Raw genomic sequence first — 144,179 nt, forward strand, 5'->3', positions numbered from 1 at the left:
TTGACTTTCAACTTTACAGTGAGGCCAAATCTTTTCCTATCCTCAGGTCAATTTTATAATGAAGAACTGGTGAATGTAATAGGTTGTGTATCATTTACCACAGTGGTAAATGAAGTCATTACTTCAGTTCAAAAAGGCCCTAAGGCCATCCTATTATAAAGAGATAAATGGCACCCAGCGATATAACAGAGCTAAAAAAAGACCAGGCAACACCTTTGTTCTGTGAGATCAGAAGTGAGAAAGAAGAGACCTGGCTGAAATAAAACAACAGACACAGGAAATTTCTCATTTGTAATTTTAATCGAAGCATTGCTATTCATTTTTTTTTACTTCTTATAAGCACCAAATTTTAATATCTAAGTCAATTTTTTGGGAAAGAAACACCATCAAGAACTTCCCTCCAGAACAAAAGAATGATATTCATTCCTCCAAACAACCAAATTCAAAGTCTACCAAAACAAAAACAAAAAAAGCCCACACAGAAAAAAGTAACAAAAATCACATTCTAGGGGTTCAGTGCATTTAGCAGCCTTCGCTGTGCTGTCTAATCATCCTTCAGCTGACTTTCAAAAAAATAACACCCTAGCTCATCAAAATATACATTTTTCCATTTGCTTTTTTAAATTAAAAATAATTATTAAAAAAGAAAACTTGAAGGAATTCACAATCAATTGCCTGACGCGTTTCGATGTCATGTACAGCATGTGAAGGTCAGGAAGGCTATTTGCAGCACACATGATTCGGGGACATGGATCTTCAAGGTTTAGCTTTCTTCCAAACAGTGTAAAATACCCACCTGGACAAGGAGTCAAGGAAGAAGATCAGGTAATTCAAGGAAGAACAGACATCACTTAAAATTTGTTTGCTCGTCTATAAATTAGAAGATGGATGAAAGCTTCATGGCTTAGAGCAATTGTGGTAATGAGAATGAAGGCTCCTTAAACAAGGCCACTTTACTGCCTGGATGCCCACCACCTGTGACGAGGGGGGTGGCGGGCAAGTTGAGAAAAGGCTCAAGGGACAGAAATATTCTCAGGTAACGCTACTGTTTCCAAGGTCTCTAAGATGTTTTAGGGAATAATATAAGAAAGGGTGGGAGGGAGGTGAGAGATGTGGGGGAGGTGGGAGGGAGAGAGGGGGATGGGAGAGACAGAGGGGTGGAGGGGAGAGAAGCATGTGGGAGAAAGAAGGAAAAGAAGGTGGAAGGATGGAGGGGGAGCCAAAGTGCGAAAGCCTTTTCTCCAAATGTTACCAACTGATTACTAAAATCTCTCAGCATAGAAACACAGACCTGACTGTAAACAATGCTCCCGAGGAGAACCCTGATGAAGTGGACAGTTGGTGGGGGAGACGTGTCAAAGCTCTCCACAGGCCGTGGAAGAACGTGGACGCCCAGCCAGCACCCGGCCCTCCTCACCTCCCTTCCCGGGGGCTCTTCCGGCCAGTGTCTCTGTCAGAGCCTGCCAGGGCCCCCGGGCCTCACCTCAGGCCAGCAGCAGGCACAACGAAAACTTCTGGCACCGGGGACCACCGCGGGTAAGGAAGCTTTTGTCTGGAGGCTACAGACTGCCTATTAGAAGGGGGAAAGGCATTTTAAATTTCCCATGACAATGCTGTCATTCCAGTTCTTCTCCAGGTTTTCTTATTTCTCTGGACTAACTTTACTAAGTGGAACTAATGGACACCACCAACGTTAACTTTACAATCCCCAGTATTATTTTTAGCTTTCAATTTCTACTGCAAATCAGAATCAAGTGAAGTGTAGAAACTAATATTGAAGTAGGATAGTTTTAATATCAAAGTAGAATGCGTATCTTCAGTCTTTTTGCCTGCCTCGGCTAGTGCGGGGTTTTTGACCAGAGCTTCTAAAGCTTTGATGTGCAGTCCCCTGGCAGCTGGTTACAGACAGGTCACCAGGCCCCACCTCCAGTGTTTCCGATTGGGCAGCAGGCTGGGGTGGGGAATGAGAATTTGCATATCTAACTAGTTCCCAGGTGATGCTGCAGGTCTGGGGACCGCCTGTGAGAACCAGTGGTGCCTGATCATTAAAACTACCTGGGGAGCTGTAGCAGGCCACCGCCCAGAATCTCTGAGGGTGGGACCCAGGAATCAGTATGGTTTTTAAAGCTCCCAGGGAATTCCAATGTGCAGCCACGTTTGAATACCAGGGCCCTATATACTACAGAGCTAATTCCATTTATTATTGGGATTTTAAATGTTGAACTGACACGGGACTGACTTGGGTGTTCTGATCTGGCAACACAATGATATGGTCAAAGGATACAATTCCAGGTATGAAGGGACACAGACGATCTCCTTTGAGAATTCCACAGGACAATACAGGCGCCCGAGCTGTTCTTCATAGAGTGACAGGGCTTCCGTCAAGTTGACACAGTTCCCCTAAATCAAAGAAAGACAAGCAAACGATGGCAGTCGTGAGTCCTACTGAGCCCTTCATTCATTTGAAGGTCTCTAATAAATGAGAACAATTCTAGCTTTAGAGAGAAGTTCATCTTTGAAAACGAGATAAGGCTTCTGTACTTGCACAAATTGCATCGAATTCTATTTATAGATCCATTAGCTCATTATCCTTCTACCTCATTTACCAAGCCATTTCAGATTATTAGAGTATGAAGCAGTAGAAAGCGGTGAGACCAATTTCTCATTAGTGACAGTCATTGTATCAACACCATGCAATTAGCAAAGATTCATACACATAACCCATTCAAAATAAGTTTTCCCAGTAACAGTCACCACTGTGTTGAGAATGAAGCATCAAAAAGATAATGTTCTTGATTTCCAGAATGGTTTAATCTATGACCCTCATAAGAGTCTAAGATGTTGACACAGAACCATATTGACACCCCCTTGTTTCCCCCAAAATCTGTGATTTATTTTAAGGCATAAGAGAACAAAAGTTTATTTAGGACATTCTGCAGTTCCACTCCTTATCAAACATTTTCTCTTGACTTCATTGTTCTAATTTTTCTCCCTTTCTTGCCACCACTTTTGCAGCCTTCCCAGCACCTAGGAGTGGTCAATGAGATATAGTGGAAGTCTGCTGGAGGCTGCTGGGAAAGTTTTTGATTCTGGACAAAGAGAAACAGTGACCCGCCCCTTCAATTTATTTCCAGCCTATAAACTAGATGTGACATTTGGAGCTGTAGCAGCCACTCTAACCACGAAGAAAAAAAGGTGAAGAGAATCAGATGCTGGCCAAGACAAAGTAGAGCTGCTGAATGGATCTAGTATCTGCCTAGTTCTACAGCAGTGCTTCTTAATCTTTAATATGCACATGAATCATGAGGGATCTTGTTAAAATACAGATTTTCATTCAGTAGATCTGGGGTAGGGTTTATCATTTTAGCACAATTTTCCCCAACGGGCTTTTCACAACAGGTTTAGAAAATAAGATGGGTATTTTAATGCCACCCATTTCCTTTTAACCTCTAAAGTTCTTAACATTCGGAAGTCTACTGAATATGTGCTGATTCCATTTCTTCTTAAGAACTTCCCTGTCAATTTGCCTCAAAATAGCCAAGTACAATGTAAGATGAAAATTATTGACAAATAAAGGCATCCTGTGATGTAAGCATTCCTGAGAACGGCATTTCAAACCCAACCAGCCAGCCAGCTATGGGCAAGTGGGTAGACAGAACTATTCTGAGCTGGCCTTGGCAGTTTTAACTTAGCACATTCACTCAGCATGACGTCGTCCTTCAGGGCCAGCCTGTTGAGTAACCCATCATCTAGGGTCCTGCAGTGGGACCTGACCACAGTGCCCTTCACCAGTATATAATTTGGTTTCAACATCAAGTTCACCATGAGAGTATATCAACACCACACATGTAATTTAAGATTCACAAATAGAAAACACTGCCTGGTTGTTTTTGGAACACATCACCACTTGGGAAGCTATAGAATGAAAATGCCACCAAGGTACACAGTTCAATGGTTTTCCTTGCTATCTTAAAATTGACACCATGCTCTCTTTTTAGAGGGGATATGGGAGGACCTCCTCACAGAGAATGTGGTAAGGAAATGGGGAAGAACAAATTGAAACTTCCCTAACACTGTCAAAAAGCAGTCTAAAAAAGAAAAAAGTTAAAAAAAAAAAAAAACCTCACCACAAATAGAGACCTACCCAAAAAAAGTAAATGATCCATTTCACTTTCCTGTGTATTTAAATGGAAATATATTTTTCTTCTCTTAAGACACATGGGAGATGCAAAACAAGAATCTAATCGCAAAAAATTAAGCACCTATAAAGGATGAGAGGATGGGAATAATGGGGCAAGAGGGGGGCACTTCTAGGGGATAAATCCCAATTCAGCAGCTTTGATTCTACAAAGTTCTCCTTGTTGTATGTTAGGTGTGGGTAGGTGACACTTGTTTACTTTATAGATTTCTGTATTGTCTTTAAACTTAACGGTTAGCATGTATGATTTCAGTAATGTACAAAACAATAGGTCCAGAAGAATATATCCTTAACACCATTTTTATCAAGTACAAAAGCAAGCTAAACGAAACAATATAATGATTTAGGAAACCACACATATGTGAAACATCTATAAAGAAGAGCACAGGAATAGGAAAAAACACTAAAGAGGGATTAGTTCTAGAAGGCGGACAGAGATTAGGGAGGAATGTAGATGTGTCAAGGGTACTGTAACGTCCAGCTCTCAAGTTGGGGTGGGGGGTGAGTTAGTCTTTTGCTTGCATAATAACTTACGTGAATGTCGCATGCATATTTTTCTACATATCAAATAACCTCCAGGTTTTTTCTTATGGGGAGTGAGGGAGAGAAGGGAGGGAGGACAAGTTCCATGACCTGGCTTCTAGTCCCTTGAAATCAACGCCGCCCTGGATTCAAATTCCCCCGGCTCACCAGAGCCAGCTCAATTCCCACGCACTCCATGACACTTTCCCCAGCTCTGTGGCACGCTGATAAGGCTGTCTTCAAGCAGCCACAGTGACACTAGTGACATTACAAACTTGACAGCGATGCAAGCAATTTTAGGCAGGAATATTTAGCTTTTGTCAATCACCCAGTAACAGGCAAAACAACATCTTCAACCCATCTTGAACCTTACTCCCGTTTTAAGCCACACACTCAGGGAAGGGGGTCAGGTGTGAATCAACGGTATCTCCTGAGCACATCACGAGGCAGTTGAAAAAAATATTAGCGTGGCAACACATCAGCACATCCCGAGTCAAACCACTCTGTGCTCTTGACTCGCCTACTACTGCTTCTTCAAAGGCGTACACCCGCCTGGTCCCCTTGAATCTCACCATGTGACACACAACCACCAAATGTACGTGATCCCCCGGTATTATGACATCGCCCTGAGTTTCCAACTGTAATGAACACAAGGACAGGAAACATGTCCTAATACATCTTTTGGACAACTCTTGGAAACTAGCACAGCCCTGGGCATATAAAATGTGATTTTTGGTAAAAGTCGATTGGCACAGGCAAGTTATCAAAGCCTGGATCACGAATATTTATGAATGGGCTGTGGTAATCTGTTAAGCAAGCATTTCTATTCCTCTTTCATGCTGAGATAACACCTTCCCAAGAAAGCAGTCTATCAGGCAAATATTAACAAAAGCAAACAGTCACACTGTCTTCCTAACTCCACCTGTTGTCTGCTACAAACTGACACGTTTGCAGTGGATCCAAATTGTTGTCAGTCTCTCTTAAGATCCCAGAGCCTCACATTCTTCCCCAACTTAAGCTGCATGCGATTTCATTCTGTTTGCAGAAACAAAAAAACAACTAAATTCTATCAATATGCTCTGCTTGAAAAATATCCACTCACAAAAAAAACCAATTCACTAAATTTAGGTTGCTTTTATAAGAATAAGACAACTTTAAAGTTTGAGGTTTCATTGTAAATTTCCTATAAAGCGTGGGTCAGGAAACTTCTTCTGTAAAGGGCCAGACAGAAACTATTTTCAGCTTTGCAGATCATCACAACTACTCAACACTGCCCCTGTAGCGTGAGAGCAGCCACAGACAATACGTAACAAATGCTCAGGGCTGTGTGCCAAAAACAACCTTACAAAAACAAGCAGTAGGTGAGATTTGGCCCATAGTCTGCAGATCCTTGCTTTAAAGACTCAAGTCTAGAATGTGTTTAAAAAAAAAAAATCATTTCTAAACATCAGGACAAAAAATCCATAGACAGTTATCTGTTCTCCTCGAAACCTCCCAACACTTTCTCCAAGTGCAAGGTCTAGGATTACTCGCCGTGTATGTGGTCTTACATGCAGGGGGAAGAGAAGGATAGGCTGGAGACTAATTCAAGGTGTCTCTTCGAGTTGCCAAGTTGTTTCCAGCATTATTAGTTTCAGATCTCAAACTGGCCAGGGTCTGCTTGAAAATGCCTCCCCAGGAGAATAAAGTTAAGACCTCTCTACTAGTTATTGACATTTAAATATACTAATGCTTTAAAAAAAAAAAAAAAGGTGGGGGGGTTCCCCTGAAACGCTGAAGCATTACAGGGACCAGAGTACGATACTACCTAACTTAAGTGCTCATCTTCCTGCTTATGAAATCAAGGGATTTTTGTACCAAGTAAAGAGATTGGATCATCAATTAGCTGCTTTTGCTGTCATTTTCAGAATTTTGTTAAGAACTTTAATGGGATATATATATTTTTTATATATCAAGAAATACAAACTTCAAACTTTCTTTTTAAAATTAAGAATCCTCTAGAAAACGAGAAAAACACAATTTTCTTCCATCTGGTGGCAGAAGCTCATACTACAGCCAAAGCAGCTTATGAAATTTATGTTGAATATCTCCTCGAAGATGAGGGGAGGAAAAAAAAAAAAATCTCACAGCCTGTGTCTCCATCTGGTGGCAACAGTTCATACTACAGCCAAAGCCAAGGGTGAGAAATCAGGTATGGTAACAGGACAGCTATCCACAAACTTATTGCTTGCAAGAACACAATCCAATTATGCTGTTCCACCCTTAATAGACCTAAGTTTCAAGAATATGCATTCAAATTTCAAAACAAAATTTTTATTGAGAGTTTTGGGAAAAAACAGTTGAGTCGCTTACCTGTGTAAAATATTTCCCATCCTGCTTCAGGACTTTCATTGAGAGGTCAAGAATCAGTCTGAGAAACTCCCATGTGGAATCTGGATGTTAAAAAAAAAATTAAGTTTTATAAATGTGGGTTTGCATGCATCAGAAATATCTAAAATCAAACATCCACATTAATACTCAACAATACCAAAAAAGAAAGAAACAGCCATGAGCTTAAGACCCAATACTCGAGAGCTTATTCATGAACAATAATGTACTGTCATACACAGGGTGTGTCTTGAGCACGCGCGCGCGCGCACACACACACACACACACACACACACACGCAAGCAAGGTCAAAAGCAAATGCGCATGTACTTAGCACTGCTCTCACAATACCAGTAAAGATTCGACACAAAGGCAGTGGTTGAAATCTGAAAGACAACAGCTTTAAGTAAGGGGGAAAGCCGCAACATCCCGAGAGAGAGAGAAACTGCAAGGATCAGCAAGGGTCATCAGGTGGGGGCCCTGAGTCTGCAAACTCAGCAGGAAGACAAGATTAGAGAGAAAAACATTAACACTGAAATCCCCACTCAGCAATGACTTGGAGCGCGCAGTCTGAGAAGGGGAGTTGTCTGTGCTGTTGCTTAGAAAGGTCACCAGTTTGTCCCAGTACAGGTTAAAAATCACCATGTAAATAAATTATCAAAGGAGCTAACGTCTTGATGTGATTTTGAGTCATTCTATTTAATGTGTATTTCAAATGATTGAGTTAATTTCTATTTAGTGGCAGAACAGGATTTGACCAAAGCCAAGTCTAGCCATTTTCCCACAGAGGGCCTCCATTTAACTACCTTTCAAAAATGAAGGAACTTAACTAGACAATCTCTAAGAGCCTTTCATTCTCACAGGGTGCCAAGAAAAACATTTCCATGAACATTATCTTGGTTAAAAACAAAACAGATCTACCTTCTTCCGGAGATGTGGAGATTGGAACAGCTGTCAAATCATTAATCACATAATCAAACTCTCTCCCTTCTTTGGCGTACCTCTTCAGTACTGGAATACAGTCTTCTATTAGAACCTTCCAGAGAGAACAGGACAAGACGTGGGTGAGCCAACACATGTGGAAGTAGTTAAACACTTGTAGGGGAAGGGGAAAAATGCAAGCTGGGGCTGAAATCCACAGCACCTGCCACATGAACAAAAATGACTTCCCCCCATGCCTGTAAGAGCTAAAATTCAGCGCTTACTACAGGCTTTACATGCCTTCACATTTAAACAACTCTACAGGTACTATTATTATCCTCATTTTACAAATGGAGAAACAAACTTGAGAGGTTACATAGCATGCCCAAAGGCACTCAATAAGAAATAGAGCCAAGAAGTACACCTAGATCTATCTGAAAGCCAAGTTCATACTTTTGACTCTAATCTATACTGCCTCTCCTACTACTATCTGTATTTTCTTCTACATTTTTTCTTTTATACTAAGCACTGAATGACTTCGTTTTCTACTGATTTATGTTTGCATCTTACCTCAAACTATTAACCTATGGTTATTCAATTTTCTCTAACACTTCAAATACTGCTGGTAATGAAGCCAGATAATAAACACCAGCTCCCACAATCACAGTTATTGACGAGTGGAGTACAGCAGTTAAGAGCTGGAATTCTCACACAGATCTTTTACGGTATATAGAGGAAATAAGTTTGGGGTTTGCCTTATCTTTGAAGTACTTAAGATATACGCTGGGGACCCATCTGGCTCTAGGCAACATCCTGAACTAGACACTAGAACTAGAGTTATTCTCCTTGTCTTTTATTTTTCTAGTTACAAAATATATGCTCATGTAAAAAAAAATTCACATATAACAAGTCAGGAATCAAGTTTGCCACAATTCCCTAAGATAAACTATTCCAGATTTTTTCTTATGAATGTTCTTACACATATCTCAGAGTCACAATTTAAGAAACTGGATCTTACCGTCCTAACGTTTTACAACTTGCTACACTTAATGCATCATTCAAGTGCAACCACGCAAAGATAGAAAAGGCACTAACACCCCAGCTGCCCTCAATCTACGTTCAATCCCGTTTGATATGCTCAGAGCTTTTCCCTATGCTCATCGAGATTCTTTATAAACACTCTCTGCAAATAAACACAAATGCACATTCTCTTTTCTAAAGCCAGGATCGCACATATCAATCTGAACTTGTAAACTTTCACCTACCATCATTCCCGGTAATGATGTTTTTAAAAAATACATCATTCCACTAAAAATGTTCTACTCTTATCTTCTTCAAGCCTTAGCCTCTACAAACACAGCCATAAATAACCTTGTATAGATGCCTTTCTGTCTGTGGGCTGGACGCTCAAACATGGGGTTACCAAGACAAAAGGCACGTATATTTTAGCTTTTAGTTTTGATGGCAATTCACGTGCCAACAAGCAATGCATGAGAGGACCTGTTTCCTTGCATCATTCCCAGCACTGGATGTTGTCCCTCATCCTATTTTGTCAAGTCCCTTGCTAATGTTCTCACATGAACTTCCTGGGCCACCAACAGGGAGGGGTGAGCATCCTGTCATAAGTTCACAGGTTGACTTGCGTCTTCTGAGAAGTACTGGTGCAGATCCTTTACACCTTTTTTAGTTAATCTTTAAAATTTAAGTTGTAGGGGCTCTTTATATTACTAAAAGGATTACTTTCCTGTCATGTTTGTTAACTAGTTGGTGTTTTGTTTTTTTTTTTTTTTTTTTTGGTGAGGAAGATTAGCCCTGAGCAAATATCCATTGCCAATCCTCCTCTTTTTGCTGAGGAAGATCCGCCCTGGGCTACCATTCGTGCCCATCTTCCTCTACTTTATGTGGGACGCTGCCACAGCATGGCTTGATGAGCGGTGTGTGCGTCTGTGCCCGGGATCCGAACCTGCAAACCCCAGGCCACCGAAGCAGAGCATGCAAACCCAAGCACTATGGCACCGGGACAGGCCCTGTTACTGGTATTTTTTCAGTCTGTTTTTTGGCTTTGTTTATGGTATTATGTTCTCATTACAGTTTCTGGGTTTCTTGTCTTTCTTTAAAAGGTTTCCCAACTCCTAAGGTTGAATATTCTAAATTTTCCTAAATGTATTAGTTTTTGTATCTAGAGCTTAAGCCATCTGAAATTAATTTTTCTATGGCTTCTAGGGTTAGCTAACTTGGTTCTCACACAGATCAACAGCCCATTATGCTGGCAACACTTATCAACTAAATCTCCCTTTCCCAAGGGAAATGAAATACCCCTTGGGCCATATATTAGCTCTGTGTACGAATACACATTCACACGTCTTCACGTCTCTACGCCATTCCTCTTATTTGTCTATTCCCGTGTCAACATCATACTTCCTACTTGATGTCTGTGCTAGAGTAAACAGGAGAGAGCGCAAATCTCCCTTCACTGTGATTTAAAATTTTTTTTCTTGGCTGTTCTTAGATATTTATTGTTACAAATGAACTTCAAAATCATTTGGTCTAATTCTAAAAACCCCCTTGGGATTCTGATTGGAATTACTTATAATTAGAAAGAAGCAGACATTGTTTCGATATTTTTATCCAAGAAACTAATGGCTCTCCATGTATTCAAACTTCAGTTGCTGTCTTTCAATAAGATCTTAACATAATTCTTATCAGTCTCACAATACCATTCTTGTTAAATTTATTCCTAGGTATTTAACAATTGGTCATTATTTTGAATAGGATTTCCGGCCCACCCTGGGGCGGCGTGGGGGGGTGGGGTGTGGGCAATTTCCATTCAAACTGTTTTGCATTTAGCATAGCAAAAAAAACTTCTAGTCTGCCTTTGCATAGCAAAAAAAAATTTCTAGTCTGCCTTTATCTAATCACTTCACCAAATTCTCATATACTCAAATAGTTTTCTAGATGAGTTTCCTAGATTTTCTAAGCATCCCATCATCTGAAAATAATTTGATTCTTTCTATATTTATACTGTTATCCTACCTTACTGCATTAGCTGATGCCTCAAAAACAATGTTGAATAAAGGTAATAATAAGCATCCTCATCTTGTTCCTAGTTTTAATGGAAATCCTTTCTTTCGCCATTTAATATAACATTATCTTTAAGTTTCTGATAATTTCTATTACGTTTAGGTAGTTTCCCTTCTTTTGCAATTTTATTTTACCTGAAGAGTTTTTATTAAAAATGACTGCTCAATATTCTCAAATGCTTTGTCATCTGTTAATAATCAAATTATTTTCTTCTTTAAATTATTCATTTAATGAATTATATTGATAGATTTCTTGCGACTCATATCTTTACTTTTATGAACTCTTTTTTGGACATAATAGATAATTCTTTAAATAAACTGCTAAATTTACTACTATTTTACTCAGAAATCTTGTACATATATAAAAATCAATCTTTAGTTTTCTTTTTGTACTACCTTAATGATTTTAGTATTAACATTATTCTATCATTATAAAAAGAATGCCGAGTGCTTTGGAACATTTTCTATTTTCTAAAAAAGGTTAATGGAGTAATTATCTGTTTCTCATATGATGAAAAGTTGCAAAGCCCTATTGTTTTGTTAATGGTTGTAACATTTTAATGGCTAGGGGGCTTGCCTGCTGCTTCCCCACAGACCAGGAACCCCCACCCCTTGAGAGCTCTGGGAAAACTCTCAGCCTCATTTCTCAGAAGAATTTTCCAGGCTGCCCCTGGTGGTTGTTCTGTTCCAGAAAGAACGCAAGGGGACAAAGGATGCATTCGGGCACCCCACTTCCTCAAAAGCCGAGTCATTTCAAATTAACTACTACTTTTCCCTTCCCTAAAATGTCCGACCGTCTGTCACCATCTGCCTTTGGTGCTCTGCCTTCAGATGGACTCGCAAGTCAAGAAGTTGTTTTCCGAGGCCATTAGTCAAATCTTTCCACTTATATCTGGCCTCTAATTACAACAGTCCACAACTCCACACTAATGCGGGTTTGGGCTCCTGGTTCTGTTTATTATTTTTTTTCTCAATCCACATAAGGAAGCCATATAAGAAGCCAGGGAGACAGCAACCTGAATCACTCCTCTCAAATTACCCTATAACCTTGAATAAATGTCCTTCAAACTCTCAAAGCTTAATCTTCTTCATCCATAAAATAGAAATAATACCCACTTGGTACAGATGTGAGGATCAAACATTAAAACACCTTAGGCAGAGGGTCTGCCTAACACTGCAAACATTATCTACAAACAATGGTAACTTTCAACTCATTGTGAAACAAACTTGCCGTGCTCTGAAGAACCTAATCCGCCCCTCCCTTTTTAAACTTTCAAATAGTACAAGTGAAATGTCTTTCCTTTTTGCCCACAAAACAATCACAACTCTATTTTGATGTAGCTGTAATTCCTCTCTCAGCTTAAAAAATTAACATGCATGTACCATGAAATCAAATCTGGATGCACATACATTAGGGAAGATGGGATGGGGTAAGTAATTTACGTTACTGACAAATTAAAGCACTCATCTAAATCGTTTATAAATCTGGAGATATACATTTAAGATTCTGTTCGAATAAAATATATATTTGCTTGGTTATCTTGCTCTAACAAGTTCTGTAGGTGTGGGCACCGAACATGTGCATCCTCAAAATACAATACAAAATGTATCCTACAAACTGCCATGATTGGTCACCTTGCCAGTTGATTTAGGACAATTTAGGACAGAAACTAATTTGCTTAGCAAGAAACAATTGTTTCAAATACACACATAACTCACATAAAGAAAATGCCACCTCAAACTATGCCACTTGGGTATATTGATGATTTTGAACTGTAGGCGCTTGAAAAAACAGCAAATGCAGGGGGAGGCTTTCTCTGAACTCCCCTTTATCTGCCTAAAGACAGATCCTCCAAAAGGAACTGATAGATCCCGGCCCTGGGGGATTCAACCAGGGAAGACTGACTCTTCTCAGAGGAGAGGAGACTTGACACCACGCCCACATAAACTGTCACACCTCCTATCTGTTCTTCTAAGGGCCCATTCATCTTTCCTAAAAGTCACTCACTCTCCCCAAAGACACCTACATCCTCTTTCCCTAATAAGATGATATTTAAGCCTAAATTCTAAAGTTTCCTCTGAGTTACTCATTTTTCTCTGTATACATGAGGTATACATGTTAAAACTTGTTTTTCTCTTGTTCATCTTTTATTACAGGAGTCTCAGCCAAGAACTAGAAGATTAGAGGGAAAATTTTTCCTCCCCCACAAGATGATCTATTATACTTCAAGTTATTTTAGAAAGGCACAATTCAGATCAATAATGTATCTATCACATTATCAGTTGACTTAAAAAGGGTTATCTGGAAAACATAATTACCTGATAGCAGTCTCCTTTAAGATTGTCTAAGACGTCGCCACACGTTTTTCGCATGTATTTCTTACATCCATCAATCACCATTTGGTCAATGTTCGGAACAGGTTAAGGAGAAATTTCCCCTGGATTTGGATGTATCAAAGAATTCTGAAATAGTAATACTTTAAAGAAAAGGTTAAGACAAACATAAAAGTTTTATAACACTAATTTGGGTATCAAGTTAAAAAACGGATGAATGAGACAATGATTTCATTTTTGCACCAAGGACACTCAAAAGGAACAGAATTTTCTTTTCTTCTCATGCAGAGTCATTTCAGCAACTGCTGAGCAGTAGACACGGTACCAAAGTCACTTGCTCTTTAATTCTCAACTAGATTATCTCTGCTTCTCTGTTGGTGGCCACATAAAAAGGCTACTGGTACTAAGCGGACATATTCAAGGCACTCTTTATAACACACGTGCCTCATAACATTAACTGGAGTCTTAAGACAAAAAAGGAGGAAGAAAACAAAAGAAGTCCACTGAACTTGATTTCTTCTACAACAAAGGATATCTCTACCATAGTGACCATCTTTGGTTTCAGTTTGACTATTTCACATAATATGCCCCCATCTCCACCTCCCAGAATCAGTACATCCTTGCCAGTGTAATCTTCTTTGCCACTGCCCATGATGGCCCGGGTATACGCCAAATCACTCTCTGCCAAATCTAGGGAGGAGAAACAGATCCAAAATGGTGACTCTACCCAAACCCACACACCACCTGATTCACCACACTATTAAGTGCTAGAATCTAGCCTAAAATTCAAAACTTTTCATTTTCAATCTTTAAAAATTGTCAACAATATACAAAAGTATTTTTCTGGATTGTGGAGTTTTCATCAATCCTACCCATCTGATGCCTCATACAACATATTACATAGATTACATATATATATACATTAGTCATTGGGAAGAAAATCCAGTCTTAAGAATGTACTGATGTGCTGAATAATTGAAAACAGTTACATCTTTCCAGATGAAATAATATGACATCTGAGAGTTGCTTCAAAATATAAGAGGAAGAAAGTGGATCGGGGTTTAGGGAAAACACGACTGGCCAGGAGTCGACAATTGTTGATGCTCAATGGTGAGTATATGTGGGTTCATCATACTACTTTCTCTACTTAGGTTTGAAGTTTTCCATAACAAAAAGATTTTTTAAAAAATAAGCAATTACATTTTCTTTTGAAATACAATCCAAATATTCATCACTAAGAAAAACGAAAGTCAAGACAAAGTTTTCATGGCTCTGCTACAAAATATGAAAGCCCAGACAATCCATAAGTTAATATGACATAAATGTTCATTTCAAAAAACAGCAGTGCCAAGGACTAACTTGGACAAATCCACAATAGCGTTATTTGTCAGGAAAACACCAGAATCCCACACATTGTCACCTTGTTATGTAACTGGGGTAGGGATGGAATACTTACTAACATCCCCATTAAGGATGAGAATATTTCCAAACTGCTTCGAGTGTAGAATTTTAATGTTCTGATAAGTTGAATCTTCATCATACACCACTTCATCTATGTCGTACTCAACCAGGCGGCCATCAGCAGTGGGCCAGTATCTGTCGATGGCCCCTCCTCGAACTATGGGTGGCAATCTGCGAAAAAGGGGGAACAGGAATGAGCCTTACAAGAACATTGCTTATGGTGAGGCTGCCTTAAAAGTGGACCTGGGAGCAAGAGTGTGCAGAAGCAAGCCACAAGAATCCAGGCCGACTCCTGAATAGTACCCAAGAAATCTAAAGCTTGGCCTTTCAGGTTTAAACAAACATGGCCATCACCACATCCCAACAACTGCTGTACATACGACTTCACTTTTTTTATAAAAACCTTCCTGGCATGCTTTAAATTTTCCTAGTAAAAAGTTAAAGGAGAAAATGGCCACACATCACACTTGACCCAAAAATACTTCAGCAGGGATCTCTTAAGATGGCCTACATAACCGCATTGCCGTTACCACATTCATGCAAGTGCTCATGGATATAACACCATTGTCTAGTTCAGAATCCATATTCAAGTGTCCCCAATTGTACCAATGTCTCCTATAGCTGTTCTGCTTTTGAATGAAGGATCATACACTGTATTTTGCTGGGGGGGGGGTTTCTTTCCTTTTTTATCCTCATGTAATCTAGAATAGGTTTTTTTTCCTGGTATATTTCATGCCATTGACATCTCAGAAAAGTCCAGACCAGGTATTTTACAGAAAATCCCTCATGTGGGTTTGCCTGATTATCTCTTCATTAGAGTCAGGTTGACATATATTATACAGGCAACACATCAGGGTCATGTGATGTGTCCTTGTCCTATTATTGGTGATGCCAAGTGTGACCACTTAGTTAAAGCAGATGCCACCGGATCTCTCCATTTGCAAAGGTACTTTTTTTTTCCTTTGAAATGACTAAGCAGGCAATGGGGTGGGCCTCTGAGACTGGGTGAAGGTCCTGATCTCCCAACAAATCTTCACCAGTGGCTTTGGCATCTAGGAAGATTCTTTCCTGAACCAATTACTAGAGTGGCTGCAAACTGATGATATTCTATTCCATTCTTTTCTAAGTATTCGGTATTTTAAACAGGGTAAATGTACTAGAAACTACCAGCAGAGGACACTAAATGACAGGGAAAAACAGGCCTGGAAAAGGGGCTTGGAAAATCTAACCCGAACACAACAAAATCAGAATTCACTGCACACATAACAACTGCATGCCAGCGATGTGTTTTCAGACACATGGTGTTCAACAGCAAAACAGCTGTAGACACCTGAAATGCTGGGATACGCTACCTCTGACTCGCTCTGATGAGCTTCTTTCCCCTCCCCGCTCACCATTTCCAAGAGTACAGTCTGAACTTGTTATAAGTTAACAAGACTTGCTTTCTATGAGGAAATACTAACATCTGTAAAGAGCACTCAGATTCACAAAGCAAGTTCCCATAAACTCATTTAATCCTAACAACTCTTGATTTAATGACTGCATCTTTCAGGTCAACCAATTCAGCTGTTGGACTGTTAGGAGGACCAGAGGTTTTTCTTGTAAAATGTAGAGCCCTAATCAGGACAACCACCTGAGAAGCAAGCAAACAGGACTTGAGGGAAGCCTCTTCCACCCCTGGCTGATGGGTGGGGGGCTGGAGTGAGCCACCTGTGGCACTAGATGAAGGTGACAAATCTCAAGTCACCGACTTTCAGGGGAGGAAACCCAGCCCCTGGTTGACAGCCAGCCAGCTACAGGCAATTACTGAACTATGCACAAACCCACCGAAAATAAACAACGCCCATTCTCAATTGTGTCAATAGTGCCTTGGCTAAGGTGAAGAGCTCTCTCTTCGATTTCAACACAATGGTTTGTAAAGACTGGGCAAGACACAAGGATCTCTAACAGGATGGAGAAGCCATTACTTTGATGAAGTGCATCTTTCTGTAATGGGCTACAGGAAATACTCTGGAGCCCTACACAACTCTTGCTTCAACCTTCACTGCTAAAAATCAAAAATGGATAGTAGAGAGAAAGTCGGACAGAATGTCCTGGGCCTCAGGTACACTGTAAATTGCAAGAATTTTTTTTTGCCAACAAAACTTAACTGACGTGAGCTTGTTTTCTAGTTCCTTTTCAAAAGTAGAAAAATAAATTTTGTAATAAATCCCACGACTTCTTAGTTGAAAATTCAGATTTAACTCATCGGCCACAGTGGAGTAAGAATTTCAGATGTTACAGAGTTATTTGTTAATGACGGGACCTCTGTCAATGTCATTCCCAGATAGAAAAGTGGCACCATCCTTGTCCTTTTGAGGCCAATAACAAAGGGCCTACAACAGAAGTATCTCCAACCACTTCTCGTCCCCTCCACCTTGATTTTATGAAAAGAGTGAACAGCAAACACTGTAAAAACAGTGACAAGCAAAAACAAGGTCTGTATTTTGAACTGAAAATCTGAAGCTTAACTCCACTCTCACATAGAAAACTCCTATACCAAAACCACAAATGAATCAGACTTCCTGTGAACGCTGAAGCCCATAAATGCATTCCATCTACTTACTTACTCCTAGAAGTAACCCCAATAAAAATCACACCAATAAAAGACAGAGGCATTTTGATGTTGGCCAATTCATTACCAACGAACTTAGGACACAGTGGGAAGCTGTTCATTTCAAATGGGCGCAGATAAGGAAAACTCTACAAGCAGGAAAAGATGAAAAGTCCAGAAAGGAATGTGGGTGCAGCCCGTGTTTTTTAAGGATGAGGAAGAGCCTGAGGAGACCTCAACTAAATTTGGGTGGGGTGAACAAATCTGGGTGCTCTGACAGATTTCAACACAGTGGGCAAGTTCTGCACTGTGTCTTGTTCTTTTCACTTGCAGTTTCCTGCTTTCTCCCCTACCAGAGGTTGGACAACTTTCTAGTTACCTTACATATGCCCTAGAGCTTTCCTATGGGCTGAGCCAACTTAGCATTCTGAGCCATTAAGTATTTAAACACCCTAGTTCTTGTCAATAAGGATTCTCTTCTTCTGAAAAGTGCCATGAACTGGAGAAATCTGTATTCTGGTCGCCTCCATCAGCGATGGTATGACCTTGGTAAAGTCCCTCCATGTCTCTGCATCTATGTGTTGCCTTCATGAGCAAGAGACAGGCCTCCTACTTCTCGGGGCCTGATAAGGAGTCACCTAAGCAAGGCAAGAGCAAACTGCTGAGAATTACTTGCTGTGCATCCATGATTGATTCCCCTTCTTAATTCCCAGGACCTACCAGACTCTATCCTTCCAACAAATGTCAAAACTGTTTTAACACCTGACAGCACTGGAAAATACCTGAGACTGTCCAACAGAACTTTCTGTGGTGACAGAAATGTTCTGTATCTGCGCTGTCCAATATGGCAGTCACTAGCCATTAGCTATTGACATGAGGTTAGTGAGACTGAGGAACTATTTTTATTAACTTAATTTTAAATAGCCACTACCACTAGACAGGGAAAGCTTAATTGTCTTCATTACCATTTGAAAAGAATCTATCTGTGGCTGGCTCAAGGTGGGTGGCCTCTGAGATTCTTAGCACCTTGCAAAGTTATCTTACTTAAAACCTTTGAGGCAAATTTTCTATCACCCCATCCCTATCATAAATCTCTTAAAACTGCTTCATTCCACTCTGGAGCCCAGAACTCTGAGCAGAGACAGCAGAGACCTTTTCTCTTTACTGGACAGGGTCGGGGAGGAGTTTTTTAGCTCCCCTTTGACTGAGGCGGCAGCCCCACCAGGATCTCCACTTTATACAGTTCTAGCTCCTTGGAATCACCCCACATCTCCTTTCTGCCTTTGTTTCATTTTATCCAGATCTCTGTTTTCATACATTTGTCTTGTTTTGGTGTGAGGGGCCCACTAGCTCAGTCTACCATGTTGCCAGCAGAAGATGACTTTGATCTTTTCCACATCTTAAGCAGACATATTCAGGGACACCACCACCATTCTGATTATTTTACCAATTAACCAAATATAAAAGGACATTCAGGAGTGGACTTACCGCTTCACCCGCCCAGTACTGTCCTGAATCAATTCTTTTATTCTTTCTTCTACTTTATTCAAAAGCTACAATTAAAAGAAAAGAAATCAATAGGCTTATGGAATACGCTGATTGGAACAGCTCAACTACAGACAAGAGGTTGAGGCCGGGTTGACAGAGCTGTGCGACGCTGGCAGCTGTCGAAACACACCTGCCCTCCCCCACCCCTACAGCAGCCTCAGGCCTGGCCCAATGCCACACTCCCACGCCAGCTAGCCCTCAAGGCACTGACTGCACCTTAGTCTAAGTTACCAACAAAATAACTGGAAAGGGGAAGGCTCAAGGATAATGCAAATATAACATTCTGGTTAAAGGTTTACATTTCCTCCACCGGGAAGTAAAATCATTACTCAGTACTCAAGCAGTCAAGAGAAAGATGACAGCCAGGTTCCTCAGAACAAGTGAGTAACAACTATTTTTCTTCTAAAATCACTTATCTGGAGGGAGGAAAGTTTAAAATTAACTGGGAAGCCAGCAATTAAGTGAAAATAATTTTAACATCATTAAACTGAGCAGATTTTGTGATCCTCATATATTTGAGTAAATAAAAGTGAAAAACCGACACTGTCAACTTCTTTGCCTTGCTCATCACTGTCGTAACTCTGAAGGTCCAGCAACACCAATCCATGTGGGTAAATTCTCAAACTGGCAAAACTACAAAGGAAAGCATAATTTTAAAGTTACAAATTGTATCATGGCACTCAAAAGAAAAAAGATACCAACCCAATTAAAAAGAAAGACCACTGCCCTTTTTTCCCCTAAATTACATAACCTTTCACTTTCTTCTTGGGGACAGGGAAGCCACCAATCATTTAGGGAAGATTTAGAGAGAGTCACCGAATGCTAAGGTTTTCAAAACCACCTCTTGGGCCCAGAAAGTGATTCAGTAGCAAGTTCTATGAATCTGACTTTTGAAAAGGCTCCCCAGCAGGTGATTCAGCCAGGTTTAGTAACCACAGCCTTAAAAGGAAGGGCGGGTGCGGAAGGGCAAACTGAGTTCTCCCAATTAATCTTCAGAGTTCAAAACAGAGCCGTGTTTTTCTGACTGCAAGCAAGTGGAGATTAAACTCATTTAGTTCGGGGTTGGCAAACTCCAGCCCTACAGCCTGCAAGCCAAATCCAGCTTGCCACACATTTTGTAAAGCCTGCAGACTAAAAATGGTTTTTACATTTTTAAAAAGTTTTTTGTTTTTTAAAGGAGAACATTTACCAGACACCTTATGTGGCTCCTTACAGCAAAAGCTTTCTGACGCTTAATTTAGTGGATCTGACCAGCATTTTCTTATGAAATATGCAAGTGTATCACAAGCAATAAATTTGAAGAAACTTTTGTTTCAATTTCACGTGTATTTGTATTGTATATTTGCAGACGTGTATGTACAGGGTTATGATACAATATTACTTCTTACTGTAAGTCACAGTTAAAGAAATGTTTGAAAAATACTCAATTAGAAGATGAATTTTGTTCAGAGAATACAGGCAGTGTGCTTGGATTAAAAAAAATAAACACAACTAGTTAATTTTCACCTTCAGTCCTTAATGGCCTCAAAATCAAGTTCAGGCCCAGGACACCACAAATCGTCTACACCCGAATGAGCTGATCATCTTTCCCTCTCCTCCACCACCAGCAGCACAAAGGAGAGGGGGCTGGGGTGAAGGAAGACGCGAGAAATGCACGGTTCTAGCAGAGTTCTCCTGGCAGAGAGCACAGGAACACAGAGTGCTGGAAGGTAGGGTCAAGTACCAACCTCAAGGGATAAAGCCAGAAATAGAGAAAAACAAAAACCTGCCAGGGGAAAAAATGGAGACCCTGAAAAGGTGGATGAGGACCAAGACCCCAAAAAGCCATTAATCAGAAGCAGGGTGTGGAGCTACAGTCCTTCCCCCTGAAGGGGTAGGCCTGAGGGGATGGCAGGAGAAGTGAGGTTTCCAGACAGGCACCCTGGGGATGGGTCCCAGTGGACCAAGTGAAAGAGGAGGGAGATCAACGTGGAAAATAAGTTTTTAAACTAAGCATGTTAAGTTTTATTTTTTCTGCTTTCAGAAGCAATTTCCAAACAGCTCTTGCCACTCAAAAACTGCCGGGAAGAATTCTAAGCCCTCTGGGCGACTTCAATTGGTGTCTATGGTAGAGAACTTCAACAAGTTTGGCGGAGAGCTAGGCGGGGTCCAGGTGCAAAGGCCTTAGGAGCTGAGAGATGCAAAGCTTCACCCCGGGAGTGGAGGAGGAGTTCACCAAGATAGCAGAGTGACAAGGTCCGATTTGCTGTGGTGCCCAAAGGATGGACCGCAGCAAGGACAGCGAGAGACGGTGGTGAGGAGGTGGCAGGGAGGGTGGAGAAAAGAGGCCAGGACAGAGAGGGGCTGAATATGAGCCTGCAGGAGCTGCAGGGCTCAAGGGCAGTGGCCGACCTCTACTTCCGGGAGACTCGTCATTAACTGGGCCAGAGCTCAGAAGAGGATGGAGGGCAGAGGAGGGTTTGGGGTCATCCTTGAGGAAGAAGTAATTTTAGATATACTTGAGGTATCTGCTAAACACATATATGGAAGTTTGCTACGTGGTTAGAAATACAAATCTGGGTTTGGGGAGAGAGGGGTTAGGATGTCAGAGAGGCATCAATTACTGCCATAGGGGTGGACCAGAGACTTACATAAGAGAATAATGGAAGGGGGGTTCAAAAGTAAAAGTTTCCCTCATCTCACAGCATTGTCTTCTGGGCCTCTGTAAAAAAAATTGGGGGGTGGGGGTGTGGATATTTTTGCTTTTAACAGAAAAACAATGAAGGGGCCAGCCCCGTGGTGCAGCAGTTAAGTGGGTGCGCTCCGCTGCTGGTGGCCCGGGTTCGGATCCCAGGTGCGCACCAACGCACCGCTTGTCAGGCCATGCTGTGGCGGCGTCCCATATAAAGTGGAGGAAGATGGGCACGGATGTTAGCTCAGGGCCAGTCTTCCTCAGCAAAAAGAGGAGGACTGGCACAGATGTTAGCTCAGGGCTGATCTTCCTCACAAAAAAAAAAAGAAAGAAAGAAAAAAGAAAAACAATGGAGAGAATGTGGGATATTAATGAAGCCATGTGAAACTTTAGTTCTTTGTACCCACTGAGGGAATGGAATGAAAGCCATCAAAAATACCCAGGAGTTCACATTTTAAAATTAATAGTGCAAATTACTAAGAATCTTGAGAGCTGTGCATACTAAACCAGTCTAGCTATGATACAGACCCAGACTTAGGAAAACACAAAGAGCTCAACACACTGGTGTCTTCTGTTATCGGTCATTTCTTAATTTAGATTTCCTTTCCTTTTCTCAGAACACACTTTCATCTATATATTGATTATGTAAAGTCTAGTAGATTATAAAGTTTTAAGAAAAAAAAAAAAACTTGAACTCTTGGACCCCCTCAGCTTCCTGTCAAACTACTTATAGACTTTCCCATCCTGCATTCAACTACGGTCTGCACTAGTTATCACTTATAATAGTACTCCTCACGGTGGGGTCAGCCGAACAACAGCATCAGCATCCCCCGGGAGGTTGTTGGAAATGCCATTTGGGGCACAGCCCCAGACCTACTGCATCAGAAACTCTTGGAGTGGGCCTCAGGAATCTGTTTTAACCAACTCCAGATCATGGCCTGCCGGTTCATGCTGCTTATGCTGCCCAGGGGTCGTGTCACACAGGAGCATCACCTGGCAGGCTTTGGAGGAACACTGATGCCCAATGGCCTTGATCTCTGGAGGAGTGCCTGGGCATGGGATTTTGGGAAATTGCTCCCAGGCGATTCTACCGTGCAGCTAGGGCTGAGAAGCACTGAATTCTAGCCCCCTCCTAAAAGATGTCACAGAGGAAATAAAAACAGCTGGATACCACCCCACCACCCCACTTTGTCCCTCCCTCCCCCCATCAAGTGCTCAGATCTGAAGAGGAGCACTCAAGGCCACCTTACCTGCCGTCTTTGTTTATGTAGGTTGCTAAATAGCCATGGTCCTGCCAGGTGTGCACCGACTCCGTCATCCCCTGCTCCTGGAAGATGGACTGGAGGCCTTTTAGAACGGTCTCGCCATCAGCTGGAGAACAGAAGGAGAAGGCAGAATGGTCGGGATGAAACACATTCAGAAGGAAAGCCAGTGAGGCACGATTTGACAAGCAAACTTGATAAGAAAACCTGAACAAAGAGTTGCCAGCATCACTTATGCCCTCTGTCATGAGCTATAAACATTCTCAACCCTGCAGGGAGAGGCTGCCGATTACCAGGTAACACAACAACACAAAAGCAAACCAGAAAACAGCTGTGCCAAGGATGCAGACACTCAGCCAACTAGAGAGTAATAAAATATTCAGCCTGGGCCGGCCCCGTGGCTTAGCGGTTAAGTGCGTGCGCTCCGATGCAGGCTGCCCGGGTTCGGATCCCGGGCGCGCACAGACGCACTGCTTCTCCGGCCATGCTGAGGCCGCGTCCCACATACAGCAACTAGAAGAATGTGCAACTATGACTTACAACTATCGCTTGGGGCTTTAGGGGAAAAATAAATAAATTAAAAAAAAAATTAAAAAAAAAAAAATAAATAAAATATTCAGCCTAACCAGAAATCAAAGAAATGCAAATACAATAAATGAGATTCTACTTTAAGGTAAATAAATTAATGAGGATATACAGTACTAGAAAGGTGCTGTCCACCCACTGCTGATAGGTGGTATAAATGACTCCAAAACTTTGGGTTTTATGTTCCAGGTGTTCTACAGTAAGGATAGCTGCTTTTATAATTGGAAAAAAATAAATGTTGCTGCTCAGTAATGTATTTCTAAACGACAGAAACTGAACTACAATTCCTTATGGGACAACCTGCTAGGCATTATGACCCCCTCCTTGATCTGGAAGCCAATTTTCCCCTCTCCCACCCCATTCCCCTCCAAAGGGGAGCTCGGTGTCCCCAGGTAGAACTAAGGTCAAGATTACAGAAATTGCATCAATCTCTGCAGGTACCCTTGAAGCCAGAATCTTCAAGAACATCCAACATGATGATGCTTAGAGGAAAGGCAAAATGCAATTTATTCTTCTCTAATTCTATCTGCAAAGTAGTCACTCCCTGAGAAGGGTAAGACAAAGAATCAAGACAAGACAAAAGGAAGTACTCTGTACTGTCCACGAGCTCCCCTCAGGCTGGTGCTTTTTCCACACGAAGGAAAAAACAGCATGGGCTGCAAAGCGTCAAAACGAAGCATCCCTGTGACCCGAACCAAGGCCAAAGAGAAAACAAAGTTTCACAGCTGACCACAGTGTGGTTTCACAAGAAAATTACACTCAAATTCCTTCCATAAACTAAGGCGTGCCAAAACTTGGACTGGAAGTTCAGGATGTTTTCATTCTACACAGAGTCTATCTCCAGCGACATTTGGAAGTATGTTCCCAAGCCCTTCCAGTGCACAGCAAGAATGAAGGCCACAAACTGGGTTCAGAGGCCAAACTGCACAGCAGATGTGTTGTATTCTGGCCTGCACAGACTTTTTAAAAAATGTAAGTTAGTTGCCATTTAAAAACCAGAAGATTTCACCCACCCTCACTGTAGTAGGTGGAATGGTGGCCCCCAAAAAGATATGTCCATATCCTAACCCCCAGAACCTGGGAATGTGACCGTATTCGGAAGAAGGTTTTTGCAGATGTAATTAATTTAAGGATCTAGCGTCATCTTGGATTATCCAGGTGGGTCCTATACCCAAAGACAAGTGTACTTATAAGAGACAGAAGAGAAAACACAAGGAGAAAGAGGAGCAGGTCAGGGCCGGCCCCGTGGCGTAGCGGTTAAGAGCGCGTGCTCCACTGCTGGCGGCCCGGGTTGGGATCCCAGGCGCGCACCGACGCACCGCTTCTCCGGCCATGCTGGGGCCGCGTCCCACATGCAGCAGGCAGAAGAACGTGCAGCTATGACATACAACTATCTACTGGGGCTTTTGGGGAAAAATAAAAAAAAAAATAAAAAGGAGCAGGTGATGTGAAGACAAAGGTAGAGATTGGAGTCCTGTGGCCACAAGCCAAGAACACCTGGAGCCACCAGAAGGTGGAAGGGGCAAGCTCGGATTCTCCCTGGAGCCTTTCCAGGGAGCGTGGCCCTGCCGATACTTTGTTTTCAGACTTCTGGTCTCCAGAACTATGAGAGAGTAAGTTTCTGTCATTTTAAGCCACCCAGTTTGTAGTACTTTGTTACAGCAGCCCTAGCAGACTAATACGCCCACCAAAATTCCTATTTTCAACTTAACAAACAATAGCAAATGGAGTAGCAAAAATGGCAGTGAAGGCATAATTTTTTAATCTTCTGAATCCCCAAACACAGAGCAATTGGGATAGCACAACCAAACTCATGGACAACATTTAGAACAAAACTAGATGCGAGTGTGCCCCCAAGCCCCAAAACAAGAGTAGGTGGAGACATGCAGGCTACAGCCCAGAGACCAGCAACTGTGTGAGAGGAAGAAACAAGAAAGCAAAGGGACTTGAAATCCCCCAAAAACCCACAAGGAAGGGGTCTCTTCCTTTGAGAAGGCTGCGCCCAGCAGACCACATAAGGGAGAGCAGGGGAGTGTCGGGGTGGCTGAGCTCTACGGATAGCCAAAATGAACGGAGGCCACCTCCAGGAAAAAGCCCCACATCGGGGAGAGACTACTGGAGCAGAATCCACACCCATCAGAACACAAGTGTCCACAAGACCACCAGTGACCTCATGTCTCACTCAAGTCTCGCTCACTCCCAGTAAAACTGTGCCTTTGGGAAACTCATTTGGCAGAAAATAATCCAGCTGCCTTTGCTATTCTGAAACTGGTTTCAGGAAATTAAAAGGGGGAGGCCTGAATTATAGGCCCAGAATTGTGATAAGAGTGAATTCCGCCCCTAAGAAAATTCCGATTTCAAACTTGATAAAAAGAACTGACCTTGTTCAGTTAGTGTTTGTCAACAAAGCCTGGAGGGGTCAGGCCACCGTGGAAGGGACTGCACTGCAGGGCAGGGCGGTAAAGCCAAGTGCGCCCAGCACGCCTAAGTTCCACCAAGCGCGGCAGTCCTCGCCCTGAACAGAAAGCCACTATGTAATTATTCAATCCCGGCTTGGCTAGAACAGATGTTTTCTGTTTTGAAAGTGTATAAAACAAATCATCACTCCTGGTAAATGGCCTCAAGACTGGGTTCTGCTGGCACATTACAAAACAGAACACAAATCCCCCACAATGGTGAAGGGGACAATCCAGGCAGGGCCACCCTGCGTGTCACTGGCCAGGCTGTGCAGTGAACGAGGACCCTGGCCCCGGGGCTGAGTTGGGGCAAACTCAGTCCCTTGGGCCAGGGAAAGGGGGTGTCTTTGTCTGATACATGCAAAGCCCTTGACTGCTGGCCAGGCACAGCATGGCGACCGTCTCCTTTTTCTAACTGGCACAATTAGCAGAAAGGCACTGAGTGGGCTAATGGAGACCCTCCAGCCAGGTTTCAAACCGAAGAAAAACACATTACAAAAGAAATCCAAGTGTCACTTATTTCTATACTGTGGGCTTACCCCCTAGTTCAGTAGAAATAGGCCAGGTCTCAATGTTATTTCCGGCTGTTGCCACCGCCCAGTCCCACGGGCATTGAGTGCTGGGCTTCCTCCTGACCTGCGGGCACCCCTGTCATCCACACTGCTCCCAGCCCTGGAGGAAGACCCCACAAAGGGGAGCTGGAGCTGAAACAACTGCCCAGCACCTCTTTTCCAGACTCATGGTTTTAAAGTGAAAACTGAAAGCCAAAGACATGAACTCCACTAGGCTTAACAAGGTAGCTCCTTGGTCATCGTGATCTCGGGTACTTAATACATGTCTTGTGGGTAAATGAAAATTTGGCTAAATTAATCATCGTTATTACTATATCTTTGCAGAGTTTCTAGAACGTCTAGACCAGTGGTTTTCAATCCTAGCTGCACATTATAATCACCTGGGGAGTTTTAAAAATTCTGATGCCATATCCTAGACCAATTAAAGAAAAATCTGAACGTGAGACCCAGGCATCCGTATTTTTTAAAGCTCCCTGGGCAATTCCAATACGCAGCCACAGTTGAGAACCACTGATCTACACTATTAGATATAAAAAAGAAAAAGAAACCCCACTGTCTCCAAATTAATTACACTCAAGTTACCAAAAGGTTATAGAAAACGTTCAACAAAACAGGCCTGAAAAAAGTCCAAACCCCTTACTAACTATAGCCACAGGCAACCCATGATACGCCCCAGAAAATGCTTTGCAATTATTATCCAATTTCAACCTCAAGCCTATCTAGTTAGGAGCGTGTAACATGACCAAACAGAATGTACTTGCTTTGTCTGGGATCCTCAATTGGGGTGGACAATATGGTGTGAATGACTGCCCTGTCCCTCACAGGACTTGGGTAATCCTCGCCATACCCACTAAATGTGAGTAGCGCCCCACCTTGCAAAAAAAAAAAAAAAAGACCCCATACTCCAATTGTCCAGGGGCGGAAGGGGGACAGGGCAATACAATCCCTTGAGAAGACTAGATGCTTTTACACATGAATGAAAATGAGCCTGGGGTCAGAGCATACCCAAATTTGGGAACACAAGATAGCGCTGTCCTACAAATCAGAAAATTTGAAAGTAGACTCAAATGCTAAAAGAAATATAACCACACCACTTTCAAGTAGACATGGTAATCCCAACTAGGCTAGTAAAATGTAGTTTGGCTGGCCAGGCAAGAATGATGTGTAACTAGTTGTACCACTCAGAGCCCTCCAAAGTGCTTAGAAACACAGTGACCTGTCCCAGGGCAAAATATGTCCTTTATCCACTGGACAACTCAACGTCCCCATTTCCAGACCGCTGCCCACTTTGTGTGTGTTTATTCAACAATAACTTAAAAGAATTAACTTGGAAGTCTGGTCCAAATTAAATACGCCACTACCAAAAGAAGGGAAGGGAAAACAAAAGGGGCGGGTGATGAAGGCCCAAGTTTCATCTCCCTGTCTGCCTCATTTTCTCTCAGGGATCCATTTCTAGGCCTCTCTTGGAGAACAAACCTCATTCCTCTGACTCTGACCACCAGCTTCAGATGGCCGAATCCCAGATCTGTACATCCAGCTGGAACATGCCTCCTGCCCAACTGCTCACCACACTGTCTCAATCCCAAGTCTGAAATCACAATCAGGCTCGGACTTCCCTACTCCCTCCCATCACTGTTAATGCCCTCTGCCACTTAAGATCCCCATTACGGTCCCCCTGAAGCTTCTCCCAGAAATCCCCCACCCACAGCCTCTCTGCCCCACCCAAACTCACTGGCCCACACACCCCTCACTTAGAGACCTAATTCCTCAAACATAAAATGAGGACACTACTTTGCAGGGTTCCTGTAAGGAAGCCGGCACCAGTATACATCCCCTCTGTCCCTCGTGGTCTGGTACCGCCATTTAATCATTAACCCATAAGGTGGGCAGCCCTGCATGCGTAAATTAAGTAGATTAGCTGCACCCACCCAACATTACTAGCCCAAGAAGTCAAGGGATTCATGCTGAATAAAAACCTAAGGCATCAGGTACCCTGGTAAAAAGGCCGAAAAACATTTCAGTTATATTCCCACTTCACCTTTAAGCGGCTAAAATACTGGAACCCCCTTAACAAGGTGAATCCATTAGAGAGGTTGCCCTAAGGGAATAAGCAATTCTCACGCATCCAGAAAAGCTCTCGACTCCCTCCACTTGAGACCTTCACTTGAGCCTTTAAGTCTTTTTCAACTTCCAAAACTTCAGCTAAGAAAACTCAGTGTTGGCTTTCTTTAAGCTACAATTCCAAGTCCCTGCCCCTGCGGGCCGCCACCCCTGCTGCAGGGCCAGACTGCTCGGCCTGGGGGGCCCTGCCACAGGGAGAGCCGCATTAGGCTCCTCTGTAAAATCAGGGGGTTGGAACAGGTGATTTCCGGCCACGTTCCTTTCTGCTGGCTCACATTCAACCAGCACCTGGCTTATGAAATTAGGAGACGAGTTGCTATTCTTGTCAAGCATATCTTTAACAATGTGGGCTGGAAATTCCAAACCTCACCATCAAGCCCCCTTCCCCTATTTCTTTGCCTTCTAGGTCTCTCTCCCACGGCAGCTCAAGCTATATATACTCCAAAGGGTGGTTAATTATTCCCATCATTGCACCAGTGTCCAAGTGGTGAGGTCCAAAGCCCAGCCTCCTTCCAGCCCCCCTACTACTCCCCAGACCCTGAGATTTCCAGAGCTCAGGCCCTCGACTTGATTCTCGGCTCCCTCTGGTCAGCCTCCCCCACCCACGCTTTCTATTTACCATCCAGGTCAGAGTCCACCCCTACTCCCTCCCACCTCTTCCTTTCAGAGATCTGCACTCTTGTGGGAGGATGGCCCCAAAGCTGCTGGCAGATGTGTGTGCAGCTCCCTGCAAGGGGAAGCACAAACACGGGCACCCTTTCTCCAAAACCCAAGACTCTGATGTCAAAGAACCTCTGAGCCAGGCTTGGGTTGTACAGTTTCCCTTCACACATAAACCAGCTTCCTGGTTTTCTTGATAGACCCCAACCCTGCAAGAGGAAGAAAGGGAAACTGGACTCCAATACAGTTTGAAGTCATTCAAGTATCTACTTTAAAAATCTGCTCAGATGTCCTAATCTTGACAGTGGTGGTGGTTACACGACTGTATGCACTGGTTAAAACTCGGCACTGTACACTAAAATTTACTCTATGTATAATATATCTGCCCTGGTGGTCTACTGGTTAAGATTCGGTGCTCTCACCGCCATGGCCCAGGTTCATTTCTCGGTCAGGGAACCACACCACCCGTGTGTTGGTTGTCATACTGTGGTGGCTGCGTGTTGCTGTGATGCTGAAAGCTATGCCACCAGTATTTCCAATACCAGCAGGGTCACCCATGGTGGACAGGTTTCAGCCGAGCTTCCAGACTAAGACAGATGAGGAAGAAGGACCTGGCCACCCACTTCTGAAAATATTGTCCATGAAAACCCTGTCCATAGCTGTGGAGCATTGTATGATATAGTGCTGGAAGGTGAGAGGATGGCGCAAAGACTGGGCAGGGTTCTGCTCTGCTGGACACAGGGTCGCTAGGAGTCAGAATCAACTCGATGGCACTAACAACAACAAAAAATATGTTAAGTTAAAAACAAAATCTGGGCCGGCCCCGTGGCTTAGTGGTTAAGTGCGCGTGCTCCACTACTGGCGGCCCGGGTTCGGATCCCGGGCGCGCACCAAAGCATCACTTCTCCAGCCATGCTGAGGCCGCATCCCACATACAGCAACTGGAGGGATGTGCAACTATGACATACAACTATCTACTGGGGCTTTGGGGGGAAAAAAAAAAAGGAGGAGGATTGGCAATAGATGTTAGTTCAGAGCGGGTCTTCCTCAGCAAAAAGAGGAGGATTAGCATGGATGTTAGCTCAGGGCTGATCTCCCTCACAAAAAAAAAAAAATCTGTTCCCGAGTTACCACCACCACTGGCATAACCCCTCTGAGAATAACAAAATAGCAGAGCATTCCTCACAGGCTCCCTGCTCCCTCTCACCCAAGCCAGTTGCTCACAACTGCCTAAAAGTTCGAGAATATCTTTTCAACTCACTCTGGATATGCTGGGTGTAATCTAAAACATGCAATGCTCACAGGCAGCAAGTCCAGATTACTGAAATCAAGTGATATACAGAAAAAGTCTTAATATTTCACAATCAAAAAGAGCTTCACACTTCAATTTAAAATGTTAATTTTTTTTAATTATAACAAGAGTCTGTACATCAGGAGACTTCTCAGACATTCAGAAGCCTAATGAATTTCCAGGGATTAAAGTGAAGGTCAAGCAGGTGGTTCCTCGGCCTGTCTTACTTCGACAGCTTAGTTTTATATTCCCATGTCTAGTCCCTTTTACAAGAGCTGCAAAATAATTAACCTCATCGCACAAAACCCGTCAACAGGAATGTTCAGAGCAGCATGATTCATAATAGTCAAAAAGTGAAAACACCCCAATTGTCCATTTAGTTATAAATGGATAAGCAAAATGTGGTATATCCATACCATGGACTATTATTCAGCCATAGAAGGAGGTACTGATTCATGCCTCAATGTGGATGACCCTTGAAGACATCATGCTAAGTGCAAGATGACAGTCACAAAGGACCACATATTATATGATTCCATTTACATGAAATGGCCGGAAAAGGCAAATCGCTAGAGACAGAAAGCAAATTAGTGGGTGCCAGGGCCTGGGAGAATGGCTAAAAGGCAGAGGGTTTCTTTCCGGAGTGATAAAAATGTTCTAAAATTATGGTGACGGTCGCACCACTCTGTGAATACACTGAAAACCATTGAATTGTATACTTTAAATAGGGGAATTGTATGGCACATGAGTAATATCTCAATAAAGCTGTCCAAAAAACCCCAAACAAGCTGCACTTTTAGATTCTCAGTTACTGTGAGGTAATCAAAGGCAACAGAGAGAAAGAAGAAGTCGGTTTCTACCCTTTAATCAACTATAAGACAAGCCCTAGGCACCAGGTTAAAGAGGCTGTAAGAGGTGGTCTTCTCTACCCATCCCCACTAGTCACCACCCGTCACAAAATTCAGACCATTCACACACACACAAAAGTATCTGAATGGCTGCTGCGTGCAGGCACTGTCCCAGGCTCTGGAGACAGCTTTCCTGCCACTGAAGAGTGCCTGCAGCCAATGTCAGTGCCTTGGTACAATCATAGCAGCAATGCACAGCATTGAGACTAGAGTTATTAATACTGTATATTTGAAAGTTGCTGGGAGAGTGGATCTTAAAAGTTCTCATCGCAAGAAAAAAATTTTAACTATGTGTAGTGATGGGATGTTGACTAGACTTACTGTGGTGATCATTTTGCAATATATACATATATCGAATCATTATGTTGTACACCTGAAACTAGTATGTTATATACTACTGATACCTTAATAAAAAAATAAATCCCAGCAGTTAGGTGGGGCTGTAAAATACAGAAAGACACGATGACAGAAACAATTTGGAGGGCTTATTTTCAGAGCAGTTTCTGATACTCAGAGAGAAACCAAACCAGAAAAAATTAACTACAGAAAGAAAAAGACCCGCTGAAGTTGGATCGACGGTCATACAACACAACACAGAAATAACACCCAAGCTCTTTTCATGTAAATGCGCATTAAGGAAAACCATATGAGATTGTTTACCAGTACCAGCCACAATGACTGTTTCTTAAAAGTCACATTAAGATACACTTAGTATACTGTAAACGTGTTGCTAATTATTTCAGCCTCCAGCCTCCCCTTTCCCACTGCAGGAGAGAGCAGTTAAAGGGGCATCTCCCAGGACACGTGGGGCCAGCTCCCATCGCCCCAACACCTGCTGGAAAGGAGGCAGGAACCTCGCTCTACTTGAAAATAACACCATCTCAGGTCCTCTATGAGCCAATCTCCTTACAAAATTAAAAGGGGGCTTACCAAAAAATAACTTATGTAACACAATTGTAATCCCTCTTTAGTCTGGAACCCCAACACTAATGCAATATCGTACCCTCTTCTTTCTGGGAAGCCTGTTTCCCCCACAAGACTAGGAGAGTCTAGAAGGAGCCATAACCCACAAGCCTGGTCAGCACGGGGGGGGGGGGGGGGCACTTCCATGGAGTTGTCACGTGGCTCAAACTCGCCCATCCTCACATTCAGACTTAGCCCACATGGGAGGCTAACCAAGAGTTATAAAATAAAGCAGAGAAAGGGGCAATTAGGCAAAAGCCTGGCTTTCATTTGGGGGGAAGGTGACACTGTTAGCTTGTGGTCATGAGACGCTGAACACTGGGCCACTTGCCCTCTCCCGGAAGGAATCACTGGATGAACACAAGGCATCCTACAAGGCCAGGGGCTCAAGGAACGTGTTTTCAGAGCAGAGGAAGGAGTCCAGTCGGCCGGAGCTGTGGAAGAGGGCAAGGGAAGACCGCCAAGGCAGAGGACACAGAGATGAGGTCAGGACCACCAAGAGCCCTCTCTGGGGGCCGCGCTCAACCCAACAGAAGAGCAAGTTAAAGGGAGCGAAACCAGGCCCAGCAGCATCACGAAAAAGGACAGGCAAGGTGGCAAGTGGCGACTTGTAGTGTTTGAGGTTAGAGGACAGGAGAAGACTTAAGGCCTGGACCAGGAAAAGTGAGCAACCCTTATCTTTAGTTCAAAACTGCTGTCCACAGTCCACCGTGAAGCCTGGAAAGGGTCCCAGTCGCCGCCTGTCACCTCCCCCTCATCTCAGAGCAGCGAGATGATAACAGGTTATTGGCCCCAGGTCAGAGGGCAACAGTTCCCTTCAGCTCTGCCCAGAAAGAGAACAAGATTTCTTTCCCAAAGTAGAAACTGTGGGATTGCCACCTTCAGTATCCAGGAAGGAGGAAATCCGCTTTCCGAGCGCTTAACCAACATCACGAATATCCAGCTTTCTTCCCACTAACTTTAGGTGGGCAGAACCCCTTACAGGTCAGAGTTATCACCATTTCTGTTTCTTTTTTTTTTTTTTTTTTTAAAGATTTTATTTATTTTATTTTTTCCCCCAAAGCCCCAGTGGATAGTTGTATGTCATAGCCGCACATCCTTCTAGTTGCTGTATGTGGGACTCGGCCTCAGGATGGACGGAGAAGTGGTGCCTCGATGCGCACCCGGGATCCGAACCCGGGCCGCCAGCATCGCAGCGCGCGCACTTAACCACCAAGCCACAGGGCCGGCCCCTCACCATTTCTGTTTCTATCAAGAATTCTAGGATTTCTGGCCGAACTTCTACATTAGACTGTGAATTAACAATAAAATAGCATTTCTAGAGATAAAGCAGTTGGGACTTTGTGATGTCAAATATCACATTTATATCAGTTGTCCCTGAGGCGGCCCTGGCACCCTCCCTTCCCCTGACTTGGGCCAGGGCAGAATCAGCAAACAATCACTCAGGCCTGCCCCCTTCAGAATGGGCCTCCAAGGAGATTACTCAGCACCTAGGAGGTGCTGGAAAGGTACATGCGACTGGAGAATAGTACAGAGACCAGAAAGACGAAGGACACAAGCCAAAACTCCCCAGACACAAAGAGGGGCAAGTGCTGTGATGGATTCCAGATGAGGTAAAGGCCATGTGGGGGGCCTGGGAATCTGTACTTGTAAATTTTTCCAGATGGCTCTGAAGCAAGCCACTGGACTTAGATGATCACAAGGCAGCGGGAGGCAAACTTGTTCTGTCGAGTGCCACACAGTGAAGATTTCAGGCTTTGCAGGCCAAATCATGTCTCCGTCACAAATGTGTGTGTATATGTGTTTTACCCCCCTTTAAAAATGCAAATATCATTCTTAGCTGGAGGACTGTACAAAAAGATGCCAGAAGAACAGGATTTGGCCGAAGGGCCTTAATTTGTTCACCCTTGGGGTCTAAGGTCCTTTCTAGCTATAAATGTTTAACAGGGACACTCAGCTGTAATTCTACAACCTGAATTTCCATAAGTGATGTTCTGAGACTTTGAGACTAGGATCATCTTGGGACTATTTCCTACATTCAAGTTAGCAACTTATTAAATGGGGGGAAAAAACCCAGCTAATAACCTACATAACTAGGATCCCTGCTTTTCAAGAAATACATGGAAGTAACTAACAAGAGCAGCTAACAGAAACAACCTCACACTAGACAATGAGAATATTTAAGAGTACCAGTCCCCATTTTAAAGTCTCAAATCACTAATCTATGCTTCCACTTCAAGAAGCTAGAAAAAGAGAAACTAAACCCAAAAAGGGAATAAGGATAACAGCAGAAATCAATGAAATTAAAAACAGAAAAACTAGAGAAAAATCAATGAAGCAAGCAAAAAGCTATTTCTTTGAAAAGATCAATAAAACAAACTCTAGCAAGACTGACCAAAAAAAAGACACAGATTGCCAATATTAGGAATAAAACAAGAGAGATAATTACAGACCCCATAGACACCAAAAGGGTAACAAGGGAATCCTACAAACAACTCTACACATACATTTGACAACTTAAAAAGGAAATGAGCCAATTCCTCAAAAAACACAAACTATCACAACTCACCAATATGAAACAGATTATCTGAATAGCCCTATAAACACTAAGGAAATTGAATCCGTAACGTTAAAAACGTCAAAAAAAAAACCTTGAGGCCCAGATGGTTTCACTGGAGAATTCTACCAAACATTTAAAGAAGAATTAATACCAATTCTACATAATCACTTCCAGAAAATAGAAAAGGAGGGAATGTCTCCCAATTCATTTTATGAAACCATTATCCTAATACCAAAACCAGACAAAGACAGTCCAAAAAGAGAAACCTACAAACCAGACCAATATTCCTCATGAATAGAAACACAAAAATCCTTAATAAATCCTTAAAATCCTTAATAAATAAGAATTCAGCATTATATAAAAATAATTATATGCCATGACCAAGTGGGATTTATTCCAGGTATGCAAAGCTGGTTCAACGTTTAAAAAAAAAAAATGTGATCCACCATATTAACAGGCTAAAGAAAAATCATGATATTAATTGATACAGAAAAAGTGTTTGACAAAATCAACACCCATTCAAAATAAAAACACACAGAAAACTGGGAATGGGGAACTTCCACAACTTGATAAAGAGCATCAACAAAAAAACTACAGCTGGCATCATACTTAACGGTAAGACTAAATGCTATTAATCAAAGTGTAGCCAGCTCAGCAAGGCACAGAGAGGTCAAGAACTTGCCCAACGTCACACAGCTAATAAGTGGTAGAGCCAGGCTTTAAAGTCAAGCAGTCAGGTTCCAAAATTCAGTGCTTTTTAATCACGACATTGTGTTGCCTTCCTTAGTTATATATGCACAAGAATAAGCCATTTGTCCCATACACCAAATCATCAAGAGTGGTTATCTACTTGTGACAGGATTACGGATCTGGGTTCCCCCTTTCTTCATATTTCCCTACAACCTGCACGTAGTCTAAAAGGAGCAAATAACTTGTAGAACAAAAAATATGTAAAAAGACAAATGCATAAAGCATTACTTGACCAGCTTCTGCAGTTTAAGTAAAGCCAGATCTTTCATTCAAAGAAAAACAAACACACACAGGAACTCTGTTAACAATTGAACATTCACAAAATGCTTTTTAAAACAAGTCCTATCATATTCTTGCACCTCATACCCAAGGGAGTAAGTTGATGGTAAGCTCTTTCCTCTCTCTCCAACCTAAACAAACCCCACTTAAGAACAAACACTTGGACAGGCAGGCCCATGACCCTCTTCCTCAAAACCCCAGAACCAACTGGGCCCCCCAAATGCAGTATCATGCAGTTGAAAGATTCAGTGTTAAACCATCTATTAAACCTACACCATTACTGTTTCCCAAAGCGTGATCCACAGCACCAGTCCTGAAAAATACTCTGTAAGAAAAAGAGTCCCATAAATAAGCCCTGGGGCTGTAATGTACAACATAGTGGCTACAGTTAATAATACTGTATTACATATTTGAAAGCTGTTAAGAGAACAGATCTTAAAAGTTCTCATCACAAGAAAAAACAATTTTGTAACTATGTATAGTGACGCATGTTAACTAGCTTTATTGTGGCGATCATTTCGCAATGTATACAAATATTGAATTGTTACATTGTACACCTAAAACTAATATAATGTTATATGTCAGTTATACCTCAATAAAAAAAAAGAAAAAGGGTTCCATGTTGAACCAAGTTTGAGATACATTCTATATTCACCTCTAGGAATTCAGAATGTCAATAGCATATCACAGTTGCCTGACCACTATGATCTGCAGTCCTTTGGAAGAGACAATTTGACGTAAAATATAACCATGTCCCAGAAATTGCTGAGGATTCTCACTGAAGAAATTTGCATTCTAGGGAAAACGGAGTCATGCAACACAAACCCATGGAAGTGATATCTTAGAAATCAAAGTGTCCTTTAAAAATTCTGCTTTAATAACTTAAAGAGGTCCTTTAAATAAAGTAGAATAACCTTCAAATCACACGCCCACTCATTCTTTTCTGCCTCTTCTTTTGCCAACAGAACTTGCCTCATCTTTCACTAAGTTAAATTCACACCTCTTGATAACTGAGCATCTTTATCCACTGGCACAATTTCAAAGTTCTCAGCCCTAAGTATTGCAATTAGTGTTAAATGTTTTATGTATCATTTGACACTCTTCCAAACCTTTTATTGGACATCCCACCCAACAACGCTGTGTGTGGGATTTTGGTATCATTAGCGCCTTCATGCAGAGGGAGAAATTAAGGTGCATGTGAAACTAGACAGAGGGTTAAGTCAGCTCAGGAATCTAGAACATGCTACAGGCTCTTTCCAGCTCCTTTTGAGTTTGTGGCTTAACACATAAATGCATTTGATCACAAGTATGGCCACTAGCTCAGTGGCTCCTTCCGGAACACAGATGACAGTATCAGTTTAATGAAATCCAGGCCCACCACAACTTAGGGCCCCAGAGTTGTTTTTCCTGGGGTCTGGAAAAGTGCCTAGTTGTAAGGGTTTAAAAGAGCATTTGTGCAATGGTTTATATACTTGCTTTGCGATTCAACTGAGGAGGTTTCCCGACTTTTCAAAAGAACTGAGCCTGTAATTAAACTACCATGAAATGGTGGTTGGAGCCACAGCTCACACCAGCAGGCTTGGGTTACAACTGCAGTGAAATGGTGGATTAAAACGCCTGGAATATGCGTGACTCCAAAAGCTCAACTCAACTCAATAATTGCTTCATCGAACACATTTACAGACACCCAACTACAATCCAGTAGCTTTCTAACTAATCCTTAGCTGCCCAGGGTTAGGATAACCGTGGTGGTCTCGATTCAAATTATAAAGCCCATAATTCCAAATCTGACCCAGGTACTAAGTCTGACATCAACAGCTTTAACTTTTCAAAGCTATGAGACAACAGCACTTCAGTCTATCTCCCAAGAAGGCCTGCGAGTGCTGATTCAAATAAGGCCAATTTCATTACACAATTAAGAGGATGCAAAGCAGATTCCAAATTGATAACTCCTCCACTGCAAAACAAAACTGGCTTCCCCCCTCAAAAAACAAAAAAACACAAGACAAATTGTCTATCGGTTGGTTATTAAATTGGAAAACACTCTCCTTAAGAAACATCACATGCAAGGCTTTGAAAAAGTACCTCTCACTTGTTAGCAGGGGTGGGGATCGTTCCTAATGCCTGGATTCTGGAGTCAATTTCTTAAACAGCTGTTATCCCTTTCCAAATCATTTAAAACAAAAGAGAACTACCAAAGAGCTAGATGAGGCTTCTTGATAAAAAGCACAAACTAATCTCACCATACGCTACCTCCACAGGTTTAAAGAAATGAGTATAATGTTGGAACTACATCCTAAAAAGATTCATTCATACAATTTTTTAATGGCAAGCTCACAAAACGAATTCCCAGCAATGTGCAAGTATTCAGCCTGGAGTCAAATAGAGCTTGACCAGTGCAATTAAGAATCTCTTGCAGAGTTGGGGGAAAGGGAGTTTTAAAAAAAATTCCAACAAAGCAAAAGCGAGTGCCAAATGAAGGCGGACTCCAACAAGGGACCTCCTCCAAGCAGTCCATAAAACATTTTCAAACACAACTAAGGTATGAGAGAATACCTGTGTAAAGGACCAAAAACACCTTCCCCAAAGCTGTTCAATTCTGAGTCCAGGTGCCTCCTGGCTACTCGGAAGCATGAGGAGTATAAGACTCCAATGTGTGTTGGGGAAGGAGGGAGAACCGGGTAGAAACAGACCTTGTAAGGGCAGATAAGGAGTTTGGACTTGATCCACCGGGTAAAGAGGACCCACGGGAGGGTTTTAAAATGAGAAAAGGGACAGGGATCTGTTGAGTTCCTGATAATCGAGCCCTTCCCCAAAATGGAGACAAATAGGGAGACTGTGGCCAAGAACCACAGCCAGGAAAAAGGTGAGCAAGGAATTTGAGTGTAGCAAGTAGAATCCACCGGACTTAATGACTTGCTGATTGGCGGGTGGGGGGGTGCCCCCAAGGTTTCTGATACAAGGGTTTTTTGTTTCTAACGAAGATCCTATTATAGTGGTTCTCATACTTAATCAGCATCAGAATTACCGGGAGGAAGCTGGTTAAAAATGCAAATTCCAGAAACCCTCCCCCTCAAAGACTGTGCTTCAGTCAGTCTAGAGTGGGGCCCAAGCATGCATTTTCCCATCCCAGTCTTCAGCACCCCCAAGGCTTCATTGTTAGAGCGAGTGTGGGGATGTGTGTTGTTGTTTATCATAATGGTGGATCAAGTGTGATGAGACAAGCGATGATAATGCTGAGGGGGTAGGAGAAAAGCCTTTTCTACTCACGAACAAAACAACAAAAATCTAGATCAATCAAAACTGAATTGTTTAGGTTTTATGCTTATAGCTATTTAAAACATACAAAGACGATATGCTTCTACCAGAAAGCAGCTCAATAAATCCATGGGAGAGTGGGAGCTTGGTGGAAGAGCCAACGTTTCAGGAAATCAGGGAGGGAGGGTCTTGAAGCCACAGGCTTGGCTGGGTAGGAAGTGCCGGCCGAGCCCTTGGCTCCTAACCGACTCCACTGCAAACCTCTGAGAAAGATAAGGCCCATCCTCCCTCCCTTCATAATTGAGACTTTCAAAAAGAACCAGAGAAATTTTGCTGATGATTTGTCATCTGGATTACTGCACCGGCCTAGAACTTACAGCAGGGATTCTCTACCTCAGCACTAACGCCATTTGGGGCTGCCAGTGCCATAAGCGGCTGTCCCGTGCACTGCAGGATGTTTAGCAGTATCACTGGCCTACTAGATACTAGTAGCTCTTCCCCAGTTGCGACAACGAAAAATGTCTCCCGATATTGCCAAATGTCCCCTGGGGGTGGGGGGAGGGAGACAGGGTCGTTGAGAATCACTGCCTTAAACTAAGAGGCCTCAGAGGCTTGGCAGTTGTGAAATTAACAAAGGCCTTGGAATCAAATAGACACAGCTTTGAATCCCAGCTACGCCACTCACAACGTGAAAACCTTCAATGGGCATATTTATTCATCTTTAAAATGGGGATAACAGGACCTAGCATAGGGTTGTTGTGAGGATTACAGTAAAATCAAGCATAACACGCTCAGGGTAATGCCTAGCCCCGGAGGCAATTCATAAATATTGGCTTTTACGTTTTCAAAGAGATGTTCTGAAGAGGAACTAGGGACATTTGTTTACAGCTCTGGCCTCGAGTAGAAAGCTGCTACTCCTAAAAGAAACAACAACAGAAAGGGCAGTCCCAGTTCTCTCTCCCATTCCTAGGGGGTCTGAACCTGGCGGGGACAGGGGCATGGACTCCCAAGGGGCCAGTGTGTACAATTCAGGGGGGCTGTGAACTTGGAAAAAATATACATCCTCATTTTTGCTAACTGAAATTTAGCATTTTCTTCAGTTATGTTTGTAAAACTAGACATTATCAACTATACCTGGCCACTGTCACCAACAAAATCACAGCTTTTTCTCCTTTTTTTGGTGAGGAAGATTGGCCCTGAGCTAACATCTGTTACCAATCCTCCTCTTTTTGCTTGAGGAAGATTAGCCCTGAGCTAACATCTGTGCCAGTCTTCCTCTCTTTTGTATGTGGGTCGTCACCACAACATGGCTTAATGAGCAGTGCGTAGGTCCACGCCCGGGATCGGAACCGCAAACCCTGGGCTACCAAAGCTGAGAGGAGCACTCGAATTTAACCACTACAGCACCGGGCCGCCCCTCCGACCCTCCGACCCTCCCCACCCCCCACGACAGCTTTTTCTTATCACAGCTGAAACATCGATTTTCTTGGCTCTACTACGAAATTATGGAGGTTATTAGGCCTGCTGCTAGCTCGTGTTATTTAACGTAACTAAAGAAGCACATATTATTAGGTCACATATTTGGGGTTTATTTTGAAAATTGTATTTTAAATAATTGGGTTATTTTATGCATCTAAAACTCTGAGAAGAGCTCCATAGGCTTCCCTGATGAAGGTCAAAGCCACAAAAGAACTCCTACCCTAAACCTTTCCAGCTAAGCCCATAATTCCCAAGCAGCCTTCTGTTCTTAATTTATTAAACAAGATTTTTGTTATAAAACTAGTTTGTGAATTTGAATGCCACAAGTCACTTTGTTTCCCTACATAAACTATAAATCAGTGGTCCAAAAGACGGACATAACAGCATCAGCCAGGTTTCCCCACTCAGAGCCCATCCTCTTAATTCTAAAGGTAAATGTGAGCCTTGTTTTCCCCTGATGGACTTGAACTAGCTTTCCACCTTTACCATAACATCAATCGGGCCCATTTAACCAATCAAACATCTATGATGTACCAGAACTGTGCCCAGGATACAGACCCTGGAGGTCTGCCTTAAAAAATGCTCCCACCCCAGGGGAAGAAATGGAACATCAAAAGGAGGATTGCTAGACCTTTCCAGGGCTGACTGGCCAGCTATAGACTGTTTGCTCTAACAGGGCAGGCAGAGGTGATGCGTACCCACTCACCTCTGTATACCCAGCACGCTTGGTGCCTACCGTATACAACTAGGTACAAACCATGTGTCCTCCACCAGCCCAGAGATGCTTAAACTACACAAACATGGGAAATGCTTATTCTTGTTAGCTTCAGGCTGAGAAATCACAAAATGTTCTCTGGGCTCAAGAGTCCTCAGAGTCTAATACATCACTTACAAGGTGACCAAAGATCAATTTATTTATTTATTTATTTTTTAGCAAAAGTTAAAATTTCCTGGGTTACCTCATCAGCCAGAGCACTAAACAGGCACCACCAGACCCAACCTATAATTGCCCTTAGTGGCCCAGGGGCTGCTGGGTACTAGCTGGCTTGCACTGGTAACTAAGTTATAGGGAATCGCAACATAATAACATAACTAAGTGTTTCAAGTTTAATTCCATTAAAATCACATCATGGAACTGGAGCCTTAGGAAGGATTACTGACAAATGGGAAAAAGAACAGGAATCCAGGCTCCACAGGCATTTGACTCACCCTTGAGTCACATCCAACACTTACATGCCAAGAGTAATGCCTTTTGACTCATTATATTAAAATAATGTTTTTGGAGACCTCACAGGTGGTAGATTTCTCACCAAGTGCTCCTTACTGAAAACCAGAAGAACTGAGAAGATCCTACTCTAGCCGGATCCCCTTATTTCACCAGCGTGGATACCTCCTGACAGCCAAGATGACCCGCCTCCCCGCTAAATCAAGCGATAGGGGAGTACAATGAGGATCAGAGTTCTGTTACTCCCAAAACACTTTTGCAGGGACTCAAGATCTAACATAGATGCATACATACACATCCCCCTCCTTAACATTCTTTCTTTCTACAATGTTCTTCAACTTGCCATCAAAACTTTCTCATCTTTGAGATTAACGGGCTGGGAATTAAGAATAACCAGCTGGGAATTCTCCATCTTTACTTTCTCTTTGCACACCTCAATTATTTAAATACTACTTCCACACCTTGCCAACTCAGAACCTGCCAGTTTTTCCTGCTCCCTTCCAAACTGCATCCATGGTCCTCTCACCCTCTTTGGCCAGTGTCAGCCCAAAATGTTCAAGTTCTCTCACTTTTTCTTCATACAGTTAAGTAAAGGTTTCCCCCCACTTTTACACCAGAACACAGAAGCCCATTGTGAGGTATCATATCAACAGGTAACACCTGAATTAAGCTGTAAACTGTTTAAGGCTTCAGGCAAGGACACTCAGACTGAGGGAAGTGGCAGAACCTTCGAGCCTCATCCAGAGATTACCCTCCTTATGGCCTGGAAAACCCATGTTCCATAAGCACAGGTGAGTGTTCACAAGTGCTTATCACCAGGGACACTTCCTAGACTCACCTCTTACAGCTGGGTGACCTTGAACCACTATTTCTTCCTCAAGCCTCACCCTTCTCACCTCTGAGTAGCTAGAACCTTCACTAACCACTAAGCCCCAAAGCTGGCAGGGTAATTACTCAACAAAACCTTACGTTATCTCTCGACCCAGCAGCTGCATGCCCCAATCACCATTTTATCTCCTGATTCTCCCCAGCAGTCTCCCTTCCCTCCATCTTCACCTAACAAACGTGGGAACTAAAAAATGGTTTTCTCCAAGTCACTTCCCGACCACCCAAATACACTATCACTTAACAACCATGTAGTGTTTTACAGCAAGTCTCTTAACAGTAAAAGCCCTATGAAGTGTGCCCTGTCCTTCCCCTTTTTGACCACAGGGAAGATGAGGCTCAGAAAGGTTGAGAAATAAGGCCAAAGTTACATGCAGAGCCAATCAAGAGAGACAAATCCTCAGTCTTTATTAAATCTTGTGCCTTCGGAGGTCCTTTAATTTGGGGGAGAAAACGCAAAGCGACTACTCAGAAGTTGAAAAGAGAGACAAAGTGTGAAAGGCAATGTTTTAAACGGTAACAGAAAAGGTTGATCCATCCGATTCGAGGAAAAAATGAAAAGGCAAAATATGGATGAGACGCTCCAAGTGGGAAGTACGGGAAGCGCAGATTCAAGTCTGCAGCACTCATCGGTTTAAAACCCCCTAGAAAAAAGAGTGGCAGTCCTACCCCTTCCCCCCATGTTAGAAGCACCCCGAGAAGAGCGTGCAGAATACTCCTCCCCTTCACAATTTCTGCACACAGTTTCGACTTTCCCAGCCCTCTGTTCTGGTCGGCTCGCAGGCTTCCGAGCCTCCCCGATTCGGGGAGTCCTAGTTCCCGCGCCCAGACCTCATTCCCCCCGTAATCATCATCGTTTCCTTTCCGGTCCCCCGGCCTTTTCCGGGGATCCGTCTCCTACGCAGTCGGCCAAGAATTCTGCAACTCGGCGCAGTCCTTCCCCAGCCCAAGCTCCCAAGAGGGGAGCCCCCACCCTCGGGGGGGAATTTACCCGCCGCGAACAGGAAAAAGGTCACGCGGGCGGCGGGCGGCGCACGCCCCCCGCCCCGGCACCCCCGCCCCAAAGCGGGGCCCGCGGCCATGGGCGGCGCGAAGGGGACCCCGGCGGCGGCGGCGGCCAAGCCCGCGGGGGGCGCGGGTGGGCGGCCGGGTCGGCGCGGGCCGGGGGGCTTGGGGGAGCGCGGCCCCTCCAGGCCCCGCGCTGCGGCCGCGACGGAGCTGGGCGCGAGCTGGAGCGCGGCCTCCACCCGGCCGCCGGTGCACGCGGCGCGGCAGCCCGGGAGACGCCGGGGCCGCGCGGGCCGTCCGCATTGTTCGGCCCGCGGCGCGCGCCCCGCCCGGCCCCATCGGCCCCGGCCCGCCGGGCGGCGGGGGCGGCTGGGCAGGTGGCGGCCGCGCGCCCTCACCTTTGGCGCCGAGCTTGAAGTCGAGCGTGCTGTGCCGTGCTGCTGCCATAGTGAGGCGAGGCCCTGTGCCATGCCTGGGGGAGGCAGCCGCGGGAGACTGGGGGGCCGCACGGCGTGTCAGGCAGCGACCGGCGGGGAGTGCGCCGCGCCGGGGGGAGGCCGAGGGTATAAGGTGGGAGGGACCGCCGGCAGCGACTCGGGGCGCGGGGGCGGGGTCGGCCCGCCTCCGGGAGGGAGGAAGCGAGGACGCCCGCAGCCCCGAACCTAGAGTGCAGGGTGTGAGGCCTCGCTAGTGCAATGGTGGAAACGTGGGCGCCGAGCTCCCCGGCTTGCGTCACCAATGGCCGCGCCCCGCGCCAAGGATCGGGCGGGGGCTCCCGCCATCTGTGAGGTCACCTTAGGTTTAAACAGCGCAGCACGACTTCCGGGGGGCCTACCCCTACACTTCCCCCAGACCGTCCCCCAAGTCAAGCCCCTCTTATTTCCTGGCCAAGTCAAGAAAATAAAATGCTAGGATCCACCCTGTGGTCTAAAAGTGCTGCCGCCTTTTTCTTAACTCTTCAAATGCTACAGTTAAACCCATTAGAATTATTATTACCATTATCATTAGCGAGGGTCTGCTTTGCATTTCAGGACCGAATGGAAAGCTCTTAGGTATTCAAATTACCTACGTTTTCACGCCAGATGAGAATGGGGGAAAGCGAGTGAGAGGATAACGCTGTTAATGTTGATTTGGGAAATGACAGATTCTAGAGTTGCTCCTCCATCACTGATGCCTGTGTTCCGACAGTGAGCCTTTCCGCTGTGGGTTTATCTTTGACTTGGGGGTGTTCAACAAGATGTGGCAAAGGAGAGAACATCAGAGTCTGTGCACTAGAGCCCTCCTTTATTACACTGACAGTATCACTGTGCAAATGCCTCCATCATCCCACCAGTCTTCTCGGCCTGCGGAAGCTCCGCAGGGATTGCTGAACCGGCTGGAGAAAGGTTAGAGCAGTGAACTCATGTACCTCCGCGAAAGCGGGAAGAACCTAGACCATGAATTCCTCTCTCCTGCAGGCAGTCCCTAGTGGCGGTTTTACTGAGTCCTTCACCTTTCTACAAGAACTGGGACATGTCTTCCCAAATGTGCTTCCACTGACTATGCTGTTAAGAACTGGATCCCCTTTTTAGCACCTGCATTAGGCCACCTGTTTGTTACTCTGCGTGTTCCTTTCTTCTGTGGAGCCCAGTTCTGAATTTCGTTAGCTATTCTGCTCTCTCAGCCTTCAGTTTCTATACTTCAGCCTGCAGCTCCTGCTTTCTTCCTGGGACGTTCTCCAATTCTTGCCATTCCTCAGGAGTCAGGTCACTGGGAACGCAGTTGTCCTCCTCCGCCACGTTGCAGGGACAGTAGGGCTCCACAGGTCTCAAGTGTGACTCTCCATGCTCAGCAGCAGGGTGGGCCTCTCGGGCATGTAACCCGTGCAGTGGCACAGGGTCTCACACTGAAGGGCCCTGCACTTGGTTTAATACTGTGTTGCTGTCTCGAAATTCTTAATAATTTTTGAACAGACGGACCCATGTTTTCGTTTGGCAACGGGCCTGCAAATTACGTAGCCAGTCCTGTCCTTGTGTCCTGTAGGGCAGGTGGCCTGGAGGCAACAACCACTGCTCACCTTGGGCTCCGGCTCCTGCTTGGGCTCAGGCTTGAAACCCCATCCCCAGCGCTAGTGCCTCACCTTCCTTCTGCAAGGTGCTAAATAGACAGAGATGAAAATCCTTGAGATGCTTTGCCATTAACTAATCAGGTAGCCATAACAAAAGTGGAGTTGAACAAAAGTGCTTCATGATGTTAGTACATCGTCAGAGATGAATAGGCCTCAATGTGGAACCGACATTGTAGGGGTAATTCTAGCAATTATTGTAAGGATGTCCTTAATGCGTGTATTACCTAGCAATGACACAAGATTATTAAAGGTAGGACATGGACAGGAATCAAGGGCTATGAGTACCTATTCAGATTCTAGAACGTGTTCTCATTGCCTGGATCTTATAATGTGGGCCTCTGGCTTCAAGGCCTGTTACAGGATGAATAATCATTATGTTTGTGGGAATTGCTTGTGTTTCATTTGACCAGTGTATCCTGTGCAGCTGTTGTCACATCAGAGAATTCAGCGGTTCATCCTGCAACAAAAAGGCAGGAGAGGCGTACCCAACTACAGCCTGCATTCTGGGAACAGCCTCCTAATCAACAAAATCTTGGTGATGGTAAAAATGTGGATGTCATAGATTAATGTCCTCTGGCCTGACTGCGTCTGCTCTTGGCCAAAAGGGAGGCCTGCGACAGAGAAGCAGCTCCTGCCATCTGGAGTCCGGCTGGGCACTCTCCTGCTGAACACAGACAATTCCCCAGAACACCAACATCAGACAAGGCCACTCTGTGACGAGGATGGGACAAGACAAAGACAAGACCGTTCTGTAATCAGGTCTGAACTCAGAACACGTGAAACTTGTGCAAACCACAAACGTCACCAAACACCCCCCAGTCCTGGCTGAGATGAGTGACTGCTGCTTCTTTACCAACCACAGCCTCTGTCTAGTCTTCCCTGCTTCTCAAGGAGATTTACTGAGACACCCAATCACGGAGTTCCCCCTGCTTTCCGACAGCATGCAATCCAGAGCAACGCCCGGCTACCTTAAATGCTCCCCAAGGGGCCGGCCCCGTGGCGGAGCGGTTAAGTGCACGTGCTCCGCTGCGGGCGGCCTGGGTTCGGATCCCAGGCACACACCGACGCACCGCTTGTCAGGCCATGCTGTGGCGGCGTCCCACATAAAGTGGAGAAAGATGGGCGCAGATGGTAGCCCAGGGCCAGTCTTCCTCGGCAAAAAGAGGATTGGCATGGATGTTAGCTCAGGGCTGATCTTCCTCACAAAAAAAAAAAAAAACGCTCCCCAAGAGCCCCCTCCACAGGCCTCAGTCCTCTGTGTGGTCCTTTCTGACACTCTCTTGCTGCCACGCCCACTGTTCCCCAGGGTGTGCGTTCTCCCTCCCTACAAGGAGAAGAAACCTGCTTGTTCCACTCTAGGTGTGTTCCTGGGGGGGTGTGGCTAGAGGGCACTGACAATAGCAACAATATGATGAAGTCAAGGCTTAGAGTGAAAAACTGCTAAGTGACCCTCTTAGCAAAATGCTACTTAGTGTTACATTCTTACTCTTATCCAAAACTCCCGTTCGCATGGGCCCACCTGCTTATCTGCAGTCAGGCCAACTGAGACATCTGTAGCAGAGCTTTTATAAACTCTGCAGGAAGAGCCACACTGTCTGTCCTGCACAGTTAGCAACAGTAACTACTCACCGGGAAGAAGGAAGTCGAAAACAGAAAAAGAGCTCTCTGTTAAAAAGGAGAAGGGGGGGGGGAAGCGGGGTGCTAACTGGAAACCTCCCCGGCCTGTCAGAACCCAGAGGCTGCTGTCCCAAACCTTCCTTGTGAAGAGAGGTGGGGGCGTGGTGGGGGCTGGCAGCCCTTAGCAGCTGCACCTGCCATCAAAGCCAGCAGCCTTTGTTTTGTTTTTTGCTTTTTCACCAGTTCACTTGGGACCCTTGGAGACATTCCTCCTCCCTGCCCTCTGTGTGCAGCTGTGGTGAAGTCACTTCCTCTCAACAAAACTTGGCCTTAGCTATTAGGGTTAGAATGGCTGACAGAAATCTGGGTGGCTCCCCCACCATTTTTCAGATGAATGTGAGCCTTACCCAGCTAGTTAAACATGATTTCAATTTCTGATTAAAAAGAGTGTGTAACTGAGAGGGGCCTGGAGTCTTCGACACAGTGATTCTCAACTTGGGCTGCACATTGGAATCATCTGGGGAGCTTTAAAACCTACTGCTGCTGCCTGGGGCCCCACCCAGGTGCAGCCCTGGCATTCGGATTGTTAAAAAAATAAAAACCCAGGAGATTCCAATGTAAAGCCAAGCGTGCCATTGCCAAATCAAAAAGCAGTGTGAACTGCAACAGATACAACTCCACACCCACGAGGATGGCTCTAATATAAGTAAATAAATAAATTTTAAGAGCCAGAAAATAACAAGTGTTGGTGAGAAAGGAGAAATTGCTGGTGGGAATGTAAAATGGTGCAGCCGCTATGGAAAACAATTTGGCAGTTCCTCAAAAAGTTAAACATGCAGTTACCATATGACCCAGCAATCCCACTCTTGGGTATGTACCCAAGAGAATGGAAAACAGGTGTTCAAACAAAAACCTGTACACGCATGTTTGTAGCACCACTATTTACAAACGCCAAAAGGTGGAAACAACCAAATTTCCATCAATAGATGAATGCATAAATAAAATATTATTCAGCTATAAAAAGGAATGAAGTACTGATGCATGCTACAATATAGATGAACCTCAAAAACATTATGCTAAGTGAAAGAAGCCAGTCACAAAAGGACAAATACCCTATGATTCCATTTGAAATGTCCAGAATAGGTAAATCCATAGAGATAGAAATTGAGTTTGTGGTTGCCACGGGCTGGGGGGAGAGGGGAAGTGACTGCTTAATAGGTATGGGGTTTTTTGGGGGGTGATAAACATGTCTTGGGATGAGATACAGGCAGTGGTTCCCCAATATTGTAAATGTACTAAATGCCAGTGAGTTTTTCACTGGAAAATGGCTAATTCTATGTTATATAAATTTTACCTCAATTAAAAAAAAAAAAAAAGACTTGTAGCCAAACCAAGTTTACAAGGTAAAGCTGTATAGAAATTTTTAAGTGAACTTCATCACCTGAAAGCAAATTTTGAGTAAATGCTTGATGGGATGGAGTTGAAGTGAGATGTTGGCAAAAAAAGAGCAAAATTGAAGGCTGCTGGGAAACCAGCCTCATGGTTGTGGTTTTCCCAGAGAAGAGCATTCTGCAGCCTCAAATGCTAACTTATTTCATCCTTACAGTAGCCCTAAGACGTAGTTGCAATTATCCCCATCTTAGAAACTAGTTAACTGAGGCACAAAGAGGTTACGTAGCTAGAAAGTGGTAGAGGCAGGACTCAAACCCAGGCAGGTGGTTTCAAAATCCGGCTGTTACCCCTTCATGGTGCTGCCTCTGATTGCCCTGCCTATCGTCTCCAATGGTCCCCACTTTTCTTACAACTCCCTAAAGCCAAAGTGTGTGAGCCTGCCTGCCTCCCATCAGGAAGTGGTTGGAGAGGGGGTTCTGCCTCCCTCCTCTCTGGAGCTATTGCCTATCTCCACCAAACAATTTCTGGGGTGAATTCCTGCCCCACCTCTTACTAGCTCTGTGACAGTGGACAGGTTCATCAACCTCTCTGGGCCTCCTTCCCCTCTCTGTAAAATGGAGTTAATAATAGTACCCACCTCCTAGAGTTGTCAGGATTAAATGAATAAACATATGACAAGCACGGAGGGCAGCGTCTGACACGTGACCAATATTTAATAAATGGTAGGTAGCTACGATGATGAGGACATTGGTATTGTTATTAAGGCACCCCCTACGCTAGGCCTTCAGGACTCCTGACTTCTCACCCTTGTGAACCCAGTGCTTGGCACAGTGCCTGGCACACAGTAGGCCCTCAGTGTCTGTGTCTTTTGAAATGAACTGAGGAATAAAACATCATGCTTGACACCCCAAAGTTGACCTCAAGCAGAGACCAAGTTCTCTGGGATCAGGAGTTTTGGAAGGGAAGTGAGGGCAACAGCCAACTTATGGGACTTCCCCATTCTGTTCCCCATCATTTGACTCATATTCCTGACCCCCAGGGTGCCGGGCAGTCCACAGCCCATTCAGAAGCCCCAGAAGCCCCTCTCTGGATGCTTAGTTAAGAAAAGTAAATGACAAAGTAGGTTTTACTTGAGACATTTCAAGCCAGCACCCTGAGTGCCTGTCATAATCCTCACTCGTGTCCCTGCTGACCCTTTTAGAAGGAGCATGGAGAACACAAAAGGATGAGAAGTCAGTTCCTGCTGTTACCCTGCAGCCCCTTTCCTGCCCCCCTCCACTGCAGACTCGCGGTGCCCTGAGATGTGTCCCCACACCCGCAGAAGTTTCCTCCAGTTTGAGAAAGCCTGACTTAGAGGGGAGATTGGCAGCCTGAGGCTTTGTTACTCAGCCCTGAGAAGACACACAAGGCCAGCCTTTCTTAAGAGAACCTCCAGGGGCCAGCCCTGTGGCATAGCGGTTAGGTGCATGCATTCAGCTGCTGGTGGCCCGGGTTTGGATCCCAGGCGCGTGCTGACACACCACTTGTCAGGCCATGCTGAGGCCGCATCCCACATAAGGTGGAGGAAGATGGGCATGGATGTTAGCCCAGGGCCAGTCTTCCTCGGCAAAAAGAGGAGGATTGGCATGGATGTTAGCTCAGGGCTGATCTTCCTCACAAAAAAAAAGAACCTCCGCTTGAGACTCCCTCTACAAAGCCTTCACTTCTCCACGTGACATGCCATCCAAGCTGCCCCACTTCCTCATTTCCTCTCACTTCCAGCAAAGAATGGCGCCTTCGGGGGAGGGGAGGCCTAACTGTTGAAATGCATTACCTAAGCGCCTATGCCCAAATAATGACACAGTCAAAATTGTTACCAAAGGAAATCATAGAGCGTGTTTTGGTCCAAAAAGTAGTGCCCGGGCTTCTCGTCTGAATGCAGCATTTACTACTGCTATACTTGAAGACTGGCTACATTCTGAATTGTTAGTGCCAGTTAAATGTGTATTTTTCTGTAAGACTGATTCCTTACTTCCTTGGTCTCTGGAGAGGCAGTTTGGTGTAATGGTTAGGATCAGGGCCTTTTGTCGGCTGGCTTGGTCCTAATCTTAATTCTTCCATTTGCTTGCAGGTAACCTTTGGCAAACGATCTAATCTTTTTTTTTTAATTATTTTATTGAGGTCGTATTGGTTTATAACGTATAATTTCAGATGTACATTATTCTATATTGGTTTCTGTATAGACTGCATCATGTTCACCACCAATAGTCTAGTTTTTATCCATCACCATACATAGGTGCCCTTTTACCCCGTCCGCCCTCCCCCTTCTGGTTACCTCCCCTCTGGTAACCACTAATCTGTTCTCTTTGTCCACGTGTTTATCTTCCACATATGAGTGAAATGATACAGTGCTTGTCTTTCTCTGTCTGGCTTATTTCGCTTAACATAATACCCTCAAGTTCCATCCATGTTGTTGCAAATGGCACGATTTTGTCTTTTTTTACAGCTTAGTAGTATTCCATTGTGTATATATATATACCACATCTTCTTTATCCATTCATCAGTTGATGGGCACTTGGGTTGCTTCTACATCTGAAAATATGGAATACTTCAAGAATTTGTGTGTCATCCTTGTGCAGGGGCCATGCTAATCTTCTCTGTAGCATTCTAATTTTAGTGTATGTGCTGCAGAAGTGAGCACTGATCTAATCTTTCTGACTCCAGGTTTCTTCATCAGTGAAGGAGGTATCATTACAGCACCTCTTTCACACAATTGTTCTGAGGATTAAATAAGTTAATAGAAGTATAGCACTTAGTGCCTGGAATGTAGAAAGCCTCACAGAAGGATTAGTTATTATTATTAAGGAGTTGACTGATGTTTAACTAGTAGTTTCCTTTGCCCCAGTCCAAATAGTAGGTACCTGGCAGTTTATAGGGCAACTCCCATTTCCCTACAGTAGAGCTCAAAGATTTCCAAAGCCCACAGAGGGTCCACTTATCTTAAAGTGTATTTGATACAACTCAACAATCAGAGGTAGTCCTGGAAGCCGAGTGCAGTGGGATTGGATGTGAGCCGCCATTTTGTAGAGGAGCAGCGCCATGCCCTTTTACCTGCCGGACCCTTGGGTCTTTGTCCTCACCTAGAATACCCTCCTTTCTCCCGTGGAAAAGCCTACACAGGAGCATTCAAGGCCCAGCCCAGGCAGAGCTGCTCATTCGTTCGCTTGCTCACCTGTGTTCACACAGCAAAGTGGTCAGCTCTCCAGTGAAGAACTTTCTGCCTTGTATTAGTAGCAGCATGCTAGCACTCTTCAAACTTGACCTGTGTTTCTCTCTCACCAACACTCCTGCCTTAATGGGACTAAGGTCCAGTAAGTTTGAGGGATTAGCCCAAGGTCAGGTGCTTGTTGATTGAAGGCTCAGGAACCAGGACCCTGGTGCCCCAGTTCCCAGGCCAGGGCTCTTTTCTTTCAACTACATTGTCCTTATATCCAACTTCCATTAGTGAATGTCTACTATGGGCCACAGTATTTGTAAAGTACCATGAGTTCTTTACATATGTGGTTTCCAATCCTCCCAACTCAGCTAGGTTTATTCCCTATTTAAATACGTAGACACCGAGGCCAAGTGACCTGCTCAAGGCCACACGCCAGTCTGTGGCAGAGTGAGGCTTGGAGCATGGGTCAGTCTGATCCAAAGTCAGGAGATTTTCTAGTCTAGCATGTTGCTGCTCAGTACTGGAAATGAGAGCAGAAAAAAGCACTGAATCGTTCTTTTAAAACGCACTCATTAGGGCCGGCCCCGTGGCTTAGCGGTTAAGTGCGTGCGCTCTGCTGCTGGCGGCCCGGGTTCGGATCCCGGGCGCGCACCGACACACCGCTTCTCCGGCCATGCTGAGGCCGCGTCCCACATACAGCAACTAGAAGGATGTGCAGCTATGACATACAACTATCTACTGGGGCTTTGGGGGGGAAAAATAAATAAATAAAATCTTTAAAAAAAAAAAAAACGCACTCATTATACATGCAGACAATTGTTGTTTTAAGGAAAGAGTAGAAGAAAAAGAGAGATCACGTTTTGGCATGCAAAGGCAAAACAATAAATATTCTTTTTTCCTCTTCCTGGATCCCACTGCAGCTTCTTCAAAGCAAGTGTATTTATGCATGTTGACACAGCTCTTATTTTAAAATCTTCTTTGGCTCAGATTTCAGCTTCTTCCCCTTGGCACAACCAGTCCCATGACTCCCCTCTGTCAGGCTCTGAGAAGCTGCCTAAAATCATTATGCAGCAGTTACGGTTAAGATCCACACTGCAAACGATAGTTGACTCCTCCCCACGAAACCATAGAGTTCTTCTGGTTTTATAGTACATTGCCTGGCATGTCACCAAGTTAATCATAAAGGTCTTCCACTTTAAGGATATATTAATATTAGTATTTTAACAATATGTTCATTGTGTCAGGAACTTCACCCTTTTAATAATCTTAAATCACATTTTTCTCAAACTTATTTATAAATATATTGTTTTCTCATTTTTGTCTGAAATAGATTTTGTTTCCATCTAAGTATACCTGTTGACATTAAAACTCCACAAGTAAAAATGAACATATATTATTTTAAACTTGCTTCCTTAAAAAACACCAGGTTGTTGCACTTTGGTTATTTGCAATTCATCAAAAATAATTTAGAAACTTCTCGTTATCATGCTTGTGCAAATGAGAAAATTTTACTGCAATGCAAGATGCCTGCCAAATGGGAAAAAGAAACTAAAAGAACGTTCTGTTGCTGTTACAAAGCAATGGTAAGATCTCCAGTTGGGCCAAACAACATCACGTGCTTCCTGCTGTGATGCAGTGAGAAGAACCAACATCCCTTATGTGGTCTTCTGGCCAAAAATGCACAGCCTGAATCTAATCATGAAGAAACATCAGACCACCTCCAACTAAGGGACCTTCCACAAAATGAATGGCCAAGATTCTTCAAAAAATGTCGAGGTCAAGAAATACAAAGAAAAGCTGAGGAACTGTTCCAATGAGAAGAAACTATGGAGATATGACAACTAAATGACAAGGTGTGATTCTGGCTTGGATCCTGGACCAGAAAAGAAAAATAGCCATAGGAGACATTATTGGGACAACTGACAAAAGTGTAACAAGGACTGTGGATTAAACAATACCTTTGTATCAATGTTAAGTTTCCTGACTTTGATCAGTGTACTGTGGTTGCATAAGACAATGTCCTTGTTCTTAGGAGTTACACCCTGAAGCGTTTTGGGTAAAGGGGCATGATGTCTCCAACGAGTTCATGATTTGGAAAAAAATAATATATGAATGTATAAGTAAAAATAGAGAGAGAGTCTGATAAAGCAAATGGGGCAAAATGTCAACAATGGTTGAATCTGGGTAAAGGGTATACAAGAGTTCCTTGTAAAACAAATAAATAAATAAGGGACTGGCCCTGTGGCCTAGTGGTTAAGTTCAGCGTGCTCCACTTGGGGAGCCCGGGTTCGGTTTCTGGCTTGGACCTACACCACTCGTCAGCAGCCATGCTGTGGTGATGACCCACATACAAAATAGGGGAAGATGGGCACAGATGTTAGCGCAGGGTGAATCTTCCTCAACAAAAAGGGGAAGATTGGCAACAGATGTTAGCTCACGGCTAGTCTTCCTCACCAAAATAAATAAATAAAGAGATAAATAAATAAAAATAAAAAGAGTTCCTTATACTCTTTTTGCCACTTTTCTGTGCGTGCATTTAAAATGATACCAAAATTGGGGGGCTGGCCCCGTGGCTTAGCGGTTAAGTGTGCGCACTCCACTACTGGCGACCCCGGTTCGGATCTCGGGCGCGCACTGATTTACCGCTTGTCCGGCCATGCTGAGGCCGCGTCCCACGTACAGCAACTAGCAGGATGTGCAACTACGACATACAACTATCTACTGGGGCTTGGGGAGGGTGGGGGGGGGGAAGGAGGAGGATTGGCAATGGATGTTAGCTCAGGGCCAGTCTTCCTCAGCAAAAAGAGGAGGATTGGCATGGATGTTAGCTCAGGGCTCATCTTCCTCACAAAATAATAAATAAATAAAATAAAATAATGCCAAAATGAAAAGTTATCAAAAACAGTGAATGTATAGAAAATATAAGAATGTTAAAAAGAAGAAAAAAAAAAAAGCAATGCTCCTGAAGTGTATATGACACAGCAGTGTCTCAGACATGTTTAAATCTCTTGGTGACAGGCAAGCTTGACTTAAGGGAAACAGTCTGCCTTTTAAAGTGCAGGGTTGAGGAAAACAGGAAGGTCGCCTTTTTGATACTTTCAGCCCATTGTTCACAGACTTAATAAAACACCCCAGGAGGTTCATGCCTCCTCCAGCCCTACTACTCTCTACCACGCCTCTAGGTCTCAGCTCACCTTCACTGACAACTTCGACACCTGTGTGACCTCAGTTCAATGCCTGCCTCATCCTAGGTGGAGTTTTGGCTTCTCTGTGGAAGACTGAGCCAATGTTCCATCTCAGTTCCTTGATTTCCAGTGATGCTGGATACTTGGGGCCAGGCGGGGGGGCAGAGGAAGAGGCAGTTTCGTGTAAAGGCCATGGACCACTCAGAATGTGTGTGCTGTGCCCGTACTTTGCTCATATCCCTGGACCACCCTACTTCCTCCTCACTTTATCACTCACCTCATTTCCCTTCTCTCTCCATGGTTGGTCGTCACATCCTCAACCTCTCAAGCCCCCGTCCTTTGTTCCTGAAAACTCCCAACCTTGAATCAATCCAGCCTTTTGCCTCCTCCTGTCCTTCCCACTTTTGCTCAGGATAACGGGAAAAACCTCACATTGGTGCTGACTGGTATACATACACACACACACACACACACACACACTCTCTCTCTCTCTCTCTCTCTCTCTCTCTCTCTCTATATATATATATATATATATATATGTTTTTTTTTCTTCCCCAGCATGACTAGGCTTTCACCCCATTTGGCAATCTTTGTTCATCTTTTCCTGGTTCTTTTATTACTTGATCTTTCTTCGTTGTTTTGCATTGTTGAAAACTCCTTTTCCCGTCGCTTCCATGACATCACTATCTTTGGGTTCCCTCTACTTCTTTGACTTGATAGCTCCTTCACAAACTTCTTCATGGGTTCCTCTCTCTCTGTTTTCTCTCTAAATGTTGAACTTCTGCAGGGTTCCATTCTTGGCGTGTCTTCTCTCCTTGCCGTGTAACAATGGTTCTCAAGCCTGGCTACATATTAGAATCACCTGGGAAGCTTTAAAAACTCGTCATGCCTTGGTTCTATCCCTGATTTTATTGGTTGGTGGTGTGACCCGGGCATTGGGGTTTTTCAATCCCTCCAAGTGATTGTAAGATGCAAGCAAGGTGGAGCACTTCTTTCTCCAGGTGATCTTATCTATGCCTACAATTTTAGCCACCTATATATAGAAGATTCATAAATCTCCATCCCTGGCTCCCACCTCTTCCCCTGAATATTGGTTATATTCACCCCCTGCAGAGGCAAAGTCAAATGACCAAACTGAACTCTTTACCTTCCTCCCCGATGTGATCTCTCTCATGTAATCTCAAACTTGAGATATTTACACATTAGTATATAGTGAATAAAAACAGACTCTGTACCACCATCCACTGAGCTGACCACATTAGAAACTTCAGACCCATTCTTGACTCTTTCCCTTCACTTTCCACATTCCACCAATCACCAAACCTTTCTTAAATCCATCTCATCATTTCTCCCATCCCCTATCTCCCATTGTCTAAATTCAGACCTTTAATCTTTCTATCCTGCACAGTAATAACTGGCTTCTGCAATTCGTGCTCCACCGGCTTCAATAGTTATCTTTCCAGAATACGAATCTAGTGATGCAACAACCCCCTTGCTAAAACTCTTCCATGGCTGCAAATGGCCTACAGAACAAAGATCAAATGCTACATATGGCTTAAAGACTTCTCACAATCTGGCCTTAGCCTTCCTTTTCTCGCTCATTTCCTATTACTCCTCCGAAGACACAGGACCTAAACCTGCTAAATTACTGCTAGTCTCAGACACATCGTGCTCCTTCATGAGCCAATAATGGTAAGAAAAATTATCCAAAATTTGGGAATACGATTGCTTATCAAATAAGAAAAAGATTATTCCATGCTGTTTCAATGTCGTGCTGGAGAATTGTCAAATAGGTGTGACTACGTTACTTGATGCAGAGCAGCACTGTCCAATGGAGCCATGCAGGCAATTTTAAAGATTTTATTTATTTATTTATTTTTCCCCCAAAGCCCCAGTAGATAGTTGTATGTCATAGCTGCACATCCTTCTAGTTGCTGTATGTGGGACACGGCTTCAGCATGGCCGGAGAAGCGGTGCGTTGGTGCGCGCCCGGGATCTGAACCCAGGCCGCCAGCAGCGGAGCACACGCACTTAACCGCTAAGCCACGGGGCCGGCCCTATGCAGGCAATTTTAAATTTTCCAGTAGGCACATTAAAAAAAGAAGGAAAAAGAAACTGGAGAAATTAAAGTTAATAATGCATATTATTTTACCCAATATATCCAAAATATTATCCTTTCAATATGCAAAAAATTATTAACAAGATATTTTAAAGATTTTTTTTTATTTATTCAGTTTTTTCCCCCCAAAGCCCCAGTAGATAGTTGTATGTCATAGGTTCACATCCTTCTAGTTGCTGTACGTGGGACTCGGCCTCACGTTGGACGGAGAAGTGGTGCCTCGGGGCGCTCCCGGGATCCGAACCCGGGCCGCCAGCATCAGAGCGCGCGCACTTAACCGCTAAGCCACGGAGCCGGCCCGTTAACAAGATATTTTAGATTCTGTTTTTTATCCTTAGTCTTTGAAATCCAGTGTGAATTTTACCCTTACAGCGCATCTTTGGACACTACATTTTCATAAGGAGTGTTTAATCTGTTTTTAGATTTCATAAAATTTATAGTTGGAAGAAAGTTCACATACCCAAGTTGTTTTAACATACCTAAAAATTTTCCAGTAACTGAAGTGAGTACCAAAAATCATTTTCCTTTAATATTTATATCCACATTGACAAAACTAATTAATTTTTTAGAAGAATTGCTTTGACTTTGAAGCAAAAGCATGTCAGTTTCAAAACCACAACTGACCAAATTAATTCACTAATTTGTGTCAACTCAGTACTTTTCTTGTGTGTGTGTGAGGAAGATTAGCCCTGAGCTAGCATCTGTTGCCAATCCTCCTCTTTTTGCTTGAGAAAGATTGGCTCTGGAATAACATCCGTGCCCATCTTCCTCTACTTTATCTATGGGATGCCGCCACAGCATGGCTTGATAAGTGGTGTGTAGGTCTGTGCCCGGGATCCAAAACTGTGAATCCCAGGCTGCCGAAGCAGAACTAGAGAACTTAACCACTACGCCACTGGGCCGGCCCCTCAACTCAGTATCCTTATCGTTAAATTCAAAGGGGTATTGTGCTATTTGAGAAGCAATTCTAAATGTATTAATATAAACGAAGCATTCTTCAAAATTTTCTTACAGTTTTTACAGCCAATTTACGTAATGCTGTTTATTACAATTAAAATCTGCATATTGATTCATGTTAGAAAACTATATAAAATCATTATTATTGATTTGAATCATGAAAAGTTTCAATTTCCACATAAATTCTTCTACCTGTCTAGCTAAATGACAAATAAGCTTTTCTTTCCCTTGGAGCTTCAAATTCATCTTGTTCGTTTGCAGTGTGATATCTGTGAGAAAATATGTAAATCACATTGCCTTTTTTTTTTGATTAATGAATATTTGGCAAGCATCCCTTTTGTTTCAAGAAAATCTTGAGCTGGAGTTAACAGCACAGTAAAACATTGTAAAACTCTTTGTGGCTCAACCAACGAGCATTGGCAACAAACACCAGATCATTAAATTCATTGTCTACTTCTTTCAACGGTTCCATAAACTGTGATGAGTCACAGCATTTGCACGTATAAGCTGAACAGTTTTAACAACCGTATCCATGATGCTTTTCATGGAGTCTGTTTCAGAGAAATGAGGACAAATATTTTCAGTGTGTATCATACAGTGATATGAAGTCACCAGGAAAACATCAGCCTCTTGTTTTAAAATTGTAACAAATCCAGAATTTTGACCTGACATCTGGAGCACCATCCTTTGTAATATATTTTTTTCATGTCTAACTGAAGTTCTTTGACAGATGTAAAAAACTGAAAAATATCTATGCCATAGTTTTTTAGGCTATGAATTGGCATTTCTTTGCAAATATGGCAGTCCTCTGAGACAAAACAAACCCGAAGTATTAATTAGACAATCACATGAATCATCTAAAGCTAAAGAAAAGTACTTGCAATTTTTCCAATTTTGAATCAATCTTGGATCCCGTTAAATAGGTCTTGTATTCTTCAGGCAATTACTTTGTGGTTTTATTGAAGATCTTTCATTTTTTGTAAAATATCAATTTTAGTCTTTTCCTTATAATTCTTAAACAAAATTTCCATAACTAAAATAATCACTTCTTTTACTATTGCCATCTAAAACTGGTTTTCTTTTACATGCAAGAACCCAAGCCATTATAAAGCTGGCCAAAGTTACAAGTTCAGAGCCTGTTATCATTTCTTAGACAATTTTCATTGGACATTCAATTTTGAATGCATGCAACTAATTGTATTGATTCTTTTTGTTCTCATCAAATTCACTCTGTATTTGCTGAAAATGTCACTCAATATTGTCCACTTTATTATCTTTAAACAATTTTTTCACAACAAATTACTTTTTTGTTTTGGTCTGCTGCAGCAAATTACATGAAATTTATAACATTCTTTCTTCCAATCTCTTTGTTTTATTCCTCTTGTGGTATAGTGCTGGTATCTACATCTCCACTCACTTCTGCCTCATAGTGAGCCTTGATTTTAAATGAAAAAGTTAGTCCATACTTATTTATCTTTTATTTAAAAAAAGTTTAATTGTAATATAATTTAAAGTATAAGAATTATTTCAATTTAGTTACCAATTATGATTCGTATACGTATCACTGTAAATGATGCTATCTGTGTAAAATACACAGACACATTTCAATGTTAAATTGGTGCATAGAAAAAAAATAACTTGAATTGACTCAATCTCTTGACACTAACTAGAGTAATGATGTGTTTGTGTCGTACTGGAGGCGACTCACGTACTCAACACACAATACAGTACAGCAATATCTATGAGATGCGACAAAGTGAAATGTAGTCCTACCTAAACAATAAAGTTGAATTTAATGGAAAATTTTTTTACACTGCTTCAGTTTTAAAATAAAATTAAAATTGAGTAAGATTAAATCAAATTAAAACTTCAATTTTTCAGTTGCACTAGCCTTTCAGGCGCTCAGTAGCCGCATGTGGTTAGTGGCTGCCATAGTGGATAGTGCAGGTCTAGAGAAACCACTTTAACTTACTAAGTACTATTGATTGGGGCCCACACTCTGTGAAGTTACACATTTACATGTTAACTTATAGAAAAGATTGATAAGATTGTGAGTGATTTTTTTTTGTCCAGTAGAATTGCAGATGATTTCTGCCTGGTAAAAATGATAATGCTAGTAGTTGCATTTGTATCTAAATTTATAGTTTAGTGAGCAATTGTACTCCAACATTTTCTCTTTCCATATAGTGCTGCCCTTAAATTTGATATCATAGCAGAATATTTGATGATGTAGAAAGATATTAACAAATTATTGTTAAGTGAGAAAGAGCAGGTCACAAAAGAAAATATACAGATTGGTCCTATTTTTGTGTGTATATATATATATATATATTTTTTTTTTTTTTTTTTGCTGAGGAAGATTCACCCTGAGCTAACATCTGTTGCCAAACTTCCTCTATTTTTTATGTGGGCTGCCACCACAGCATGGCCACTGACGAGTGGTGTGGGTTCTCGCCCAGGAACCAAATCTGAGTTGCCAAAGCAGAGTGCGCCAAACTTAACCACTAGGCCACTGGGGCCAGCCCTCGTATATTTTTAAGTATATATTTTCTAGAAGAATAGGAAGGATATAAACAAACGTGTTTACCTTTACCTATGGGTGGACTTATGCATAATTTTAAGATATTTTTCTTTTTGTGACTGTCTCCATTTTTAAACTACAGTTTACACCAAGAAAAATCTCCTAAAAGTATTTTATAATTTTAACTCAGGTTAACTGCAGGAGGTCTTTTCTTACCCCCTCTTCTCTGTTCCTATAAAACCCAGTGCACTACCCTGAAACAGTTTAGCAACACTGGTAATCCCAGGTACTTGGCAGCTAATTCAAGTACTACTTTTAAAAAATGATGGGCCGCGGGGGCCGGCCCCGTGGCTTAGCAGTTAAGTGCGTGCGCTCCACTGCTGGCGGCCCGGGTTCAGATCCCGGGCGCGCACCGATGCACCACTTCTCCGGCCATGCTGAGGCCGCGTCCCACATACAGCAACTAGAAGGATGTGCAGCTATGACATACAACTATCTACTGGGGCTTTGGGGGGACAAAAAAAATGATGGGCCGGCCCCGTGGCTTAGTGGTTAAGTGTGCATGCTCCGCTACTGGGGACCCGGGTTCGGATCCCGGGCATGTACCATCGCACCGCTTCTCCTGCCATGCTGAGGCCACGTCCCACACACAGCAACTAGAAGGATGTGCAACTACGACATACAACTATCTACTGGGGCTTTGGGGAGAAAAAGGGGAAAAAAAAAGGAGGAGGATTGGCAATAGATGTTAGCTCAGGGCCGGTCTTCCTCAGCAAAAAGAGGAGGATTAGCATGGATGTCAGCTCAGGGTTGATCTTCCTCACAAATAAATAAATAAAATAAATAAATAAAATAAAAATTGATGATGATGGTAATGATGTTGATAAATATGTATACAAGACTGTGGAGTCCTGTACCTGAAATAATCTCTCTTTTCTATAACTAAGCTGCGTGCTTTCAGCTGCTTAGTGAGATGCTGTGCTCTTTTTGCACTTCCCTGTGAATAATACTTTGAGCCTAAATTGTGAATAAATTGACAATGTCTTCTAAATACAACAAGAACAACAAACCCAGTGTATATTTCTATCAGTGCCTACCCCCACCCCTAAGTTTTGTAATTCTTTGTTTATATTTCTCTCTTTTCCTCTAGCCTCTGAGCCCTTGAAGCTGGGGCTGTGTTTTATTAACCTCTGTGACTGAATGCCTAGGGGAATTCCTAGCATATAACAGGAGAGTGGCCATGCTATAAATCTGTGAGGAATCAATGAAAGAATGGGAATCCCCAGGTATTCATTTATTCATGCGTGTACACACTCACCCCTACTCTGTGCCATCCTAGGCACTGAGGATGTAACCATGAACATCTGTAAGTTTGGAATATAAAAGGACTATGATTTAATTACTTGAATATGATCAAATAATATATTTAAAAGCCAAAATTAAAAGACATGGAACCAAGAAGGCAACATAGACCCAACTAGTTTTGTACAGTGAAACGTTCATCCTAACTAGAAAACAATTGCATTACTATGAAAGCCAGAAGCAGTGTCCTTAATAGACTTCTTTCTCAGCAGGCACCCGATCTTAACTCCATTTGAAAAGCTTGAAATAAAAAGACTGCTCTTGGCTTTTTTTCTTTCTCCAAATCTCGTGATTTGGGATCAGAATCACAAGTTGGCAAACCTACACAGAGTTTGTAGCATTCTGTTTTAAGCAGACTCTGTTGAACTACAAGTAGAATCAAGTGTTTTCATCACAGCTGGATTTTCACCTCCTCTGCCAGCTGTGGAGCCCACTTGCCGGTAATTAGTCAATAGGTGTTCGCCTTCTAGCTGCATTCCTATGGCATTAAGGCAGGTATTTCCACAGAGAAGAATGTAACTCTGAAATAGGCTCCCTTGATTGTTACTGTTATGGTGGTCTTAAGTTCATCTAGCAAGAGTTACTAATGAAAGGGCCGGCCGCCTGGCTTAGCGGTTAAGTGTGCGCGCTCCGCTACTGGCTGCCCGGGTTCGGATCCCGGGCACACACCGACGCACCGCTTCTCCGGCCATGCTAAGGCTGCGTCCCACATACAGCAACTAGAAGGATGTGCAACTATGACATACAACTATCTACTGGGGCTTTGAGGGGGGAAAAAAAAAAGGAGGATTGGCAATAGATGTTAGCTCAGAGCCCATCTTCCTCAGCAAAAAGAGGAGGATTAGCACGGATGTTAGCTCAGGGCTGATCTTCCTCACAAAAAAAAAAAAAAAAACAAAGAGTTACTAAGGAAAGAAGATGGGACACCCCACAGATTATTAACTAATTATAATGGAGTGATCTGGTAGACAAGACCTTAACCAAAGGATCCAACTTTTCATCACTGATAATGGGACAAATTGACATCATGTTCCTTGTGATGTGATGCCATGCTGTCTGGGTTATCCACAGCTGCATGATAAACCATCCCAGAATTTAGTGACTTAAAATAACAATTGAGGGGACCTTAAAATTGAATACAAACAGAAACAAATGAACTAAAACGTTTTTCAAATAAATAACATAATCCCCTTGGGGAAGGGGCATTAAGCCAAGTAACTTTGATACACAGAATTTGGACCACATGCCCTCAGGCTAAAGAGAAAAAGAACTCTAAACAAATATTGAACTCTGGTAAGAAAGCTTTGTTTGCATAGGCATGAGTTTGCAATTCTGAAACTTTCTATGCTTTCTAGGATTAATTAAATAAGTAAATATATTGTGAATAATGGGATCCAGGTTTTTCATGTTGGAGAAGGTAGTTACAGTTATGGAAAGGGGGAGGAATAGATTGAACACTGCTGCGTTGGATTGGAACCAGAGGTATCACATTTGATATAGAGAGAGCTAGATACAGAAATGGATATAGATATGTGTGAGTGTTTACATGTATTCAATACGTATGTGTGTGCATGTATAAATGCACATGTGTATGTGTACATATATTCATCTATTGCCCAGTTCTGTCTGCTGAGAGGGTCTAGAAGTAATGACACCCCAGTAACGATGAACATACCCAGGACCCAGATCTTGGTTTCTGAATAACATTATCCACTAAAAGGAAGCAGAGATCCTTGGAGAAATGGCTGATTTTAGGACTGGAGCAAGGAAAATACAAGATGAGCCTGGATCATCTTGTGCTAAAAAGGAAGGGAGCCCTCAAGAAATGATGGGGACATGTTAAAATGTCAAGAAGCCAGCTTGAAGAACTCCCATTGGCCACATCTGGAACAATTTGAGCATAAAAGTAAATAATAACATTAAAGGTTATAATTGATCGAATAAAGTAAGAATCCACAAGTCCATATTTTTTTGTGTGTGTGAGGAAGATCAGCCCTGAGCTAACATCTGCGCTAATCCTCCTCTTTTGCTGAGGAAGACTGGCCCTGAGCTAACATCTATTGCCAATCCTCCTCCTTTTTTTTGTTTTTCTTTTTCTCCCCAAAGCCCCAGTAGATAGTTGTATGTCATAGTTGCACATCCTTTTAGTTGCTGTATGTGGGACGCCGCCTCAGCATGGCCGGAGAAGTGGTGCATTGGTGTGCGCCCGGGATCCGAGCCCCGGGCCTCCAGTAGAGGAGCACGCGCACTTAACCACTAAGCCACGGGGCCGGCCCCGACGAGTCCACATTTAAATGAGTGAACAAACAAGTAAATAAATAAGAAGAGAAAGATCTTCCTTACAGTAGAAAGCCAAATAATAAATGTAGAAGGAATGATGGAACTATAAAAATCACCATTTTGCCCCTATCATGGTAATAATTGATTCAGGCAAGAATCATCATTGCTTGCTAAAACCAGTAGGTGAAAGTTTGGATAGTAACAAGATATTTACAGAGTATCAAAGTATCTCTCCAGAAGACATTTATTAATTACAAAGTGGAAAGCAGTAACTTTACAGTTACTGGCAGATACCAGGTTAACCAAACCATCAAAGTTAACATTGTCTGCAATGGGTCTAATTGATAGGATGTGCCTCCTGGTATAATGCACTTAGAAGAACTCAGCATCGCTTCTGCAAGATCCTGCCTAAAATGCATGATCTGAATCTAATCGTGAGGAACATCAGACAAACAGCGAATGAAGGACAATCTACAAAATAACTGGCCTGCACCCTTTGAAAAATGTCAGTGTCATGAAATACAAAGGAAGACTCAGAAAGTCTTCTTTCATTGAAGTCTTTCTTCTAAGATTAAAGGAGACTAAGGAAACATGATAACTGAAAGCAACACATATCTTGGAATTTTTTTGGTTTTTGTTTTTTGCTATAAAAGACATTATTGGGGGGCTGGCCCAGTGTTGTAATGGTTAAATTCACATGCTCCGTTTCAGCGGCCCGGGGTTCCCAGGTTTGGATCCCTGGCGTGGACCTACACACTGCTTATCAAGCCATGCTGTGGCAGCATCCCACATATAAAGTAGAGGACGATGGGCACGGATGTTAGTCCAGGACCAATCTTCCTCAGCAAAAAGAGGAGGATTGGCAACAGATGTTAGCTCGGGGCTAATCTTCTTCACAAAAAAAAACAAACAAACAGAAAAAGACATTACTGGGACAATTGGTGAAATTTTAATCAGGTATATAGATCAGGCCATAGTATTGTATCAATGTTAATTAACTCTTTTAAAATTGTATGTGGTTACGTAAGAAAATTTCTTATTTTTAGGAAATACAAACTGAAATATTTAAGGGTAAAAGAGCATTATACTACTACTTACTCTTAAACAGTTCAGAAGAAAACTAGGAAGAGAGATACAGATAGAGATAGATAGATAGATGATAGAGATTGAGAGGAGAAATAAAGCAAATATAGTGAAGTATTAACATTTGGGGGTTCTGGATATCTGGGAATTCATTGTACTATTCCTGAAGCTTTTCTGTAAGCCTGAAATTATGTCAATAAATTTTTAAAAATATGTTATCACTTCTTGTTGTTTTGTAAGTTGACTGGGCTCAGCTGAGCAGTTCTTGCTTAGGGTCTCCTATGGAAGAGTCCTGGGTTGCGAGAAAAATAGCTGTAAAGGACATCTGGGGGAAATGTGAATGTGATCTGTACACTAGATCACATTGTTGCATTAATGTTAAATTTCTTGGATATGAGAATAATATTATGACTTTGGAGGAGGAGATCCCTATTCTCAAGAGATACAGGCTAAAGTATTGTATTTCAGGATAAAATATCATAATGTCTGCAACTTATTTTCAAATGATTTAGCAAAAATAACAAAAATAAATTTACATACATGTGTGTGTATGTGTGTGTGTGTGTGTGTGTGTGCACGTGTGTGTGTATTTGGAGAGAGAGAAGCAAGTGTGGTAAAATAATTGTCAATCTTGGTGAATGGTCTAGGGCATTTATTGTACTATTCTTTCAACTTTTCTGTAGTTTTGAAATTTTTCAAAATAAAGAGTTGGAGATAAAAGAACATTTCTTGAAAACATTTGCTCCCTCTAATACTGTACTTATTTATATGATCCAACATACATCACAGAATCTTAGAATTTGAGAGTCCTCAGAGTTCATCCAGTCCAATGTTTATCAAACTATGGGTTGCAACTCAATCCTTGATCATAAATAGCAGGTCACTGGCCAACATTTCTTCGAATGGAATGGCATAGAACAAAACTATCAGTGGGCCCCACCACTTATTAAGAGAAGTCTGTTTGGGGACACTTCTGTTTGAATCACATGTATGTGTATGAATGCATGCGTGTGATGAGTTCCAATGAAAAAAATATTTCTCACCGTGAGTTGTGCTCAAGACCCCTGGACAATATCAGTTCAATTCAAGGCTAGGCATTCTGTTCTTTAATAGAGCATTTTTGAATACTTTTAAAATAATATTATCATTTTATTGTTAGTATTGTTATTGTTCAAATGCCCAAAATTTCAGAGATGTAATTAAATGCGTTTTAGTATAGCACATGAGTGGAGTGGCACAAGAATTAAATACTCAAGAAGTTGACTCTAGTATATTTAATAATCTAATACATGATAAAGGAGGCATCATAAATAAATGGTAACGACATGAATTCAATAAGTTGTTTTGCCATATTTAGTCAATTATCTCATTTAAAAAATATTTTCGAGCCTTACTCCACACGCTACAAAATGTACATTTTTAAAAAAGTCAGATTAAAAATAACCAGAACATTTAATCTCCAAAATATATAAAGAACTCATGCATCTCAACAACAAGAAAACTACCAACCCAATTAAAAAATGGGCAAAAGACCTGAACAGACATTTCTCCAAAGAAGATATACAGATGGCCAACAGACACATGAAAAGATGTTCAAAATCACTAACTATCAGGGAAATGCAAATCAAAACTACAATGAGATATCACCTCACGCCCGTCAGAATGGCTATAATTAACAAGACAGGAAACAACATGTGTTGGAGAGGTTGTGGAGAGAAGGGAACTCTCATACACTGCTGGTGGGAGTGCAAACTGGTGCAGCCACTATGGAAAACAGTATGGAGATTCCTCAAAAAATCAACGATAGAACTACCATATGATCCAGCTATTCCACTGTTGGGTATTTATCCAAAGAACTTGAAAACACCAATTTGCAAAGGTACATGCACCCCTGTGTTCATTGCAGCCTTATTCACGATAGCCAAGACTTGGAAGCAACCTAAGTGCCCATCAAGGGACGAATGGATAAAGAAGCTGTGGTATATATACACAATGGAATACTACTCAGCCATAAGAAACGATGAAATCCAGCCATTTGTGACAACATGGATGGACATTGAGGGCATGATGCAAAGTGAAATAAGTCAGAGGGAGAAGGTCAAATACCGTATGATTTCCTTCATTAAGTAGTAGATAATAACAACAATAAACAAACACATAGGGACAGAGATTGGATTGGTGGTTACCAGAGGGGAAGGGGGGAGGGAGGAGGGTGAAAGGGATAATTGGGTACATGTGTGTGGTGATGGGTTGTAATTAGTATTTTGGTGGTGAACATGATGTAATCTATGCAGAAATAGAAGTACAATGATGTACACCTGAAATTTTTACAATGTTATAAACCAATGTTACTGCAATAAACAAAAAATTAAAAAAAAAAAAAAATAACCAGAACACAATTCAGGTGAATTTGTATCCCAAACCTATACATAGTCACATTATTCTCTTTTCTTATATTGAGATATAATTGGCATATAACATTATATTACTTTCATTTCAGATGTACAACATAACGATTCAATATTTGTATATATTGCTTGGATACTTATTGTTGCCATTTATTCAAAAATGAATTGTGTCATGCTTCTGGTTCTTAGTACACTGGCAGGATAATTTATTGAGATACTAATTTGAGTTTAGTTTTTATTTTATTATTATTTTTTTATTGAGGTCATCTTGGCTTATACCATTGTGTAAATTTCAGGTGTACATTATTGTATTTCAGTTTCTGTATAGACTGCATTGTGCTTACCACCAATAGTCTAGTTTTATCTGTCACCATACACAGGTGCCCTTTTACCACTTTTACCCTCCCCCCACCCCCTCCCCTCTGGTAACCACCAACCTGTTCTCCTTATCTATGTGTTCGTTTATCTTCCACATATGAGTGAAATCATATGGTGTTTGTCTTTCTCTGTCTGGCTTAGTTTGCTTAGCATAATACCCTCAAGGTCCATCCGTGTTGTCGCAAACAGTTTTTATATCTCCCCTCCCCAACGGCCTTTGTACCAAGCAGTCCTTAGGTACCAGGAATGCTGAGCAGAAAGCAGAAATGGTTTAAAAGTAACCTCCCTTTTCCAAATCCTTGTTTGTTTTTAAGCCCAAGCTCCTTGAGAGAAGTGTGCTGAATTGAGGCCAATTGCATAGACTTCATCAATGGTTTTCTTTGAATTAATTTTATTTGAACTCATTTTACGTATTTCAAATAAAAGATTCCTCACCTTCAAAATGAAGAGATTGGGAATCTCAACCTGGAGTTTAGCAAATCAGTGAACTTGAAAGAGAAAAACATTTCCTCTTCATTTTCACTGATCTCTAGCAAAAGTGTTTCCTTCAACTGTGAATATAAGTATCAAACCATAGTTGTATTAGCAGGACCTGTGACTTGTCACCAATAAAAATCACAAATATTTTCACATCACATGACAGTTGTCGCAGATATCTTGAAATATTGTTTACTCTCATTGCCACGTCAAAAGCATGGTAGTTATTAGACTGGTGCTAGATTTTGTTACTTAATAGATTAAATGAAGGACCACATATACCACACATTTATAATTTGTAATACTTTGATGACATTTTCAATGTAATTGGTTTCCTTTGTATTCCTTTGTATGATGTTTTATGCATTCAAAAACATTATTCTGAGAAGCCAGACTGAAAGGCCCTGCGTCAAACAAACATTTAGAGCCCTTGGACTGGACATTCTCTGATTTTCAAAATCCACATTGGTGTGTACACAGGATCTCTCTCTATCCCTTGGGAAAATGACTCATAAGTGAGATAATTATCTCTGTGACAAGGTTACACTGACATTTTGAACATTCCATATCTGACTTGAAGTGCAACCTAATCCACAAGCTGAAACATACAAACCTTTAAATTCAACCTTCCAGACAAACCCTTCTATTAAAAATATTCTCTAATAATTTCACAGCAAAAAGTAGGAAAACAACATCAGAAACTGAACCAGAAAACCATGTCTTACTCCCAGTTCTGCTGTCTGAGATTGGGAGTCATTTAACTTCTCTGAACCTCATCTCTAAACACATTTAGATGATATTTAAAATCTATAAGATCTCTTTTCAATTGTAAAATTCTATACAGTAGTCCCTCCTTATCCGCGGGGGACACGTTCCAAGACCCCAGCGGGTGCCTGAAGCTGCGGATGGTACTGAACCCTGTATAGACTACGTTCTTTCCTCTGCATACATCCCTATGGTCGAGTTTAATTTATAAATTAGGCACAATAAGAGGTGAACAGCAACAATAAAATAGAAGAATTATAACAATACACTTTAATAAAAGTTAGGTGAATGTAGTCTCTCTCTCTTTCAGTCCAAACCTGTTCCTGAGTGTGTGTAACCGTCCCTTACTCGCAGTAAAAGTCTTGGCGTCACGCGTTCTGGGGGGTCCCTTGTGCGGTCCTCGTATAGGCTCAATGCTTTCTGGAACAACATGCTGCCGTCAGCAGGAACAAGTTTTCCGTTTGTGTCTTCCGCCTACAGATTTAACGCCTTTTCCATCTTAACTGAGCACTTACCACGCACTGTGGCCGTAACTTTTGCAATTTGAGGTACGACAGCAAAACTAGCACGAATTTCTTTTGCCTCCTTCACAATTTCATGGATAAAAGATTCGTTCTTACCATAGATCTTAGTAACCTCAGCACATAGTTTTTTTCTTTCCTTAAATCGAGAACTTTCACCTCTTCACTTACAGGAAGCACTTGACGGCTTCTCTTTGGCATATCCAAATTGGATATTACTATCTCTTTGGCATCACTATTCTTGTGCTTGGGGCCATTATTAAGTAAAATAAGGGTTACTTGAACACAAGCACTGTGATACCGTGATAGTCCATCTAATAACCAAGACGGCTACTAAGTAACTAACGGGTGGGCAGCATATACAGCGTGGATACTCTGGACAAAGATTGATTCATGTCCTGGGTGGGACAGAGCAGGACGGCACGAGATTTTATCGTGCTACTCAGAACGGTGCGCAATTTAAAATTTATTAATTGTTTATTTCTGGAGTTTTCCATTTGATATTTTCGGACCACAGTTGACTGCAGGTAACTGAAACCACAGAAAGAGAAATTGCAGATAAGGCAGGGATTACTGTATTTCTGAAATTTTCTGCTTTTCAGCTGGGTGTATTCTTTGGGATTCAGTTCTTAGTACTCTATCTTTAATTAATTCATTCACTTATCAAATATTGAAGTGGGAATAACTGGGCAACGAAGCCAGAGGATACTGGAAAAATTTTCCAATGAGTAATATTTAAGGTAAGTTTTGAAGGCTGAATAGGAGTTTGTTAAGTGAGGAGAGGACAAGGACATTCTAGGCAGAGAGGCCACCACCAAGGCCCAGTGTGCTCAGAGCCCACCCCACACTAAGGGGCTTGAAAGGGATTCAAATGTGATCAGATCCGTACTGAGGCTGGGCTCCTTGGCTTACAGGAAATGGGAGAAAGTGTATAAAGAAGTGAAGTGACATGGTCAAGTTTGTGTTTTGGAAAAGCAACCCTGAGAGCAATGTGAAGCATGGGGAAAACAGAAATCAGAGAGACCAGTTAGAAAGGAGGATACTGCAGCATTTGAGGTAAGAGAGAGTGGAGACCCGAATCAAGACACTAGCAACAGGAATAGAGAAACAAATGGAAAGAAGGGAAGTAGGCAATCTTTATGAGAAACTGGGTGTGGTGATGGAGGAGGAATCAAGGGCGACCCTAGTTTCCAGTGAGGACAACTGGGTGAAGGGTGATATTGAATGAGGCAGTGATTAACCAGAATAGGGAATACAAGGGGGAGAAAAGGCTCTGCAGGGAAGAAAGCTAAGCTTTGAAAGGTTGAGTTTGAGGAGCCTGTTTGACCTCTAGAGAGAAATTCTGGCCAGCCCTTGGAAATATCGGCATGGCACTCTGGAGAAAGGTGTACCTGGAAATATAGAATTATAAACACCACATGAGGTAGCTGAAGCCATTTCATTGCTTCTCCATCACCACCAATGGCACCACCATCTGCCCAGTCCCTCTGCAGTGCTTCGTCTTACCAAGCCCCTCAAATCCGGACTCCTGAGCTTGCTATTAAGGCAACAACTGCGTCCTCCTCACTCTCACCTTGCCATCTGACCTTTGTTACTCCAGAACATAGCTCTGCATTTGTTAGGGTACAGGCAAAGTTGCTGTAGCGAAGGAACCCCAAAGTAGAATAGTTTATATATGAGAGAAGTTTCTCAGTCCAGGGCCTGTAGGGCAGCTCTGTTCCATGAGGACATATAGGAATCCAGGCTGGTGGGCAGCTCTGCTATCCTTATCATCCCTCTTAGGCCCCAAGGGATTGTTCCAATCATTGCCATTTCCCAGTTGGTGGCGAAAAAATATGCAGGGCAAGCAGCTGCATCTTTATGGAGATAAATACACATCACTTCTGCTCACATTCCATTGCTCCAAACTTGGTCACATGATCACACCTACCTTCAAGGGAGACTGGGAAATGTAGTATCTTGCTGGGCAGCCATGTGCTAGGCTCACACTCAGAGGGACTGTGTTACTAAAATGTAGAAAGGGAAAATGGATACAGGGAACACTTAGCAGACTCTGACCCTTCTAAACCCCTAGCCATCTTAATATCTGTGCACACCCTATTTCCACACATAGAATACACTCATCCTTCCCCTCGGGAGACAACTCCAAGTACAATCCATTTACTGAGTACAAAATAAAGTCTAGGGGCCAGTGCCATGGTGTAGTGGTTAAGTTCGGCTAGGTCTACTTCTGCAGCCCGGGTTCGCAGGTTTGGATCCCAGGCACGGACGTACACCACTTGTCAGCCATGCTGTGGCAGAGACCCACATACAAAATAGAGGAAGATTGGCACAGATGTTAGCTCAGGGTGAATCTTCCTCAGCAAAAAAAAATAAATAAATAAACAATAAAGAAAGAAAGAAAGTCAAGCATCTCTGAGTAGTATGCAGTCCTCTCCATCAGGTCTAGCTCCAGCAATTTACGTAATAACAATGTTATTCCCCCACCACTACTCAACTTTCAGTACATAATGTGGAGCGGGAACAGGATATCTACAGTGAAAACTCCCATTTGGGAAGAGGAAGAAACGAAAGCATTTAGCAGTCACTGGTGCACAGCAACAATGAACGGTGTTGGACAAGAAGTGCAGATTCCCTGCCCTGGAGTGAAGGAAGTTCTCCAGTCAGACCTTGGTTCTGCTCTCTGGGAGGAACCCCCGTACCTGGTTCTCTCTGGACTCTGGCTTTGTCCTTGTCCATGATTCCCTATGGTCATACCTGAAGAGGGCTGTGGAGAGTATCCTGGTCTTTTTGTCTGTTGGTTCTACTCATTACTAAGAAGGTTGGATTAAAATCTCTCACTATGATTGATTGTCTTTTTCTCATTGTTTTACTATCAATTTTTATTATTTTTTTATTTTTTGGTGAGGAAGACTCACCCTGAACTAACATCTGTTGCCAATTTTCCTCTTTTTTTGCTTGAGGAAGGTTGTTCCTGAGCTAACATCTGGGCCAATCTTCCTCTATTTTGTATGTGGGTTGCTGCCACAGCATGGCTGACAAGTGGTGTAGGTCCACACCCGGGATCCGAATCTGTGAACCTGGGGCTGCCAAAGTAGAGTGCACCAAATTCAACCACTACACCACGGGGCCAGCCCCTCAATTTTTATTTTTTTGATGCTTTTAAAAAGATGTTTAATAAATTATGTTCAGCAGGAAGGTTGATCTGAATTAGCTAGTGTGCCATTACTGAAATTGGAAGTGTTACTTCTTTATAGCTCCTAGAACAATGTTTCTCCAGATAGGGGTCTATGGACCATGTGCATCAAAATCATATTATGCTTCTTAAAAATTGAGATTCCAGGAGCTGGCCCAGTGACATAGCGGTTAAGTGTGCGTGCTGTGCTGCCGCGGCCCGAGGTTTGGATCCCAGGTGTGCACCGACGCACCGCTTGTCAAGCCATGCTGTGGCAGCGTCTCATATAAAGTGGAGGAAGATGGGCACGGATGTTAGCCGAGGGCCAATCTTCCTCAGAAAAAACAGGAGGATTGGCGACAGATGTTAGCTCAGGGCTGATCTTCCTCACACAAAAAAAAAAATTTTAAATTTTGAGATTCCAGGGCTGCCATCCCAGACTTCATTCAGAACCGATGGCACTAAAACCCAGAAATCTGCCCTTTTGATAGGCTCTCAGGTTATACTTATGAAGACTAAAGTTTGAGAAATTTTGCCTCAAAGCTTAGCCCAGCACTCTTAGTAATAGGTATTCAGGGAATTTGATTTGACTCTTGTTTAAAGGTCAGGTAGGGCAGGAGAAAGCTGAATACGTGTCCCAGTCAGAATGTGGTCAACGTTACAATCTCCTATCTCCTCGCCATTTGAAAAAATCCTCCTTATAAAACAAGGTGATCCTAAAGATAAACTCTCAGGAACCAAGCCCCTATCTAGAGCCAAAGTCCAATCCTGTCACATCTGCCTGTCGCAGGAGTAGCATCCATTTTGATCAGCCATGGATGGCAGGTACTTCAGTGTGCCTGTTAGTTACTAAGGAAAGGTTTGAGAAAGAACTTACCTAAAGATATCGTGACCCCAAATCCACTGGTGAATCCAATTACTAACTAGCCTCAAAAAAACAGCCTGTGAAGCCATATCTTTTATGAAATGATGGCAATTACAAATAGTAAGGTTTTTCCCCCCGATATTTTTATTTGGCAAAATAAGAAGTTGTTAACACTATGTTGGTCTTCAATATTATTTTGAAATTTTACTAGTCCAAGAAATCTGTAGATCTCAGAATCACTGACTTACAGCTCCTCAAGCCACTCTAGATTCCAGTGTTTAAGAAAGCTCTCGGCTTGCTAAAGTCTGCAAATAGCAGGCAATTCTGCATTCCACACTGTCAGGAACTTGATTAATTATCTATTTGGATTAGTCAACAGAATCTATGTTCCCATGTTTCGGTGACACGGTTACTTAAATTTCTTAACTTTGGTCATGCTTTTGAGTTACAATGCTTTCCCAAATGTTTGTCTTTGCTTTCTTGCAGGAAAAAAACACAGCCAACCAGTCGATGAGCAACACCTTTAGATTTCTCATTTCCGCACCGACATGCAGTGTCTTAGATTTCTTCAACTTTTAAAGGAAAAGCTTTGTGTGAGTTCTTGGGTTTTCCACAGCCGAATGACCTTAATATGGGAACATGCTCATGTTACACACCATAGACTTCAATAGAAAGTTTCAGAAAATCTGAGCGTTTTAATCAGATGATCTTGCTCTCTCTACTCAGAAAGTGAAACTCCACGGGGAAACTGCTACTCAGAGCAGGCTTTGTTCTTTTATAATATTCGTTTTCTTTCATTTCTGTCTAACCAAGAGGATACATCAAAAACCATCTGAACAGGGAGAGTGGTATTACAAATGAGCCGTTTAAAACAAATCAGATCTGTTTTGGAAACTACTATCAGTGCGAGAGTGGTTTACACGTGCTGTGCTAAATTCCTTAAAGTTAAGCCAACTCTGAATATGCCTTATGGATGAAATAATGTTTGTCCCTTCAGTAACCTAATAGGCTAGCATACATTTCATGGGCTGTGGTAACCTACGTAACCTATGATGATTGAAAAATAATTATCCCATGCCCTTATGGTTTCATTTAACCAGATTAATCTGCTCTGGTATTGGAATCATTTAGGCCTAATTAAATCCTTCTAGATTATGATTCTAAGGAAAGAGTAATTTGTGAGTAATAAAATATCTTTAAAATCTGTAGGTTTGGAGCAACATCACAATTTTAGGGGTTTTTTTTCTTTTAATTTTGATGAAGTCAAATTTATCATTTTTTTCTTTTGTTGCCTGTGCTTTTGGTGTTTTTTTTTTTTTAAGATTTTATTTATTTATTTATTTTTCCCCACAAAGCCCCAGTAGATAGCTGTGTGTCACAGCTGCACATCCTTCTGGTTGCTGTATGTGGGACGCGGCCTCAGCATGGCCGGAGAAGCAGAGCGACGGTGCATGCCCAGGATCCGAACCCCAGGCCGCCAGCAGCGGAGCGCACGCACCTAACCGCTAAGCCACGGGGCCGGCCCAAAATTTTAGGTTTTTAAAGATACCTGTTCACTTGTGTCTCTAAGGCAGAAACCTGGATTGCTTTAAATCTCCATCTTTTATTTCTGTAGGCTCTTTATAAATCCATTCATGGCTGTCTATACCATCAGCTGTCACCAGACTGGGTTTGTGTCTGTGAAGGTGGGTGGGATGTATGCAACGTTTGACTATGTTAAGAAAAATTGCCTAACACTTGAAACCAAGGCAAAAGGGATGACTGCTTGTCCTTTCAATGTGGGACTGAAGCTTTATTTAAAGGCCTTTACCTAACAGGCCCACCCAAGGATCATTCAGTTCTCCAGGGGAGTGCGCTGCTGCCTGGTTAAGGCTCAGACATGTTAACTTGTGGACTCTTGTCCAGGAGAGATGCAAAAGATTTCTGTGCAGGAGAACTGATGACTCCAAAGGTTATGGTTTTATTGCCCCATTTTGCTTCTAATTTAGCAAACTTATTTCAGCATGCTTTTCCTTTTTGAACATATGAATCTCTGTCTTTTGAATTCTCCTTTGTATCCGGTTTACCATCCTGCTGGTTCCCTCATTAATGCATAAAACCTGTGACATGTATTCATTCTATATTTTCATTAGGGTCATGTTTTTGAAAATTACACTTTGTCTCTGTGAAGAAAAGAGACGGATCTCAGAAGATACCCAAGAAAATGAATCTCATTACTTGAGTTCATTCAATTTCACCTCTCTGGGGAACACATTGTATAAGAATTAAACCAATGCATTTTGATTCTCCCCTTTAAATCCTATTTCCTGGTAGCCTTCTGACAGAGTCATCAAGCTTATTGTCCCAGGAAAGAAAGCACAGACAGGTGCTGCCTGGAACAGAAAGGCCATTCATCAGCTTTGAATTTCAAAGCTAATTTTCTTGACCTCTTTTTAGTAAGACAATGTACATAAAACCCAGGCTTTTTGGAGAAAGGGATTTCTAAATAACAAAGCTTCCTTTTTAATACATAGGCCCCAAGTGCAAAATAGAAGAGAGGCCCCCCAGACTGTAAAGAAGAGAGGGGAAGAGCATCCCCGCCTTCTGGACTCAGTTGTAGGGAAAAGAAAGGGGGAGTGGAGTCTGGGAGGGAGGTCACAAGATGCAATTGTCCTGGTCGCCTCCTTCCAGGGTGAAGTACTAGGGCAGGAAGCACGCTAGCTAGGTTGCTGGGAAAGCAGAGGAGGGGAGGGAGGAGGTCTGGATCTGCTTTTCTTTGGGAGAATTACCATCTGCCCTTTGCCACTCTGAGGTCACAGAATCCACACTCCTCCCTTACACACCCGGATGCCTTTTTGGAGCAGAGCAGAGGGAGGGGCGGAACTCTTGCTGGTTGAGCACTTAACTGAGTCATCCGAGTAGAAACTGTTTACCTACAAAGACATTTTAAATTATGGGATTGAATTGAGTTTAATAAATTGAACCTAATCTTGTCCCCCTCCCCCTCCCACTTCTTCCTGGAAGATGGGAGCTTGTAAGGTACATCAGAGCAGACTTGGGGAAATGAGAAAGCTACATTTTTAGCCCAGCTGAGTCTATAGTGAGTAAATTTGAAAGGTTGCCACTTATGTATATATTGCATGCTCCTCTATCCTCTTTTTGCCGTACACAATCAACAAATGCATTGTTACTTTTTGATTTCACAAAAAGCATGTCATATTTCCTTGTGATTCCTGGTCTCCATCTGACACATCTGTGCACTTCCTATTGTGGGGAGAGAGGGAGAATCCCCCTCTGCCCTTTCCCTTAAGGTTCTTATGGCTGGTCAAAAAATCAACAAGACAGGTTAGCAGGAGAAAATAATACCAAGTTTAATAACATGTATACATGGGAGAAACTCAGAAGTGAGCAACTCGTCCCTCTGTCTAAGCTGCTTGCTTAAGTATTGTAGCTAAAGGCCAGGAAGGTGTTGGGGGTGGGTAGTGGTCTGGGACTTCAGAGGGCAAGAAGAAAATTCTTTTCAGGGTCATCTATAGATAATGTGGTCAGGGGGAGATAGAGTTTTTTTTTTTTTAACTTTATTTATTTATTTATCCCCCCAAAGCCCCAGTAGATAGTTGCATGTCGTAGTTGCACATCCTTCTAGTTGCTGTATGTGGGACGCGGCCTCAGCATGGCCAGAGAAGCAGTGCGTCGGTGCGCGCCCGGGATCCGAACCCGGGCCGCCAGCATCGGAGCTTGCGCACTTAACCACTAAGCCACGGGGCTGACTCAGAGAGTTTTTTGATAAAAGGGGCTTGGTGCCCCTCCCATTGTAACATCTATTTTATATTATCATTAGAGCCATCATGATAGAAGATCTGTTCCAGGAAGGAGCCACCATGTCAAATTCTTTAGGCAGTTAGTGGGGGAGGTCAAATGTCCCTCAGAGAAAACAATCAAGGTAAAGAGATATATTTCAGGGTGGCCAAATCTTGATCTCCCACACTATAATGCTTATATCTACTAAGATTAAGTTGGCCACAGACTCCATAGCAGGTGCCAGAAGTACAACCACGGTTATTACAGATTTGTTGATTTCTCCTTAGAGTTCTTTCATCATTTGCTTACTATATTTTGAGACTGTGTTATTAGGTGCCATTCACCAAACATAAGCTGTTCTACCTACTTCCTGGCCCCCTTCGGGTTGGATAGGGCCATGTGACTAATTGTGGAGCATTTTGTTGCCAATGTGCGACTTTCCAGAGCTCTTTTTCCCTCTGGTATGGCGACTGGCAAAGTTTGAGATTGTGGCTCATCCATCAGCCTGGGTTTCTGGGTCCCTAAGGTGAGCAGAGCTCCCACATGACCTGTGATGGACATGTAGCATGAGTGGGAAACATCTTGTTGTTTGGTCTTGCTTGTTACCATGACAGAACCTAGCCTATCCTATCTGAGACAGGGGTTCTAAAGAAGGGAAGTGACTGACCCAAGATATTTTTGCTAAAGAGGACACTGCATGGTACTTTCTTCTAATGGCTCACCTCTTTATATGTGGATGTTTTTTCATAGTGAAAGGAGTAAAGACAATTAGGAAAATACAGGAAGCAAAATATAAAAAGAAAAAAAGATCCAGAGTCCTATTTTGCACGCATTGCTAACATTTTGATATATTTCCTTTCTCTCTCTCTCTTTTTTTTTTTGGTGAGGAAGATTGGCCCGGAGGTAACATTGTTACCGCACAAAGGGCACGATCTGCTTGCCGCAAGACAAAAGGCAATTGTCAAGAGGCAAGATGGTGGAAAAGAAAGGGCAGTTTATTACAGCTTGCCAGCAAGAGGGAAGATGGCTGACTAACATCTCAAAGGACCATCTCAAGGGGGCACAAAATCTTACAGCTGTTATATAGGCCATTGGGTTATAGGGGTGGGGGTTAGGGATGTTGACCCTTGGGTGTTACAGACTGGGAGTCGCCACACCAGATCTTTCAGTTTTCATTGATGATGGCTATCAGCATAGACTCTCTGTTCGGGGGCCATCACGTTCCTACGGAACTCAAAAGAACAAAGTCATCATCTTATCGCAGCTGGGAGATACATACACAAGCAGGGGTCGTAAAATCTACAGAGCAGTTAGATCTCCTGGAGGGTGCAGATCCGGCTGGGTTAGTTTGTCAGAGGTCATTCAAAGTTACAATAGGGCTTCTTTTCTACAACGGCTTCCCTCGTGTCAACCTTGTCTTGAGCCAGTATCAACATCTGTGCCAATCTTCCTCTATTTTGTATGTGGGACACTGCCACAGCATGGCTTGATGAGCAGTTCAAATGTCCGCACCCAGAATTTGAACCTGTGAACCCCAGGTTGCCGAAGCGGAGCACACGAACTTAATCACTACACCACCGGGTCAGCCCCCCTTTCTCTTTTTTTAACACAGGTAATTCACACTTACTATAGGAATATGAAAAAATACATATAAGCAAAATGAAAAAAGAAAAACCACCCTATAATCCCACAACTGAAAGATAAGCAGCTACCTTTGGGAAGACTATCCTTTCAGACATATTTATGCATAGAAACATTCTTACCTCTTCCTAGTCTTTTACAGGATTTTTAACGTATGCACTCTTTTTAAATTGCATTTTTTAAAACTTAACATGTTGTGAACATGTTGTTAAGTCAATAAAAATGTTTCTACATCATTTATTGGCTGCTCATTTTTCTATTGTAGAGTTGTACCATAATTGATTTTACTAATCCCTTATTTTTGAGTTGAACATTTGCGTTGTTTCCACTTTTTTACTAGAAAAAATTAAGGTTGTTTCTATTCTTTTTCATGATGGTTAATCTCCTTAAAGCCAATCATTTCCCTAGGATCATCTCTTAGAGGTGGAATTTCTGGGTAAATAGCTTTAATTATACCAGTTTGTAGGATTTGGCTTGATTTCTTTTCTTAAATGTTATTATAATCATACAGTAAACAAAGTTTCATATTCTGTTTAACTTTTTAACAAAAATATTTCCCCATGTTACCACATGTATTCTGTAAAAACAATTTTTAATATCTTATGTGGACATACAGCTGAGTCAAGTTAGTCAATTTAATCTGTCCATTCCACTATTGTGGTTGTTGGACAGTTAGGTAGTTTCCAGTTATTCACTGGGGTAAATCACACTTTTAGGAACATCTCTTTGTAGAAAGCCTAGTATATATTTAGGATGATGACTTTAGGGTAAATTCCCAGAAAAGGAATTATAGTCTCAAAGCCCATGGACATTTTGAGGTTAGTTGATAAATATTGCTAAATTGCTTTCCAAACTAGTTATATCAATCTACATTGTAATGTGTCATGTCTTATCATGACAAATTATAGGCTAGATATTAGAACAGGCTGATGAACTGCAGAGCAATCTATTTCAGAGATCTTTAAAAAGAAAGCAGATTTTCTTTTCTGTGTTCCAGGTCACATTTCCAAAGACATAAGAAAGATTTGCCAACTCTCAGTTAAAAAGGAAAAACATTTAAATTATAAACAGCAGGAAGGTTAACATGAACTTGCTGTTCTTTACCTTCTCTCTTGTATCAGATCCTAGATTTGGATGGTGACTTTCCAAGTGAAATGTTTTCCCATTATCTCTGCAAGCAAGGGAAGTGTCTATTCCACAGACAAGGAAATAGTGAGGCACAAAGAGAGTTTTTAAAGTGACTTTCCTATAGCCACATAATTTATACTGAACTCCCATCTATAGTTCACACCTTGGGAGAATTCTTTGCAATGTTAGTCAAGTTCAGGTTCACCTCCAGACAGACTAGATAAACAACAACTTTTTTCAAGAGGGAGTTCCAGGAAGGAAGGCTCCATCTAAGTTCTATCTTTGCATGAAAGAAAATATTATAACATCAAAAGAAGGAGTTTCTCACACAAAACAAACATTACATCCAAGCTAGACTTCAACCTAATATTTTGCAGTTTATAAGAATCAAGACTTCCCCTGAGAAACTGTTGAGATGACTTTAAAATAATAATCTATCTTTCCTCTGTAGGAATTCTAATGAACAAAGAACTAGTTTGTGTTGTATTTTAAACAACAAGGTGCTTGGTGTGAACTAGAGTTTCTCAACACTGGCACTATTGACATTTTGGGCTGGTTCATTCTTTGTTTCGGGGTTCTGTCCTGTGCATTGTGGGATGTTTAGCAGCATCCCTGGCCTCTACCCACTAGATGCCAGTAGCACCCAGCCCCCTCCCCAGTTGTGACAATCAAAAGTGTCTCCAGACCTTGCCAAATATCACCTGGGGGACACAATCATCCCACTGGTGTAGTACATATGGTATATTTAATTCTATTTAATAACCTCTGATTATGTCCAGATGACTGACAGATGGAAAAGACAGCTTGGATACTAACATCTGTTAACAGATATTTTCATATTAATTTCATTTTTTCAACTTGACCTGATATATTTTGAGAAAAATGTATGTCTTATCTCAGCAAATAGATGGAAAAGTAAAATGGACATCAATTGCTAAGTATAAAGTGTTCCAAATCTGTAAATCAAATGTGTGGGTTCCATATAAATTACAGTAAATATAAAATTTTAATGAAGATAGTTTTCTAAGAAAATGCTGAGTAAAAACAACAGATTCCTTCATTCATCATGTAATTACCTGTGAATAACAATATTTTATTAGCAAATAGCTTTTTCTGTTTTATTAAATGGTATACAAGGTTAGATACCTGGCTTTCCTAAGGTATTACAGAAACAATTTCAAAGCTGCTTTGTTGAATTCTACTTTCAATCTGGAAGATTTACGTGGCATTTCAAATAGGACAATTTAAAATTCTCATTAAAATCTGAATAAATGACACATTTGAATTAGAATCCTTAAGAAAAACCTTGACTAATTAAGATTGGCAGTCTTATCTTTGCCCTTAAAACTTAAGCCAATTATTTTTGGATTGTATTCTAATAATTTTGTCAATGAATTTGGCCAAAACATTTTCCTAATATACATTTTCACTGTTGTAGTGTGTCTTTCCTGTATATTATGAACAATTCTTTCCGACACTACAATACCTGAGCCGTCTCCAGGGCAACCCTTGGGGCTCTATCCTAGGAGCCTCCATTTATCCCAACGATATAAAGATTTCCTCATGGTTATTCTCAGTAACACGTACTCCCAATATCTGAGGGAAAATTAGTAAATATTTGGTGTAAAATAGTTTCCACCTGGACTGTATTTAAAATCTCCTTGGATCAGTTAAGATGCTTTCAGCTGTAAATAAGAATATCCAACTAGAAATGGCATATATAACAGGAAGTTTTACTGTCTTATCTAATAAGAAGTTTAGAGATAGATGGTCGTCCCAGGCTAAACACTGTCATCAGTGACCCAGGCTCTTTCCATACCTATATGTTGCTATCCTCAGCACATTTGCTTTTGTCTACTGTTTAATGGCTGCAATATGGCCTCTGCAGCTCCCACAGCCTATAAAATCACAGGAAGGAAGAAGTGGGAAAGAACGCTTTCCTTGAATATCTTACTTTCATCACAATGGAAAATCTTTCTGGAAGCCTCTAGAGAGAGTGCTGCTGAAAGGCTCATTGACCAGACCTGGGCCACAAGGACAGCCCTACCTGCAAGGAGGGTGGGAGAGAGAGTATCTGGCATTCTTAGTCTCTATTAAGGGAAGCAGACCCTGTCAGAAGGGAAAAGAGAGAGAGAAATGGCTTTTGGGTAGGCAACCAAAAGTGTGTGCCAACTCATATTTTGGGGAGAATGTTCCTCAATCTAAGAACCTGTGATATTATCAAAGTTTTATGACTGTTCTAAATAGCTACCTCTCCTCTATATTTCCTATTTTGATTTGAAAATAAAAAATGAGCCTTAAGAAACCCAATCCAATATGAGAAATATTTTATACTACATAAAACAACCACAAGTAGGGTAAGGTTATAAGTAGATTGCTAACATAAAAGCCTGCTTGGTTTCCCTTTAGTAAGGGAGATCCTTTGAGATCCTGTGTGTTGCCGTATCTCCACGGAGCTTGCGTGTTCAAAAAGTGTGCTGACGGTGTTTTCACAGACACAGAGGGAAATCATTGAGTGTGTTCAACAACTTCACTTTTCAGGTTGTCTCCAGTCATGTCATACCACTGCTGTGCTAGAGGTCCTGGCTCAGACACACAGGGGTGAATCCCTCAGGTTGCATCTCTTCTGAATGCCCTTTCTTGAAGTAGACTTAGGCTGGTTGACGCACAGCCTTTCTTCCTGGGAGCAGGTGGCCTCTGCTTTTCCTGACACACTTCCCAAACGTTCTGCTTCAGGAATGGGCCCGGTGACATGTGGTCCAGCAGCAGTTCTGCCAGACGAGGAGATGAAGGCCTTTGTGTTTCCTAGGGCTGCTCCTGACCTGGCCACATTCTCCACTGGGCTCTGAAGCCAGGTTGGCCCTTGAAGCTCTGCTGCTTCATAGAGGTGGTGGCTTGGGCATGCTAGTGAGAAGGAACTCAAAAGTCTTCACCTTCTGGGTCACTAGTGGGTGGCAGAGCTAAAACCTGGACCCCAAATATTTCTCATTCCATTTCTCCTCTTTTTATCCTCTCATGTTTACAGGAATTATGTACTAATCAAGTAGCATGACAAGGCACATGCATCTTCAGCACACTCAGATGACACCAAGAATTGATGATCCATCATCCAAAAAGTTCATTCTTACCATGCGAGGAGTCACTTTTATTTTTCCCAGGGGAGGAAAGAAAACTCACCTCATATTACTAAAAGACAAGATATTTTCCTCTCTTTAAAGAATACTGCATATGTTTTTTACAGTGAGCAGGTGAAACCGGTAGCCATTGATGATTAGGTAGCTAGTAACTAAAGTTTTTTTCCTTTTTGCAATTACTGATTACAGCTTTTAGTTGTTCATAGTTAACATTGTTAAGTGTGCTGCTTAGGCAATATGCTATCTGACTCCCACTAGCTTCCTATAGATAACATCTCCCTGGCGCCTGGGTCACCATGGTAATGAGTGTTTGAGCTGTTTTTCAGGAATTAGGACCCCCTTGTCCAGTTCAGGCCGGTTGAGACCACCAACCCATCAACTGGGCCCGCACAGATGCCCAATAAGTGACCTTTTGATGTCAAGAGGCTAAAAACTCCACCCTCAGATCATGCTAACGCCACCATTTTGTGAACATGCATCCTATGAAGAGGCATGAAGTCTGACTATGCTTGTGCAGATCATCAATTATCTCACCTCTCCTCACCTCTAATCATCTATCCCCACACTTCAGATCACCTTGAACCCTACCCCATAAACATCCGAGTCCCCATTTTCGAGGAGACAGATTTGAGACTTGTTCTCCTGCTTCCTCACTGCCTTGTGATTAAAATCCTCTCTCTTGTGATTAAAACCCTCTCTCTTGTGATTAACCCTCTCTTGTGATCCCTTGTGATTAGAATGAACCTGGTTCGGTAACACAAGGAGCTAACTCTGCATGCCTAAAATTCATGTGCCTGCCATACTTCCAACCTGGGGAAACTTCTTATGTTATGTCTAGCTCCCATTGCAATAGTAGAGAGAACAATGATTCTCATCCATCTCCTTGTCTCCAATAGCTGAGAGTAGGAGTGAAATTGGAATGTAAAAGTGTAAGAGGGGCATCATTTTCTACTGTAGAGTGGCCTGTATCCATCCACTCAAGAGAGCTCATTGAGTACTGTTATGAACTAGGCACTGTGAGGGCAGCCATACCAACGGTAAGCAGGTCATGGCTCTCAAGGAGTTTATCAACCAGGAAAAGAAATAGGACACATGAGGTCATAGGTGCATGTCAGGAGCACAAATGTTTATAAAACTTGGGAAAGATACATGCCACAACATGGATGAAGCTTGAGGACATTTTGTTAGGTTAAATAAGCCAGTCACCAAAGGACAAATATTGTATGATTCCACTTACATAATGTACTTAGAATAGTCAAACTCATAGAGACAGAAAGTAAAATGGTGGTTGTCAGGGGCCAGGGGGAGGGGCAATGGGAGTTAGTGTTTAACGAGTATGGAGTTTCAGTTTTGCAAGATGAAGAGTTCTGCAGATGGATGGTGGTGATGGTTGCACAACAATGTGAATATACTTAATGCCACTGAACTGTACAGTTAAAACAGTAAATTTTATGTTATATATATTTTACCATAATAAAAAAAAAAACACTCGAGAAGGAGAAATATCAAATTATGGTGTAACAAAGGACACAACACTTGGAGCTAAAAGAACCTGAGTTCTCATCCTTGCATTTCTACTGACTGACTGTGTGATCTAAGCCAAGTCATTTAACTTCATTAAATGTCCTAATGTACAAGGCAAAGAAAATTATTGTAAAGTTATTGGGAGAATTCAAAGAGGTAATGTATGAAAAAGCCACTTAGCTAACTGTATGGTGCTATATAAAATAAGATATTATTGTGGAGGTGATGAGGGAAGGTTTTATAAGGGCAATGTGATTTGAAAGGTAGGGAATAATATTTATTGAGTGCCTACTATGTGTCTATCTCAGTTTACTTAGCAAAATTTTGAAGGTATTATCCTCAAAAAGAAGAAATTAAAGCATAGAGATATAATCTGCTCAAACGTCAAAAGCAGCTCTATCTCTGAAATTCCTCATTCTTTCCACTTATAGGAAATTGTGAAATCAAAAGCTGTTGAAATTGGAAATAGAATAAAATAGAAAATAAAAAAGCAGAGATGATCCGTAAATGCAGAAGTTGGTTTTTTTAAAATTCCTCTTATTTTGAAATAATTTCAAACAGAAGTTTTAGAAAGTGTACAAAGAACTCCCTCACAGTCTTCATCCAGATTCAACAATTGTTGACATTTTGCCATATTTGCTTTATCATCTCTCTCTCTCTCTGAACCATCTGAGAATAAGTTTCAAACATCATGCCCCTTTGCTCTGTCAGAGAGAAAATAACTTTTCCTCTACCCACTTAGGTTAATGATTTGGGGCCTGCACATTACACTGACAAAAGACAGATTAGCAAGAGAAAAACACAGATTTAATTACATACAAACCACAGGAGTTCACAAAGAAATGTGAAAGGGCATCCTCCCGCTGAAGGCTACTGCTCTACTTGTGCTCTGGATCCCATCTCCTCTCTCCATGGTCTTTCTTTCTCTTGGGTTCTTTCCATCAGCACCAAAAACAAGCCCAGGATCTTCCCATTGCTAAAACAATTGTTACTGACCTCTAAGGGACCCGTGACCTGCAAGTGGGTCCTTTTGCCTGGAGCCGCTGGCACCAATAGAACAAGATCAGGTTAGGATTGGCAGAGCAGAAACTTTATTCATTGATCAATGAATGGCGGAGGGAGAGCTCATGCTCTAAAACACCTTCTCCCCAAAGGGGAGGTGAGCAGAGTTCTCATGGGATGTGAAGGGGGAGAGGTCTCTGTGTCATTGCTCAGGGCGGGGGCAGTTGGGGCATGCACAGATCTTCCCTTCTTGCACCCGTTTCCTTCTGTGCAGGGCACCCCATCACGATCTTGCTCCTTTCTGGTTCGGACGGATTCTGAGATTTGGCCACCTGGCGATATTCCGCAAGCACAACTTGCGTTCCTATAAGCAAGCACAACTTAAAAACAAAGCATTAGACGTGGAAAATGTTTTTAGGGACTTTTCTGGGTGACACAATGACAACAACAACAACAACAACTTTCCTCTACATCCTTCACCAAGTCCCACACTCTCTCCCACCCCTTCCAAATGGAACTTCTTGAGCGCATTCTCTGCATTTGCAGTCTCTACCTGCACACACCCCCACGCCTCCATCCACTGCAACCTGGCCCAGCTTCCCCTGCTGTGCTGGGACTGCTCTCTCAAGATCACTTGTGAACTCCTGCTAAATTGCATGGATATTTTGCAGCCTCTCTCAGTAACATCTCATATTATTGACATCGCCTTCTTCTTGACACATTGTCTTCCCTTTGTTTCTCCAATATCAAACTCTCATTTGTGGTTTTCTTCCTAATTTTCTGAAGCTCCTTCCGTTTCCTCCTACTGTACCCTTTTTACCTAAATGCTGGTGTTCCTGAGAGCTCTATCCTAGGACACCTTCTCTTCCCTTTTCATTCTTCTGCATTCTCCCCAGACTTTCTATCCACTCCCCTGGGTTCGATTACATATTTGGGGTGCATCAGCTCATACATGGTATCTTCAACTAATTTCTCCTGAGTTCCAGACCTGTACATCCAATGGCCCACTTGAAGTCCTCCCAGACATTCAAACTCAAGAGTTCCAAATTGAAGTGCTCCTTTTCTGATGTTCCCTAGCTCTGTTAATAGCACTGCCATAATTTAATTGTCCAAGCCAGAAACCTGAAGTCTTCTTGACTCTTTCCTGATCCTAAACTACATCTAACCATCAAATACAGTGGATTCTGCTTTTGAGTTTGTCCTCTTCTCTTTTGATCTCTACTGCCACCATCCTATTCTATATCACTGTTATCTCTTGCCGAGATTACTGAAATAGTCTCTTAACCAATTTTGTTGCCTCCAGATTTGTTCCCTCCAATCCATGCCTTACCCTCAGCCAAGGTGATCCATCCAAAATGCAAATTTGATTGTGAGACTCTCTTGCTTGAAACTTTCAATGACTTCTCATTTGCTATTTGGCTAAAGTCCACAGTCTCCTTAACATATTTCTGAGACTTGACCTCTACTAACCTTCTTAGCTTAATCTCTGGCCTCCCCATGCCTGCAACACTTAGTAAAGCTCAGCATGTATTTATTGTTTTAAAAACAAATGGTACTTTTTCCCTCACAAAAGAGAAAATTGTCTTATTTACTGCTGTCGATGCAAATAATCCATAATCAATCTATAAATCAAAATTTGGGGTGAGTTTATTATGAGTCAGGTCTGAGGACTACAGCCCAGGGGGCTTCCTTCCCCCAAGAAAGGAAGCACACCAAAGAAGTGGGGTGTGCAGAGTGGTTATATACTGTCTTGGAACAAAGAGCATATATCACATATGACAGGAATATCTCTTTTGCTACTCTCATGAGATGCTTAGCTGGCACAGCAGATCAGTGGTCACAAGGTGAGCACAGCAGGTCAGTGGTCAACAGGTCAGTAATTAATCCTTTGTTTCTGGAAAGAGATGCTTATCCTTAAAGAAATGCTGATATGGGAGGAATCTACATCCCTGTCTTTAAGGGCATCATTCTTGTTTTGGGGACTTAGTAAATGTTTAAAGCAGATGTACAATGCATGCTCAACAAGCCACGTCAGGCCTTTTTGGAAAAACAAGATCAGGCTGAATTCATTTTAAACCAAATGGCTTCCTCATATACTCCAATATCTCCCACTGCTTTTCATTTATTTATCACTGCTGTATCCCCAGAGCCCAGAACAGTGCCCGGAACATAGTAGGTGTGCAGTAAATATTTTTGAAATGAATGAAAGAATATATGTATCAGTTCTAGTGACTGTAGAATGGGGATGAGCAAGAGAAATGGAAACTTTTTTTATCCAATAAGCATCATGGATCCAATACGCATCAGCTCATACATGGTATCTCCATGTATGAACTGATGCACCCCGAATATGTAAGTGAACCCAGGGGAGTGGATAGAAAGTTTGAGGAGACTCTCTTAGAGCAGCATATTTACAAGAGTCATACTCTAAATTTTGGCACGTTTAAAAGCCAACTACGATGATCTCAGAAGGAAAACACTGTAATTGTGGAAAAAAAGCACACTTAACTAACTTCTTTTAAACTGATGATTTATTATGAACAGAAAAAGTTGTTAAAATTTCACAAGAAATAAAATATAAATTCATAGTATCCTCATTACCCCTTATTTTCATGATTTTAACTTATGATTAAAAAATCAGTGCATATATTTGAACAAGTAATCAAGGAATGCAGTGTTCCATACTGAATTATTATATAACTAAAATAGATGAAGATAAGTTACTTACTTTAAAATCAGAACATCTATTCCAAAGACAGATTTTTTTAACCTTTTAAGACTAATATTAAACAATCCACAGAGACAGATATTGAAGCTTGAGAATCTAAGAAGCAAAAAAATATTTTAACTAAGAAGTTGATGAAAACAGTCCCTTTAGATAATGATATATATTAAGGATAATCTCCAGATTGCTAATCTATATTNTTTAGGAATGAGATACACTATTTCAATAAAAATAAAAATACCTTAAAGAAAAAAAANTGATTTAAGCNCTCTATTCAATTAAAACACATGAGATACATTCTCAATTCAGTGTATAATTGAATTGAAAAAGAAAAATAATAGTTGCCTCCTATATAAATAAGAATGATTTATCAAATAAGAGAATTTCACTTATTATATCTCTTCTCTCCAAAGGATGTAAATTTATGCCTCTTCCTGGCTGGCATGAAATATCTCAAGACTAACCATCTCCTTTGAGACGACTGGTTAATCATTTGGGGATAACAAAACACAAGCTTATATCTCTGCTTTGCACCAACGTCAAAATACATTGCATGTAGATTAAAGATTTGAATGAGAAAATGAAATCAGAAAATTATCATAAGAAAATGTTTGTGAACATTTATAAAATCTTGGGAAGACTCAAAACATACACCAAAAATAGAAAACATAAGGCAAAGGTTGACAGACCATGATACATAAAAACATAAAAATAAGCATTATACTTATATGAAGTTTTAATATATTAAGACATAACAAATCAAATGGTAGAGCTGACTTATGATGAAAAGCAGTAAGAAGACAATAATCATTTCCATGAAAAATGGGCAAAGGATGGGGATAAACAAGAACACAATGGCCAATAAATACATTTAAAAATGTTCAACCTTTTTTTCTAATCAAAGAAATGCAAATTAAAATGAGATGCCATTTTTGCATACCCAATTAACGAAAAAAAAGGAAATTCAACAAGGCATTATGTATATGTAAAACTTTATTCACATTTCAAGATAGCAATTTTTCTTTTAGGATTATCTTGAGAGTTTCTATAATTATTCAAAAAATCATAGATATTCAAAAAGATTTAGTTATAAGGATATTCCTCACAGCCTTGTTTATAATATTGCAAAATTGGAAATAATAGAGGTTGATTAAATTATGGCATACTTAACACTGCAATATTATATAGCCATTAAGATAATACTAGAATATTAATGACATTGAAAAATGTTTGTAACACATTGTCAAGTTTAAAAAGCAGCTTACCAGTTTATCTACCACATAATCCTATTTTTCCAATAAATTACAATTTACTTTCACTTAACATGTTTTCTATAATGAATGTGTATTTCTTTTCTAGTAAGAAATAAATTGTTCTTCTATAAAGGCCAAAAAAATTACATTATCTATCTCCTTCTGTTCCAGTTCTATACTCCCCAAGCAAACTCCTGATTAGCAACCTCTTTTTCCTAGGTATTTCCATAACAGAAAAGGGGGTGCCCTGAACTGGAGAGATGAACATTCTGTAAACTGCAAAGTGCTACTTTCCATTGTAGATTTCTGGTGATACGTAAAGCCTAGAAAGAACATCTGAAGTCACTAAAAGATGGAAACAAAGCGGTTGAAGGGGAAGAAAAGAATGCTAGGAATAAAGTACGAAAGTCAAGGACCTGTAAAAGAAGCTAAGGTATGGTCAAATATGTTTGCAAACCCTTTGTAAAAATGTGAGTCCTGGATGACGAAAAGTAGTAAGAAGCTGATAATCACTGCAGGGAAATATGGACAAAGGATGTGGATAAAAAAATCTACAAAAGAATACACATTAAAAAAAAAAGGTTTAGCCTCTTTTCTAACCAAAAAATGCAAATTAAAATGAACATGTTAAAAAAAAGCTTACTTTGAAATACAATATCCCAGACTGCGCACAGAGTAGATAGCACATGGTCTGATTTAGTCCTCAAAGTCCATCCTTCCTCAAATTCTCTCCCATATTGGTTCGTCACAGTGCCACCTTCTGAGCTAGGATACTGTTTGGGTAAGACCAGATTTAAATGCCTATGTTACTATCAATGAACACACTCATGAACACAAGGTTATTTTGAATAGTTCAGTGAGCAAAATCCCTAGCCAACATCTTAAATATTATGATTTTAGGTCCATTTCGTTTGGGGAAAGAAATGTTTAAAAGGGTCAAGGCCTGGGAGATACTCTGGACAACCAGAGCTAGTCTGAAGGCACTGGAAGCCAAGAAGGCATACCAAAAGGAGGCAAGATCTAACACCAGTTTGGACTGAGATATCAGGGCAAATTTGTCAGAATTCTACATTCTGAAAATAAGAAATTTAAGTACATGATAATAACTTGAGCATGCCAGGCACCATATTAAAAACTTTATGCAAACTGTTGAACAGTCTTATAAAGGAAAATGCTATCATGGCTAATTTAAAGATAGTGCACTCTATACAGAAAAATAAACCTGGATATCCTACCTCATACCATATATTATAGAAATTAAAGATCTCACTGTGAAAATACAACTCTGAAGCAAATAGAAGAAAGTGTAGATTATTATTGTGACTTTGGGAGAGGACAGGACTTTTTCAATAAGACCCACGAAACACAAATGTGGCGGCGTCCCATATAAAGTAGAGGAAGATGGGCACAGATGTTAGACCAGGTCCAGTCTTCCTCAGCATAAAAAAGAGGATTGGCAACAGATGTTAGCTCAGGGATAATCTTCCTCACACACACACAAAAACAAAACAAACAAAAAACAATGAACCAAGAAATTAATGGATTTGACTACATCAAACTAAAGATCCTTGTTCAACAGGACCTCATGAATAAAATTTATAGATGGGTGATAGACTGGGAAAAATTATTTGCAACATCTAAAACGGGCAAGACATTGCTATCTAGAACATGGGTTGTTCTGTAAACAGTTAGCTAGTAAATATTTTAGGTTTTGTGGACCATATGGTCTCTGTTGCAGCTGCTCAACTCTGCTGCTGTAGCATAAAAGCATAGACAACACACGAATGAATATAGCTGTGTTCCAATATAACCTTTTTTTTTTTTTTTTTGGTGAGGAAGATTAACCCTGAGCTAACATCCATTGCCAATCTTCCTCTTTTTGCTGAGGAAGATTAGCCCTGAGCTAACATCTGTGCCCATCTTCCTCTATTTTGTAGAAGGGACACCACCACAGCATGGCTTGATGAGCAGTACATAGGTCCACGCCCGGGATCCGAAGCAGTGAACCCCAGCCTGCCGAAGCAGAGTCTGTGAACTTAAACCACTACACCACCAGGCCAGCCCCTCAATATAACCTTATTTACAAAAACAGGTGGTGAGCAGGATTTTGCCTGCAGATTGTAGTTTGTCGACCCCTAATTTAGAATATACAAGAAATTCCTATGGATCAGTAAGAAAAATTTAGGACACTCAATGGAAAACAGGCAAAGGATATCAATAAGCAATTGGCAGAATGAAAAATCCAAACGGCTAAACAAGCATATGGATGTGCAACTTTAGTAACAATCAGAGAAATGCAAATTAAAAGGAAATGCCATTTTGCACCCAACACATTTGTCAGAACATGAAAGTCAGATAATTCAGGTGGAGGTAGGGGTGTGGGGGAACATGGAACCCTCACGCCTTGCTGATGAGTGTCAGTTACAGGAGCCATTCTGGAGAGCAATCTGGAAGTGCTAAGTGAAATTAAGTATGTGTTTCCATACTCCTAATAAAGAAGAGCTCTTTGATAAACGGTAGCAGGCAACCTTATAACACACATACATTTTCTTTATTTTGTAATTAGAGACAATATACGTTTCTTTACTTTTCTCATTTCACTACAAATAGACAAAAACACCATCATAGACTGTCACTAGTCTACAGACTAGCTGTTAGAAACTACTTTCTACCAATGTGTTTTAGACATGAAGAAAATCTTAATATTCTTAGCATCTAATTCTTTTACAGTTTAGAGTTTCATATCTTTAAGAGGAAAATTGGCTTTATGATGCCTCATTAATGGAATGCAAAATTCACATGAATTTAAAATAAAGCGAGACTTCAATTTTATAGGATGAGGAGCGAATTACAGGGTTCTACTCTTAAATTCTTCTGTGTTTTCCCTCCTCTACATTGTCAGAAGAACTTCAGTAGAAAAATTTGAGAAGTAGTCAGTTAATAAGGGATAATTTTGACTATCCATCTATCTTTAGCTAAATAAAACTAAGATATAAGGGTGTTTTTCTCTCTTTAATGGGAAATTAAATTACACAATATAATCTGCTTGGTAATTAGAATTGCAGCTTCCTTTACCCATTTTTTTTCTACCTCCACCCTGAGTATAATCTATTGTAGCATTAGGTTCTGAAATAGAGGCTTTCCTTTCATTGAATTCATTTGCCATGGGCTCATAAAGTATACAATGGATTATTCAAATTAGTATGGCCTAAACAGCAAGAGTAGCTTGCAGATGCACTGATTAAAAAGGCTTATTGTCTCAAAGAAAGTATATCCACATGCTTTACCTTAAAAATAAATTTGTTATTCAACTCTATTCCAGTGCTGAAAACCACTTCAGAGTTAAAATAGCTGTGAAATAACCGAAACGTTTTTTTTCTTCCCAGTCTTTTATCACATGTTCATTTACTTAAAAGGTTAGATTATACTAAAGCATATGTATACTATTGTTTGATTAGTCATGAAAAGAAAAATAGTCTACATTGAATTGCACACTTTAAACAGGTGAACTTTATGGTATTTATATCTCAATAAAGCTGCTAAAAAAAGCAGCTGGTCTTATCTAAAAACTGGTTTAGATAATCAGTCGTCTAGTCTTGTGACTCTTATTTTTTTTTTAATAATTTTATTTATTTATTTATTTTTTCCCCCAAAGCCCCAGTAGATAGTTGTGTGTCATAGTTGCACATCCTTCTAGTTGCTGTATGTGGGACGCAGCCTCAGCATGGCCGGACAAGCGGTGCGCCAGTGCGCGCCCGGGATCCGAACCCGGGCCACCAGCAGCGGAGCGCGCACACTTAACCGCCAAGCCACGGGGCCGGCCCTAGTCTTGTGACTCTTAACCATAGTACGATGGATCAGAGGCAAAAAGGAGGAGTGGAATGAGGCTAGCCAATCAGGAATTGGGCTAAATTTCCAGCCTATTTATCTAGCCCTTAGTAATCTAGAAAGAGAATGTGTGTACGCGCGCACGCATGCCAGAGAGGTTGGCTCTGTACAAAAGGTCAAGAAGAACCAATGTCATAGTTGAAACGCTTTTCTTTCACAAATTCCTAAAAATATAGACTTAGAGAAGACTCCTATCAGACACTAATGAAAGGAAACATGCTAGTCCTCTTTCTTTATCCATAAACAGGCCATTTCCAAAACAGTAGCAAGAGCACAGGAATCTCATTTTAAAAAGACTTTTTTCCATGGCCTGAGACAACTTTCATATACAGAGTGCTTGAGTGAAAACTGAACACTGCTTTTAGAATCAGAAATTTAAAAACAACTAAGATGTATGTAAAGGGAACAATTTTGATAGAAAAGAATACAATTTTTTAAAGAAAGACAACACATAGATGATGATAAAACATAGAATGCTGGTACACATTTATTCTTTTATTGCTAAACATCAAATGCCAGCAACTATGGCATCTTCAAGTTAAATCCTAAGAATGAATTACAGAACAGTCGAAAGATTTATAGAAAAAAATACCTGTGCACCATTATTATGTGGACATTCAATAAATACCATAGGACAAACTAATGACTGAGAGCCACATACCCATGAAGCAGATGTTCACAATTTACCATTAGAACAGACAATGACCTATAAGAGCGATTATCAAAAAGTCAAGTTTAACTGCATGTCTTTTCAAACTGAGATGCTAAAAAGAATATATACATTCTTTATAGATTGTAGGTGATTTAAAAAAACCCTCAAAAATGTAAACAACACAGAGTAGGAACACTGAAAATAAAATTTTACTGTTGAACAAAGTGACATCACAAAGAACACTTTCTTCAAATCCTCAAAATAATTCATTTTTCTAATCGCTCCTCAGAAACCAAAATGGATTATTTTCATAAAGATGGTAATATATCAGGGACACAAAGACCTTCCAAGTTATTTTTTTATGTTAACATATATTTACAGTAAATATTCAATAATACTTTTTACAACTTACTTAAATAGAAACATGCTTTTCTAATGCATAAATAACACCAATCATCATCCATTCAATCGCATTTATTATTTCTGATGTCTCATGCACTGTGCCAGGGATGCAGAGATGAGCATGACACGGTCCTTGCTCTAGAAGTACCCACCATCAAGCTGAAGAGACAACATGTAACATTTCCTTTTTTACACGATGAGGCCATTTCTATACAAATGGGACTGATCTGCTCAATATCCTATTAGAGTGGTTCCCAAATCCTGACCCTATGGAGCAACAGACCAAGGCGTTGAAAAGCTACAAGAAAATGAGGTGTTTGCTTTTTTTCTCACCCAGAAAAAGTTAATGGGTAGGACTTCCTCTATTAAAATTTCTCAGTTTTTAAAAAACTGACCTGCACATATACAACATTTTCATTAGTAAACTCCTTAGTTCATGTAATCGAATTAATTATGTAAGTACTTCATGGCATTCCCCAAGCTCTGAACAGGTCTGAGCATCACTCTGCTAACACACTTGGATCTTGATTGACTGTCTGCCTAAGAATCGAACAAATGCCTTTTTCCTGGGATAAACCAATAATTTGCATGGTTTTAGTAATGGTAATAACTGATGACCTTGAGTCATTAACAAAAATGTTAAAATTATATTTACTGTATAATTTCTGTTTAAGAAAGCAGACAACTTTTTAATACAATCTAAAGAGTTTCTTAAAAATGATTAAAAAGTTTTAGTGCCTAAAGAGCAACTCAATGATCTGAAAAAGGTGAACCCCGTGGAATAGCTCATTTAGTGAAGAAGTTGGACACATGACTGTTAATGTTTGAGTGTATGAGAGAAACACATATTTTTCATCAAAGAAATGACACGCTCATACACTTCTAAGACCAATAGTTTCACAGTGGCTTGTTGACCTCCCAGATCTCCCAGGGCTGCATCTCCAGTACAAAAGACCTTGAACTAGGTGGGCTCTTTCAGGCTTGAGTCAGTTCCCAGGCTCTGGCAAATCCAGGTTTGTACTCACTTGTAGCCGTTCTCCCTGTACTACCAAGTCTTCCGTGGACCCACAGAGGTAGCTTACGGGAAAGATGGAAAGCAAGGACTAGGTGTTTAATTACCCAACACTTTGAAAGATGGGACCCACTGGTGAGGACAGAGTATGGTTCAGGGCTTAAGGCAGTTGCTTCTTGAAGACAGGAACCCAGGAGCTAGCCCCCAGATAGGCACAGCAGCACAAGAGAAAATGTCTACCCTGGAAGGGTTCCAAGCTTCAAAGCTCTATAGAGAATGGGAACCAGGACTGCAGAAGGTCCTGTGATCTGTCTTGTGATTTGTCGGAAGACCCGGCTCAGTTCCGAGGTTCAGCCCTAACTGCCTCAGCTCACATGCTGCAGGTAGGAGACACTTTCTGGAGCTCACTGAGAATGTCAAGGCTAGTGCTGCTTTATGAGGGTATGCGGATACATTATCAAAGAGGCAACTCTTGTGAGGCAAAACATGTCTCAGGATATTATAGGCCCCACTTACTACTTTGTTCACTTATTTGGCATCATTTGACAAAGATTTTCCCTTTCGTGTCAGCAGATTCTTTTATAGACTTTTATTAATTTAATTATAATCAGACCTCAGTTGTCAGAGTATAAAATAATACACTAATAAATTTTAAAATACTTTTCAAACAAGACAAAGGACAAGAGATATAGGCCAAGAAAATGCTCACCTTTCCATTTGGCCAAAGTCTGGTAGCCTTCATATCTGGATTAATGATGCTTTTTCAAGAAGTTTTCCCCAATTAATTCCACCCAATTCTGTTTTCCTTTACATTACTTCAACACAGTATATAGTCACACAAAAATGGTTTAACGTGAATTTACATTTGTTTAGAAATTGTTCCACAAGCTCCTGAAGTTTGTAAGTTCAGTCTTTAAAACTAGAATGTAGTCAGGAACTATGCCTTTTATTTCTTCTCTTTATCCCCTATCCCAGAGTTTGGATACTCTGATATACGAGGAGTTTAAAGTTGTTGGCTAAAATGTAATTTTAAGGAAACACTTTATGTTTAATATCAAGTAAGGTTTTCAATATTGTATACTGTAACTCAAAGATTATGTCAGATGAGTGCAAATATTACCGCGCTGTAACCATCCAGAGTCCCAGGGTCACATTGGCAGCCAAAAGTATACTGCCACCAAGCAAGATGAAAAATCCTATCAGATCTTTGACATCATTGTCTCCAATCACTGAGGTAAGGGTAGCATCCAGAAAAGAGTTTAAAATCCACTGTCCATCCAAAGCAAAGCAGGGTACTGCATTAACAATAGCCAGAGCTCCTGAGAGGGAAATCAGGTACCTGGGTAAAATCAGTTAAGGAGTCAACTGTGAGATGTGAGTGGAAACCACATTTCTGGAAGTCAGAAGAAGATATTTTATTAGGACTGGATTTGAGATTACAGTTGACTTCCCTCTTTTCTTTAAATCTCTGCCCACCAGTACAGGCCATTCCTTCTTAGATCTCTACTATTTAAAACAAATGATTTGTATTATTTCAAAGTTCAAAAACCTTGACTCGAAAAATAAAGGCCAACCACTGGCAAAATAAGGCAATCAATAATGAATCCCTAGGAAGACTAAGTCTTTCTAATCCTTTAATGATACAACAAGGGAAGGGAATATGGCAGGAACAAGAAATAAGGGAAAATTATTTTTTGATCCTTACAAAGTATTACCTTATATTAGGAAACATAAAGATTTTGGCCCCTTGAACTCTATTTTACTATCATGTATAAGGATATAACATAAATATGTAACATAAATATATATTATAACTCTATTTTATTGCCATCTATAAGGTTATAGCATAAATCTCCCTGAAACAAAGCTGCAGCCTACAAGGTAGAATCTTGATTGTACACATTTTTTAGTAACTGGTCATTTGTTTTCTATTTTACTTTTTTGAAAATCATTGAGGAAAGAAATGAAAAAGATTTAAAAGTGACAAAAATAAAGAACCCTCCCAAACTGTTCAGTTTATTCAAATTCTACATAATGATCAGTGTTTTAAAAATTTCATCTTTTATATGCAAACATAATATGCTAAAGAACACATGAGATTTTGTCCTCTGAATTGCTATTTTAGTAGTGGAAACCAGTTTGATCTCCCTTACGCATTCATCCATCTGGTCAGAGCTAACAGGCTCAGAAGGGTTGGAATTCACCACCTCATTAGTAGTTGAAACTTTCATCCTTTATAAAATTACTAAAAAGGTTTTAGATCTGTAAATTCAACTCTCAATTTGTATTCTGGGTTCCTTCCATTCCGTATCTTAATGTTTCTCCCTTCCTGATCACTCTCCTCTGACTTTTTTCCCTTCTGGGTACAATCTGATCTTTTCAACTTTAAAGTCTCTTTTTCAGTTGCTAGCAATTAATTGATACTTGTAAGGTCTAAGCATGCTCTACTTAAGGTAAGACTGATCAAGTTCCAAGTAACATACTTTTAAAACATTTTCCACACCAGAAAGGATACTTGACAAATGTCTCCACAACCACAGGCAGATCTATGCTTAGAAAGTTGAAACGTGGGATAAAACTGGTGATACTCACTAAAAAAGAAAAATAAGAAATAATGTATATTATTCATACAGATAAACAACAGCACTACGAATGTTACCATATGGTCAAAAATTGGACTAGCCTATTAAATTGGTTGAGAAAACCCTTCCCAAACATATCCAGGCAGGCTATATGCCCCACATATAAAAACAATTCATTATTCTAGAAGATTTAATAAAAATAGTGGAATACAGAAATTCATGTCCCAGTGTGTACTTACATTTTGAGGTAAGACTAAGATAAGACTGACTATATACCAAGTATGACTACCAAATACAGAGACTGACTTAAAAAACACACTAGAATTTACATCAAAAGAGTCCTTACCCTTTCAAAGAGGTATAACCTTAAAAACACATTCAGTCCAAGTATTATGCCACTTAACCTCTTTCTGGTCTTGTTTTTTTCTTCATTGCTAAAACAAGGATTAAGACTAGAGAACTTGTTTTTTTTTGGTAAGGAAGATTGGCCCTGAGCTAACGTCTGTGGCCAATCTTCCTCTTTTTGCTGAAGAAGATTGGCCCTGAGCTAATCTCCGTGCCGATTCTCCTCTATTTTGAATGTGGAACGCTGCCACAGGATGGCTTGATGAGCGGTGCATAGGTCCCCACCTGGGATCCGAACTTGTGAACCCCGGGCCACTGAAGCAGAGCGTGCGAACTTAACCACTATGTCACCGGGCCGGCCCCAAGACTAGAGAATTTTTAAGGTCTCTTCTACTCTGTGGAATCCACAGTCCTGTTTTTGTTCAAAACATTTAAAAACTCTCCTGTAATTAGGTAGAACCCATAGTACATATTTCTGAATTACCCTAAGAGGGGATATTTCTTCATTTGTTGAGGATGTATCTAATATTTGCACTCTAGAGTCATTTAGTGCCACACTAATAAATAATGACTGAGGCTGTATCTGAGGATATGACTATGAAGCAATGAGAGTCTTTTTTGAAGAGTAACATAAAACTCACATGTCCATCAACTGATGAATGTATCAAGAAAATGTCCATACAGTGGAATAGCATTCGGCCATAAAAAGGAATGATGTACTGACATGCTACAACATGGATGAATCTTGAAAACATGCTAAGTGAAAGAAGCCAGTCACAAAATATCCCATTTATATGAAATGTACAGAACAGGCAAATTTATAGAAGCAGAAAGTAGATTAGTGGTTGCCAAGGGCTGGAGGGTGTTGAGGAGAAATGTGGAGTGACTGCTTAATGGGTATGGGGTTTCTTTTTGGAGTGATAAAAATATTCTGGAACTTGATTGTGGTGATGGCTGCACAACTCTGAATATATTAAAAAATACTGAATTGTACACTTTAAAATGGTGAATTATATGGTATGTGAATTATATTTCAACTGTTATAATAAAAGAAACATAAGAAGATTTTGTACAACAAAATGAGTTAGACTATATGATCTTCAGCCATATGGTGAAGCTATATATTTAGTCCAATCACGTTGCCACGCTGAAACAACTATGCTGGCCTGGTTTTGAAATTATATTCAGATAAAATTCATGTGTCATGCACAAATTACCTTATAATCCTATTACTATGATTCCTGGCATTCCCTGGGGTATGCTGCTCTTGCCACTGTTTTGGGAGCTTGGATAAATTTTAAAAACTCAGAGAATATCTGAGAGATCATCTATGTGACCTTGGCATAAATGGTAGTGAAGGAAAAATGTGTTACCCTTCATAGGCAGACATGGGATTCAGCTCCTCTTTGCTTTAAATTTGGATTATTTCTCTACTGCCTAAATTTCATTTAACACTTAAGAACGAGTTAACAAGACTTTGAAAAGTGATCAAATTTAAAATAAACAAAACTAATGCAAGGATTTGTACTGTGTTTCTACCACTGAGAATATATGCCACCTTAACGATTTTTTGAGGGTCTACCACAATAATACCTACCTGTGTAGTGAAGGTGTAGTGGATGTCCTACGTACAACATATCGATTTGAGGCGGGTGTTTCACTTTTATTAAACGAGTATGAGTTTCCAAAGAAGGTATTATACAGAAACTTGAACTTGAGCTTTTTTTACAATCTTTATTGGTTCTACAAACTTGGGTGGCTTCAACTGCTTTCCGGGCAGGTAGACATGTATGCTATGAATAAAATATTAATTAGTCAATACTATTAACAAGAAGAACACCAAGTTACATTCCTTCAATATCTTTCATGTCACCTAGCATATTAGAAATGAAGTTCATATAAAAGAAATGCCATTTATGTGCACCTACTATAAATTAGATTCAAGTATTCCACTTTGGCCAAATAAGATATTACCATTATAAATTTTTAAAGATTCTCAGATGAAACGTGACATGTGAAATGTAGACATTTTAATAAAATGATACAAAAGGGAGTTTTCATAGATTCCATTTTAGTTCTATGTGTGTATATGCTTATTTTCTAATAATTATATCAGACAAGCAAGACTGCTTCAGGGACAACTTACCAAACGCTTATTAAAATTATTTCTGTAGGAAAAGCACACATCTGTAAGGCTGTGATTGTTACAACATTCAGTCGAACCATCTAGCCGTTTGTATGCTAAAGAGAAATAGTTTATTAGAATCCATCATAAAAAAAGAGTCCATTATACAGAAGTACACTTGTAATAAAAATTTTGCTTTCAAGACAAAAAGAGTAAGGAAAATGCATATGAATTAGGAAATAAATGCATAATTGAGAGTTCAGCTTGCCGGCTACTCGCTGCAGTCTGATTTTACATTATAAAGAGAGATACGTTCAATTTGAAATCAAGAAGCAGCAATTACCCTAGGTTAGCTGTCTTCATATAAACTTACCAACTATAAAGCTGGAGTTCTAGGGTCTCAGCTAGTCAAGCACAAATATTTAATGAGCCACTATTTGATGCTCTAATGCCGCTGATCTACTATCACTACCGAGCTCCTGTGCTGTGGTGTTCGCAGAGTGGGCCAGAGGATGCCTAGGAGACTCTCATCCCTAAGGACATCCCTATTATATCAAATATCTATCCCACCTCCAGGCTTACCTTGGGGCTTTTCCCATAGAACCAGGTCAGCCCAATTTCACCCCACAGATGTGCACATATTTGCCTGCATACCAGTAATGCAGTTACCATTTTTGGAAGACAACAAAAACAGGGCAACTGTTTATTCCCATTATTCATTTATTTTTTCAAGTTCTTTGGCAGACTGCTTCACTTATATCTAGGGCAGAATAAGGAAGCTAAATCACTGATACAGGCGGGACAAAAAATGATTTCCATGTATTTATTTTGGAAGGTTTCCTGCATGCAGCACATCAAACCCATAAAGCAAAAATTGACGTGTGGCAAGGACCAATTAAACTTAGAGTCTTATATATACATATTACCATACTCAGATATGCTGAAGCAGACAGACTCAAGAGTAAAGTTATCTCTGATTTCCAGTACCACAAAAAACTTTTATTACAAGAGTGTCTTCAGGGCCGGCCCCGTGGCTTAGCGGTTAAGTGCTCATGCTCTGCTACTGGCGGCCCGGGTTCGGATCCCGGGCGCGCACTGACGCACCGCTTCTCCGGCCATGCTGAGGCCGCGTCTCACATACAGCAACTAGAAGGATGTGCAGCTATGACATACAACTATCTACTGGGGCTTTGGGGGAAAAATAAATAAATAAAATTATTAAAAAAACAAAAAAAAACAAGAGTGTCTTCAGGGGCACTAGCATGAAAATGTTAGTTGATATGCAATGTGATTTTATAAGGATTTTGTATTTCATCCAAAGGTTGTTTGTTTTTAAATCTTTTTTTTTTTTTTTTTTTTTTTTACTACATTATTTGAGGAAGACATCTTGTATTGGTTAGACTGGATCTCCCTAGCCACGCACTGTTGCTCTCTCTCCCTGGCAACACAAAGTGAAGAACAAAAGAGACGAAGCAAACTAACAGATGCATCCATTTCTCCTCTGCAATGGCTAGTTGTGTGGGTAGTTTTGTTTTGCTTTCTTATCGTAACTGAACGGATATTTAAATCCTGGGTGATGAGTAATATTTAAAATAGGAAAGGAAACTGTAAACACCTAACGGCACAGACAAACCTGTGCTTATAATCACTCGTCAGCCCTAATCGTAAAGTATATGGTAAAAAGTTGTTTAGGATTTTTTTTAATCAATCCAGGCTAAAACCCTCAGTATTCTCCCTGATCAGCTGCCAAGTCCCACTAATTTTTACCTCCCCATTATTGTTCTCCTTATCTATTCCCACCTGAGTGTAGACACTAATTCCTCCTCACCTGACCCATCTGAACAGTAAGTCCTAGCGCATGGTTTGTTTACCACCTAGCTCTCATACGCAAAGCTGTCCTACATACCGAATGCTTCAGATTAACCTTCCAATGTACAACTCTGAGACTGTAGCGCCTCTAATCTGAAATTTCCAGACTCTGCACTGCTCCCAAATAAATTCTAAACTCAATAGCCTAAAATGTAAAGATATCCACTTTTTTAAATCACCTTATCTCATACTCTTGCTGAACCAAATGACTAGCAGTTCCCTGACCACCTTCTAGTCTATGGTCCTGAGGTTCATTTCTATCTTGGCATCTTGAAATTAAACTCACTGTTGAAGCCTATCTCAAAAGCTGCTGCTACGAAACCTGTCCTCATCTCAGTCAAGACTGACTGCCATCAACTTTCACAACTCCCAATATTTCCTGTCATTACTTACATTTGTACTGTAATTGTACTGTAATAAAAGGTAATAAAAGGAAAACTCCAAGAATCTTCTCCACATATTTTGAGTATTCAGATTGTTTTTATGCCCAAATCTTCTCTGGTCTGTTTCCTTGATTAGACTGTGTGCTCCTTGAGGGAAAGATTTCTCAGTGTCTTATATAAGGTGGATTACTCAATATACACTGAATATGTAAAATGATGTTCTATGCTACTTGCCTTTGTATCGGCAATTATTTTTAAAAATTTATATCTGATGCTTGATCACTAACTTTTCTTGGAGGATCATATACAATACAGAACTGAAAGTCAAGAATTTGATATCACTGTTGATACAGCATTTCTGGTAACATAAACGCTTAAAGGTGCCAAGCAGATACCAAATAAAGGAGGTGGATAGTGTATGGCAAAAACAGGAAGTGGTGGGGACTGTGATGAATTAAAAAATATATACCCTGTTCTAAGGGGTTAGCAGCCAGGCCACTTAACTTGGGGCCCAGATTCAAGAGACCATCCATTTTATTCTAAGAGAAATCAGAAATCTGGACCCTCATGTGAAACCCCTTGAATTTTAAATATTGGCAGCCATTTAAAAATTTTAAAAACACTGTGCAAGCCAAACAAAATACATCCCCTGAAGCTGGACTTGGCCTCTAGGCTACTACCAATTTGTGACCTCTGGGTTATGGCTTCTTCCTATGCTGATTATTCCAACCAAAACATAAATCCATGGCTGTGGCTGCCCTCACAAGATTAAGTACCTCTTGACATACAGAATTTTTCAATAAAGAGCTAAATATTTTGTTACCATGTAAGAAGTAAACTTGATATTTCCCTGTTTATCAATTTAAAAAAAGTTGTAGGTTTAAAAAAATATTTTTATTTATTTATTTTTAAAGATTTTATTTATTCATTTTTTTTCCCCCCAAAGCCCCAGTAGATAGTTGTATGTCATAGGTTCACATCCTTCTAGTTGCTGTACGTGGGTCTCGGCCTCGCGTTGGACGGAGAAGCGGTGCCTCGGGGTGCGCCCGGGATCCGAACCCGGGCCGCCAGCATCAGAGCGCGCGCACTTAACCGCTAAGCCACGGAGCCGGCCCTAAAACAATATTTTTAGAATCTTTTCTACCGGGTCACGTTAAAGGACACGTCACTTAACCCATTTCTGTGACACAATTCTTAATATGTAAGATGGGGACGTCACAGATAATTTTCACATTAGTATACTGCTATCAAGCATGAAAGGCCAATCCAATTCTACTTTGGAAGGAGCATTCAAGACTGCAACAGGAGGTCCCAGAGGCATTCATGGGTTCAATTTCACTTTAGGAGATTAGAATTGCCCCTTATATCTCCCCAGACTGGGAAACAATTAGGAAAATTAAGACCAGATCAGTTTCATAATTACACTACAGGGAGAACCTGCATATTCTGAATATACCCTAAGATGGGCCTTAAGATACTCATAGAAATAGTCTAGTCTTCAAAAGATGGTCTAGATCAGAGGTGATTTTTGAATAAGGCTGGAGAGAAGAAACTTTTCCAATCTATAGTTCGTAGTCCCCACTACTTTCTATATCACTAAAATGAACTGAACAATTTTCTTAACCTAGCTTAATAAATATATAAATGTAGCTAGAGCTCCAACACAGGGAGGCAAGACTATTTATTCTTAGTTCTACAGTAGACTTTATACCAGCATCATCTAGTAAGAAGTAGTTAAAAAATTATAAACACATACACACACACACACACACACTCTCTCTCTCTCTCTTCAATTTAGGATAGCAAAGAAACCTTGGATCATAACTTGATGTTCACAATGCAAAAGCAGACACTTTTTTTCCAAACAGAGAAGATTTGGGCATAAAAACAATCTGGGTACTCAAAATATGTGGAAAAGATTCTTGGAGTTTTCCTTTTATTATCTTAAACTAGGTCAGCAAAGGTCTTTTCTCATTTCAGTTAGAGATATGTAAGACAGGACAATATTCCCATTGCCAGGCAGTTAAGGGCATATACCCTTACCTCTTTTGAATAGGAATATAGGCTGTTCAAAGGGGTGCCTGAGTCTGGGCTCACAGCTTCATTTTAAGGAGCAGTTGCCTTTAGTATTTAATCTCATACTCCTTAAAATGTAGTTCAAATACTGGACTTGTTGAGTACAGTCTTAATTACTCAAAACAATGCTTTAAGGAAAGAAAAAAGGAATTTAGCTTTATGCATAGTATATGAAATGAAGATTGTCCCCTCAAACTAAAGAGAAAGGCTGTGGGGCCGGCCCTGTGGCATAGTGGCTAAGTGCGTGTGCTCCGCTGCTGGTGGCCCAGATTCGGATCCCGGGCACGCACTGATGCACCGCTTGTCAGGCCATGCTGTGGCAGCGTCCCATATAAAGTGCAGGAGGATGAGCACAGATGTTAGCTCAGGGCCAGTCTTCCTCAGCAAAAAAGAGGAGGATTGGCATGGATGTTAGCTCAGGGCTGATCTGCCTCACAAAAAAATAAATAAATAAAAATAAAATAAAATAAAGAGAAAGCCTGCAAGATATTTGTCAGGAAAATAGTCCGCCCAAAAAAGCCAGACTAGTTCTTGTCTGTAACTTTTAGTTCCATTCAAATCACTAAGTGGCATATGGACACTCAGCAATCCTAAAAGCAGAGGCTTGAATATGAATGGGGGAAAAGTTTTTGTTTTCAGTTCTGACCCAGAACGAGACCAGAGATCTATTCAGGTGCAAAGGGCTCTAAGCCCTCACCCAGTGTTCTTTTTGGGGCTTCCTGAAAAGGCCATTCAATTTCCAAGGAGTGTATGGGACCAGCTCCTAAGGCTTGCCCACGCACCAAGTACAGAGGTGGAAGTAAACCAGCTTTGGCTCTTGTTGGTGATGTTCATCATAGTTTAGTATGTTAGTGTTTAAAAATCAAAAAGGAGGGCCAGCCCCGTGGCTTAGTGGTTAAGTGCGTGTGCTCCACTGCTGGCGGCCCTGGTTCGGATCCTGGGCACTGGGCACGCACCGATGCACCGCTTCTCCGGCCATGCTGAGGCCGCGTCCCACGTACAGCAACTGGAAGGATGTGCAACTATGACATACAACTATCTACTGGGGCTTTGGGGGAAAAATAAATAAATAAATAAATAGTTTAATAAATAAATAAATAAAATAAAAATCAAAAAGGAAAGGATTAACAGAAGAAAAAAGCAGGTCCTAACAATTTCATAAAATGTATAGTCATTTCAGGTACATTAACCACATTTTTCTAATTTGCCATAAATCTACCTGTTATTATTTTAAGGAGACCATCTAGTCTGCTTAATTAACACCTTAATTAATTAATATCTTAGGGAATATCTTTAAAAATTTAATAATACACCTGGGAGAGTCCAGGTATGACATAATGCCAGAAATGATTGGTTGGGACAGCTTATGGGTACTTCCAGGGTCGGATCTTTCCAAGGTGACTTTATTGTTTTGAAGCGGTATAAATTCTTAGAATTTTAATTATGTATATTGAATTCCACTCTAAATTGAGTATGAATCACTTCTGGATTGTTGGCCACCTTGTATTATCATATCTTTCCCTTCTATTCATAATGAAGGATAACAAAGGTACCTAGATACATGTAAAATACTATCAATCCATAGCTTGCTTAAATGTCCACAGCCCCAGTGGTCAAGTCTGCCATTAAAATTAATCTAGTATATATTTTAAGTTATATTTACAATCATTAAATTTTTATAAACTGGCTAAGTATATGCACTCCATTTAAAAATGGTTAAATGGGGCCGGCCCCGTGGCTTGGTGGTTAAGTGCGTGCGCTGCGATGCTGGTGGCCCGGGTTCGGATCCCGGGTGCGCATCGAGGCACCACTTCTCGGTTCATCCTGAGGCCGAGTCCCACATACAGCAACTAGAAGGATGTGCAGCTACGACATACAACTACCCACTGGGGCTTTGGGGGGAAAAATAAAATAAATAAAATCTTTAAAAAAAAAAAAAAAAAAAAAAAAAATGGTTAAATGGAGGTACAGGTTTATCAGATAAAGTCAACATGTAAAATCAACATGTATCCTAATACAGTCGCTCCTAAGGAGATGAACTAGATATTGAAGAATTATTTTGGGATTGATTTTTTATTAGTATGGAAAGAGTAATATCTGCTTTAGGTTTTTAAACAAATACCTCCAAAATATAGCATATGACCCATAACAGTGAAATACTCGAAAAGTTAATAAGGAAAAGAGTTTCAGAGTATCTCAGGGAAAATTTTCATTTCCAATTTGTCTGACAGAAAAAGGACAAAATCTTAAACATCTGAAATGCAGATATTCTAAATAAAACAATCCTATTGGAGAAAACTTTATTTGATTACTGTGTCATTTTGGCTTTTGTAATTCAATACAGATTATACCACATTTAGAGAAGCTGGAGGAAAATGATAAAAGACTCAAGTAGTATGAAATAATGGATTATTTCTCTTACAGAAGAACACATTGTGGGTTACGTACCAACCTTCTGTCATGTGAAATGTTTTGGAAGATGGTAAGTGGCTCTTGAAAATAGGGAAAATTTACAGGTATTTCAACCTTAAAGCATGAAGTTAGCCCACTGACCAATCTTATCACCACAAGGGAGACAACCAGACATTGTGTGCCTCCTGACATGATACAACAGAAAGTACTATCTATGAAGTATTTTTGCCCCCTTACCCCCTCAATGGATCCTGAATCTAATCAAGCCTCTAGACCTAATTACTGTTTACAGAAAATTTGGGGGACATCTGAACATGTTAATGACATTATGAGGATAAGATATAATCAGACGGGCAAGCCTGGTGGCGCAAGTGGTTAAGTGCATGTGTTCTGCTGCGGCGGCCCGGGGTTCGCCGGTTTGGATCCTGGGTGCACACTGAACCACCACTCGGCAAGCCATGCTGTGGTGGCGTCCCATATAAAGTGGAGGAAGATGGGCACCGATGTTAGCCCAGGGCCAGTCTTCCTCAGCAAAAAAAAAAAAAAAAAAAGAGGAGGATTGGCAAATGTTAGCACAGGGCTGATCTTCCTCACCAAACAAACAAAAAAAGATATAATCAGACAAATCCAGAATATAGGAAATTCAACAAAACAAATGACAGTTTCTTCAACAAACAAATGATATTTCAAAAGAAAAAGTCAGGGGGAATTGTTACAAGTTAAAAGACACTTAAAAGACATACCATTCAACTTAAACAAACCAAGTATCTAAAGAACAGCTAGGGAAAGGTGAATACCAACTACATATTAGGAATTATTGTTAATTTTGTTAGGTGTGATAACAGTACTGTGGTCATGTTTAAAAAGCTGTCATCTATTAAAGACATGCTGAAGTTTATGGATGAAATGATGGGATGTGCTTTAAAATACTTCCCCCAAAAGTGGGCTGATTAGATGAAAAAATTGGCAAAATGTTGATAATTTGTGAAGCTGGGAGAAGGATGCATGAGGTTTCATTTATACTACTTTCTTGACTTTTATGTATGTTTGAAAAACTTTTACAATAAAAAGTTCTTAAAAATGGGTTATACATGGAAGATCACATTTGAAAAATATTTTTAAAGATCAGTTCTTACTACTTGGCCGTTGTCACACACAGTACTTTAGTAAAGTTATTCTTGATTATTAATCATATTTTCTAACCCCCAATAGATGTGGACAAGTATCCAGGGCATTTCTTGACTTAAAGATATAGTCTGTGAGCATAATTTGTATTTTCCAACACTTTCAATTATTTGGGCTCCCATGTTTTTGTATAAAGAGTAGGGAGACTGATTTTTCAGAGCTGAGAGAACTAAAAAAAATTTGGCGGCTTCTGAGAATAAACTTGCTTCACCCTGTCACCTGCTACACAGAACAACAGATGTGACTTCAGGGGGTATTTTTGGATGCCAAGATGACTTCCTCTGGATGCCTGCCACATAAAATAACTCTACCTCAAATAGCTTTGGACATGCCACCATCCATAGAGCAGAGGGGTATTTAATTAGTGGAATTTAGTTAATTGGTTATGGTTGAGCTTGAATGCTGACTTAACACAAGTTTTTTTGAATGCAGAAAGAATTAGACACTAGAGTCCTGAAAGTCAAATATGATACTATGAAATTAGTAAGAAGTTCAACAGCAATATATAATAAAACATAAATATTAGCATCCAACTTATCGAGAAGAATGTTTACTAGTTTGGACCTATCATTACTTAACTGATTTGTTTTAAAGAAATTAGAACAAAATAAATCTATAGACATGGTCTAAGAACCGGGGAATTGAAAGTACTGCCACTTGAAGCATTGTATTATACTGAGGAAATATACACACCTCTAACTGGGAAGCTCAACTGCTGTAAAGTGGATGCACTTATACAGTAACCAATTTGGGGCTCATAGGCGATGGTATCTAGACATTCATTCCAATCTTGCACATTAGTAACAGGACAATCCTGTAAATGGGTGACAAGATCTCCCACAAAAAGGCCTCTGGGTCCAATGGCAGGTGAGTCCTTGGGAAGAGGGCAAAATCAAATGAGATAATGTGTGAAAACAAACTAAGATTAATCTGAGCAAATAATAGTTAAAGACACTGAGTTAATTAAGTAGAATATTTTGAATAATGCAGAAAACCCAGCTTTGACTCCAAGATGTATAGATCTGGAAAATTAACAAAACAAAACCCAACAATTATAGCTACTTTTCCTACTTCTCCAAGGTCTTGAATTTTTCGCAACTGAAAAAAAAAACCATTTGCCAACTGTTAAGATTAAAATGATAAAGTTTTCCCAAACTGCTAATTAAAATTTTTTGTGAAAGTAGTCAGAATGCCTTCATTTTCCTATATCCTCAATGGATAAAATTATAAGACAAGCCCTTATCTAAACACAGTCCCAAATATGCAGACGATACTGTCAGCACAGGAAATATGTGAGCCAGTTGCTCAAAAAGGTAATTTTCCTCTTCCCAAAGTCTGAATGGAAGACTTGACGCCATCATAGTAGTTACTGTCTAAGGGAGTGAAATACAGAGTTGAAGACATTAACTTAAACTCCCACAAAATGCTCTGGCTGGCTAGCCTAGCTTTCATCTTACTTACTTCTTAGGCGTAAAGACATTTGACTCAAAAGCAGAGTTATAAAAATAAACAGTAAAGGTAAATGATGCATTTTATCAACAAACTACAGGTAGAAAATCTTGGTACTATCTTTGTAATTCAGAACAGAAATAATTTTCAGTATTTTTAAAAAGCCAATGTATTTCACAAAACTATTTGTTCAATTTGAAAGGATTACAGTAATTTCTTCAAGAGAAACTGAACATTCTGTAAGAGGAGAACTTGAATAAAAGTTCCCGACATAAGATGCTAAGTGTTACATCACAAAATCCGGTGAAAGAATGCCCCAAGTAATCCATTATTTACCTCAGCAACTTCAGTGATAAGCACCCCGACTCCAGTGTAGTAAAATGGCAAGAGAATTACAGGGAGGAGAACAAGAGCTAAAATACCCAGGAGTGCAAGGACGAAATTATGCCAGATACCTGAAAAGAGAGAAAAAAAGAAATAAGCTCAATCAGGGGCAGGAATGATATAGGTATTTGGACTTCATGACACCTGGGCATTCTGGTAAATTAGTAAAGTAACCAGAAGAAGCTGTGAGGCAGATAGATCTTACTTATTAGTACAGCAGACAAATGTTCAGTTAGAGGCCTCTTCCATTTCCAATATTGAAATCTAAAATGAGCATGTTAATACTACAATACGAAAACCACATGCTAATATGATTTAACACTAATAGCATCTACATTCTATTATATATATACCTCTATGATATATATAACATGAACAGAATCAATATTTTCTACTTACTATACTCTCTTTTCCAAAAATGTATACAATATTAATTTAAACATACTTGTGATCTTTGAAGGGAACTTCAGAGCTATTCAAATAGAAGTTAAAAGGAAATAAAAAACATTCTTGCTGAACTGGGGTATGGAAATCCACATGGTACTTGCAAAAAGAGATTTTTTTTTAAGAATTAAAAAAATAGAGTATGTATCTTACATCATGTCACAGACTATAACCACCTCCACCATATATACAGAGATGGCTGGGTGAACTCAGTGGTGTGCTGGAGCCTGCTCCTACCAGCTTGCCACAACTGACTGTGTGCATCTCTTCCCAATTCCTCCTTCAGGGACTTCAGGTTGGCACTGTGAAATTGGCCATGGTGGTAGTATTTACGAGAGAAACCAGCATATACTACACATCAGAGCTCCCCACGTCCCCCTCCAGAGCCAGGTGTTAAACATTCACCAGCATGCCACTAGATAACCCCTCCCCCCATACCTATCCTTTCCTTCTTCTACCAGTTTTTCTCATGGGGCAGGGTGGGGGCACTACTAGCACTCTGAGCAGTGTGATTCTTAGTTGTGTAGGTCTGCCCCGTACATTACAGGACATTTAGAATTCCTGGCTCTATCCACTAAATGCCATTAGTGCTCTCCAGTCACTGAGACAACCAAAGAATGTCCCCAATCCTACACATTCCAAACGTCCCCAGGAGGGTGATAGCATCAGTGGTTGAGAACCAATGCTCTATAATTACAGAAATGTAACCTAAAGACATTTCCCAGACTCCCAGGAAGCTGAGTATGGTCATATGACAGTGTTTTGGGCAACAGGATGTGAGTGGAAGTGATGGGGATATCCCTGTCCTACTGGCTGGAATGTAGCTATGATGGAGCTAAACCTGAGTCCGTGACATAGAAGCTGCATGTTGGGAATAGTAGAGTTAACAATCAGAAAGAGCATGAGTCTCCCAAATCATAGAATTATCCTAGCAGTACTGAACTACTTGCATTTTGGAATGTTTTATGTGAGTTTAACCCACTGTTATTCTTAGCTATTACAGCAGCCAGATACCTAGCTAACACACGTTCCATGTACCATATTCACATTGTAAGATGTTCCTCCTTTTTTTTTTTTTTTTTGAGTGTTTTAAGTTGTTAAATTTCAGAAATATCCAGAGCAAGTCTAGTCCAGGACATATTGGGTAAATAATCTTTTCTGTTCTATACCTAGAGAGACTTTTAAAAGCACCAATGGTATCAAACTATTTATCAGAAACTATATTTTGCTTTTTCATTTATAATTTTATTTTTAATTCAGCTTTTCCCCCAACTCCTCAGGATTGCCCAGATGCTTGCACCCTCACTACCTCTCCCTTATCAGGATGATACCACCACTCAACCATGACTTTTCCCATCGAAACAACAGTGAGGTGGGGCACACAGCAGCATCGATACCTTGACTCTCTGGGCAGCCTCCTATCTCTTGTCAGGAATATAGCTGGTACCAGATCACCCCTCTAGATTCCAGATTTGCCCATGATGGCTAAGTGCCAATGAGGGTGATAGAACACACACATTTCCTCTATTTAAACAACCTCTTGTCCATTAATAATTTGTTTAGTTTATAAGTATACCAAAAGAATCTTTGTTACAACTTCTACTTTCTCTAGAGCAGAGTTTCTCAACAGTGGCACTATTCGCATTTGGGGCCAGACAATTCCTTGTTGTGGGGGGTCTGTCTTGTGCATTGTAGGATGTTTAGCAGCATCCCTGGTTTCTACCCACCAGATGCCGGTAGCACTCTCCCCGTTTTCTCTGTTTTCTAGCTATGGTATTTATACAGACAAGTTTTTCTCTTTAGAACACGAACTTTATTTTTGCTTTTTCTATCACATAACATGTACATATCGAGCATTAAAAAGTCAATATATACACAATATATTCTACAACTGAGCACCACTCTCTGACAGGCAAAGAAATCACACTAAACAGCACTTGGTAGTATCTGAGGAAAATAAAATGACTAAAATAGGTTTAAATTGACTAATACTATTAAGTCACATCTAATATTCAATACCACATAATTCAATGCAGCTAAAATAGTTATGCAAAATGTGTTAACATCAAAAAATACAACCAAAATTAACAGAGCAAACAAAACCTATGTAACTTCTTAAAACAGGGTAATACCTTACATATGCATGTAACTGTTCATTCTTGTTTTTCCAACTGTTTTTATATTTTTTTAAATTTTTTATAACTGTTCATTCTTTTAAAGAAAATCTGTAAGTAAAGTTATCAACCTCCAAAGAACCATACATAGAATTACTAAACATATTCCTAAAAGTATAAACATGAACATTTGGAAAATACAGAACTTTTTAAAATTGTAAGCAATAAGTGAACTTCATATTTAAAAGAATGTGAAAAGAAGTCCCATTTTTGGCACAGCTGTATAAAGAACTGTCTTTTCATGTGAAGTTCATGAATTATCCTCCTCCTCCTGGGTCCAAACTTTACACAAACATTGTTTTTCAAATGGTATTACACAACAAGACAGAGCATCTTAACAATGTTATATAATTACTTTTTTTACTTTTCAAATTTTTACTATTCTATCAAAACATGACCCTTAGATGTGTAGGAATCATTTAAAAAAATTCTTTCCTAGAAACAACATACTCTAAAAGAGAAGCATAATTATTTCCAGTCACACTCCTGAAAGATGTTTCCTGAGTTTGAGAAGGGTCTTCTCTCCCTACTGGCTGTTTTTGTTTTTAGCATGTGTTATGATATGAGATTTCAGGTTAGTTGACTGAGCAAACTTCTTATTACAACCATCGAAGGGGCAGACGTAGGGCCTGTCTCCAGTATGGATTCGCACGTGCGTACGCAAATTGAAATCCAGGGAAAAGCGTTTTCCGCAGCCTTCAAATATGCACTGAAAGGGCTTCTCTCCAGTATGCACCAGTTGATGTCGTTTTAGTTTTGAGCTCTCAACAAAAGCTTTGCCACATTCTGCACATACGTGGACTCGGGGACCATGGGTGTGCAGATGTTTTCTCATAGCAGAGCTATCCCTGAACATCTTTAAGCAGCCTTTATGAGGGCAAGCTATTGTTTTTGCAGCATCTTCTTTGGTTTTTTTTGGCTTCATTTTAGTAAATTCTGCCAGTTGTTTGGGATCTGAGAGGTCAACGCCAGGTATTCCTCCAGGAGGAAGTTTCTTCCCCGTCATGTACGCTGAGTAATCAGGAGGTGAGTTCTGTCCTTCTGGCTCATTGTCTCTTTCATCGCTTGTGGACCACATGGTGACGGAGAACTCACCCTCCAGGGTTTTGATCTGCACCTGCTTCTGCTCCCACTTCTTCCTGACAGTCTTGGAGCCGCTGCTGCTTCCGGCCTTGGCCTCGCTGCTGGTGTAACTCTTCTTATCGCTGGGCTTCTTGCCGCGGCTGCTGCGCTTCTTGCCGCGGCTGCTGCGCTTCTTGCCGCAGCCGTAGGCCGATGATGACGCGGAGGCTGCCAAGGAAGCCAGGGTCTGCTGGAAGTAGTCGTTCTCATCAATTGGGTCGGTCATCTGATTCTCGAGGTTGCTGTCTGATTCGTAGCAGCCCACCACTTCCTCCTGCGTCTGCACCATAACCATTTCCTCGTCACCTTGGTTCGGGTTGTTGATAATGAGCGGCTGCAGTGCGATCAGAGGTGGATGGTGGTGGCCGCCGTGGATCCAGTTGCCGCTGGTATCCTCGTACTCAACGGTTCCCATCGCCGTGGTCGCCACAGGGACGGTCTCCGCACAGATCTGGCGTACCTCCACAGGCATCTCCGAGTTTTCTGTGGCGATGTAGAGAGCTTCCTCTGAGGCCATGGCTGAGAGCTCCGCAGAAGCTGTGGCCACTGGGCAGCGTGTGGGTGACTGGAAGGCCGCGGAAAAGCAAGGCTGAGGGAGAAAAGCGCGAGCTCCGGAAGAAGACGCGAGCTCCACTGCAAGGTGCGGTCGGTTGAGACTGCAAACCCAAAAATGCGGAAGACGCGGGGGCTTCTGGGTACGCCTGGCGCATACGCATATGGATATGCCTAGCGCATGCGCTTCCTTGCCCACGGCAAGTGCGTGCACACGCTTGTACACACGCACACGCGCACGCACTAGACCTCCCACCTCCCAGCTCTGCCCAGCAAGCTATTGTTTTTTGAATATTCATTTGGTAACTAGGCTCTTCACTGAATTTTTCTGTATTCTATTTCCGTTGATTTTCTTGCCTTCCCCGCCCCGCCCCAGGTATATAACAGTATCTGGGGGAAAAAAAAGGCTCACTCCTTTCTAATATTTATTCTTCTTTCTTTCCTCTTATTTAATTGCACGGACCCACATTTACAGACCATTTGATAGTATCAGCGATAGTTGACAGTGGGATTGCTTGCCTTGTCCTTTAATAGGAATGCTTCTAAGTGTTATACCATTAGGAAGTATCCAGCTATTTCTACTTCTACTAAGGATTTTTGTTTTTTTAGCTATTAATCGATGTTGAATTTTGTTAAATATCCGTTTCAGTATCTGCTGAGATGAGGATTTTTTTTTCCCTAATGGTAAATAATGTTTACCACATTCAAATAGATTTCCCAATGTTGAACCATCCTTGCATTGTTTAGATAACACCATGTGTCTGTAGAGTTTTTTTTGTGCTTTACAAGACGTTGTATCAGTGTTACATTGGCTTTAAAAAAAAATGCTTAGTTTTCTTCTCTATGCAGTCTGGAAAGTTTATACTAAATTGGAATTAAAAAGAAAATCTTTTCCTTCAAGATCTGAGAGAATTCCACCTATGAAACTTTCAGGGGCATTCTTCATTACTTTCTTAATTTCTCCCGTTGTAATTAGACTATTTAGATTTTTTTTCTATCTCCTCTGGGGTTAATTTAGGCTATTTATATTTTTTTATAATTATCCAGGTTTTTAAAAATTTTTTGCAGAGATGAACAAAGAACACTTATAATTATTTTAATTTTCTCTCTATCAGTTGTCATTCCCCAATCTGACTGCTAATTCTGTCGATAGATGCTTTCTCTTATCGTTTTTTTCCTTCAAAGAACTAACTCTTGGATTTAAGAGTTCTATTTTTCTTTTTTCTAATTTATTATTTTCTGCCTATATCCTTCCTTACTAATTACATCATTTAACTATTTTATAGTTCTTTTCTCATTTTTCTCTTCGGTTGAATGCTTAACTGGTTTACTTTCATTTCTTATTTCATAATAACTGCCTAGGGCAGTGAATTTTACATTTAGCAAAACTTGACCATTATTTCATTATCATTTTTAATTATACTGCAATTATCATTTTGAATTAAATTGGTCAATTTTTTTAAGTTTCATGGGAACTTGAAAAGAAACTGTTATGGCATAGAGTTTGACATATCTATTGATTTTTACCTTACTAATTAGAGCTTCGATCTGACTTTTTCATACTTATCTGCCACTTGCTGAGAGATGAGATGAGCCTCCTTTGTTACAATTTGTTTTTTTCCTTTTACTTTTTCCATTTTTGTTTTGATGGTTTGTTGCTTGATACAGAAAGACTCACAACGATTACATTTTCATTGTGGATTATACTCCTTATGATTATTAAGTGGCCCCTATGTCTAATTTAATGCTTTTGTCATATTTTCTGTTCATATTTGCATGGTATGTTATGCTGATTTTGCTTTCAATCTTTTTGTTTCTAGTTGTTTTTAATGAAGAAACTGCAATGTAAATTATTTTGCTCTAAACTTTTGACTGAGCATCTTATAAACTGAATTTATCAACCAAATGATGAGATGTTTTCATTTGTGATGTACTTTCCATAAAACCACTAACAATACACAGATGAATAAAGAAATTTAAGTCTGTTACCTGCACAAAATATCCTTAGCTGCTGGACTGGTGATATAAGTTGCAAATGAGTGGTGAACAGATCAACAAATGCTCCAGGATAAATAATGAAGAGAAAAATCCCAAAGCCATTAAATCGAACTTGTTCCCTAAGAAATCACATAAGAAAAAGGAATTTACTACTAGTATTGCATTTGTCAAATTAATAATGTATGTAATCTTAAAACTTCCCACTGTAATTCAAATTCTTGCTTAAAAAATGAGTCTCTATGGACAGTCAAAAAAATTATACCTATATATGATATATATATAATCATAATTTTACAATAGTGTACAGATTTGGTTATCTGTGAAACTGCTAAAACAGGGCATTCTGAAACAGACTTACAACTTCAAAATTTTTAGAAACCCATATGGTGAGCAGATAACCATTTATTTATATATGTAACTAATTTCAAGTTAATATTTCTATGAGAAACTGAATGAAAAATACTTTTATGGTTACTCTGAATTATTTTCAGAGAAGGACACAGTAGAAAATATAATTTAAGTAAATTATGTAAATGTTTATATTTGTCTTAGCTATTATAAAGGTGGAGGTTTATCTAAGTGTATTCCTGTTGAATTAATGTTAAAATAAGTACATTTAAAAATGCATAATGCTCAGATTGTCCTTAAGAGAATTATTTATCAATTCATTCTCTAAAAATCAAATTACACTTAATAGCTTCATAAGACCAAACAGCTACTCTAAAAAAAAGCATCACCTAAACATACTGTGCTGTCACTTAGTAATAAATATATGACTATAAAATTCACTTTTTCTTGGCAGTTGGGATTTTATAAAAAATTACATTGTTTCACAAGTATATTGTGAATTATTAAACTGTTAATAACAATGCTTTTATATGTAAAACCCTAAAGGCTGCAACACTAAAAGCGTGGAAGCAAAGGTGAAAGAGATTTAAAAAAATTTTAAAAAATAGTTGCCCACTTAAACCACTACATGGCACACCTGTACAACAGTATATGCTCTGTCAAGATGAGGGTTTATTGCCAGTCAATAGACTCATGTTCATAAGCAACTGGAAAGTAATAAGAAGTGATTAAATCTTCTCCTCTAAAACCTTCTATCTGGTCCACACACCCAAAGGATAAAACATTCCCATCAGTATGTGTGTTCATTATGGCAGTAATTATCAGTGGGAGTGAAGGGGAGTTGTGACTCACCATCTACCCCATCACGATTTTATAAGTTTAGAAGCCTTTAAAATGCTCAGGTAGGCCCGGCCCCGTGGCTTAGCGGTTAAGTGCATGCGCTCCGCTACTGGCGGCCCGGGTTCGGATCCCAGGTGCGCACCAACGCACCGCTTCTCCGGCCATGCCGAGGCCTCGTCCCACATACAGCAACTAGAAGGATGTACAACTATGACATACAACTATCTACTGGGGCTTTGGGGAAACAAAGGAGGAGGATTGGTGGTAGATGTTAGCTCAGAGCCGGTCTTTCTTAGCAAAAAGAGGAGGATTGGCACGGATGTTAGCTCAGGGCTGATCTTCCTCACACACACACACACACACACACACACACAAAATAAAATAAAATGCTCAGGTATAATTACATACATTTGGGTAGTCAAGACAAGAACAGGGCATGATACTCAAAGCAAGTCCCAGGTCTCATCCTCTCTTATCTTCTTCCACTTGGGTTTCTAGATAGGCTATGATATTTGTTAACAAACTCAGAGCTTTCAGGATTCTTGCTCTAGCCAGCAGAGGCCCTGAGTAGAAGCAGCAAAGTATTTCAGCTGATAAGCCAAAGAAAGTACTAAAAAGGCAGGTGGGTGGGCTTCGAGTGCAGTGGTTATCATTCTGACCCAATGATAAAGACAAAGATTAGGTTTCAGGATTGGATGAAAATCTTGAAGCAGCATGAGACTATAACCATGCTGGCAAAGGGCAAAGGATAGAAAGACCCAGATTACAGATATGCACATGGTTAATTGAGCATATTCATCAATACATTAATCTCCTCTATAAGAAAGACAAGTATCTTAAAATAATAATGGTGGGGCCAGCCCACTAAAAAAATAATAATAGTGGTTAAGTTCGTGTGCTCCGCTTCGGCAGCCCGGGGTTCGCAGGACACATGCACTGCTTATCCAGCCACGCTGTGGCGGCACCCCATATATAAAGTAGAGGAAGACTGACACAGATGTTAGCTCAGCAACAATCTTCCTCAAGCAAAAAGGGGAGGATTGGCACAGATGTTAGCTCAGGCCCAATCTTCCTCACCAAAAAAAATAAAATAAATAATAATAATAATAATAATGGCGGATACGCACTGGGCAATATCCACAGAAAGAAAAAGTATCAAATGTAGCAGATTTTAGTAATAAACCCTCTTACATGAAAAGCTTCTTTGCATGTAGTAGAAAGAAAACGGTAAATATCATTACCTAATAGCTGCTATCCCATGTCCAATTTCATGTACAACACCACTAATGAGGACTGCAGCGAAGAAATAGGTCAGTTGGTTGACAGGTAAATTTATACCAGGAACCTGTTCATAGACACAATGATAAATACACACTTGGGCACCAAGAGACCACAATGTTCACTCTGTATTAAAGCTTAAACTTCCAAGCAGAATGATCCGTAAACTAAAAGTAACATGAACACCAACGGTTCACTTCTCCGTTTCTATCATAATGAAAGTAAAAACACCGGTCAGTTTTTTGAACTAGGCAGTTTTTGAACTAAGCACAACACCAATCTAAAGAGAACAGGAAACACCAGGTTAAAAAGTTGAAACTTTAGCTTCCTGAAGCCTTCACCATGGGAAAGAATTAGGGAGCCTGGCAAAGCACCAGGGAATGCAGAGTGACAGTGAAGGAGTCAGCAGCTGATCCACCCTCAAGGGCTGGAACCTTGATTTGGGAATTCTTGTTACAATTCCTGGTCCTTCCTCTGAATTGTTATTGTAAGGTTCCAAGTACTTATGTAAGTAATACAGGATATCCCCACCCCCCATCAATGAATTTCATTTTAGTATTCTCAAGTTATATGAGAGTTGATAATTAAAGGGAGTGTAATAAAGTGCCTTATCGGTGTGGGAGCACCATGCCCTCCATTTCTTCTATCCCATCAGTTTTTCCAGTACATTGGTCAGAAAAATAGTATCAAACTGATACATACATATTATATTAAAATTGAAATTTAATGCAGAAAATAAGGCATATGGAACATACAGACATGTTACGGGCCTATCAAGAAGTGGGAGTTGTCTTGCAATCACGTGCTCCTAAGATGTTGTACATGCATATATCATTGCACACACAAGGGAAGTTTGTTATTGTAAGGGCTTCACAGTAAATTTCTTTTAGATATCCAAGAATCTTCTCGTAAGACAAATAATCGCTCCTAAGTTATGTCATCTGTTAAAGAGAGATTCTATAAATTAGGCTAAGTGAAACACACCAGGCATCATTAATACCATTTACATACTGAGCATCTACTTGTCACAGTCCAAGAGTTGGGATCCTAAAGGTATTCTTCTGGAGGAAATTCCTTCTTTCTTTCATTAATTGTTATTTTAAATTGATTATAAAATGTTTAAAGCTGGAAAACTTAAAGAAAAATAGAAGCCTATAATCCTTGTCCCAAAACACAAAACAAAAAACCATTCTCAACGTTTAAATGCACGTCCTTCATCTTTTCATGTACACATATTTGTATAAATTATACTTCTATTAAAAACATAGTTTTGAAATCTGCTCCTTTCACTAATAGTATCACAAACATTTTCCCATGAGTATTTTCTGGTTCAACATGATTTTTAATAGCTGCACTGTGTTTTATGGAATTGATCGTTGAGCAATTAATTGTTTTAAATGTTTCTGCTCTTATAAATACTGTGATAAATATATTTGGACACATATACCCAAATATTTTGGGGGAATAAATTCTTAGACAAACATGGTTGGTTCAGGCTCTGGAGACATACCACTTGAGTTTGACGTTCTGGCTCCATCTACTAGCTAAGGGACCTCCAGGAAGTTTAGATTATTTCCCTAACACTTCGATTTCCTCATTATTAAAATGGGAATTTTAATTCCCATTTTTTGGGATTACATGAGAGGATTTTGAGGATTACATGAGATAATCCTTGTCCAATGTTTAACATTCTGCCTCACAGAGAGGGTAGCAAATGCTATTATTACATAAAATTTAAAGGACTTGGATACCTATTAAACTGCTCTCCAAAAGTGGACCCTTCCATAACCTTGGGTAAGCTCATTTTATTCAAATCTGCAATTTGAGAGGAATAAAAAAGCATCCCATTCTTTGATTTATATTTCTTTGATCATTACTAAAGCTGAACTTTCCCCCTACTTTTGACCATTGATAGATCTTTTGTGAGTAGCCTACTCATGACTTGTCTATTTTTTTCTCCTAGAGCATTCATCTTTTTCTTATCGATCAAAGATCACTTCAAATATCAATTATCAGTCCTCTGTAATACATGCCACAAATGCATTTCCAAGTTTTCTTGGCTTTTGATTTTATTTTTAGTTTTTTGATATATGAAAAATTTTATGTAGTCAAATCTATCAATATTCATGGTTATGCTTATGTCTTCCTCATTCTGTGTTCATATAAACAGAAACCTGTTTTTTTTTTTCAAGGTCTTTTACGATTTCATGTTTTAATTTTAATGTAATTGGAATTTATTTTTGTGCACAACAGAGGAATTTCACTTTTAAGCCTCCTTTAGTAACTAAAGAGGAGAGTCAAACCATGCTGCTTGGATCGCTTTCTAAATTCATTAATTCCAAGTGTCCTTTCCCTAGTTATGAAACTAGTTTTCATAATCATCATTTTTAATGTATGCATAATATTTCACTGAATGAAATCCCATATTTTAACCATTCTTTAACTATATGTTGTGGTTGTTTCCAATTCTTCATAATAATAAATAATGTTAGGATAGAGCTTAATGAATACTATTTTTTCTATATTTGGAAGTATTTCCTTAAGCTACAGGCCCAGATGTGGAAGTAAATGGTAAAAGGATATGGATATTTTTATGACGCTCATTATCTGAAGTTCTCTTTACTCAGACCCTACTAAGCAACTCTTTACAAGAACATCAGTGTACCTTTTTCTACATACCTGCTCCATTCCCATATCACCAGGCATCTGTCCATATCAGTAGTTTCCTTTTCTCTGACCCCTCTCTAAATTTATGTACTTAAGATTAATTCTCATACATTCCCTCTATATCACAAAAGTATCCTGGTTATCTTATCTTTATTTCAAATAAATCAGTAGGCTTGATGCAATAGGACATTGGTTCCTTCTCTTTATTATTTTATGGATGTAATAATATGATAAGGTAAGGATTTGAGCATTCCCCCTATACCAACAGATGGTAGGTTTCATTTGCTGGCAACAGTATGTGCCTCCCCATCTGTCTTGGCCATGATCACACAGGGTATTAGATGTACCAGAATACTGATCTCTCAACAACACAGAGTGCCAGGTTTTTGGGAATTAATACTGAACAAGGCTGTAGGGAATTACAGAGTTAACAGAAAGTATGTTTTCTAAGCTACAAGAGCTCATCAAAACGAGGAGACATAATAAACTTATACATAAATATGCAGGGTGGACTACAGAGGGCATCTGACTTCTTAATGGTTCCAAAGCACAACTCTCCTAACAGTCAATATTTTTGTGAGCTCTATGAATAAACAGAAGCAAATAGAAGAAATAATTTCTTCTCTAAACAACATTTTTGCCATTCTAATCCTAGCAGGCAGATAGGCCAATGATCAGATTTCCTCCAAGCTTGCTTCTTTCTCTACTAACCTCTTTCTTTGCAAACAATAACCAATCGCATAGCTTGAGAGTCATCCTAAACTCTTCCTTCTCTCTCTAGCCTCACATTCAATTAATCACTGAGGTCTGAGAACTCTACTCCAAAAGATCTCTTGAATCCAGCCCTTGATTCTTCTTACCACTAGTTTAGTTTAGATCTTTATCACTTCTAACATGAATTATTCCAACTGCCCTCTTAGTCTCCTCATCTTCAGTGTAACCCTACTTTGATCCTTTTTGCATAGACCTGTTATCTACAGGTAAAATCAAAACTTCTTAGAATGGCCCTTCATAACCCAGACTCTACCTATATCTCCTATCTTATCTCCTGCACCATATACCTTCCACCATACCTCCTAGACTCAGGTCAAAGTTACTTTATAGTTCCTTGAAGAAGTATTGGTCTTTCTTAAGGGAGTAGAAGATAATGTGCACAAGCTTAGGTCAGTTGTGGGTGAGTGATGGATCCATGATTTACTAGCTGTGACCAAAGGCAAAAGACTTAACATCTTTGTGCCTTGGTTTTCTCATGTGTGAATCAGGGATAACAATACTTACCTCCAGATTGCTGCAAGAATAAAATAAAATAGGCACAAAAAAACCTCACATAGGAAGCACTGCATATTAACTAGGTTTTATTATTACTATTATTATTCCCTCTGCCTTTCCATGTTATATGGTTCCCTCTGTTACTGGGATGCTCAATTGCCATTTTCCTTTCCCAGGCTACGTGGACTCTCCTCAGCCTTCCCTTGAGCTCTCCTCTACCCTCTTCCCAGTGCCAGGCACGCCTCAGCATGCCTTCTCTTTGTTCCCACAGCACCTTGTACTCTGTCCAACTGTAGCACAATCACAGCAGCTCTCCCTTTAGACTAAAAGCTTCATGAGTGCTAGGATTAGATTTTGTTCCCTGTATAAGCAGGACTCAGCACAAGGCCAGTAGACAAAATACACTCAGTAAATGTTTGCTGAAGAAATAAATCATCTCTTCTAAAGAAGCCTTCACCTGGCAAATCCTTTTAACCTCTAAGAAAGAGATATTACCATAGGAGAGATTCTTTATCATTCTCTACAAATGACTTCTAAATCTTCCCATAGTGACCCAGCCTAGTAAAGGCCACAAAGAAATGAGTTAAAAAAAATCTGTCACTAACTCTTAAATAGACTATTCCACTAATAAGAACATGATTAAAAACATAATATCCATGATTCATGGAAATGGAAACTACAAATGTAAAAAATTTGAAATAAAAGTTTGCCAATGGTAAAGCACCCTTCCAAACTCTGGAGATATGAATCAATAAAGTATACATCTACACATGTGCTTTAAAGTGATAATTATTATAAATAGCTTACAGTTAAGGAGTACAACTCAGCACGTTATTCTTCATATCAAGAAATCACAAAAGGTCTTATATCTTTAATTAAAAGGATATTATTGGTTAGACTCTGAAAGCCATGAAGAGGAAAGGGGAACACTTTGCATTGGATTAAAATGCAATTTATTTATACATTACAGAGATCTTAAATCAGCATGCTTATTCCATAATAGTAACAATCATCTAACACCTCAAGAAGAGAACATGAATTAAATCAAATACCTGTGTAATTGTTGAGGGTGGTCCATTTGTTCTATTACTACTACTGCTATATATTGCAACAATTCCTTCCTATATTCTTACTAATGTTTTTGATAAGCAGGTAATTTGAGAAACTGTGAGACTTTCCATTTATTTTCATATTTATATTATGGATAGGAGTTACACTATCCAGAAGAAATATCTTATACCTATGTTTCAACAAAGTTACTTAAAGCAACAAGAAGGCACTTACCACAACCTGTAGCACCTGTTCATTGTGAAGTGAAGAAGAGGAAGAGGAAGAAGAGGAGGAAGAAGAGGAAGAGGAGGAGGAGGAAGAAGAGGAAGACGAGGAGGAAGAATAAGAAGTGGGAGAGTCAGCCATCATTTGTGCTAAAGTCTGCATCAGCGTTTTCCCCAGGAGAAAAAAAGAGCTGAACATGGCAATTACGCCAAACACCATTCCAAAATTGAACCTGTCAAGAGGAAAAAAATTACATAAACATACAATTCCTCACAATTCATGGACTAACAAATTCATCCATCAGCCACATTTCATAGCTTCAAAATAATGCCTAAAAATTTCATAACTCTGTCTCTTTTTCCTACCTGAACGTCAGATATGCAACTGAAGCACAGGCACTAGTCTCTTTAAGCAGTTCTAATAATTTACAATTCTCTCATAACTGAAGAGCCTGAATATTATTCCCAATAAAAAGTTTGTTTCCTCTCATCTCTTTTGCTCATTCACACAGCATTGTTTTGATCTTGTTGTCATATAGTTACAAAAGCTCTTTTGACGTAATAGACATCTATTCTTTTTCATGTACCAATTCTGTTGTTTGCATTTTATTTTAACTGTATTTTGTGATGAGCTTGAATATTAACACAGTAAATTTTAATGATAGTTTCTTTCTTTTACTGTTTTAATAATTAGAAGTTACCCTTCTATACTTGGGAATAATCTATTACATTTTCTAACTTTTTGATAAGTTGTGTTTTTCAAGGAGCTCGTGCATTTCATTTATTTTTTTTATTTTTTTTATTTTTAAAGATTTTATTTATTCAGCTTTTTCCCCCCAAAGCCCCAGTAGACAGTTGTATGTCATAGGTTCACATCCTTCTAGTTGCTGTACGCGGGACTCGGCCTCGCGTTGGACGGAGAAGTGGTGCCTCCGGGCGCTCCCGGGATCCGAACCCGGGCCGCCAGCATCAGAGCGCGCGCACTTAACCGCCAAGCCACAGAGCCGGCCCTCGTGCATTTCATTTAAATTGTCAAATTTATAGGCATATAATTGTTCACAATAGTTGCATTTTTCAAAATGTCTACAGAATCTGTAGTAATGTTCCCCTTTTCAATTCTAATTTTTAGTTACTTGTATTTTCCTTTTTTCTTGGTCAGTTGTGGAAGGGGTTTATCAATTTTATTAATCTTTTCAAAGAACCAACTTTTGGCTTTGCTGATTTTCTCTACTGTATCCTTTCTACTTCACTGATTTCTGCTCTTTATTATTTCCTTCTTTCTATTTTGTTTGCTTTGATTTGCTGTTGCATTTTCTGCTTTTTGATGATCTGGTTGTTTACATTTAGCTCTATTCCATTTGGAGCTAAATTTTTAACAAAAAGGAATTTAGACAAAGGTCCCCTACTCCCATACCAGAAATTCTCTCAACTACAGAACCTGTCATTCTCTAACGTGTCCCAGAGATCATCATAAACCCCTAACCATAAACTCCTTGATTTTTAAAAAATTTTTTAAACGGAAGGGGTATGCCTGGCATGGCCAGGGGGCTCCAGGACCCTGCTGCTGCAATCTGGCTGGCCATTTTCCCAACTGTTTCGTGCATATGCCTTACTGGTTGTTAAATATTTTAAATATCCTTCCCCTGGAGGGATATCACAAAGGAAGTACAGGGGAACGCCTGCAGACTTTGGGGCATCCTATGACTCCCAGGACCCTGGTTTCTATGTGTGATAACAGAGGAGAGAATTCTCTAAGATTATTTTCCTGATGGAAAATGCTCCATATGTTTTCTGCTTTTCTGTTAGTGTAGAACTTACACAGTCAAGTGCACAAGTCTGAAGTGGACAGCTCACTGAATTTTTACATATGTGCACCCATGTATCCACCACCCAGATCAAGATACAGAACCTTGATTTTGAATGTATGCAAAAGATCAATGATGTAATCTCATAAGTTTATATAAAACCAGAAAGCTTTTATACTGTCAACATTTTAAAATTCAGTAGATTGGAAAATGATGGAAATAGTTCATTTAAGAAGCTTTTTCTCATGATCACAATAACTAATTTAAACCACAAAGAGAAAATGAAGAATACCACTGGTAAAGCATCCTTGCTTTCCGCCGTCCCCAACTGTAAAAGGCACGATTGAAAACAGCAGTTTGCCATCTTATGTGAAAAGGGGAAATGCTCAATCCGTTGTTTTCCAGCCAGTCTTCATAAGAATGCTTAAAATACACCGATGACTAAGAGAGAAAGAAAAGTTCCACATCACTCAATTTTGAAGAACAATTTATAATATTTAAGAAAATCAAAAAGAAGTATTTTCTACAGGAAAGCAAGATACTGACTGCCCAAATGCTTATAATTTTAAAGCTTTATGTTTATTCTTCAGGATATTCAAGTAAAGGTCTTAGACTAGCTAGTCAGCTGAGGTTAGGGTCTGGCAAACTACGGCCCATGGGCCAAATCTGGCCTCCAGCCTGTTTTCGTACAGCCAAGCTAAGGATGGTTTTTACATTTTTAAGGGATTGTAAAAAAAGACAACAAAAAACAAGAATATGCAACAGAGATCCTGCATGGCCTGCAAAGCCTAAAATACTTACTATCTGGGCCTTTATAGAAAAGGTTTGCTGACCTCTGCTTAGAACAGCGTTGTCCAACAGAAATATAACATAAGTCGGAAATGCAAGCCACATAGGTAATTTTAAATTTTCTAGTAGCCAAATTTTAAAAAGTATGAAACAGAGATTAATTTATTTTTAACTCAAAATATCCAAGATATTATCATTTCAACATATAATCAATACAAAAAATTATTGAAATACTTTACATTCTATTTATTTATTTATTTATGCACTAAGTCTTTGACATCCGGTATCGACTTTACACTTACAGCACATCTCAATTCGGACTAGCCCCATTTCAGATGCTCAATGGCCACAGGGAATTAGTAGGTACCATGCTGGTACCTGCTACTGGACAGCGCAGGCCTAGAAGTCTTGTTACCATAGAAAGAAGTCTTGTGTTATAATTTAAAAAGACCTCCAACCCATCCAACAGAGGGGACAGGTTAGTTGGAATCAGTGCTTTCTATGCTCTTCTGAGCAACCACCCCAAGAAATTAGGCCAACTTTGATCATGTAAAAGTATAAAACTTAGCTAAAGCCATCTTGTCTCGGTCACTTCCCTTACATTCTTCAGGGTTGGGGGGCTATCTGCTCATACACAATCTAACACAAGTTTTATCTTTAGGGAAGTTGAAGTCCTTGAGTAATGTAGGATTTTGGACAACGTAAGGTTGTTTTATATACCTGACTCCAATCTCCATTACCTTAGTTACAGTAAGTATAGTATTTTGTCATGTCGATGCCCATTCATTGGAGAAACTTATCTGTCTCCAGAAGGATATTTCAGCCCTATCACAGTCATAAAAAATGACCTCAGTCTGTGTATATAGGTATCTGTTTGCCTTTGGATCTGTAATGTTCTCAGCTCTCAGTCTTCACGTGAAGTTTTTTAAACCTGCTTGTTTTCCAGGACTTTGAAAAGGAGAGTGACACACCCTTCCAGCAGACGTCTACTGAGGAAATCCCAGAAGAACCAAGGGTGGAACGGTAGACCAAGTTGGAAGCAGAGAAGCTGAAGGTATTCGAGGTCTCTCCATTCCCCAGGCAGATAGCCTGAATGAGAGTTAGGTCTTTTGCTCAAGGAATAGTACTCTCTTAGGGAGCTAGGGGCTGTTATTGAAATTAAAGTGACTTTCTGATCAGCTCACACACTTGACCAGAGACTGTAGAGGTTTGAAAAGTTCTTTTTATTTTGGATTTTTTGTCACACAAGCAACATGAAGAAATCATGAGGCTTTGTTTTTTCTAAACAACAAAATTACTGTTGAAAGAAGCAGTGGCTTGTACTGCTTATGACACGTTAAGTACTAAGCCAAGCATGTGCAGAGAAAGCACCTGGGGATCTTGTGAAGATGCACATTCTGATCCCGCCGGTCAGGGATGAGGCCCGAGACTGTACATTTCTGACAAGCTCCCTGATGATGCAAGTGATGCTATTTACTATTATAAATAGTATATAAACATTTACTATTCATAATTGAAATTTTTATTAAACATTTCAGATTTTATATGATTTTATTCCACACATACATTTACCCTCACCCCCCAATATTCATTTTCTAAAGGTTGCTTGAAGCACGTGGTCAGACAATTGTTCATAATTTTTGCTACCTTTACCAAATAACTGAAGAATGGACCGAGCACCCAGGGTGTGTGTGTTTGGGGGGATTGGGCGCTTAGTGTGAAGAAGGGTGTACGGGGTGCAAATTAGAAATCGAGTAGTCAGGAACTAGTTGTCTGTAGACTAGCAGCATTGGTAGCACTTGGGAACCGGTTAGTAATGCAGAATCTTAGGCCCTGCCCCAGATCTGCTGAATCAGAATGCGCATTTTAACGGGAACCCCGGATGATCATATGCACTTTTAAGTTTGGGACCACTAGTCTAAATCACCACCTGACTTAGATTCATTCCAATACCAGAGTCTCTAGAGGGTCTTGGCCTTAAAGACAATGAGGGAAAACAATGCCTTTCCTAGCAGACATTTTATTTTCCTCCCTGGTGCCCGCCGCGGGGTCTAGCAGGGCCCCGGCCGCCCGAGCCCACCACCGGCGCCCCTCGGGCAGGACCCGGAGGTTGCGGGCCTGCGCCACCCCGCAACGCGACTGCGGCAGCTGCGCGCGTCGCCACACCCCTCCCGCGGCCCGCCGCGCTTTATTGACAACACGGCGCCGGGCGCCACGCGGAAGGCCGCATGTGGGCGACGTCGGCACCGCTGCCAGCCTGGGAGGCGCAAGGCAGGAAAGGGAAAAGGCCTCGGGCCTCGCGCCCCGGCCGCGCACCGCGGGCTTGGGCCTTAGGCCCGCGGCCCTCACCTTCAGCACCAAGTCGGTCAGGTAGACGGCAGTCCAGCCGCCCACCACCACCACCACCAGCGACACCGGAATCATGGCAGCGGCGGAAGTAGCGGAGGGAAGGCGAGCCCCGGCGTCCTCCTTCCTGCGAGCCGCAGCCAGCTGACCGCACGGCGCCTACAGCCCCAGCATCCGCGCAGGAACCAAGCTGGCACCGGCTCCTTTCTTTCGGCGGCGCCGTTTCCCTCCGGACCCTTCCTGTGGGACACACGGACGGACATGTGCGCACCGGAAAGGGGCGCGGGGGTTTATTTTCATGGTACGCTCGGGCGCCGCTGTCCAGGCATCACTTCAGCTGCGGCTGCCAAACCTCTAGCCATTTCTTAGGCTTTGGCCCTCCCTGCTGTCTCCTCTCCATTCTCTCCGGTTTGGGGCTGGGGTTTGCTGTACCTTTTAATCTAGTGAAGGTTTGGGGTCATCGAAATAATAATCGTCTCTGCCTCCCAGACCCTGTCATAGGTATCCAGATTTAAGTTAATTACGTTCTTTTTGTTGAAGTGTAGTTTACATATAGCGAAATGATAATACAGATCTCAACTGTCCATTTCGGTGAGTTTTGATAACTGTATATCTGTGTACCTTGACCAAGATGGAGAACATTTCCATCTCAGAAATTTCCTTTGCATCCCTTCCCGGTCAACCGCCCCCCCCCCTCGTTCTAATTTATTTAAACTTTATGTAAATAGGATCATACGATAAGTACTCTTTTGTGTGCGGCTCACTTTGCTCAACATAATATTTTTGAGATTTATCCATGTTGATTAAACTAGGTTCTTTTCTCAACCTCTTCCATTATAAAATTTGATATTGGTGCTATGGTAAAAAAAAAAAAATGGAGCTCTGGACATCCGCACACATTTTTATATTGACGTACACCTGATTATATATTGACCTGGAGCAATGGTTCTCAACCTTGGCTGTACATTAGAATCACGAGAGGTCTTTTAAAATTCCCCATGCCCGTTCTGTAGCCTAGACCAGATGAATCAATCTCAGAGTGGGACCCAAGCATCACTCTTTTTTTTAAAGTCCTTAGGTCATTCCACTGTGCAGCGAAGGTTGAGAACCACTGAACTAGATGATCTCCAATGAGAAGGAAAACTAATATTTATGGAGTGTTTTTCGGCATTCTCTTCACGTTCAAGCCTTTAAAAGTTATTTGTTTTAACTTTTCTGGAAAAGCATCATTAGCAATAATAATACTAATATCAAAATATCGAAAACATAATACTATCTTAAGAACAAGCATCCCAAATAAAAATACACCATTGAGGGCCGGCCCGTGGCTTAGCGGTTAAGTGCTCGCGCTCCGCTGCTGGCGACACGGGTTCGGATCCTGGGCGCGCACTGCTTCTCGGGCCATGCTGAGGCCACGTCCCACATACAGCAACTAGAAGGATGTGCAGCTATGACGTACAACTATCTACTGGGGCTTTGGGGGAAAAAAAAAAATACACCGTTGACCCGCTTCAAAGGGAAAATATGGTATAATACTATAAACCTAAATTACAGATATTGCTACTAATTTGCCTCACCCTCCCATACTTTTCCTCAAGTTTTAATAATTTAGCACAATATCTCTAGCTTCAAGAAACATTATGACTCAGTTTTACATCACCTTGCATATATGTGTGTACATGTGTTGTTATAAAGTGTTTCAATTTATTTTGGACCTAGCTGGGTGTAAATTATAAAAGTTTATATTCAAGCACCCTGTGACTCCACAGTTTTCCATGTACAGGTGTCCCAAAAGCCTTAGTGCAGTTTTAGGTTTTGATAATATCAGAAGTATAAATGCTGCAAACTTGCAAAAAGCATCACTTGAAAGTTTATTTAAATTTCTTTCATACTTATTAATTTTGTGAATTTTGAATAATTTTAAATTTCAAATTTTTTAGTCCCCCTAACTGAAGACGGGAAACATTGCCTAAAACATAAAATTGAAATACATTTACTGTTCACGAATTTCCAAGACCAAATAAGTATGAAAGAAATTTAAATAATTTTATTTTCAAATGATGTTTTGTATAAGTTCGTAGAATTTGTACTTCTGAAGTTATTAAAGCTTAAAACTATGCTAAGTCTATTGGCGCACTATTGTATTTGAGCTGACCTTGGTTTGCTCTCATATAATGACTGTAGTTTTAAACACTGTTCTTCCCTGGGAGGAGAATATTAACTTAAGAATTGACATGTCTTCTCTTTTGTTAGCCGGAAGCCTTGTCTGGACCCCTTGCTGGCACAAGTACCAGCTACTGTGTGGCTATCTGATTACCCAAAATACGTAGGAAATGAATTGAGTTTTTCTGTTCCCAACATAAAAATTCACTTATTCAACCAACTTGGTGTTCTCATCAGGGACCCAGCAGTCAAAACAAAACACTGAATTGAATCCTGCTGGTTTCTGAAATTTATCACTAGTGGAAGCCAGCTGGTGGCAGCAGAAGAGACAAGACAGAGGATGCAGGATGGCAGCAAAAAATGCCTGAATTCCACAAGATCAAGGTATTCTTCCTTAGAATAAATTTGTAACCTAATTTACAAAGTATTTCAGGTTTCTGTCAAGTAACTATTTTATTTTTTATTTTTTACAATTTTATTTATTTATTTATTTATTTTTTCCCCCAAAGCCCCAGTAGATAGTTGTATGTCATAGCTGCATATCCTTCTAGTTGCTGTATGTGGGATGCCGCCTCAGCATGTCTGGAGAAGCGGTGCGTTGGTGTGCGCCCGGGATCCGAACCCAGGCCACCAGCAGCGGAGCACGCGCACTTAACCGCTAAGCCACGGGGCCGGCCCTCAAGTAACTATTTTAAATAAAGGACACATAGCCAAGCTTTTATTCATATCATTTTATTTAGTATATTTTTTTAGAGGGGCGCCAAATATGAATTTTGGCTGAATGCAATATAGCTGCATGTTAAAAATCAATATTTGGCTGCAGCAGAATATCACTATCACATAATAAACTTCTGAGATACCAGAATAAATATGAAATATAGAAATTAGATATTATTAATTAAAAATATTATTACAGTTTTATTATTAAAAATGTTAGTATTCAAATTTTTAAAATCTGACATTCTGTTCAGGAATATTTATTTCTCATCAATGTAAGCTGATAGTTTGCTTCTGGGGTCATTATACTCTATGTTTATGACACTAAATTACACTAGTCAGAATAAGCTAGGTTGTGCTTGGGAACCAAACCTTAAAATCCTAGTGGCTTAAAACAACAAAGATTTATTTATTTATTTATTTATCTATTTATTTATTTATTTAATTTATCTATCTATCTATCTATCTATCTATCTATCTATCCATCCATCCATCCATCCATCCATCCATCCATCCTCCATCATGAGCTGGTAGGCTGATGGAAACTCCACCATTTTGCCATGTCTACATCTCAACGTGAAGATCAGGGTTCACTGCAGCAGAGAAAGAGACTACAGTATCTACCACTGGCAGTGAAACGCTATGGCCCAGATATGCACATGTTCCACTCATGTTTCATGAGCTCGAAGTAGTCAAATAGCTGTGTCTAACTTAAATGGCAGAAGAAGTATAATCCCCTGTATACCTAGAAGTAGAGAAGAATATACCTGGAGGTAAACACTAGTGTTATCTACCACATAAACAGATGGTCTCTTTCATCTACAGAGGGCAGAGTAGCAGATAATGTTCGATTAGTGCTGCCATTGTGAGATAATGCTAGTGTTGATGCTGCCACAAAATTATTAAGCTTTCCTTTTTCTTTAATAGGACCCGACTAAGGTAAAGACTCATCTCCATTTTAAATCCTAATCTTGGTGTGGTTGCTGATGATGGTGCAATTTGGTTGAAGCAGTCCCACAAATGGAAGCTTCTAGTACCAGTTGAAGAAAATATTTTCTGAATCTTTTCTGAAAGTGTTGTCCTCACTTTTATTTTTTATTCCTAAGATGTATTTTTTTTGCCTGAAATTGCTGCTTTACACAGTCACATTAATAAAATTTGTCCTTAAAGCTTGGTTCTAAAAATGTGGCAAAGGAGCAATATAATTGGCTTTCAAGAAACCAGTCATCTCAGTTTTTCCATCTGTATTTCAGTTTGTTTCATGTACACCGATATCAGCATCTTCCTAGAGTAGACTGTTGAGAGAATCTTTTCAGCAGCTATCATGTAAGAAATACTTGCACTCTGAAAGCGTTTGTTTGATTACTTCCTCCTCAGGTTCCACCAAGCAAAGTACTTTTTCTGCCAGCAGTTTTAATAGGTTAAGATATATTGTTTTCATCTAAAAAACATTATTTTGGTTTTGTTTGAGATGGCCATCTTGTTTAAACATCTTGTTAAATAATATGACAAGCCAATTCCAAAATCTTTGGACATTATGTATTTTTATCTTTGCCTGGAGTATGATGAATTGGCCCACTATCTTTCTGCTTATAGACAGTTATAATTGCTGTCTGATTACAGCACTGAAGGTTGTATGAACAAAAAATTGTATGCTTATGATGCCTAAATCACTCTTAGCCTTTACCATGTTTGTTCTATTATCAATAGGGATTGATACGTTTTAAAACTGATTTTCCACCCTATAAATAGTTCTTCAATCAGACTGTATTATGTTAATAGCTGTGTGAGACCTCAACAATCTCTAACAATTGAAGAGAAGCAGAATTGAATTCATTATTAATCCACCATACTGTCAGACTTAAACATGACTTATTGTTGTTTCTGCATATCCAAAGGTCTGATGTCCAAGATAAAGTAGCACATTTAATAATATCATAGCTTTTCTGTACACAGCAGAATATAACTCAAGAAGTTTTTCGATAACACATTTGCTAGAAGGAATTTAACAACTAGGATTTATGTCTTCAGCAAATATGAAAAATCCTTCATCTTCAACTATTGAAAATAGTTCACAGTCTATAGCAGGAGTTGTCAAATTATGGCCTGAGGATCAAATCCAGCCCTCTGCCTGTTTTGTAAATAAAGTTTTATTGGAACACAGCCATGCTCCTTTGTATTATCTATGGCAGCTTTGCAGTAGTTATGACACAGACCTAATGGCCCGCAAAGCCTGAAATATTAACTATCTGACCCTTAAAAGAAAAAGTGTGCTGACTTGTGGTCTATAGTAATATTACCAATAAGATTTTTCTTTAACTTTTAGCTTCCCTAGACATAGAACTATAAGGAATTCTGTTCTTAAAGCCTTCTCATAAAGTGTATTATTTTGAAGTTTAAGTGGGAATAAAATGTGGTTTTGATACCTTGTTTTGCTCTAACAGTTTATTTAACTCTTCTTATACATTATGTTATATCTAAATCAAAGATAATGTATCAAGGATGCTGTTGAGCAGGATGTCGAAGTTTTGCCTGCTTGTGAAATTTTGAGGTGGCAAACTGACATTCTGCCGTTACTGTACCCCTGCAAGATGTGAAGAATTTCCTATTGAGACTTTTCTTGGAAGGCTTATGGCCTAAGTGGAAGTAAATAACAAAAAATTAAATAAGGTTCTTTATTTTAATAGAGTTTGTTGCTACAGCATAATCTAGCAAAAGCCAAGCAATGCAGATTCTTAATAATTGGTTTTCTACATAAATTTAATAATTTTAAAAATCATAATTATTGCATCATTTTAGTCTTCAGTAATGGATATACTTTTGTTATTCAGGTGATGGATTTACACTTAGAAAGCACATAAAGAAAAATTTCAGTCCAAGTTATTTGAGAATGCTTATGTATATTTGAAAGTGAATATTAAACTATTTTGAATACATTAAAGTGACACACCTTATTCATATTATTGATGTTGTTTCGCTAATTCTATATGATGATACCTGATTGTGAAAATTTTCGGGGATGCCAGAAATGGTGCTGAAGTAGGCATTTGGCCATTTGGACTTCCAAACACAAGGCTCGGGGGACACTAAATCCGAAATCCCAAGTCCCGAGGCCTAAACTAAACTTCAGTGCATCTGTGTTTTTTGACTCAGCAAGCTCTAAAAGGAATCTCTGACTGATTGTCTGAAGATATGTTGATTTCCCTCTTATTTGTAGATGATAGTTCCATAGGGCATATAATTCTAGATTGAAAGTTGTTTTCACTCAGCATTTTGAGAATATTGCTTATTTTCTGGCTTCCATTGTTGCTGTTGAGAAGTCTGTTGTCAGTCCAACTGTCACTTCTTCTGGGCAATCTATCTTCTTGCTAGTTTCTTTCTAGTGTTCTGAGTTTGACTTTGGTGTGTCTAGGTGTGGATTTCTTTTTACTTAACTTGCTTGGAAATTTTGGTATATGAGTCAGGGTCCTCTCTGTTTTGAGAGGAAAACAGAAACCATGCTAGGTACTTCAAAATAGAGAGGATTTTATGAGGGAATTGGCTACACATATATTGGAAGGTTGAAAGAGGAACAAAGGTGAGGTAGCCTGGAGATTAGAAAGCAGAAAGTAGCTAGCACATTTCTAGGGCTCAAGGCACCAAAGTGAGGAGGTTATGCTACCAGGACCTGGGGGGGGGGCGGGGGGCACCATCTTAGGAATTGTTGGGCTATTGGGGTCGGATGATTGGAGGAAATGCTATTGCTAAGGGCTTGGAGCCAGAAGGAGAAAAAGGAAGAAAGCAAAAAGGAGAGAGGAAGAACTCTTGCTATTACCCTCCTCCTTCCTTATGATCATGGACCAGTGCCTCTTATTGGTGGAACCCAGGAGGAAGCCAGCTGCTAAAGGAGCCAGGGAAAGCACTGCAGACCCCCAACCCCGGGGTTGCCTTGCAGGGAATAGAAGGATGGGTGTGGAGCTGAAAGCTAGGTAGATAACCAGCACACTTTAGATTCTTCTTTTTGTTTAAATTATCTTATTGAGGTCACATTGGTTTATAACACTGTAAATTTCAGGTGTGTATCATATTTCAGCGTATTTCAGCTTCTGTATGGACTGCATCGTGTTTACCACCAATAGTCTAGTTTCCATCCGTCACCATACATATGTGCCCCTTTACCCCTTTTGCCCTGCCCTCCACCCTCTTCCCCTCTGGTAACCACCAATCTATTCTCCTTATCTATGTGTTTCTTGTTTATCTTCCACATATGAGTGAAATCATATGATATTTGTCTTTCTCTGTCTGACTGACTTTGCTTAGCATAATACCCTCAAGGTCCATCCATGTTGTCGCAAATGGCACGATTTCATCTTTTTTTTTATGGCTGAGCAGTATTCTATTGTATATGTATACCACATCTTCTTTATCCACTCACCTGTTGATGGGCACTTGGGTTGCTTCTCAGTCTTGGCTATTGTGAATAATGCTGCAGTGAACATAGGGGTGCATATATCCTTTCAAATTAGTGTTTTCATGTTCTTTGGATAGATACCCAGAAGTAGAATAGCTGGATTTTAGGATTTGTCATCTTCATCAAATGTGGCAAATTCTCAGCCATTCTCTCTTTGAATGTCGTCTCTCCCTTGTTCTTTTATCTCATTGTGAAAGTCCTATTAGATGTAACAGCTTCTCTATGCTCCATGTCTATTTCCCTCTCTTTAATATTTTCCCTGTCTTTACCTTGCTGTATTCTGGGGTAATTTCTTGAAATCTGTCTTTCGGTTTATTATTTCTTACTGCAGCTGTGTCTAATCTGATGTCTTGACCAGTCTATTGATTTTCTCATTTCAATTATTTTGTTTTTAATTTCTAGAAATTATATGTTTTTGTTTCAAATCTAGTTTGCTATTTTTTTTTTACTTTCTCTTGTTCCTTAGGCATATTTTCAATTCTACATATTAAACATACTTATTATATATTGTGTATCTGATAATTCCAGTATCGATAGTATTGGCAGGTCTGGTCCTTTGTTTCTGCTAATTGTTGCTCATGATGATTTGTGTTTTTTTCTTTTTTATTACAAACTCAGGTGTGTTGGAACTCTATCTGGTGGAAGTACTTAATGCCTGAGCATTAGTACTGAGGTAAGTTCCTCCAGAAATGATTGGCATTTACTTTTGCCAAGTACCTAAGGGCCTCAGTAGCCTGGGGGTCAGTTAAATCTAAATCATTAATGTAGGGTTTTTTTAGGTCACGATTTTAGGTTCCGGATTACAAGTGTGGTGTCCAGTTGTGGTAGGTTGCTTCTGAAATGGCTCCCAATGATCCCAGCCTCTTGGTAATCATGCCTGGTGTAATCCTTTCCCTTTGTGTGTGGGCTGGACCTAGTGACATGCTTCTAACAAATTGAATATGACAAAAATGATGGGATATCACTTCCATGATTAGGTCATAAAAGACTATGACTTCCTTCTGCTTGCTCTCTCTCTGGCTCTCCTCACTTGCTCGCTCTGAGGAAGCAGGCTGCTATGATGCGAGCTGTCCTGTGGAGAGGCCCATGTGGCAAGGAACCAAGGGCAGCCTCCAGCCAACAGCCAGCAAGGAACTGAGGCCCTCAGACCAACAGCCTGAAGAACTGAATCCTGCCCACAATGCATGAGTGAGCTTGCAAGCAGATCCTTCCCCAGTCGAGCCTTGAGATGACTGCAGCCCCAGCTGACACCTTGACTGCCACCTTGTGAGAGGACCTGAGCCAGAGGACCCAGCTAAGCTGTGCCCAGGTTCCTGACCCACAGAGACTGTAAGATCACAAATGTTGTTGTTTCAAGCCACTAAGCTTTAGGGTAATTTGTTATTCAGTAGTAGATAACTAATACACCAATTACAAGCAATAATAGTCCCATTCTACTCTGTACAGGTTGAGCCATATCTGTGTTACTATTTCCCATTATGGCCATCATTCCTTAAGAGGATACTGGAACAAACCAGAAAGTACCCAAAGGAAGACTGTTAGGGGGGTAAGAGATCTGGGAAATATGTCATATGAAGAACAGGTGAATGAATTGGGTGTGTTCTACCTGAAAAATTGATCAATGATGATTTTTCAAAAATTTTAAAAGACGGTGGAAAAGAAGCCTGATCTCGGAGCAATAGGACTTATAGGCTCCAAACCTACTGGAGGCCAGTTCCTAATCAAAAAATTTCGTGGGAGTCGTTTTTTCTCTTCCATCTATAGCCAAGGCCAAGAAAGGCAAGTTTCTTTAAGATCACACTCTGGGGGTGGTTGGTCTGTTCTAGTTCACACACTGAGGGTCCAATTTCCAAGTCTCTGGGCTTTATCTTCTATCCCTACTGAAGGCCCATTAAAATAGCTAAGATCAGCAGATGACACCAATGCAGCCACCAGCTTTAGAGCTCACTCACCTCTCTGGATTTGTGTGTTCTCATCCTGCATTTTTTTTTTTTTTGACCTCTGAGGATTTCCCTTACTTTCCACTACCTCAGCTATGCATTTATGAAATATTTAAAATACTTTATCCAATATTTTATGTATTTTTGTGCTAGGAAGGTTTTTTTAGGATGGCTAATATGTCATATTGCTGGAAATGGAAGTTCCTATGGACCTATTTTTTTTTTAATTGTGGTAAAATATACATAACATAAAAATTATCATTTTAACCATTTTAAAGTGTACAATTCAGTGGCATTAAGTACATTCATAATGGTATATAACCATCACCACTATCTATTTCCAGAACTTCTTCATAATCCCAAACAGAAACCCTGAACCCATTAAATAATAACTCTCCATTCCCCCCTCCCTTAGCCCCTAGTAATCTCCTATGGGCCTGTTCTAAAGGGAAATGTTACTGCAGATCTTTGAGAATATATTTGCTGAACCCTAGATATTCTCAGACCCTAGGTTGAGAAAGAAATGGTCAAAGACTATAAAATTAATGCTGGGGACTTACACCAGGGAAGTGCTATCCATTACCTCTGTGCTCTGTGCCCATGACCAGTTCCTTTTAAAGTTGACATGTGCTGCCAATATTCACATTTTAGGAAATTGCAATTTGGATCTTCTACCATTCTCCAGAAGCCATGCTGTTTCCCAATTTTACCTTTACAATCTTGGGCAAAAAAAACATGCCGCATGGAATTCCTGGTGTAGGCTAGTAGATGTTGCTAAGAAGAACAAGACAAAAACTTGCTGCATTTTAGGTGAGGGGTCGGTTGTTTGTACTGGCACCCACTATCACTGAGAAGAAATAACTACTCAGAGGTATCTTTTCCCTGGGAAAGTTCAATTAACTTCATAACTGAGGGTATGTGAGAGGACAAGGTACATTACTGGCTAAGCATTCTCTACTTCTCTCCCCATAACTATTTAGTAAAGAGAATTTTGTCTTTGCTATCCTATTCAAGATCTTTCAGTATGCAGAATTGGGAGAACGAGATGGGCTTAGAAAGAGAAGGAGATGAGAGGTGGTGGGAAAGAGGAAAGGATTTAGTAAAAGGCCAAGTCAAGCCTGGGATTAAGATTGAAAGAAGGCAGAGAGAAAGGAAACACTACATGCTGGATGTCAGGGAGAGTTTGGGGGTTTGGTCAATGAGAGGTGCTGTAGCAACTATGCGTGTGAGGGAATTGGGGAGGGAAGGAAAGCTGATGTTAGGGCTGTTGCTGTAGTTATGATCTGGATCTCCTTTAATATTCTTTGTTGATTTCACTTTTGTCCTTTTATTTTGAGATGTTACTTATGTACAATCAAATGCACAAATCTTAAGGATCAAGCTTGATGAATTTTTTACGTATGTCTATACCTGTGTACCCACCACGCAGGTCAAGATACAGAACATACCAGCACCCTACATGTCTTCCTCATCCCCTTCTCAGTCCAACCCCCCCCCACAAAATAACCACTCTTCTGGTTTCTATCACCATAGATTAATTTTTGTATGTTTTCTTAACTTCATAAAAATGGAATCATACAGTATGTACTCTTTTGTGTCTGCCTTCTTTCACTCAACATTACATCTGTAAGATTCATCAATATTGTTGTATGTAGCAAAAACAAGTTTTTCTTTTTTACCACTGTGTAGTATTTCACAAATTATCTATCTGTTCTATGGTTGGTGGACATTTAGGTGTTTCCACTCTTTGGCTATTATGAATAACGATACCATGAGCATTTTTGTATATATGTGCTGGTGGGCATAGTCAGTCATTTATGTTGGATGTATATCCAGGTGTGGAATTACTGGGTCATAGAGTGGACACATCTGTACCTTTAGTATTTACTGTCAAATAGTTTTCCAAACTGGATGTACCAATGTACATTCCCACCAGCAATGCAAGAGAGTTCCAGTTGCTCTATATCCTTGACTGGACTTGATATTTTTAAATTAAAAAAAAATTTCCAGCTTTATTGAGATGTTATTGACATACAAGGACTTGATATTTTTAGTTCTTTAGTTTTAGTCACCTTTAATGTTCTTTGAGGGGTACAAGCAGACATTAGAAATATTTTTAAATTATTTTTGTTGTTAAGCTCTGCTTTGGTATAAAGGATTCTACGCATGGACTGGGTACATGAAGCCTTGGAAATTATCAGGGTCTCAGGAGACCTGAGGGTTTGGATCTGTGCAGACCTAGTTCAGCTGTTGAAGGAAGCACATATCTGAGAAGAATTGAGGAATATCACTGTGTTTCTGAAGGCAAAACTTTATTCTGTAAAGATAGAAGAGTAACTCTTAAAAGACAGTGGTTCAGTAGAGACTGGCTCAAGTTGGTAAGGCTGTCAAAAGACTGGACGAATGCATCTTTCTGTTAGGCCAGTCATTAAACTTGAGTGTGCATCAGAATCCCCTGGGGGGCTTGTTAAAACACAGCTCACCAGTCCCACCCCCAGAGTTTCTGAGTCAGCAGGTCTGGGGTGGAGCGGGCCAGAGAGTCCGCATTTCTAACCAGTTCTCAGATGATACCCACACTGCTGATCCCGAGACCACGCTGTGCTGTGTGAGCCACTGAGATCCCTTATTGTGATGTCCCAGTGAGAGACAGTGGAGGCGAGAGGTGGTTGGATTTGGGATATATCTGGAGGGGTCAAGCCAATAAAACTTGATGTTAAACCTTGTGATCCTAGAATATTCTTTAAGTAGAGTTCTTGTTTGTATGTTTTTGCTTTTTAGTTTTTTTTTTTAAATTTCAGAGCCAGTGCAGTTTTGTTGTTAAACATACAGGCTCTAGAGTTAAATGGCCTAGGTTCAAATAGAAGCTGTACTACCTATCAGTTGTGCAATCTTGCAAATTACTTCATTTCTCATTTGTAAAATGTGGCTAACATGAGCAGGAACTTCTTACAAGGAATAAATGAGCTACCTCATATAAAACATTTATTATGGTATATGGAATGTAGATTTTTGATTGGTTAAATTTGGGGCAAATACGTGCTGCTTAGATATAATAATGAGGATTGTCAAAATAAAATGAGAAGGAAATTCTGCATTTATTTTCTAATTTTTTTTATAACTAAGAAAATTTGCAGAAAGCAAATTACCTTTACACAAAGCATAAATTGTGTCAATAATAATTCTAATAGGTGACTTGAAAAATTTGGCTTGTACCTTCTGTGAAAATCCTGTACAATATTCTGTACAATATTCACAATGGACAGTTTATCTATTTGGGTTTAACGGGTTTTGGTAAGAACTGCAAACTAGATAGCAGCTGTACTTGGTGCTTGAAAATTTTCATCTGCTTATTTAGTTATCTTATCAGTGACATAGTTAAAAATTGCTGAATTATTACCCATTCAGCTAAAAAACTGCCAAAGGTCAAAAATCTCTGATATTGGTTCTCAACATGTTGACAGGGCAAAGCAAATGATGCAAAAGTTTTAAAATTTTTCAGAGCTCAGCAAAATTTTGGCCAAGGGAAGTTTTCATGCAGGAAACACGATGTAAACATCTATTTTTTCTTACCCTTTCAGAAAATGGAATTGTACACTGTATAATAATGCATAATTCCAATAAACTCTTCTACATCCAATTAGCTATAAAACGAACTAACCATCAAAAGGCAATTATCTGTAACAAAAGCGTTTTATCTTTGTAGATGCCAATAAAGGTTTCATTTCTTTTGAAAAATAGGCAAAGATTATTTTCCAGCAAAATATAAACAGTCTCCTTGCACGATATAATGATCTAGGCTTGTTATCTTCTGTTCCAGTGGTTCATAAGTGGAGACACACATCAGAATCACTTGTGTGTGGGGGGTGCATCTTCAAAATACCCCTGGTCCCAGTCCCCGGCTGGAGACAAGGCTGGGACTCTCTGAGGCTGGAGTGTGGACATGTTCGTGTTTACATGCTCCCTAGGCTTCAATAGGACTGCCATTTGGGCCATGTGGCAGTTTGGATAATCTGAAAGACTTTCTGCTACAGAACACCTAGAAGTGCATGATAAAATAAGGCAAGCATCCTTTTAAATGCATAGTTAGGATGTTAAGGGAAATACTTGAGGGTCAAAATCAGAGCTGGACCTACAGTTCCACGTGGTAAGCAGCTGCTGACACTTTATTTCTCCTGGAAGAGGAAGAGAATACTCCGATCCTTGTAACCAAGTACTCCAACTTTTGGGGTCTGGAGAAAAGGCTCTGGGAGCAGACAAAGTGGGGAATTGGATCTAGGAACCTCGTACAAACTTGGGACTCTGAGAGGCTACAATGGAGTAGAAAGAAAAGCCATCTATCAGCTGAGGTAGAAAACAAAAAAGCTGTCTGCCCATGTCTGAGCTTTCAGGGAAAAAATATTTATATATCCATAGGAATTAATAATTACCGCCTTTCCTCCGGTGGTTTTCAGTCTGAATTTACATTACCTGTGGTCTGGCAGCCCCCAGCTGAGAAATTAGTATAAGAAATGGTCCCAGGCTGGGACACTTTCGGGGCTCCTGGCAAAAGCAAATGCAGGACTTCTTTAGAAGGACACACTCTCAAGCCAGACAGGACTGTGCCTGGGGGTGGGGGAGGGGAGTGCATGGCAGTAATTTCAGCAGAGCCCAGGCTCTCCTGGGGTGCAGAGTGGCTGAAGACGGCACC

At 40.6% G+C, this 144,179-nt stretch overlaps 2 protein-coding genes, 1 non-coding gene and 1 pseudogene across 5 annotated transcripts; all 4 read right to left on the reverse strand.

Moving 5' to 3' along the window:
• Positions 1 to 281: 281 nt before the first annotated feature.
• SMS (spermine synthase) lies at positions 282 to 44,524 on the reverse strand. Its single transcript, XM_004435195.3, has 11 exons — positions 44,356 to 44,524; positions 22,946 to 23,066; positions 19,567 to 19,657; positions 18,965 to 19,029; positions 14,879 to 15,054; positions 13,958 to 14,112; positions 13,408 to 13,497; positions 8,009 to 8,123; positions 7,073 to 7,152; positions 2,285 to 2,400; positions 282 to 796 (listed from the first exon to the last, which is right to left on the reverse strand). The coding sequence occupies exons 1-11, from the start codon at positions 44,402 to 44,404 to the stop codon at positions 757 to 759; spliced, it is 1,098 nt and encodes a 365-aa protein (XP_004435252.1). The 5' UTR covers positions 44,405 to 44,524; the 3' UTR covers positions 282 to 756.
• Positions 44,525 to 45,030: 506 nt separating this feature from the next.
• LOC147911993 (cytohesin-1 pseudogene) lies at positions 45,031 to 70,236 on the reverse strand (annotated as a pseudogene).
• LOC147911994 (U6 spliceosomal RNA) lies at positions 51,647 to 51,753 on the reverse strand. The gene has a single exon (XR_015550767.1). It is a non-coding gene; the product is annotated as a U6 spliceosomal RNA (small nuclear RNA).
• Positions 70,237 to 94,914: 24,678 nt separating the features above from the next.
• On the reverse strand, positions 94,915 to 130,417 carry LOC101405959 (membrane-bound transcription factor site-2 protease). Of its 3 annotated transcripts, XM_004435194.2 has the most exons (11): positions 130,226 to 130,411; positions 127,380 to 127,528; positions 125,293 to 125,515; positions 120,036 to 120,139; positions 117,598 to 117,725; positions 111,269 to 111,387; positions 110,177 to 110,357; positions 101,580 to 101,674; positions 101,031 to 101,226; positions 99,022 to 99,097; positions 94,915 to 97,845 (listed from the first exon to the last, which is right to left on the reverse strand). In XM_004435194.2, exons 1-11 carry the CDS (start codon positions 130,298 to 130,300, stop codon positions 97,623 to 97,625), a joined length of 1,569 nt encoding a protein of 522 aa, XP_004435251.1. In that variant the 5' UTR covers positions 130,301 to 130,411; the 3' UTR covers positions 94,915 to 97,622. The 3 variants fall into 3 exon arrangements, with proteins under 3 accessions (XP_004435251.1, XP_087283580.1, XP_087283579.1); XM_087427453.1 differs by lacking the exons at positions 94,915 to 97,845; positions 99,022 to 99,097; positions 101,031 to 101,226; ... (1 more) ...; positions 110,177 to 110,357; positions 111,269 to 111,387 and adding an exon at positions 113,007 to 115,689 and having other exon boundaries at positions 130,226 to 130,417; XM_087427454.1 differs by lacking the exons at positions 94,915 to 97,845; positions 99,022 to 99,097; positions 101,031 to 101,226; ... (5 more) ...; positions 127,380 to 127,528; positions 130,226 to 130,411 and adding an exon at positions 111,407 to 115,621 and having other exon boundaries at positions 117,598 to 117,706.
• Positions 130,418 to 144,179: the final 13,762 nt, after the last annotated feature.

Source organism: Ceratotherium simum, chromosome X, assembly GCF_057802395.1.
Source record: "Ceratotherium simum simum isolate JZ-2026a chromosome X, ASM5780239v1, whole genome shotgun sequence".
NCBI classification, from domain to species: Eukaryota; Metazoa; Chordata; class Mammalia; order Perissodactyla; family Rhinocerotidae; genus Ceratotherium; species Ceratotherium simum.

Excerpts from the sequence above, each read along its gene's own strand:
- SMS (XM_004435195.3), bottom strand. The coding sequence starts at position 44,404 with ATGGCAGCAGCACGGCACAGCACGCTCGACTTCAAGCTCGGCGCCAAA. Across the intron at positions 23,067-44,355 it reads CTTCAAGCTCGGCGCCAAAG|CTGATGGCGAGACCGTTCTA; the intron begins GTGAGGGCGCGC and ends TCTGTTCTCCAG. Across the intron at positions 19,030-19,566 it reads AAGGCAAAGAAGTTGACAGT|CTTTTGAATAAAGTAGAAGA; the intron begins GTCGGTTTTTCA and ends TTTTAATTGTAG.
- LOC101405959 (XM_087427453.1), bottom strand. The coding sequence starts at position 130,300 with ATGATTCCGGTGTCGCTGGTGGTGGTGGTGGTGGGCGGCTGGACTGCC. Across the intron at positions 120,140-125,292 it reads AACAGGTGCTACAGGTTGTG|GTTCCTGGTATAAATTTACC; the intron begins GTAAGTGCCTTC and ends GTCTATGAACAG. Across the intron at positions 115,690-117,597 it reads GCTAAGGATATTTTGTGCAG|TGGAGCTCGCGTCTTCTTCC; the intron begins GTAACAGACTTA and ends CGCACCTTGCAG.